Here is a 144,179-nt window from a genome sequence, read left to right as displayed (position 1 = left end):
TCAGAGGCGGCCGGAGCCGCGGGCACAGAGTCAGAGGCGGCCGGAGCCGCGGGCACAGAGTCAGAGGCGGCCGGAGCCGCGGGCAGCGCTGAAACAGAGGCGGCCGGAGCCGCGGATACGCTGAAACAGAGGCGGCCGGAGCCGCGGGCAGCGCTGAAACAGAGGCGGTGGGACCTGCTGGCGTGAGCGCGGCAGGCACCGCTGACGTGGAGGCGGCTGCCACCGCGGGCTTGGAAGCGGCTGGCACTGCTGGCGAAGAAGCCGCTTCAGCGGGAGCTGAGAGTGCGGCTGCCGCCAAGACCCGGACTGGAGCCGCAGATTCAGCAGTGGGCGAGGCTGTGGAAATCGGACCGGAGCTTGCTTCTGGAGCAGGAGTCGGAAACCTGGAATCCGGCAGGGCTGTAGAGCTCGGAGCCGGCAGGGCTTGCGAGCTGGGAGCCGGGCGGGCTGTAGAGTTGGAAACCGTCCGGGCTTGTGAGCTGGAAGCCGGCCGGGCTTGAGAGCTGGAAGTCGGCCGGGCTTGAGAGCTGGAAGCCGGCCGGGCTTGAGAGCTGGAAGCCGGCCGGGCTTGAGAGCGCGGTGGAGTTAGCAGGCTAGCTAGCTTAGCTGGAGCTGGGCTGACGAGCTCCAAGCCGAGGAGAGGCGCCGGGAGTGGTTCATCTCCCCGAATTTGCTCGGCGAGGAACCGGAGATACTCGAGGTCCGCTCTCCTCGTTGCCTGCCACCTTGCTACGTCCATATTTTGGTCGAGTCTTATGTTACGCGGGAGACGGAGGGATGGACGTAAGTGCAATAATTACTTTATTAAACAAACAAGATAAAATAAAACAATAAACAAAACGCGGGTAACGCAAAAAACATACAAACAAAACAAGGCTAGGATAAATATAAACTGAGAAACACTGACTAAGAAACTAAGACGAGGATATAAGAAACACAGACTAAGAAACTAAGACTAGGATGCAAACGGACTGCAGGGATACAAAGATACGAAGGATACAGCATACAAAATATACGAAATACAAAATACAAAAGACTCGACACTGAACATTCAAACAGACGGGCTTAAATACATGAGGAGAATGAGAAACACCTGGGCTAGGATGACGAGGGGGCGGGGTTACAGACAAGACACAGGTGAGAACACTAATAGCTAGGGCAGGGCTGGGGCGGAGACAGGTACAAAAACAACAACACAAGCACATGGCTGGGAAACATGACAGGTAAACAGAGGGGCAGGAGCACAAGAGACAAAATAAGGCAGAAACAGAAGACAGACATGGGCTAAGGTGTAACACACAGTACTGTACACAGTATTTACAGCATCTGTTGCTGACTGATGTTCATTACAGGAAGCTTATTAATTCATTCATTTGCTCCAGAGCGAAAATGAACTTGTACAGTTAAACAAAAAAATGACAATGAAAGCATTTAAATGTGATAAATGTAGATGAATTCAGAGTATGTAATTATTTAAATTGTTTTGATTGATTGGCAGCTCTACTAAGTTAAATCATGCCATTAGACCAGGATCAAGATTGTTTTTGTAATTCCAGATCTATGATTCATTACCATGTAGGTTTTTAAACATTGTTAAAAACAAATTACAATTTAAAATGCATTATACATTATTACATTAAATGAATACATGGTTGCCAGATGAGGATGTGATTTTGGTGATTTTCTGCTGTATAAATATCACACAGATCACTAAACTAGACCCTGAGCCTAACTGGCGCTTTGTGAAGTGACTCGATCCCGGCTCGGCCTCCGGTGTTCAGGGCTGAGACGTTTGACTGGCAGGTCACGATCTTTGGTTTGCCTGATGTGAATGAAGCGCGGCGGATCGCAGAGTGTGTGAAAACCGAGCCGTGGAGGAGAAAGGAGAGTCTGAGGAAGGAACTGCAGCGTTTCAACTGAAGAGAGGACAAAAAGAGACAGGCCATGAAAGTGGATGCTAAAACCTTATTCAGGTAGAGAGGCTTCGTCCTCTTGACGAAGGTCAAAAGCCGAGCTGACAGTTTAGCTTCAACAACCTCTTTATTATTAACCACAGACTTCAGGAGATCATGCTTAGCTAAAACCATTTTTTACAAGCCCCGGTGATGACATATCCGTCAGAGTGATAATTGCCTTCATCTGGGTTTCCTTTGGTTTTATGTCTCTGTGACAGGTAGCACCATCCCGATTTATCCTTTCCGCCATATCAATTTTCTCTTTCCAAAGAGCTCGCTCTCCATCGATCTCGGTTTCTGAGGATTTCACACAGAGTCAGCGAGGTTAATTGAGCTGTTCTGATGTTTATCCGAGAGGAGGTGAAGCAGGCATAAAACCGTTAACTGAAATAAGCACAATTACCCCGTTCTCGCTGCTCCGTTTGAACAGTGCTTAAGCAGCAAGATGGAGCAAACATGGAATTTTCAGCTCATTATGTGCAGTTCAAGAACTAGCAGTTGAGTCAAGGGTTATTTGCAGAGTGTGTATGGAAACTATAAAGCAGCATAAAAGAGCCTCTCCTCGTGTGATACACGTCCCTCAGTGACAGACGGACAGAATAATGAGCTCTAAATAAGTGTGCCATGGGCCTTTCTGAAAAACAAAAAAAAATACAGGGTTAAAACACTAAAATATATTTATTATTTGGTTTGTTGCTGAGTCTGTTCCACTGTTTCCCAAAGACTTTCACTCCAAAACTATCAAACTAAATCCTATTATTTTTTAATAATCACTAACACTTCACTTGTGAAATAGATTTATTGTAGATGCCGAAAACATTTTTCTGAGATTCTGGTTCATCCTGACATGTTTGTTTAGGAGCACTTTCATGCTGTGCATGTCTCCTTCTACTTCATTTCAAATGTTGGTTTCAGATCTGGTGACTGGAAAAGTCGCAGATAAACACTGCACTCATTGTCATGTTCATAAAACCAATGTAATAAGATTTTTGTGTTATTTGCATATTTCATATTATTGTGAATACTGGGGGCCTTTCCTGATGATGTAGATTTAAGAAAACCTGTATTCAAAAAGCTTTCACAGTCTCCAAAGTTATAAATTAGTGTTAAAGTAGTTTTTTGTTGACTCTGCCTCTGAATATGCACTGAAAACACCAGCAGTGAATAACTGAAGCACTGAACACAACTCAAGCTGTAGATTTTATTTTTGTTGGTGTTGGTTGTAGTTTATGTAAAGAAATATGTATAGAATAAATGTTTATTTGTCGAGCTCATCTGTTATTGTTTTGTTTTGCCACCAGATGTTTTTGTTAGGTGGAACTTGTGTGGGTCAGATTACTCTTAGATTACAAACAAGATTAAGACCTACATCATTTTTCAGGAAACACATAAATTGCTAATTGTTCAATAAATTGAGATTCATCACTAAATTGAAGCTTATCACTAAATGAAGATTTTTCACTAAATGGATATTTATCACTAAATTGAGGCTTATCACTAAATGGAGATATTGTTTTCACTAAATTGAGACTTATCCTAAAATTAAGATTTTTAACTAAATGGAGATTTTTCACTAAATGAAGATTTATCACTTAATAGACATTTATCACTAAATAGAGATTTATAACTAAATAGAGATTTATCACTAAATTAATATTTATCAGTAAATATAGATTTCATTATTACTGCAACCTCAGCTTTCTGTTCATAGCTGACTGAATTGGGACCACATGTTATCTTTTGCTGTGTTATTTTCTGCTCACCACAAGTGCAGAGGTTTGATTCTGAATTAATGAAGCCTTTCTGTCAGCTTAAACCAGTTGTCAGAAACCAGTTGATTATTTTCCACTGACCTCTCCTATTAACAGAGTAGTTCAGTACAAACTCTAGAGACTGCTGTACATGAAAACTTATAGTGAGCAAGGTCATCACCTGGTCATATATCCTCTTACATTATGATGAATAAACACCCAGAGCACCCAGAGCACAGATAGGTCATGAGGGAACCGCCCTTAAGCAGAAATCACATACACCACTCCCTCTCCTGCTCCAACAGACATCAGCAGAGGTGCTGCTCACTCTCCTGGGGAATCTGTCTTCTCCATTATGATGAGTTTTTAATTATCCCTGTGTCATTTTAAAGTGCATGCACAGAGACCTCAAGGTGACATAGGCCAAGTGCTCCCACTGACATCTCATCTGTCCTCCTGTTTCACTTCATACACACATCAGATACACACACACACACACACACACACACACACACACACACACACGTGCACACATCACTCACACAGTTGCTCAATAGACTCTGGTGTCAGGTTTTTATGTTCCAGTCATGCTGTGTACTAAATGATGATCTTTCCTGCCATGTCACAACGACACCATATGAAACTGTTGTTTTGACTATGATTAAACTCATGCTGTTAGCACTGTGCAGATCAATAATAAATACATAAATGTAGTATATATTAGCACATTGTAGTTATCTGAGGAAAAAATACAATTATCTTGTTTCTTTATAATTAATAATTGTAGCATTAACAGGTCATTTTCAGAATATATTTATTGGCAGAATATTTCATTTAACATCATTTTTTATTATAATGAAATGTAGCATATAGTGTAACTGTAACTGTTGTGATATGCATATATGGAAGAGTAATATTAACTATTTATTTACATAAAAAATAATTATTACATTGTAAGGAACAATACAGTCTATTACAGCTATCATTCAAATGTTTATAGAGTTTTTATTTTTATTTTTTTTACCTTTACTCCAAAAAATAAGCAGTACAAGGATGTGGAATCACAGCTGTATAATAGTAATTAACTGGTTCTGTTATTTGTTTTTTTTTGTATCTTTAATTTATAAGATATGTCAAACAACTGCAGTAACAACCTGTGATTGTTACTACAGTGTTATTACACTCTTGTGAGCATTACTACACTGGAAATATGGCTAATTCTTTTTTTATTATTATTTTTAACATGACGCTTGTTTAGTTGATTGATTTAGAGGGATTGATGGGGTCTGCCTTTGGTGTGGAGATTATAGGTGCACCTTTCTTACCTGTTTGAAACTCCATGTGGAACAAACAACCCTCCTATGAAACAGTAAGGAGTTAGGAGCTTTAAATTAAACAGCTAACAACAAAGAACATCCCTACACTGAAAAAAAAAATATTCATTGTTATTATTTTGTTCATTATTGGTTCATTCAACTTAACTCAGTCAAGTTCTCATTTAGATTTGACTCAATTAAGTTGTAAATACATACAATTTTAAGATAAGATCACTTGAATCAGTTAAGCTTATTCACACAACAACAATTTAATTAGCTCAACTGTGTGTTTTTAAGCATTGTGGGCTTAAAGAATTTAGTTTTTAAACTGCCAATACTAACAGTACAATACTGGGGCAACATACAAGTGAATTCTGCAGCTCCAAATCAACATACTGTGATCACTAGGAACTTTTAGCAACCAAAAACACGGAGGCCTGGCAATCAACACACATATTACACTGATGCACAAATAGGATAAGGTAGCTTTGGGTAACAGACAACACAAAGATGGTAAGTAAGGGAGAGGCCACACCCAATATGCAAATATGTGGTGCCAGGAGCCTATATGAAAGCTGTATTAACTAAAACTGTAGAAAGAGCATTGACAAGTGTAGTATAACTAAAAGTTGGTTAAAGTCACATTTTTAAGTTTTTAGGTTGAAGTCCTTTGAACTAATTTTATTGAGTTTTACTGGCCGATAAGTTCACTTAACCTGATAATTTTAGTTTTCCTGACTAAAACACAAAATTACTTTTTAGAGTGTGACTTTAAGAGTTTTAAACCCTATTAAACCAAAGTTAGGAAGCATTCAGATAAAAAAAAATAGTACTATAGTAGACTAAACATAAACACTATTAAAAACAGCACACAGTGTGACAGTCGTCTCCTCTCTCTCTCCTGGCAGCCAATTAATCACTGCTCGGTTCACTTTACCATTAGCTCAGCTGAAGAAACAGATTCCATTACTGAAACCTCTAACTAACCAGACGATGCTCAGCACTGTCAGTCATGTCTTTACATCACACTGAATATCCCAGAGAGCATTTCAGATCCACACTGTCACTAATCTGTCTCTAATCTGATATCTGTCTCTAAAAGACCTCTTTACCAGATCTTTCTAACAGTGGTTTATTACCAGCTAACACACAATAATAATGTGATGTTCATGCATCTGATAACCCTGATTCTATATAATATAATTGCATCTACAGTATATCTTAGAGAGCAATAACAGAACCAGACTGGATGATTATAGTTCACTAATCATAGTTTAAATTCAACTACCCACATCATTACCCACATCATTATTAAGATCTGCCACACTTCACCTGACTCATGTTTAATTGATGCACCTAATGCACCATTTAATTATCAAAACTGCACCAATAAATGGGTTTCCTGTAATCAAAAGATAAACCAAATTTGTTTGTTCGAAACCCCGCTCATGCAGCTTTGCTATCAAGCTGCTGGTGCTCAGAGGGAGCACAATTGGCGCTGCTTCCTCCGAGTGGATAGATGGCACTCTCTCCCCACATCACCCTAGGGTGATGTCCACAGCACAGGGCGTCTGTGAGCTGATGTACCAAAACCGAGTCATTGGCTGCTCGGCAATGCTGCATCAGCAGCAGCTCAAAAAGAAGTGGTGACTGACTTCACATGTACCGGAGGAGGCATGTGCTAGTCTTCACCCTCCTGCACTGTAAACCCATACGTTGTTTAAACTCAAATGATTTAAGTCTGTTTTACATAAAATTGAATATTCCTAAACAATAATCAACTTTGAGTTAGTTGAACATCTGTGGGCACATAAACATTCAAACTGAGTTGAAACAACTTATAACTGAGTTTAGTCTGTTGCCATTGGCAGCTTCTTTTCCATTGGCTTTTGTCACAATCTATTTGCATACTGGGTGTGTCCAACAGTTTCTGACACTCACAATCAGTGTGTAGTGATTCCCCCTGGGCTACCTTAGAAATAAATCGAGCTGCCCTTTAGTTGTAATGACTTGATGTTTTATTAATGCTAACTCAAGTTTTAATTGAGCAAAAAAATTGAGCAAACCGGCTGCCTTAAAAAAGTTAAATAAACTCAACTTATCTGGTCTTACAGTATAACAAAAATTGTTATTGTAATAAATTGATGTTCTAAGTTGTGTCTTAAGTTTTCATTACCCATTACTTTTTTAAGGCAACCGGTTTCCTCAATTTTTTAAAGTAAATTCAACTTATCCGGGTTTATAGTGTGGTGTGTCATTACTAGCGATAGGGGGAGTCCTAATGCGTGGGTTGGGAATTGGCCATGTAAATTAGGGAGAAAATGGGAAAAAGTAGAAATAAAATTATACATATTAAAAAAGAAAAGGTTATTCAAACTACCTCATAGTCTCATTTACAAAACTTGTTCTTTAAATAATCATCTGCAGACGAGAGAAAAAAACACGTTTTTTTTTATAATTTCATGCAATTAAACTATTTTGCACCTTTTTTTAAGAGAGTAAACTTACCTAAAGGTTTAAATCTCCCTAACATAAATGCAAAGGTTCTATAAAGGTTCTATTTGCAAACTGTTTTATAGAGGCAATATACAAAAACACACTCTTTTCGGCATCTTTACTTTGAAGATTGTATAATATCTCATAAAGGAACTGACTAAAGCATCTTCAGGACTGAAGATTCAAGATTAAGGCATTTTTGTTCATTTGTGCAAAAGTGCAAAAAAAGGCCTTGGGACTACACACTGTGAGAAGAACATCATCTTCTGCACGGCCATGTGCTCGGTAATTTAATACAAGCGGATCTTGTCACTTGACGATTCATCAGTAATCTGCAAAGTGTGCTTTGCTTCAGGGGCAATCTGGTGTGCGATTGCGATCGATGGAAACGTACAAGCCCCTGGAGTGGGCCTCTTAATAAAAGCTTTAACTAAAGATCTATGGATTACACTTTGTCTGTATCCAGGTCTCCCTAAATCTGCCTGATGTTTACTTAATATGAGATCAGCTGATGGTGAGTTCTTCAGCTGGTCAGCTTTTTAGCTGGTCAGTTCTTTAGCTAGACAGTTCTTTAGCTGTGCAGCTCTTTAGCTGGTCAGTTTTTTTAGCTGGTCATCTCGTTGGCTGGTCAGTTCTTTAGCTGGTCAGTTCTTTAGCTGGACAGTTCTTCAGCAGGTCAGTTCTTTAGCTGGTCAGTTCTTCAGCTGATCAGTTCTTCAGCTGATCAGTTCTTTAGCTGGTCAGCTTGTTGGCTGGCCTGCTCTTTGAATGATCAGCCCTTTGGCTGGCAAGTTCTTTACCTGGTCAACTCTTTAGCTGGTCAGCTCCTTGGCTTGTGAGCTCTTTACCTGGCCAACTCTTTAGCTGGTCAGCTCTTCAGCTGGTCAGCTCTTTACCTAGCCAGCTCTTTAGCTAGTCAGCTCTTTACCTGGTCAACTCTTTAGCTAGTCAGCTCTTTAGCTAGTCAGCTCTTCAGCTGGCCAGTTTTTTTTAGCTTGTCAGCTCTTTAGCTGCTCAGCTGTTCAGCTGGTCAGTTCTTTAGCTTGTCAGCTCTTTGGCTGGTTAGTTCCTCGGCTGGTCAGCTCCTCAGCTGGTCACTTATTTAGCTGGTCAGATCCTTGGCTGGTCACTTATTTAGCTGGTCAGATCCTTGGCTGGTCACTTATTTAGCTGGTCAGCTCCTCAGCTGGTCACTTATTTAGCTGGGCAGATCCTCAGCTGGTCAGCTCTTTAGCTGGCCAGATCCTCAGCTGGTCACTTATTTAGCTGGTCAGATCCTCAGCTCTTGACACTGAAAAATGTGTCTCTAAAAGGTAGTTTATAGGGTGGAACCACCAAGAGACAACAACTTTAAGTCCTCAGTGAGCAAAGAAAAGTAGGTCAGAAATATAGGGGACAAGCTGGGTCCCAAGTGGTTGTTTCATTGAATTAGCCGGAGTTAGACAGATAATGGCCTCTGCATTGTCTCTAGGGATTAGTAAAAATGAGCTAAATATGCTATACGGTTATCTAGGGTCTCACTGTAGAGAAATCCTCATCACTACCAGTGTTCTCTTATAGAAGGTCACTGTCTGTACACAAACGCTCAATAACGTCTCTTTTTCTGACTCCGGCTAATGATGTTAATCAATATCCAATTCTCAGTAAAATGTAAGAAGCATTAAGCTGCTCTCCCATATTGATGACATTCATCACATGAATTAATGAATGAGACCTGCCAAAGCTGTAAAATAAGACTGATGCTTGTTCTTCTCTCTCTCTCTGTCTCTCTCTCTCTGTCTCTCTCTCTTTCTTCAAATCTACATTTGTAAATGAACTTTCATTGTCATTTTTCCACCCCACCACTGCCATTACGACTGTCACAGGAGAAGTTATGGACTCATAAGAATGTATTTCTGTCTCAAAATAGCCCGGATTTAATTTATATGTAAATGTCTTCCTTGTACATTATTTGTCAGCAAATTATTGGCTGGATTGAGACATGAAGGAGGGCTATGGGGGTGGCAGTAATAAATGCAAGCTCCTCACTATAAGTAGAGAAGGAAGAAGAGGAGAGAAAGAAGAAGAAAAAAATCAACATAAACACATAAGCCTGGACCCCAGAGGAATGTATCATGGCTTTGAAGTATAAAACTAATCTCTCAGACTCAAATTAAACAACCAAATTCCTTCAGTTCTGCAGAGGGAAGAAGGGGAGAGGAGGAGATTACCAGCGCTATTGCCTTTGTGCTTTTGAAAAGGAGAGACAATGGCATCATTATTGAGAGAAATGTGTTTGATTGTGTGGTCAGGATAGCGCAGAGGTAAATGAGTGCTTTAAAGGCTAAAGAAGAATAATAAGCCTTATAACTGCTCTCTGCCTCGAGCCCTAATACTGTTCAGGCCTCTTTGAGGACACACTCTCTGGAAAAGAGAGGCCACTGGTGGCACATACAGTATTAGTTGCCTTTTAGTCAGACTGAGTCAAAAAGGTCCTTAAATCTGTATGGATGAAGCTCCTATTAATCTAGAAATCACCTTTATGTGTGTTCTCATTAAAGTGCAAATTAGACTCTGACACCAGTCAGGCCAGCTTGCCACTGTTTTTAAAATCTAAAACATACAACAGAAAAATGGAGAACTTATTGTATGGGTCAGTATTAATATTAAAACTTGTCTTTAGTGTCTATGGCAAAACTTCTTACAGAAACTGACTTATGACAACATTTTACTTTCTAAGATTTACTCTGAATAAACACATTGGGCCTTATATTACACACAGTGAAAGTCGTGTTGCAATGCTCATTGCTATCTTACACCTCGCCAACAGACTATATTGTCATGCCATGCATCTGGGCTGTTTAAATATCAACAGAGCTTACGCATATATATATCTATGCCAATAGGTGTGGTGGTCTGCAACCTAGACCATCAGATATTTGGAAGATATTGCTATCTTGGCAAAGCAGACACACTGCACACTGCGCACACCCCCCACTCCTTACACATACAAACAAGAACACGAGAACTGCGCCTTTAAAATACCAATTTGCAAAAGTCAGTGCCCCCTTAGATCTTAAAGAGAATGGAAAGTTTATTTAATGTTACGCACAAAACATACATATGATTAATTAAGAGAATTAATACACGCCTTTTGAGCGTTTAAAGTTGCACAAGACATATTTTAGGTTTTTTTTATGCATTTTGGAATTTTAAATATTTGTTTAGTTATTTTGTTTTAACATGTAAAATGATTCCCTGTTCACTTTATCATCTTAAGATAACTGGGCCCCTTTAAGTAAATAACCTTCAGTGACATCATGAATTAAAGGCACTTACTGCATGTTCAGCAATTAATAATACAATGCCATACATTGTTCAAACTCAAATGATTTAGGTCTGTTTTACATAAAATTGGATATTTCTAAACAATACTCAACTATTTTGAGTTAGTTGAATATTTGTGGGCACATTTACATTCAAACTGAGATCTTTGAGATGAACCAACTTACAATAACTGAGTTTAGTCTGTTGCCATTGGCAGCTCCTTTTTCATTGGCTTCTGTCACAATCTATTTGCATACTGGGTGTGTCCAACAGCTTCTGATAGACACTCACCATCAGTGTGTAGTGATTCCCCATGGGCTACCTTAGAAATAAATCAAGTTCCCTTTTAGTTGTAAAAACTTGATGTTTTAATTTATGCTACCTCAGGTTTTCATTCCCCATTTTTTGAGCAAATTTGAGCAAATTTCAATTTATCCGGGCTTACAGTGGAGCCATTTCACTATTCAATATTTTTTTCTATAATTTCCATATTTAGCTGAGGTAAAGCCTAAGCTGTCCACCCTACTGTGGTAAAATATCATGGTAATAAAAATAATTGTAGAAAATAAAAATGTGTCTTTGAAACAGAACAAGGTCTTTGCTAGTATTGACCCACGCCCTTCACTGGGCAGAGAAGAAGACAAGAGGGGGAGCGAACTCAGAGTGTTGGGGTGGAGTTCGGGGCAGCTTCGCTGTAAAGAGTGAAGCCGAAGCCCCCCTCACACGAAACATGAGAAGAGAATAAAATTAAAGAAGGAGGAAGATGGGGAGGAGGTGGGTGCGAGGTTTGTTCAATGAGCAGGTAGAGAGGAAGTGACGGTTTAAATAGGGAAGGAAGTGGGAGGAGTGAGGGTGTGGTTCACTCTCAAAATTTAGTTATGATACATAACTCTACATCGTGAAAGCTCAAAACTCTAGGCCAAACACATTTAGCAAATGTCCACTTTAGCAAAAAAATTTCACAATGTCCCTGTCATGTCAAACTGCAAGACAGGGTGGATGCATGCATGACAAAAAGTGAAATAAAAAGTTATTTAGCTGGGAAAACATAATTTCCATTTCGAGGGCATAGTACAATGACCTGTATACAAATTTGTACACCTTTGCACAAAATAGTCCTTGAGACTTCTCTTCTATTAAAGTTTGTATTTAGATCTGTCTATTTGGATTTTATTTACTTATCAAAAGCTGCAGTCAACCACAAGCTGGTTTCCACTGCAGAAACATGAGTGGGTGGGGGGTTGAGAATGCAAAAAATACAAGTATTTGGCAAGGCCAGTGTTCTTAATTTGTAGTATAGTAGTATGTGTTTTAAATTTGTTTTATTTACAGACATTGAAACTGTGTTGCATTCAGACACTCTAAGCATTAACTCCACACTGCAATATCCAGATATTCCTGTTTATCCATGTGCAATTGTACATTTAATTTAATATCTCAGATGTGAATCCCTCCACATCTTCAAGGCAGAACTTTGTGGGTAAATTTGTTTGTGTATCTGGGACTTCTCTGTCTTCTACTGGGAATTATCTACACTAGAGAGGCACAGAATTTTCTGTGTAAAAATAATCTGTTAAATGGAGGAAGGGAAGATGCATGTGTCTGAGTGTATGTGTCTCATACTGCTAATGCTATTTACATTATCTAACGAGGCATCATTGCTCTAATATCAGCAGAGTGCGGAGAGCCTGGATTTTAATCTGATTATCTAAATGAGCAGCCTCTGATTAATTGAGGTTAGTTTAAATGTCAGCCACGGCAAGAGTCCCCAAATGTCAGTGCTCAGAGGTAGATTTCATTCATGTAGATGAAATGTCATAGAGCGGAGATATTTCAGTGTTAATTAAGGATGTGCGTGCGTTCATATGTGGGTATCTAAGTTGTCATTGAAAAGTTTGATATCAATATTTTACAACAAATTAAACTTTATATTTGGTGCAGCGAAACACATTACTTTTTTCTAATTTACTAGTTGCACACATTGTGCAAGTAAATATCAGAAGGTTCATAAGATAAAAAAATGTTTTAGATGTGGAAAAAAAAATGAAGTTGAAGGGCCCTATCATACACCCCGCGCAAGGCGTGTAGCGTGGCGCGTTGCCATCATACACGTCGCCAACAGTCTATTTTTACGCCTTGTGCACGCGTCCTTAAAATAACAATGGACTTCTGGAATATATTAACGGCGATGGGCGGGGTGGTCTGGAAATGACGTGTGTTCAGGTAAATTTCTGGCGTGTTTCTATCGTGGCGGCGGAAAAACGTGTTGCGCAATTTAATGGTCAGTCGCACACCAAAAACTGAATCACGATCACCCTGCGCTCCAAAATAACCCATACCATCACTTCCTTACCCCCTCTTAAAGGGGATGGATACAGACACACTGATTGGTTTATTTCATCTTACGCCCAAAACACACCCATGAATAATTAAGAAAAATAAAACACGCCCTTTGCGCCGTTGGAGCTGCGCAAGGCGTATTTTTCCCGCCCTCACGATACCAAAGGACACGCCCCTAAATCCAGCTGCGCAAAGCACAATTAACTAGTGCGCTAGAGATCGTTAAATTAGGGCCCAAAGTAATGATTATATTTTAAGGCAGGGAGCTTGAGAAAAATAACAGCAACAATTCGCTTATTAATATAAAGTCTCTTTGTTCTCAAAAAAACTAAAATACCAAATAAAATGTGTGTCTGCATTGTAATATTTCCAATATTTATATTTATGTCATTTAAATCTGAATTAAGAAAGTTACAACTGGATAAAAATGACATCATACGTGCCTAGCTCATATATCTTTTTATTCAGAATATTGTGAATTCACTTACAAAATTCATTATTATTATTATTTTTTTTAAGTTGCTTTGTCTCTAAGACAGTACAGTCTATTCAAACCTTAACATCAACAATACTGTAGAAACTTTAAATGCAGGTACAGTTATAGATAAAGTAACCGATTGCAGGTGATTTTTGAGTTGATCCAAAATATCTTAGCCAATAGTACAACTCACACTTTTCAGTTCTGCATCTCAGTTTGGTCAATAATGCATATTTATTAAAGTCAATGCAAAACATTATTAAATGATCTGCAGATTGAAACTGCTTAAATATTTTGTTAGAAAGTTTGTCTGTATCAGCTGACCATCTGTTTGTTTATTTCGTTCTGTGGGTTACAGCTTCCTCATTCATGTGTCCCAAGACTGGGATGCTTTTGAAAGTGAAGCAATGCGTCCCTGCTGAGATATCCTCACACTTGATAATCAGGTAGTTAGACAGATACATTGTGCTAAAGCTGTCAAATTACACAATTTATAAATGAACTATACATATAATCCATAATCCTTTTTTTTGTGATCAACTTTTTATTCATTTTACAAATGTTCAACACCAGGGACGGGGTAGGGAAAAGGGAGCAGAAAATAGCATACTATAAATTTAACACAGACACTGTACAATTCCAGCATACAAATATTACTAAATAACCAACAAATAAGAGCATAGAAATCAGATAACTCATCAATTATATACAAAATTCTGAATAGACTCATACAATTTCTTCCAGTTACTGACTGTTTAGCTGTTTAGAAATTTAGCTTTGTTAATTTTAGCTGCACTGTAAACCCAGAAGTTGTTTGAACTCAAATAAATTAAGTCTGTTTTACATAAAATTGAGATTTCTAAACAATACTTAACTATTTTAAGTTAGATGAACATTCGTGGGCACAAATACACTTAAACTGAGATCTTTGAGTTGAATCAACTTATAATAACTGTTTTATGGAAACAGAGTTTAGTCTGTTTCCATTAACAGCTTCTTTTCCATTGGCTTCTGTCACAATCTATTTGCATACTGGGTGTGTCCAATACCCAGTATTCCATAATTTTTCACTGTGCTCTCAGTACTTTTAATTCTTTACTGTTTTCTTTCATCTACTTTTCTATTTAAATGTAGCCAGGTGGTGAATTGAGAATACACCTTTAAAATGTGTGTCTGTAACTTTAAGAAACACAATCAGAAGTGTTGTCACCCTGAGAGAGGAAAGGGAGGAGCTAAGAGCATGGTAGAGAAGGAGGCTCAAGCTGCAGTGAATGGTGGTGCTCCATTTTAGGATCCATCCAGAGCCATCCTAATGAAATAAGAGGTAAAAATCAGGAAATACTGAACAATATAAGGTTTAGTTGGCCTATAACAGTAGTAGATGCCTATATTACGGTGGCCGAGAAAGCCCAGCGCAGTGCAAATTGAAAAGCGCTGCAAAAGCACAAAACACATCCATCAAAATTACAACACAGGCGCAGCAAATAGAAAAACGCGCTGCAAAAAGAAAAACGCGCTGCAAATAGAAAAACGCGCTGCAAATAGAACCACAACACAACGGAAGTGAGTCACAACACAACGGAATTTTCCCGGGGGACCTTAAAAGATGCTGTACCAGCTGTATACAAAGGACAATAAGTGGCAAACAAGCTTCTGAAAAGTAAGTTATGTTTATTAAAAGTTCTGCTTCACAAAACGCCTTGTTTGCCACTTATTGTCCTTTGTACACATAGTGAAGTCCGAGACGTTACTCAAGACGCAGCTTAGCTGGTACAGTATCTTTTAAGGTCCCCCGGGAAAATTCCTTTGTGTTGTGACTCACTTCCGTTGTGTTGTGGTTCTATTTGCAGCGCGTTTTTCTATTTGCAGCGCCTGTGTTGTAATTTTGATGGATGTGTTTTGTGCTTTTGCAGCGCTTTTCAATTTGCACTGCATTGGGCTTTCTCGGCCACCGTACTATATTGCCTTTCTAAACATGTATTTTGGATGAATCACAACCAGATGCGGGCAGATGGCATTGTTTCAGTGGGGTAGTGTGCTCCTCGTGGTCAAGCCTTGTATTTTTCTGGGTTACAGAAGCTGTTTGTCCAAGTTCTCTTGATGAAATGCTCAAATCTTGTTGAGTAAAGCTGAGTAAATCGAGGTGAGCTTAAAAACAAATATAAAAAGAGCTCTGTTAATGGTATTAAGGTGGTATTAATGTTATTTATCTATTTTCTGTAATTAGTGCCACTACCAAATACTGTGCTGTGTTCTAAGCTAGGGTTTTACAGTGTATTTATTTTATTTTGTTATTTTGAGTACAATTGAGTACAAGCTCTGATAAAAGTCTATAAATCTGTACACTGCAGTTGCAGTAAGTCAAAGATAGGTGGTGCAGTGTTGTTGTGCATTGAGACTAATATTTCTGCTCAGCAAGTGCTGATTGTCTTTATTTTGCTTTTATTTCATATTTGTTTTATAATTAATATACATTTTTATATTTCATAAAAATCCCTGGGGTGGGATCTATCGGAATAAAATACCCAAAAAAAGTATTTTGTCATTTGGTATGCGTCCTTTCCCCGGTGACATAAAAAAATAGTTGAATGAAACCAGAAAGTAGACTAAATCCAAGTTCAATTTTAAATATATATCTATATGCATTTGTTAAGTTCATTGTACTTAAAAATTATATTGCATGAACTTAAAAGGTATTAGGTAATCGGTTACAACAAAAGTTTTGAGTTTAGTCGACTTATCAGGTTTTACAGCGTGTAAGATATTCCATTCTGACCATATTTTGAAGACTAGAGATCCAGAAATTCATAACTGAAAGCTGAGGAGAAATCCAAAGTTGCAGGATCGTTTTCTTGGTGGCTGTAAAACCTGCATATATACTCCATAATCCTTTAGTAAATATAGCTTTACACTTTTCTTAGACACAGACATGTACTAGGCTTCACAGTTCTGGAGTAGCTTGGGTCAGGCCCCTTTTTTAATTCCCTATTGTCCTCTCTCTCTCTCCAAAGCCCCCTTTACACATGTACAATAACCTAGAACTGTAGGTTTGAACATCAGTTGAACCAGACATTACACAGGCTTTATTCTAACAGTCCTCTTGCACAAAGTACAAGTAGGGTCACAGTGACTAGAGGATGTAATTTCCTGGAAAATTCATAGTAGGTCATGCTGTGCCTCCAGCACAAGCCGTACAGTTTTTTTTAAATGAGAGCTCTACTATTAATGATGGTAGAGTCTGACCTCTGCACAAAACCTTCTCCAGCACATCCCAAAGATTCTCAATGAGGTTAAGATCTGGACTCTGTGGTGAACAATCCATGTTAGAAAATTATGATCTCATGCTCCCTGAATCACTCTTTCACAATTCCAGCCTGATGAATCCTGGCACTGTCATTTTGGAATATGTCCGTGTCATCAGGGAAGAAAAAAATCCTTTGATGGAATAACTTGGTCTATATTCAGTATATTCAGGTAGTCAGCTGACCTCATTCTAGACCTGTCTAACCGCAGCATCAACCACACATAGCCTACACATAGATTTTAGAACTAGATATTCTCTGTCTCGACTTAGTTATATGAGCTAAATGCACTTTAAAAGCCCAAAAATACAGCTACAAACGACAAAATCGATGCTTAATTTTCCTACAAGTACAGCTCGCCAACAAATATCAATCATTTGTATGCCTACAAGATGCCAGGTCAGCCAAAACATTAAGTACAGACAAAAACTCACCAGTCAGACGGGCTATTATTGTGAATTAGTTATAACATTAAAGGGCAGCCTTTAAAAAGTCTATTTAATATAATATGACACAATATTTGTCTCACTTACTGTTGTTCCATGAATTCCATGATAGATCGCTAACTATTGAACTAATCCAGCATGCGCCCCGTTTTACACTAAGCAACTTCAACACAGCGCTGAGAAGGGGTTTAGACAGCCATGGCTCCGCCCCCAGAGTTAAAATCATGAATCTGATTGGTTACATTGTCCTGCGACTTTGCTAATATAGACTCATTACAACACCCTTCACAAAATCAGGAGAAGGGTCACGCAGACACATGTGGACAGAAGCCATTTTAAAATGTTTTGATTGGTTAGTGCAGCTGTCAGTCAGATAAGAGTCCGGTAGCAACTTAAAAACGAACAGTAATGCTTTGAATTACTTGCTGTTTTTTTATTTTAGTTAATTTATAAAATATATGCTTATAGTTTACAATAGCTATGATATATATGTTTCCTGATTAAATATTATGAAATTATTTACATGCACTTATTGTCACCCCTTCTCTGAAGGGTTAGAAGGGCCTTACTGCACACCACTGGTTAAATCCAGGTGGAGTCTTTTTAAGCCAGGCAGTGTATAACAACTTTCAAAATAAACCAGGTTTTTGAACAAGAGCTCTATTTTACAGGGCTTCTTGAGGCCTTTAATACGTCAGTATGTAATGTACCTACTCAAGGATTGATTGTTTATGAAGTAATGACCTAATCATTTTTACATTTTGGAGTATCTGAGTGTAGTTTTAGCTAATTAATTAGAAGACAATATCATTTATCATTCAAAGAAATATGTTTTCCTATCTTTTTCCTTCATTTAATGAAAATCTCTTTTTAAAGTTATTATATTTCATACTAATCAGACTAAACTCATTAAAGTGGGGTGGATTTGCTGTGTCACAGCACTGCAATAATGACCAATCCACTTAACGAACACTGCATGACTAGGCTTGTGCTGGTAACAGAATTCTTAGAATTGATGTGAAAAACAATGTCAAAGAGTTCTGGTGCGTTTTATTTCTGTGCCTTTAAGCTCCAATGCACACATTATTTCACAGCCACTTTCTTACCAAAAGAAACGGTGTTAATAATGTTTTATCTCTGTTAGCAAAGTCACTGTGATGACTCCAGAGCTATTAGACAAATGTCTTAAAAATATACTATTCCTGCAAATGCTCAGAATCAGATCAAAATCAGAATTGCCTTTATTGTCACATGGTCATAAGTACCAGCAAAATTAGCCATCTACCCATCCATACAATACAATACACACAAAAAAAAACAAGCTGATAGTAATAATGTTACTTAAGTTTGTAGTAAATTAAAGAGCATTCCAACAGGCACATGACCAACCCTCAACATTAAAATGTGATTTATATAATGTCAGTTGTAGGTTAAACTTTGAATAAAATGATACATGTATTTATTGTAAAATCTGAACTTGTCTTATAAATGTGATCATTACTATAATTTTTTACATTTTATAATATTTTGATATGTTCTGAAGATGCGGAAACTTCATACCTTGTACTGCTTTCTGTAAACATAATATAGTCGCTGTCCAATGAAAAACAAGTATTTCCATTTCTGTTGATTTGTAGTTTACTACATCATTTGAATACACAAACTGTCCCTTACACTGTGCCAAAATTCCTTGAAGAACGGACTAATAGAAAAACTTCAAAATTACCTGAAATAAACTCTTTTTACATTGACTTTCATTGAAAGTTTAGGAGGTTTCTTCTCTCTCCTGTAAACTTGCTTTTTAGGCAATACTTGTTTTTCATTGGACAACTACAATATACAGTTGCCTCAACTAGAGCAACTCGTCAGCCATGTTGTATTGGCCTTGTTTTGGTCAGTTACAATGTTTTATGGTATACAAGAACATATGTTACTATAGGTAACCTATACATCTAAATATATATGTATGAAATTCTATTTCATTATTCCTAACCATAATCTTAGACCTGGTTGTAACTCTAATCCTAACTTTAATTTTTAATCCTAACTTTTCCAAAAAATGTGGATATTACAGTTAATTCATATGAAAAATGACTTTTTTTTACACCAGGTTGGTCTGGAGAGCTTTTTCCCCTTAATAAATGAAATAATTGTTTAAAAAGTGATTTTTATATTTACTTAGATTATCTTTGTCTGATATTAAAATGTGATTGATAATTACCCTTTAGAGTGATTAGGGAATTGAGCACCATCTACCCACCCAGAGAGAGCAAGGCCAATTGAGCTCTTTCTGGGTGGATAGATGGCCCTTTCTCCCCTAATCACGCGAAAGGGTGATTTCTGCAGCACAAGGCGTCTGTGAGCTGCTGTATCAGAACCGAGTCGCTGCGCTTTCCTCAAAGCGTGCTGGCTACTATGTGTCGGAGGAGGCATGTGCTAGTCTTCATCCTCCTGGGGTTGGGACATTACTAGTGATAGGGGGAGTCCTAATGAGTGGACAAAATAAATCTGTAAGGGTCAAATATTTCTTTCATGCCACTATACATGACAGTGTACTGGTAAATTTGCAGTATCTTCACGGGTAAACGTTGCTAAAACACAGCACATAAATTGCTATATAAACTTAATCCCAAAATACCCTATTTATCTCTCCCTCTCTTCTCATTTTTGGAAATCAAAATGAATCATAACAACTTTCTTCATGCTTCTGCTTCTTTGTAAATTTTTAACTCATTTTTACAGAAATTGCATTGTTCCTAGATCAGTTAGTCAGAGTATTACACAGTCTTGCAGTGATACAGCTGTAACAGTGAAACAGATGGCGCTGTAATAAAACATTGATTTTGTTGATGTGCACCTAGCGAACAGATGACTTTCATACCGAGCTCTCCTACGAGAGCGCACCCTCTCACACAGCAGAGTGCACCCCACTCAGGCTCAGGTGGATCAGTCGCTCTAAATTCGACCCACTGCTGCCCACCTCTCCAGGCTGCAGTTGTCACATCTTTTCCCCCAGCTGGGGCAGAAATCTTGTTTGACTCGGGCTGTTTGGCCCCATATTCCTCCAGGGTCCGTATTAAAAAGCTATTCCGCCTGCTGCTGACAGAAATACGTTTATCGGGAATCGGGTCGCGTTTCAAGCGACAGCTGGGGGACCTGCGAGTCGCCCTGCCACCCCCACCAACAGCATCAGAGCGGCCGGGCTTCCTAAAAGCCGGCTCTGCAGATGCGTAGGAGGAATTTCAGACAACCAGGTGACGACTGGAGCCAACAAAATGATTATAGACTTTAGACTTAGAATTGCCTTTTTTAACACATATTATTGTCCATCTTTGTTATAATATATGAATATTACTAAAATTAGGAGTCCTTAACTCGTCGTTTTGTTGAGGCTGACACTCTATGTACAAGACATTCTCTATCAACCATGTTCTTCTTCGCTTATTTTCTGAGCTGGAGATGGTAGGAGTTGATGGTAAGGAGAATGTTAAGTCAGGAATAACTGTCAGAATGCTGGATTGGAATTTGACATCCCACCCAAGAAGCAGTAACAGACCACCAGTTTTAGCAGCAACAGACTTACTTATAGTGTGTGTGTGTCAGGAGAAGGTGTGAGTGGGGATGGTTGGGGGGGGGGGGGGGGTGCTAGTGTGTGGAAGAAAAGGAGAAAGTGAAAAGTTTGAAAATCTATAGTAGATTAAGCAATAAACTGTCCACTTGCTGTTTTACCTTGATGTATCATTTTCATTCCTATTAAACACTGCATGCCATGGAGAATGATTGTCTGTGTTGCATTGAGAGCAGGCTCACACATTGCAACACTGCATCTAACCAATTGAGGAAGAGTATGCTGGTCACACATGCATGCATGCAATACAATCTGAATCAGCATGAAGTCTGTCTTATAAATGTGATCATTACTATAATATAATTTTAATATTTTGATAAGTCACACACAGGGCTGGACTGGGACAAACAAATCTCTGCTCTGTGTAGTTCAATAGATTCTTTATCCTTTTTATCGAAATCATCTCTAATATGTATTATTTAAATTCTCTGATACAACAGTTCAATTCTAATTCTTCCTCCTTTAAACAGCTATAACATGTATTTGCATCAGGCTACAAACAGGACATTCTGTATAGCTTTACCATTATCAACTTCATAATAAAAATTGAACTTTAGTATAATCATGTTTTGTTTGGGGATGGAATGTTTATTGGGGCTCTTTTATTAGATGATTGAAACCAGGGTTCTCTCCTACTGTCATCATGAGAGGATCTTTCGATCTAAGTGGAGAAAACAAACAATGAGCCTGATTGTGGCACTTTATTAAAAACAAACACAAAAGCATTACTTTAACTACAAATATGTTTTTTTCTAATGACTGGAAGCATTTAGGTGTTTGAGTTCTTTTTAAGAAATATCAGCTTTAGATTAAATTCAATTATATTAGTGGTGTCAACATCAGAGATGTTACATCAGAGAGAGAGAGAATGAGTGAGAAAGAAAGAGACAGTCAGAGAGAGAGAAAGAGAGAGCGAGCAAGAAAGAAAGAGAGAGAAAAAGACAGTCAGAGAGAGAAAGAAAGAGAGAGAGCGCGCGCGGTTAAACGAGGGAGAGAGAGAGAGACAGTGTGAGCACGTTTCCAGTCGCCCATGTGCTCAGAGCTAAACCACGCAGAGAAAGGGTGTGGCCACTTTCTTTCTTTATTTTGATTGGTTCAGTCCACTGTCTATATTAAAGATGTGCCAATGGGCCGCCCCCTCTTAGAAAAAAAAGGAAGAAAAAAAATCAGCAAAATCGGCCCCTGAGGACTGTCGGCCCACCGGGCATTTGCCCAGTACGCCAGATTACCAGTCCAGCCCTGGTCACACACATACAAGGGTTCAGGTAAGCTCTTAGCATGTTTAGCAACCACCTTTGTTTTTGTTCGGGTTTAAAGGGTTTTATATTGTTCTTAAAGGGGGATTATGTGTGTTTTTTGTGGAAGCTGATCTGGTGGGATGTTATTCACCCTCATGATGTTGGGGTAGAGGGGGAATAAGAGGTCCTACTAATAATAAATACTACAGCTTGTTTGGCAGCTATTTCTTGCTCTTTAACTATTATAAATAAAGTCACTAAACAGAAGTTGGTGACTTAGCTAGCGTTAGCTAACACACATCCTAAAGCTATTAAACAGCACACAAAGTGTCCTTGTTCGCTCCAGTGGTAAAATAAGATGGAAAAGATCTCAATATCTTGATTACTAGTTAATTTTCAGTCTCTCTCTAAACCTCCTGCAGCAGCAGATAAACACACTGATAGAGGCCAGCGATTAGGCACTGTTAAACTACCGTAATTATCCTAATAGTGCGCACTGTGAAGTCTCTGTAAGACTGTAAGGCTAAAGATGAACTTTTATAAGGTTGATATTAAGGTTGAGTCTTTAATTAATGCCTACTACATATTAATGTTACATAATAATGTTTTCTTTTCCAAAAATGGGGGCTAAGCAGACTACTACACACTGTAGTATGTTACTATATGTTTCTAATATTTGAAAGATACTTAGGTTAATAGGGTAATTAAGGTTAATACTACCACTACAAATAGTGTCACTGGTTTCATTCATATGCCTTTAACATCACCACTGATCAAATAATTGTTCAAGTACATTGATTTAGTAGTTAATGTTGATTTGAACATTATTGAATTATTGTGTAGTTATAAAGGAGACATAATTAGTAAGTAGTTCTGCAGGATATATGTAAGTCTCAGTAATTATTGTGGAGTTAATAGTGAACTACTATAATCATTAGTTCAGTACTATCTACTGAGTAATTATTCAGTACTCCCTGGTAGTTAATAGAACAGATTTAGGTGTTAATGCAGCACTATTACTTAGTTACTGCTTAGTTCCTTCTTAGTTAGTCAAGTCAATTCAAATGTATTTCTAAAGCACATTTAAAAACCACAAGGGCCAACCAAAGTGCTGTACAATATACAGAAGTATGACCAATATAATGTATAAGACTAAACAACAATAAGATATATGATAAGTAAATAAAAGTAAATGTTACCTATTAAGTATAAAACAGTATTATAAAGTGTTACCCAGAAGTTTGGTCAAGCCCCGTTACTCCACCACCAGCGGTGCTACAATTTTAATTGATCTGTGTGTCTAATACAGGTATAATTCACAAAGCTTGTGCTGCACATTTTGAAGCTCAATTGGTTCAAGTTTTTCAGTATTACATCGTGAGAGTTCATTTTAGCACTCACAGTGTTGATTTAACACTGGCACATTTGCTGTGTTGGCATGAGGTGGATGAGGCTTGGGCTTGGGTTTACTCTTTTGAATGGACAGTTTAGCAGCTTTTGAATGCTTGCTTTCTCCTTCCACTACTTTCACTACTTCCACTATTTCCCACAGTTGATTTAAGAATTTGCAGTGCATCAGAATCCCTAACTGTACGCCCAGAATTCATACCAAGAGGAGGGTGAGTCTAATGAACAGGTCAGTGAGTTTACATCTAGAGTAAGCTGTGCTGGATCTGTATTCTTCAGGGTGGTAAATCTCCAAGAAATGAAAAAAAAAACCATCCTTTCTTTAGCTACTCATCAGCGGACAGTTTCTGTTTTTTTGGTTGTTAGTGCTTTTTCCAGCCTGGTAGTGACAGTGTAAAAAACCCAGGAACTCTGCTGTGTGTGATAGACTTGTGCCAGGGCCACACACATAATCATATCTGTGTGGGTGTCCAGTAGTGGTCCTCTGGTGGCCTGTTTTTATTGAATGACACCGAGCAGCTCTGATATCTTCAGCAAAAGAAAAAGTACAGTCAGTAACTGTTTATGCACCTGTTTAAAAACAAAAAGGCAAAACTAAACTTTTCTGCAATGTTTCAACAGGAGAATAACGTGCAAATAAGTTTTAATATTAGCCTTAATGAGATGTAATTATACATATAATGATGTTTTCTCAATATGCTACTTTTTGAATTCTTTCAAAACATTACTGGACATACATTCCATATATTCAGCCATCACTACTTTTCTATTTTCACCCAACTCTGTTCCTCTCGAAGTGCTACAAGCAGAAAGCAGAACAATTCATAGTATTACAATGGCCATCTTCCTCTCCTGACTGATGCAAATAACCAGGATGTCCAGCAGGGAATTCACAAAGTCAGATATATATATTTTTCATAATTTTCATAATAGCTTCAAAGTGAGTTCGCCACTGGGAGTTACATATTTATAACTAAAGCCTTATTTTGATGGGATTAGCTTTATCTTGTAAGGTGGATTATTTTATCCAAATGTTCCATATTAGTCATTGTTATTGACTGTGTGCTCCAGCATAAATAAAGATTCTGGTGGCTTTTAACTTTGTAAAACGATTGAAATGTGGGTAAGTATTCCATCAAATAGTAGTTTTCACAGCTTTTTCCAAGTACTAAGACACTTCAAGCATTTACTGAGGTGGTAACATCTCTTTTTCATACACAATGCATAAAAAGTAGAATGAGTATGGATGGTCTTTTGGAATGTTATAGAATGTCTATATGGTCAGTCTGCCCCTGTTCAGAGCACATCATCATTCTAATGAGGAATTACTGTTCTGGTCAACAAACCACAGGCATGACAGAAAATTGACAAATTGAATGGTTCCATATTAAAAAAGAAACATAAATACCTTCAATATGACAATGGCACAGTGCTTATAGCAGAACATATAATCTTAACCCTTGTGTTGTCTTGCGGCTTAAAAGTGACCCACTACCATGTTTAGCTGTGCAAAAAATACCTTAAACTATGTTTTTCCAACTTTAAATTTTATGATTTTTCCTACAGGCACCCCATTATTGTAAAGAGTGATACTTAGTTTTTGTTTATTTTTCCATGTGGGCTCACTGTAAAATGTGATAAGTTGATCTAACTTTAAAAAAATGAGGAAACCGGTTGCCTTGAAAAAGTTAAGCAATTATAACTGTTATTTTCAAGTTAAGTTCACTTTATGCTTGCTATTTAAGTTTACTCAAATCATAGTTAAATCTACACAGTTTACTTGAGTTGTTTCTACTTTAAATAGCCTGTAAATGGAAGTTGTTTTTTTTAAGTGTGTAAAACCCGATAAGTTGACTATTTTCAAAACTTTTGTTGTAACCAATTACCTAATAAATTTTAAGTTCATGTAACATAATTTTTAAGTACAGTGAACTTAACAAATATATATATATATATATATATATATATATATATATATATATATATATATATATATACATATATCTTTTAAAATGAATATTCTCCTGAACTTGTTTTTAGTCTTCTTTCCAGTTTCATTCAACTATTTTTTTAAATACTCATAGAAAAGTTGATAAAAGAAATCAGTAAAAAATTAAAAGTACTGAGAGCACAGCGAGAACACAGAGTTACTGCAGCTCAGTAAACAATGCTTGTTCTGCAGCCAACAACACAGAGACCAAGTATTTAACTATAACAGGTGATCTACAAGTTTACCTAACCTAGCCTGGGAGGAATCACTACACACTGATGGTGAGTGCTACAAACTGGGAGACACACCCAGTATGCAAATCGATTGTGACAGAAGCCAATGGAAAAGAGGCTGGCAATGGCAACAGACTAAACTCAGTTATTATAAGTTGGTTATCTCAGTTTTAATATGCCCACGAATGTTCATCTAACTCAAAATAGTTGAGTATAGTTTAGAAATCTCCATTTTTATTTAAAACAGACTTCATTTATTTGAGTTCAAACAACTTCTGGGTTTACGGTGCTGTACACCACTAGGGTACAAAGTTTGTCTTATGGGTCATTTTTGACCCAAGAATTATAAAAGCATTTAAACACCAGAACAAAAGTATAAAGGCCACACAAAAACTCTCTCTAATACACACAGCATCAAACATCATAAGGATGACTCCAGGGCAACAGTGAAATCAGCTGCCCATGTCCAGCACATTTCATCCCCTCCACCTTTATCCTGTTCATCACACCAGCCATCCAAAAAATCATCCTGGAGAAACAAATCTGCAGGATTTAAAATTTAAATAGGCTGCTTTATTTTGGGGCTTTGGTAGGGCGGGTCATTTCTGACCTGTAGGACAAGAAGAATAAAGAGAATGTTAAGATCGCACAAGGGTTAAGGTCTTTATAAGTAAAAGAGCTCAGTTAAAAGATGGAACGTGGCTTCATTGCTACGACAGTATAAGAACCTTTGCCATTAATGGTAAAGCCTTAGATGTTAGATGGACAGCTATTACAATATTGAATTTATGATTAATTACTAAGGATCAGCAGTCAAGAAAACATACTGTCACTTTGCAAAAAATAATAAAAGAGCTTGAAAAAACATATCTCTACAAACAAAATAGTTTCTTTTGCACTGTAAACCCATTCATTTGACATAAAATTGGATATTTCCATAAACAATACTCTTTTGAGTTAAGTTGAGTTATTTAAACTGAGATCTTTGAGTTAAAACAACTTATAACTGAGTTTAGTCTGTTGCTATTGGCAGCTTCTTTTCTATTGGCTTCTGTCACAATCTATTTGAATACTTGGTGTGTCCAACAGTTTCTGACAGACACTCGCCATCAGTGTGTAGTGATTCCCCCTGGGCTACCTTAGAAATTAATCAAGTTCCCCTTTAGTTGTAATAACTTGATGTTTTAATTTTTGCTAACTCAAGTTTATTTACTTAATTTTTTGAAGGCAACCAGTTTCCTCAATTTTTTAAAGTAAATTCAACTTCTCCAGGCTTACAGTGTGGTTGTGAATCATGAATACTTTGATGCCTTTTAGCTCTGGAGTTATTGAGGACTGTTAGGAGTGCCTCAAACAGTAAAGATAACAAGGAAACAGATTCCACCATGTTTCCACTTTCCACGTGTTTAGTCGTGCCAAAATTTCACAGACTTAATTGTGGCTTAGGAAGCATTCTATGACAGCGCTTTGTTTAAAATTATTTTACAATAAGAAAAAAAAAAAGATGCAAAATGTAAAATGTACAACATAGACCCCAAAAACAAAAAAGGCCAACGGAAAATAAATAAAACAAACATCAAACAAATGCAGTATTTCTTACTTTTACTTTAACTTTTATTCTGTTTAGAACAGGATGAAAACATTTCCTATTTTCTGGTCAGCCTCATTTAATTGGCTAAAATAATGTGGTGATTTCACCACTCGTGTATTAATAAATCCAGTCCTGTATTTCAGGCCTGCAACACATTTCAGTTCCACATTCCTCATCCACTGCACTCAGGCCAGTCAAGTAACCAAACCCTCTTCGCACAGCCATGTCTTGTTAAGGAATGCATGAACATGAACCTGTGAAAAGAAGTCCTCTAGAAGCAGCTAGATGTTGTTCTTGTATCTCAATGCAGGTTTTTGCATTAATGCTGTCATTACAGGAGTGTACTGACACAACCTCACACCAGGACAAACATTGTTTTTGTTTTGCTATGTGGGGAATTTTAAATTGATGAACAGATTGGATGTTTAGTTATGCAAAACAATAGGAGATGATTAGGTGTAACATTAGTACAATATTTATTTTCAGTAACTGCTCAATTGTCATTGAAACCTCATGTCTGGTGTGATATGATTGGGTAGTGCCAACTTGATAAGTAAAACTCATCAAGGTTGTATGTATGTATGTATTTGCATACTGGGCGTATACTCCTGTCACTTACACCTCTGTACTACCTTCTCTTAATCTGAAGGCTGTAAAAGTAAGCTATGCCTTTCTCTCTGCTGATTTCACCACTCGTGTATTAATAAATCCAGTCCTGTATTTCAGGCCTGCAACACATTCTAGTTCCACATTCCTCATCCACTGCACTCAGGCCAGTCAAGTACAAAAACCCTCTTCTCCCACAGCCATGTCTTGTTGAGGAATGCATGAACATGAACTTTGGAAAAGAAGTCCTCTAGAAGCAGCTAGGTGTTGTTCTTGTATCTCAATGCAGGTTTTTGCATTAATGTTGCCATTACAGGAATGTACTGACACAACCTCGTACCCATACAAACATTGTTTTTGTTTGTGTGGGGAATTATTATAACGTAGAATTATGCCATCAGAAATTATGAGTCTGATGATCTGCTGGCCAAAAGCTGCATTAAACCAAAGTAAGTATTTTTTAAATAAAAGGTAAAAAAAAAGAAAACATGGTAAAAAGCTGGAAATCCTTTTGCCAGTATTTTCATGTTTTTTCCAGTTTTACATGAACATTTTTAACTGTGTGGTGTATCCAATATTTAGCTGAACCCTACTTAAAGAATGTTTTAAACATACTTTTTTAATAGTAATTTCATATTGGGAGTTTTTTTTTACCTGTTAAACTTCAAAAAATGGCCAATTATTCCTGACCTGTGCTTCTTACTTCTGTAACATAATTAATCTTGCATTGTTTTCATATACTCACTGAATAGCAACCTTAGGATTTATTCAGAGTCTTCAAGCTTACTTCACGTGCAGAGATTAAGTTTCTTCTTGGACTACACAGTATTTTTAAGGGGATTCTTAATTGAAAATTTAGTCCAGATCTGGGTTTACTTTTTTTTTCAGGAACACAACCTTTGGGAGTTTTAAGGGGCTACATTTACAACCGTTTTCGACAGCTTTACTTTAACAAGCCTGTGTGATTTGGGAAGACCTGGTACTTCTTTTGTTTAAATCATCAGAAATGCAGCCTTAATGAACTTCCGATGCAAAGATGCAAACAATGCAGCCCTGCACAGTTATTAGAGAGTGCATCAGTCTGGTTAATATTAACAATTAATGGGCAATGTAAAAGAGAGGGCGTCTCAAGATACGGCCTGATCCCTGTCCTGCTGCAGGAATCGATATTACAAGCTCGTTACTGTGATTAATTTTCCCCTCGTCCCGCTATCATCTCACCCGCCTCTGCCCGGCCGTGAGATCACTATCATGCCCTGTGTTCTGATTATTTCTAATTACTTTTAAAAGGTGGCCATTTCGATAGATATTAATTACATCCCCCGACATTTCCCCCTCTCTCTCTCTCTCTCTCTCTCTTTCTCCCTGCTATCCCCTATCATTTCTCACAACCCCCCTCTCACCCAGCTACAGCCTGTCCCATGAGGCTCAATTTAACCCAGCACAATCGTGTTAGAGCCTGGACATGGTAAAGGCTATTCAGAAAGAACATGTCTCCAAGATCACATTGTGTCCCAAAGGAATGGAGAAATCTGTTGTGTGAATGGAAATATGGGAGAGTGATTTTGAGGTGTGTGTGTGAGAGAGAGAGAAAGTGAGTGTCTTTCTGAGTGAGTGTGTGTGTGTGTGTGCTCTCTCTTTCCTCCGCCTGAGTGGCTGCCAGATCTGACAGCGGAGCTTCCCAGAATTCCCTGGTGTAGGACTCCAGAGGTTGGAGGTTCTGGTTGCTATGCGAACCGCACGGAACGATCTGTGCGATGCAAAGGGCTATTACTCATCTCACTCGCTTTTCTCTGTGCAGCAGGGCAAATATATTAGACTCTGAGCATGACGTGTACAACCAGTGTACACCAAAAAGTCTAAGGCATGAAATCAGGAAACTGGACTCAAAAGAGCGAACACTGGCCATCGAGAGAAACGAGTGTAAAACACCTACATATTCTACTTATATTGGGTCATTGCAATCATGATTGAACCCCCAGTTCCAGTTAAAAGAGCACTGATGGACCCCAAGTGGTACAGCGGGCTAAGTGCTGCCTCTATGATCAGGAGATCACTGGTAAGAATGCAGCTTGCCATCAGCTGCCAGAGCCCTGAGAGAGCACAACTGGCCTTGCTCTCTCTGAGTGGGTAGAGGGTGTTCTTTCCCCTCATCACTCCAGAGGGTGATGTCGATCAGCACAAGGCATATGTGACCTGATGTAGCGAAACTTCCGAGTGCGCTGTGTTAAAAAAAGAGGCTGTGGCTGATTTTACATGATTTTAATTTCCACACTCTTTGTGTTCTACTTTTTCCTGCGTTGACTGACACAGAATTTAAAGCACTCACATAGTAGGCAATATATTGGTTTGCTTGCCTTGTTACAACAGCCTGACCATTCTGCCTTTTTAAGTCAAGTCGTTTTATTGTCAATTCTGCATATGCACAGGACATACAGAGGATTGAAATTGCATTACTTTCCTTCCCAAAGTTACAGCAAAAAAACATAAAGCAATAGTTAAAGTGATAGAATGGGTGCATAAAGTTGTTTAAAGGCACAGTTGTAGGGGGGTTCAAAGTGGTTATGACAGTGCAAGTATAAGCAGTAGTGCAGGTTTGGGGTGTATGAGTACACATCAGTTCTTGAAGTTTTTGAAGTTCCTGTTTGGGGGGTGGGGCTTGGGGGCAGAGAGTTCAGCATCCTCACAGCCTGGTGGATGGAGCTGTCTTGCAGTCTGCTGGTCCTCGCCCCGAGACTCCGCAGTCTCCTCCCTGATGGCTGCAGGCTGAAGAAGCTGTGTAGCGGGTGGGTGGGATTTCCTGCAAGACGGAGGGCTTACTGTGTGAGGCGGGAGCTGTACAAGTCCTGAAGGGAGGGGAGAGAGGTGCCAACAATCTTCTCAGCTGCTCTCACGATGCGCTGGTGGGTCCTGCGGCAGGATGCTGTGCAGGCCTCGTAACACATGGTGAAACAGCTGGTTAGCATGCTCTCGATGGCCCCTTTGTAGAAGGTGGTCAAGATGGGGGTGGGGGCTCCAGCTCTTCTTAGATCGCAGAGAAAGTAGAGACGCTGATTTGCCTTCCTGGCCAGTGATGCTGAGTTGGTGCTCCAGGAGAGGTCCTCTGTGACGTGCACACCCAGGACTTGGTGCTGCTCATAATTTCCACAGCAGTACCGTTGATGGACAGAGGAGTGTGCTGTGTGTGAGTTCTCCTGAAGTCCACAACAATATACTTTGTCTTCTCTGCATTCAGAGAGAGATTGTTGTGTGTGTTCCAGGAGGCCAGGCAGCTCACCTCACAAACTTGATGAAGAGGTTTGAGGTGTGTAATGCTGTGCAGTCGTGGGTCTGCAGAGTGAACAGAAGGGGGCTCAGCACACATCCTTGGGGAGGCCCTGTGTTCAGTGTGGTGATGCTGGATGTCTGGATGCCGGAGGTCTAACAGCCAGTTGCACAGTGAAGTGCTCAGCCACAGACTGTCCAGTTTGTGTATGAGCTGTTGGGGGACAATTGTGTTGAATAACAAACTGAAGTCAATGAACAGCATTCTGACGTAGATGCTGTTCTTGTCTAGGTGTGTGAGGGCTGAGTGAAGAGCCATGGAGATTGGCATCATTGGTCATGCGATTTGATATAAATGCAAACTGGTAGGGGTCCAGGGACGGGGGGAGTGAAGACTTGACGTGGTGCATGACTAGTCGTTCGAAGCACTTCATGAGGATGGGGGTGAGTGTAACTGGACTGTAGTCATTGAAACAGGATAATGACACCATCTTTCGGACAGGGATTATGGTGGTGGCTTTGAAACATGTGGGAACCACAGCCTGACTCAGAGAGGTGTTTCAGATGTCCGAAAAAACCACTGCAAGTTCCTGGGCACAGTCCTTCAGTGCACGACCAGGAATGTTATCAGGGCCAGGAGCTTTTCGAGCATTGATTCTGCTGAACGCTCTCCTCACGGCATCCGGGGACAGCGTCAGTACCTGGTCACCAGAGGGAGGGATGGATTTCTGGGCGGGTGTGTTGTTGAGTGGCTCAAACCATGCAAAGAATTTGTCCAGGTTGTTCAGCAGAGAGATGTTGGTGTTACAGGTCTGTGGAAAGGGTTTGTAGCCTGTGATGAACTGAATTCCCTGCAACAGGTTCCGTGTGTCTCTGCTGTCACTGAAGCATTGGAATATCTTCTTGGAGTTATGTCTCTTGGCTTTCCTGATGCCGTGGGACAGGTTGGCCCTAGCTGTCTTCAGGACTCCCTGGTCTCCTGCTGTGAAGGCAGCATTTTCAGCCTTCAGGAGCTTGTGGACCTCTCCTGTCAGCCATTTATCTTTACAGACTGAAGTTAGTTAGTCATCATTTATTTGAAACATGTTTCACATCAATTTGTCTGAATCAAACAATCCAGATTTGGATCAAGCTCATAGGTGCTTTGGGGCATTTATTTATTAATTTATTTATTTAATTTAGTAATACTGGTAACAGTCTAAATTCTGTGATCATATGTGTATCATTTTGCCCATTATCTCCTGTCCTAAACTAAAGTAACAAACGTCTTTATAAGCAACTATATGTAGGGTAAATGATAAATGATGTCTATCTTTTTGTCAAACTACTCCTTTAACTCTTTGGAACCTGTATGTAATCCCACAATTATATTCTTTACCTGCCATAAGTATATATAAATATGAAAATTAACTTAAATTATACAAACACAGCATAGATTAAAATAAACCAAATAATTTCACAATAGTTTCTGGATTAGGGTTAATAACTGAATTATGTAGCTAGGATTCAAAGATTAAAGGACATTCAATTGCCAACAAATAAAAAAAAGGGATTATTTTATCTCCAAAGAATCCTTTTTGTTATCTTTAATTTAAGAGTTTAGCTCTTTCTCTGTTCCACTGTTCCGTAGAACATCATCCTCCTCATTTGATACATGCTTTTCTAAACCTGGGCTTTGTCAATAGGCTTAAACCTTTACCATCACGTCAAGGTTTAATATTCCTGAGTGGGCTCGCTATAGCAGTTTAATGCCTCGGTGGCTTGTACACTCTTCACTGAGCTCAAATGGCATGAATAAATATATGCCTTTCATGCAAGCCATGGCCCATGCTTCAGGACCACTCACCTGTATAATTACAAATCGACAAAAGGCAAAATTGATTGTTAGAAGTGAAAATGCGCATACTAGGACAATTTTTGTTTACTCCAGCTAAAATCAATACGGCTGATCATTCTGTTCTGTCAGTGGATGCCCACCAGAACACGTCTTCACTGTGTGACCTTTGTTTTTGTCTCCTACTGTATAGCAATTAGATAATAGATGATTATTTTACTCATTTGTAGTGCTATTTGCTTTTGATTTAAAAGTGTCCATGCAAAAGGAGTGTAGTTAAATGGTGAGCTTTGCGTCATCACTTGTCATTTGTCTCATGTGTCTTGCCTCTGTCCTCTTACCAGGGGTGTAACAGTGCTGCTAATTTCCAGATCATCTACTAGAGTTCATGTGAAAGTACCAAAAAAAGAAATTTAGTTTATAAATATAAAATTGTGGTTTTCTAAATTGTGTGATGTGAAAAGTATTCAGCCCCCATTAATCAATACTTAGTACAGCCACCTTTACTGCAATTACAGCTGCAAGTCTTTTGGGGTTTGTCTTTACCAGCTTTGCATATCTAGAGACTAAGATTTGTGCTCATTCTTCTTTATAAAACAGCTCAATCCCAGCCAGGTTGGATGGAGAGCAATTTTCATGTCTTTCCACAGAAGCTCAATGTGATTTATTCCAGGACTTTGATTGGCTTATTCTAACACATGACTATTCTTTGACCTAAATCGTTCCACTGTAGCCCTGGCTGTATGTTTAGGGTCATTGTCTTGCTGGAAGGTGAATCTCCTTCCCAGGGTCATGCGTTTTGCTGCCTTCAACAGGTTTTCTTGCAGGATTGCCCTGTATTTAGCTTCCATCAACTCTGACCAGCTCCACTGTCCCTTCTGAAAAAAAGCATCCCAACAGCATGATGCAGCCACAACCATGTTTCACAGTGGGGGAGGTGATAGTCTTACTTTTCAGCCACACAAAGCACTTTGTATTTTGGGCCATTTGACCACGTTTGGTCTCATTTGATCACAGAACCTTCTTCCACAGTTTGCTGTGTTCCTACTGGCTTGGTGAAAACTGCAATGGCACTTCTTATGTCTCTTGTGTTTCTTTCAACAATGGTTTTCTTCTTGCCACTCTTCCATAATGACCAGATTTGCATGTCACACTTTTCTGATTTTTATTTGATTGAAATTTTAAAAATCAATTTTGTTCTACTTCAAAATTATGTGCTACTTTGTGTTGATCACTTAAAATTTCAATAAAATATATTTAAGTTTGTGGTTGTAAGTTGATACAATGGGAACAGTTAAGGGGTATGAATGGTTTGCAAGCAATGGTATAAATCAAATTACACAGAGAGCCCAGTATTGCAGTAATTCTATCAATTTTGTGACAGGTAAATCATTTACTTGAACTTATTCTAATGATATTGTCCTTTGTGTGTCCTTCATCAACAGTTCTATTGAAAAGATATTAAAAACAATTAGTCAATAAGTTATCAAAGTCACATTTGAATCAAAACTATCTGTATAATTTAAAAACAAGATCGTTTTGCAACAGATGTTATGTTAATAGTGTGAGGCTTTCGTTCAGATTTTCTTTTGATCATTAATTAAAGCCCTCAGCCTGTTTAGTTGCATTTGTTTGTTGTGGTAAAGCAAAGCGCCTTATCATTCCCTATTGTTCTCCAAGAAAAACACTGAATAAATTCTGCATGGAGTGATTAAATTTTAACAGTAGGGTCAAGAGCCCTCATTATTTTCTCTGAAATATTAAAAACCTGCTAATATGTCAGAGCCCAAAACGCAGTCGCAAATTAATTCTGTGAGAAATGTTTGCACTGAAATAAACACAGAATTAAAAGGAATGAGCCTGGCCAAGGAGAGAGAGAGAGAGAGAGAGAGAAAGAGAGAGTGAGAGAGAGAGATGTGAAAAAAGATACAGGTGTGAAAAAAGAGAGAAAGATTTGAAAAAGAGAGAGAGAAATGTGAAAAAGAGAGTAAGGCATGTAAAAAAGAGAGAAAGAGATGTAAAAGAGAGAGAGATGTGAAAAAAGAGATGTAAAAAGAGAGAGAAAGGTGTAAAAAGAGAGAGTGAGAGAGATGAGAAAATAAGAGAGATAAATGTAAAAGAGAGAGAAATAAGAGAGAGAGATGTGAAAAAAGAGGGGGGGGAAGAAAGAGAGAGAAAGAAAGAGCGAGAGAGTCTCAAGTGTTCAGCACTAAGGTGTATCACAGGTGTTTTATCGCTCTAAATCTTCTTCATCTTCTTCTCACACAATGACTCATCTCTCACAGCTGGATCACCTGCAGTTGTGTTTACTCCCCTTCCTCCACTCCATTATCATACTGACACCATTCCTATGATTACACACTTCATTCAACAGGTACACACACACTGGTGTTGTATAGGATCTGAATGGTTAAAGGTATTACAAATATATTGTTTTATTAGTTCATCTTTACTAAAAAGCCAATGCACAGCAAATTCAGTTTTTTGGAATAAACTCCCTGAGAGTTAATATCAACTCATTTTATAAGTGTATATGCTTTAGCATCTAATACACTCTATAACAGTAAAAGTAACTCTTTTCTGGGAGTTGGCCTTTTAACTCTGTTCTGGAGTTAAAATATTTATCCTGTTTAGAGTAAAATCTTAATTTTAACATAAACTCATTTACTGCAAAAATGTATGTTATTAAACTAATATTATTAATAAATATAGTTTTTTTTAAAACCCTGGAACATTTAGGAGAATGCCAGGATTTTTTCCTTGCATGGCAACTTTAACCCTGCATTGTAGTTTTCAGTGCATTGGCAGCACTTTGTCACACTTTACAGTGCAGAAAAAGGCAACTTGCTCTTATAGCCAACAACATGTCAGCTAGGTAAACAACCATTATATGAAGTTTAATGAAATACCCCATAGAAGGAGCCCTGGTGGGCAAGACTTCACACTGATGGTAGGCTAGGATTGGGGGACACGCCCATTAGAGAGTTCAGTCACGCTCCTCAACACCTTAGAATAAACTCTGAAATACTGCACCACCAAAGAGTTCCCCTCAACTCAACTTGTAGTTTAAGTTGGAGAATAAACTTACACAATTTAACACTTCCACACATTTTGGTTTAACTCCAGATTTTTTTAACTCCAGAAATTTGCTGTGTGGCTACAAAAATGAAAAAAGCTATACATAACTTAGTAAATATGTCCAATGAAACAATGCAAAGCAAAATTAGATTAGATAAGCAAAAATGGACATCAGTTTAAAGTCTAGATTTGCACACTTTATATATGTTTTGCCTGAATCTGAATAAAAAAAGGCAGAATTATTAATTAATATAAAATTATGCCTTTTATAAAATTGCTAGGAGGTTCTGTCTATCTTAAACTGAATAATAAATCCCTCTCAGTCACACAAAATATTATAATCAATCTCTACAGTACTGAGGCTGTATTCGTCATCTGTATAGTTTGCAAATAGAAACATCAGGTGTTGGTTGTGGTGGCAGTATAGCTCCAATCTATAAAATTATTACTATTATTATTCAATCATTCATCATAATCCAGAAACTATTGTGAACTTTTAAATATAGTCATTGCCAAATGAAGAGCTTAGCTGTAACATGGCAGTCCATCTCCTACTAGGAAAAGGTAGAGTAACTTCTTGCTCATCAGAGTTTATCATCCTCCTAGTCTGTATGCAGACCTTTAACATGAATAAGCTGACCTTCTATCAGGTATAGTTTTTTTTGACAGAAAAGGCTGTCTAATCATATTAGATTTTTTTATGTTGATTTTGAGAAAAGAGAGTGATCCATCTAATGTAACAATACTAACAATGCAACACTTACTTCTCACTCAAATCATGTATAAGGTGGTGCATTCACAGCAAAAATGGCAGAATTAAATAAACACTGCTAGTGTTCACTTACTAACAGTGTTGATTTAACACTAGGGAATTTACTGTGTGATATCTGTCTAGTGTTCCAGTATAGTAGGAAGTGAATAAGGACCTCAACAGTAGTCTTTAGCATTATCTCTTGTCCTTTGCCTCCTGAATATCATGAGCACTTAAAGGATCTACAGTCCATGCACTGTTTAAACTTAGATCATGTTACACATATCAAAAATAAACCAATTAGTTTGAAAAGATGGTAACTGTGGTACAGTGATCAGATACACACACTCCAAAACAGGTTGCTTATAACAATGCATAAAAAGGGCACCCACAACTAAAGTGTTTTTAAATCAAGTAGACACACAGCCTACTGAATTACAAAGAGGACCAAAGGAAATAAATTATGCAGTCCTTCTGACTTTAGTAACAGTGATTAAAAAAAAAATTAAGCTCAGTATAATTCTGCCAGGAGTCTCTAATGCTACATCCAATACATTGACCAATCATCAGCTTCTATTTTTACTTAAAATATAATTTCCAATCAAACTATAAAGATTGTGTCTGTATTAAAAGTCTTCATTTAGTATAATTGAGTCTGGAATCTTTTGGTAGAACTTAAAAAAGGTAGAACAAAAAGTGTTTGCCCCTCCAGGTAAACATAACTTAACTGTGATTCATCACATCTGTGTTCAATTTCACTATCCACACCCAGGCCTGATTACTGACAAACCTGAAATCACTTAAATATGGCCTGCCTGACAAAGTAAAGTGGACCAAATGATACTGAAAAGGCTAGATATCATGCCAATATCCAAATAAATTCAGGAACAAATGAGAAATTTAACCCACTTCTGAGCAAAAAGAACATTAAGGCTTGTCTCAATTTTGCCAGAAAACATTTAGAAAGATCCCCAAGACTTTTGGGAAAATACTCTGTTGACTGACAAGACAAAAGTTGTCCTGAACTTCCATTACACTGGGCATAAAAGTAACACCACATTTTAGTAAAAGAACATCATACCTACAGTAAAACATGGTGGTGGTAGTGTGATGGTCTGGGGCTGTATTGCTGCATCAGGATCTAAAAGACTTGCTGTGATAAATAGAACCAGGAATTCTGTCTATCAAAAAGTCCTGAAGGAGAATGTGCAGCCATCTGTTTCTCCCTGAGTAATAATAAAAACCTTCATTTAAAAATAGCCTTTTGTGTCCATGTGTGTTGTCGTTGACTAATATTTAAGTTTGTTTTTTTGATCTGAAACATTTAAGTGTGAAAAACATGCAAAAAATAAGAAATCATGAAGGGGACAAACACTTTTTCACACCACTGTAAACTGTTAACATGTTTTAGTTAAACCCTACTTAAGGCCAAGCCAACTAACTATTCTGCACATGCTCAGTTTGTCTTGACTTTGTTGAACAGGGTGTATGGAGAAGTCCTGCAGAGGTTTTTACATGATTTTGGATTTAATCACTTTCTTTGACATTGATGCTCCACAACCTTATACTGTTGCAATTCATAGTTTTTAACCTAGCGTTAACATAAAATAAATTGTTTGATCAACTAGGTGAATCTGTTATTGTTAAACATTTCACTGATACTAAATTCTAGGGTTGTCAGTAGAACTTACCATTTCAAATTTCCCAGAAGGTAAATTAGGCCAACTAATACATAATTACAAAGAATTCTTAAATAGTTCAGTTTTTTTTTTACAATGATGTATATGTAATACAAGTGATTTGCAACATAATAAGTTGGCACACGTTTTTAGGAGTGTGAGTTCACCTCAAAACTCCAAAAACAAGCGCAGAATTTTGCCTTGAATTTTGGGGTGAAATTTTAGCCTTTGTGTTTTAATATCACATCATGTACCAATCTCAATCTCCAGTCACAAATCAAATGGATGGAAGCGTCAGAAACATGGATCCTTCTCCCTTTTCTTTTGTTCATTAAACCTCTCATCCTTCCACCCTGAGAGAATCATGCAGAGTGGAGAGAGTGGAAGAAATGAGGTGGGAGGTATGTATGTGTTGGGGTTCGGTAGTGCACAGAGGAGTGCACAGGTAAACACTGAGAAAAATATTTAGTCTGGGTGAAAATAGAACCCTCTTTTTAGAACCCCCTGTTTACCTCAGCATGATCATAACTACACCTCACAAACTTCAGAAAGCTGTTTTAAATATTATTTGACATTTTGGTACTGGAACTGGAGAGAAATAAAAGAGATAGAAATCTACCAGAGAGAATTCAGAGAATTGTTCCATCTGAAGTGAGTGAAAAATGAGTGAATAACCGCTCTGTGCTCTGTGACATGCCGGTGCTATGTACCGAAAAACTAGTCTGAATATTAGTTTCTGGTTTTAGCTTGGAGCCAATACAATTATTTCACATTTTCGACAAAGCACTATTTTTTAACACATTCCCTGTTTTGTTTTGCTGCATTGAGACAAGGCAATCCTTGGCAAGTCAACCATATTGTCTGAGGCAAGGCTGTGAAAATTACACATAGTCAAGCCCATGGAAGAGCTCCTGGGCAAGTGAGAAAACCCCGACCCACCACACGGCCCAGTGCTCATGAGCATGACCGATTGTATTTTCTTTTTCATGCTGAAACAAGCGATGGAGGGGATCTCTGCCAGTCATTACAAACAGACAATATGTAATCATCTCCAATCCTCCTCATCTCCGTTCCCCAGTCACAGCGGCCGATTAAACCTCTTTTGGTGCTGTGCTTGACCTCAAATTCCTCTTTCATTGTTGGATATCAGCACGCGCTTCAGCCACTAGATGATACACTCGCTTTTACACTCGCGCTGCCAGCACTAAGTGATCCAAGACTCCATTCTGAGGCCAGATAAAAACTGTCTTTGACTTTCTGCCCCATTTCGATGCATATAAATGAGCTCCGTGCATGGAAAGTGCTGAAAATGTTGCTGACCTGAAGATGTGAGGAGGAGGTGGGGGTATAAGCTGGAGTGAAGATAAGTTGGCCAGTGTTTTTATGGGCCCATTCAGACACCATGGTATAAGCACCAAACACAGCGGGGCTGCATCTGGCATGAGCCTGCTATGCAGACGCAGCATTAGCGCTTTCATGATAAATGACCAGGAACCTCTTGTTCCTCACAGAAGATTCAAATTGGCTAAAAAGGAACAGTCCAAACACATGCAGCAGTTGTTCGTTCTTATCTGCGTAACTTTATCTATCTGGCAGCTCTACTTCTTGTCTGAAGGGTTTCTGTGGCAGATGAGTGTGTTAATCACAGAAAGCTGAGAGTACCGGGCAGGGCTGGACTGGGACAAAAGTTTGGCCCTGGCATTTTTGTTTTAGACCGACCCCTCCTAATTAGCGGGGCACAACTGACTTGTAATTTAAGTACAGAGAAGCATAATGTATCATCAATATATTAAATATAAGAATTTTATTGTCTATTATTAACTCCACCATTTTTGTCTGCTCTGTGTAGTTCAATTGATTTGTTTATCCTTTTTATTAAAATCATCTCTCATAATGTGTATTTTTTGAATATATCTGAAATAACAGCTCAATTCTAATTCTTCAGGTTAAACGTGCTTCCTCCTTTAAACAGCTATAACATGTATTTATATCAGGCTACAAACAGGGCTGCTTTATGAACTGTCTTAAAAGCATTTGACACTGTTTTTCTCTTATTTACTGTGGGCATACCTTTTGCTAATATTACTTTTATATATATTTTATGCTTACTTTAGTCATGCTTAAATTGCAAAGCTTTTACTTATTATTTATCAGTTTTAAAATCTGTTATTTTACTTGTTTAAATGCTTTTTAAAACATGTTGAACCACAGCATAGAGGCTACAAATTCAAACAGCAGCCTTTTAACCACCTTTAACCTAAATTTCTAAAATGCTATGATGCAGCCTAACATAGACGCTTAATGCCTGCTAATCCAGCACTTCTCAGTCTTGCTATGTAAATACCAATTAATATTTATACTACCTCAAAGTCCCAGTGTTATCTGTTTACGTATTACACTTTCCCGCTCAGTCTGTCCCTCTTTTGTTCTGTCACAAGCCTGCATCGCTGGCTGCTGCTCTCCCTGTCTGTCTTCTGCTCCTGTCTTCCCAGAGGACACGGAGGCTACAGCAGCGAACATGTCAGTGATTTTTACACATTTTGTTTTATCTACAGTGAGAATTTTTTGTTTCTCCGCACCTACTTTCTGCGGCCTCGGTTTCTCCGTGCTGCCTCTCCTTTAATATGCGCGCTCAACCCTGAACGTATAGTGGGAGTTACAGCTACACCATGGCTTATTGTTAGAACAAAGTAGCTTATTTTTAAATATTTTAAATCTCTTTGTAAGTGTGATAAAAGGTGGTATAATCTGATGAGACATTTGACTTTTCCATATGGTAAAACTGAACTCAATTACAACCTTAATCATATACAGTACTTTACCTAATTACAGCTATGTTGATGTGTGCAATATTTTTTTAATGTTTATAATGTTATACATGCACTGTAATAAAGTCACTCCAACTTCAAATCATTAACCAACTCATTTCCTGGCCTTTTTGAATTAGTACAACTTTATGGCTCATTTGTTTTCTGCACTTACAAAATTAAGCTGACCTAACAAGTCTTAAATGTAGCTAAACTTGAATTATTGAATCACTTGAACACAGAATTTATCAAAGTTCTTTTATTATTATCTAATATTTTCAGTTGGCTGAACTTCATATATTTAGTTGAGGTAATTGAAAAATGTATGCCAGACTTGCCAAATAAAAAATGTGTTGAAATTAGTTGTTAAAACATTTTTAGTTAGATTAACAAACTCAGAAAGTGTTTGTTGTACATGTCAACAGAAAAAACACTACTAAACTTAACATTTTTTATAAAAATATAGAAAAAAATATTAATTGGGTCAACTTAACTCAGTCAACTCATCATTTTGATTTGACTCAGTTAAGTCAAATATTGTCAAGTATCGTGGGCTTAAACAATTTTAGTTTATTTATTCTATATGGTATTCTCAGCATCTTAAGCATATTTTCACATAACTGCCAACACAATACTGGAGCAGCAGAAGAGTAAACTCTGTAAGGAGTGATTTCTGCAGCTCCAAGCCAGCATACTGTGAGAATCAGGATTACAGAATAAAGGTGACTTGCTCTTACAGCCTACAACACAGAGGCCTGGTAATCAACACATATATAACACAAAAGCACGCTAGGATAAGGTAGCTTTGGACAACAGACAACACAAAGATGGTAAGTAAGGGAGTGGCCACACCCAATATGGAAATATATGATGCCAGGAGCCTTATGGGAAAGCTGTATGAACCAACACTGTAGAAAGAGCAATGACGTGTAGTATACTAAAACTTGCTTGAAATCACATAATTTCATTGGCTCAATAAGCAGGTTGAAGTTTTCTGAACTCATTTTATTGAGTTGTACTTTATTGAGTTCACTCAACTTAACAATATTAGCTTTTCTGACTAAAACCCAAAATCACTTTTTAGAGTGTGTGGAATTCAGTTAGCTTTATAAATATTTGGATAGTGAAACAATTTTCATGATCTGGGCTCTGCATGCCCCAACACTGGATTTAAAATGAAACAAATGAGATGGAATAAAAGTGTAGACTTACAGGTTTAATTCAAGGAGTAGAACAAAAATATCCTACACACTAAGAAAAGTAAGTACAGATTTGTACTTAAAAGAGTACAAAGCTTGTCGCTGGGGCGGTACCTTATATTGAGGTACAAAAAAGTACCTTTCAGTGAAAGTCCTTTTTTGTACCCATGGTTTTTGTGCCAGTAAAGATTATGAAGATTATCATCAACTTAAAACTGTGTCAAATGTGTCAAAAACTTGATGATCCAAAATTGTCTGGCTTTCAAATGAAAAATGTGCAATTAAAATATATATTGTTTATTAGTACAGTAATACAGAATACAGATTGTACCATTTGGCTGGTTAAATGGTACAAATTTGTGCTTACTGCTGTTAGGAAAGACTTTGTACTTCAAAGGGAACAAATCTGACCCTGTAAAGACCAATATTGTACTAATGAGGGTACAATTATAAAGAGTGTACCTTTGAGTACCAAAAAGTACTCATATCGTACCTCTGTTTTTTAGAGTGTATGAAAAACCATCTTTCTACAAAGCCTCCTCATTTCAGGGGCTCAAAAGTTATAAAGCATGAATTATAAATAATACATTTTAGAGAATTATTTGCAAGCAATGACTGCTTAAAATCTGGGACCCACTGACATCACCAAACCCTGGGTTTCCTCCTTTATGATGATTTGCCAGGACTTTACTGCAGCTGTCTTCAGTTGTTGCTGGTTTGTGGGTCTTTCTACCTTTAGTTTTGTCTTAAACAAGAAGTAAAATCAAGCTCAATCTGGTTCAGATCTGCTGATTGATTCAACCACAGCAATATATTTCACTTCCTTACTATAAAAAAAAACTCCTGAGTTGCTTTTGCAGTATGTTTTGGGTCGTTGGCCATCTGTATTGTGAAGTATCGTCCAATAAACCTTGATGCATTTGGTTGAATCTGAGCAGAAAACAAATCCCTGTGCACTTCAGAATTCATCCTTCTGTCACATCTTTAATAGTTTAATGCTGTTCCAGAACTGGACTGGCTTCTTTAGATGTTTTTTGATCTAATCTAATCTGGTCTAAGTGTAATCTGGTCTTTCTATTAATGGTTTTCACCTCAAGATGAACCCTCTGTATTTGCTCTTATAGGGTCTTCTCTTTATGGTAGACTGGGATACTGATAAACCTGTACATAAGGATATAAAGATCCACTTATATTAAAATGAAGATGTACCAACATACTGCACGATTTGCATTAATAAGACAATGCAAAGCATTAAACTAATTCCAGCTAACAGAGAACATTATAGGAACCATTTTCATCTTTTTCACTGTTTAAAAAAAAAGGATTCCAGGAAGCTTAGCCTGTAACATTACAGAAATAATGTTCCAGGAACATAAAAAAAAATTGTTTGAACCACAATGTTGTTCGAATGTTTCTCACATAACATTCCCAGCTAAATGAATGCTAACATTATTTTAACATTAAAAAGTAACTCTCCCAAAACTAAAAATACAAACATTGACACATGTTCCTGCAATGTTACCAGAATAGAGGAATAGAACAGTCAATAAAAACTTTTCATGAACATCCAGAACTCATCTAAGAATGCAATTGTAATGTTCAGAAAAAAAAAATAAAAAAAGGTTTTACTAAGATTATAATCTGTCATATTCTAGATTAATACTGGATTAATAATAAAGCCATCCAAATTATGAAGAAAAACATACAGAATTATTTAGTAAACAAAAACTTTTGAAACAAAACAAAATATCTTTTATATGTTAGATTCTTCAAAGTAGGCACATCAGCTTTACACATTTTGGCATTTTCTCAGTCAGCTTTATAAAGTAGAGTCACCTGGAATACATCTGATGGTTTTAAACACATTAAGAAGGCAATACATTTCAGCAATCAACTCTTGACAAGGCACAGCTGTTAACTGCTTTGTCAAATTTGATGACTTGAATTTATTGTCTCTTAATGTGTTTGAGAGCATCAGTTGTAAAATTGTGAAGAGGTAGAGTTACAGGTATACAGTGAAAAGCTCTATTTGAGTAGTGTTCTAATTCATATTTAGATCATTTAGAAGTACTCAACTAAGTAAGGAAAAAAGAATGAAGGTCAATCAATCCAAAAAATCTAAAGAACTTTGAAAGTATCCTCAAGTGCAGTCACAAAGACTATCAAAAACAGTATGATAAACCTGGCTCTCATCAGGATTGCCCCAGAAATGGAAGACCAAGAGCTACCTGTGTTGCACAGCATAAGTTCATCAGAGGTACCAGCCTCAGACTCTCCCAGATAAGAGACACCCAAATGCTTTACAACGATTCACGTAATGAGAGAGTGTGTTCATAGTGTGACTACAACATTGAAGTGAAACAATTATTAAAAGTTAAATATACTGAAAAAATTATATACCGTACTAAAAGGAAGCTTTAATACCATGATGAGGTGTAGTAGAGCCTATATGTATATATTTATAGTCTATTTTCATCTGTAGTTTTGAACATTAGCTGATTAATATTAACTGATTGCCTTGCTAAGATTTTGGAAAACATGTCAGATTTAGACGGGTGGTACGGGGCTACATGAGTTTTCAAAGGTCTGAGTAATTAAAGCCAAATTGTTGTTATTGTGCTTTTCATTAGTGCCAGGGCAACACGGTGGCTACATGATTTAGCCAGGCAGCAATTCAACGCTAATATCCCTTTCCTTTCCATTACAAAGGCTGTGCTGCTCAGCGCAAGCAATTATTCAGCAAATGAACATGGAAAGTGGGCAAAGCCTGTTATGTTCTGATGAATTACGCCAGTGCATAATTTGTGTGGTAATTAAAGATGGGAAGCTCTTGTCTTGACTGTGGACATAAATCACCCTTGCGTAGGTGTCTCTGGGTATGTTTGATGTGCTCATACTTAAAAGCTGCTTTTGTGCTCAGCCTCTTATTTGGATTTGTTCTCTCTGTTCTCTTCCTTCCATGTCCACATTCAAATTGAGGGCAAGGGTTTACGCTGACCGATGGCAAACAACAGCATGCCTTTGTTTTATATTCAGTCCAGCGTGTTTCAATTACTTATCTTTCATGTAAAGGAAGGAGATAAAAACACCTGTATGTTATTAGTTCAGCAGCATTTCCTCAAAGTAACAGAATTCTGATAACAATGTTTTGAGAGTGGATGCGTGCACCATAAATTAAATCTAACCAAAACAGCTCCAAAAACTCACCCATCCATAGAGCCTTGGTTTAATTGTGTTTTTTAACAGCCGACGCTGTTGGTTAATGAAGACAAGCGTGCTTATTTTTTTGTAGATGTTGCTCCACAGGGATTTAGCCTTGTTATTTAAAGTGCTGGGTGAACTGAGAGAAATATGCATGATATAACATGAATAGTAGTGAAGACTGCTTGTGCACATGTTATTAGAGTGATAGTGTTCCATAAATAAATAAATAAAGCTTAGAGAAAGCTTTAATTAATGTACAGTTATGTTCTTTGCAGCTACGAAAACACTGTTATATTTTCTAAATACATAATACTGTCACAGGTGTCCCCGGGAGGGAGACGAGGAGACAGACGCAAGTGCAGGTAGGGCGAAATAAATAATTAAATAAATAAATAAGTAAACAAAGAAACAAGGAACAAGTAAACACGTAACAAAGATAAACGAATAACCAATGACCAAAACAAACCAGTGAAACTAGAGAACATAAACTAAACAAACAAGAAGTACTAATGATAAACAAACAGGGACTAAATAAACAAAGAAACAAACGAGGGACTGAATAAATACAAAACTAAACTGGGCAGGGATATATACACAAGGAAAACAACAAGAATCTAAACTAGACAGGGAATAACTAAACTAGACAAGAATGAATAAACTAAACAGGGCGAAAACAAAGGAAAATATCAGGGAACTAGAAATAAACAAGAAGATAAACAAAAAACAAAGGACAAGGGCTAAGGCTATGAAAACGAGGACTGAGCTAGAGAACACGAGAACGACAAAACAACACAGGTTAGTGCAAAGACCGACGAGGGACAAGTGGCACAGGGGATCTATTTAACCAAACAGGAAACACACTAGAATTGGAAACACCTGGGGAAGGGGCGGAGCTACAAATGAGACATGTGGTGGGAAACTACTGAGACAGGAGACACAGAGGGGCACAGGTCACGTGGGGAAAACACACAGAGACATGAGACAAGGCCAGGACGTGACAAATACTCTTTAAGTGGATGGAATGCATTTATTTGTCGCAAAACCATGAACATATAAACAGTCATTTGCCCTTATTGTAACTCAAAAATTAGCGTAAATTGGAGCACCAAGTTTCTGATAAATTGTTATACAGTTGTGATGGTCCACTAAAAGAGTATTGTACATGAGATTTCTGCCAGAGCTTGTTTGTTTGCACAGGCAATTCTAGCCATATGCCACAATCACTACACTGTTCACTGTGGGTGGAAACGTATTCCTGGTTCACATGAGAAACTGTGGATTGTGAAATTTGAAAGGCCCACACAGCATCAGAGAATCTACAAACCAAAACAAACACAGGGGGGACCCTATACTAAATGTATAGCACATGTATAGAAAGAACCAACACTGACAATAAATACAGAATTAAATACAGCTAGACTTCTATATGCCAGAATCTCTATGACATAATTAAACAATAATACATGAGAGGGAGTGCTATAACATGTAATATTGGCACTGCTGAGCTGTGGCAATAGGCACGAGGCAGAGTACTGTAGATCCGTTAGACATGTCAGATTCTATATGACATAATTAAGCAATATTACACAAGAGGGAGGGCTATAACATGTAATATTGGCACTGCCAATAATATGATACGTTATAGCGCGAACCTCGACTGTATTATTGCTGTTTATTGAAATAATTTGAGTTAAAGAGGACGAGAAAATACAATATGTTTGGTTATAAACATTCTGTAAGATAAAACTACAACTCTTAACCCAAATGAAGCTGCTGATGCTATACAACTCTCCCTTCATTTGTTTCTGACGAATCCATAAAAACGGCATAGAAGCTTTTTTTAATATTAAAATCTTGTTCTTTAACCAGGATATGAATACATTAAGACCCCAGGACGTTTGTTTTACTGTATTAACTTTGTTTTTCTGCATTTCCAGTTCATCCAGTTCCAGTTCGACTTATTGGAGGTAACAGGCTGATCATTTATAGCTTCATCATCTAGTTTCAGATCAAAACAAATGCTTTTGAAGCAATTTTGACAATGTTCCTGCTCTGCTTGTAGCTGCGCTGTTTGGCTTGTAAGCGCTGCATCATTGCTAGGTTACCTGTATGTGGCAGAGTAATACATGGAGAGCTTCGGTTGCAGTGCATTACCGACTGATAACAGCACTCATATAACGCCTCTCAGCCAATTACACTGCAGGGTTGGAACTAACTGCAGTATAATTGGAGTTTTAGTCCTTTATCTTTGTTTCATATAAGATTTGACAGTTCACACTCGACACACTTGGCAGTTCTTTGATATGCAGAAGATGTGGCCTGTTGACCTGCAGAGGTGCAGCAGTAAAGCTTTTCTACGCAGGAAGTCTTACAGCTTTGACTTTCCTCACCTCAAACTCTGGTCTTGCTCAAATAAAGTCATATAATGAGGGAGGGCCCGGCTTAGAGAACAAAGCAGAGTCTGGAGGCCCATGAGAGAGCAGTAGAGTCCAAAAGATTAGGGACGTCAATCCTCCCAACTCACCCTCCCTGCCTCTCGGGGCTGCAGAGGAAATCGTAATTGAGCGTATGGCAGCTTTCATTTTTGAGCCCTGGTTGAAATCAGGGTGAAGAAAGAGATATCCTGTGTAGGGATTCGTGTTATCTGCTCTCAGGAGGAAAAGTTCTCTGAGTTATAGGATTTTAGTGGTGAATTTTAGTGAACCCTGAACTAAATTATTTTTAGTACTAAAATTAGTTTGCCAAAATACTGTCATTAATAGGCTGCTTTTAAATCAAGCACTAATTTACTACCTTTTTATTTAAAAACTATTTGGAAAAAGTAATATAAAAGCTTATTGCTTATAATAAACCTTAGTGTTGGTCTGAACTGTGAATAGTATTATTTGAATAATTTCTTGGTTACATCAAATACTCTTAAAAACCAACATATATGTAACCAAGATGTGTTTACTCTGCTAAAAATCCAGCTCAAGATCAGCTCGTCATCTTACTATCTCTTTACCAGCACAGGGTTTGCTTTTTTCTAGATGTCCAGCTAATCTCGAATTGGATTTTTAAAGAATCAAACATGGAGAAAACAGGAGGGACCAGCCTAACAAAATTACTCCAAAAGGGCATGAACAACTCATCCATCTTGATGATCCCCAGGTTTTTGGGGAACTTTCTTGGAAGGCGTGTCTCTTCTTAAACACTTAAATACTAAAACGCTTTAGTGTGTGGACAATTTGCAGCAGTTAATGGGACCATACATTTTGGTCTCTACCAGAAAATCCTGAAGGAGAATGTCCAGCCATCAGTTTGTGACCTTAAGCTCAGGCGTACTTGGGTTCTGCAGCAGGACAATGATCAGAACCCTCTGAATGGCTTAAAATGGTTTTGGAGTGGCCCAGTAAAAGTCTGATTGAGATCCCGTGGCATGATCCTAAAACAATTCTGTAAAGAAGAGTGGACCAAAATTCCTCAACATAAATATGAAAGACTTACTGCCTGTTATCACAAATGTTTGATTGCAGTTCTTGTCGCCAAGGGTGACACAACCAAGTTATTAGGTTTATGAGGCAAACACTTTTATACACAGGGCCAGGTAGGTTTAAATATTTTTGCCCCTTAATAAATAAACATATATATATAAATGGATGGAGGGAAGATGGATGAATGGATGGATGGATGGAAGATGGATGATCACAGCCATCAAACTAAGCTGAACTGCTTGAATTTTTGTACCAGGAGTGGCATGAATTTATCCAAAAGCAGTGTGTAAGACTGGCGGAGGAAAACATGCCAAGATGCATGAAAACTGTGATTAAAAACCAGGGTTATGCACCATTATTTGGACATTTAATAAACTTGCACAACATCAGTTATCAGTTATATATTAAAGTGACTCTTACAAAGTGCAGCAGTTGCCACAGCTGGAATTGTATTTTTATTTTCTTCTGTATTACTTTATAGAAGCTCACTGTATGAAACAAATAATAGTTATATAGTGCAAATAAATGACCTATTACAGTGTCTTCCACTCACTAATGACTAGGACTGCATGTGCAAAGAGGCTTGTTTTTGTGTCAAATATAATAAAGCCTCCAGAAGAAAGAGATGGAAGAAGCTTGACATGTCTAACAAAAGGTCTTCAGATTCTTCAATCCTTCAAGCTTGTTCATGGCAAATGTGATGTTTGTTAAAATGTTGCGTCTTTTGGATCTGCCCTCTTTTCATGATCAACTTGTTGTCAATCTTCTTGTCGTTAGGCTATTGTCTCCTCTGCACTGCGCTGCAGGGTTGGTGGTGAGTCATGCATTTTATTAACTGATAACAATAGGCAATGGGTGGGTATAAGGCCAGCTGGAAGGGCCAGAGGACTCTTCTGAAGAATGTTTAAACTGGACACCTGCATTGTGATCACTGTGCTTTCATTTCAGTAATGAAATGAATGTTGACATCTAATTACAAGGCTGTTCCCCAAGCAGTTTCCACAAATAATGACTGCTGTAAACACTGCAATGCCTCCTGCAGGACACCACAAGACAAACATAATTGATTTATTCATCTGCTATCTCAGTAAGCATGTAAGCATGTGTTATGGGTCTGAGATTTTTTTTTGTTCTTTGTGTTTTCTTGTTTTGTTCTGTGGGATCCTCACAAGCTTTGGATGGCATTTCTCCTTGTAATACAGAAGAAGAACTTCACTGTTCTGGAGTATGCATTCTTTTAATAAAACAAGGTTTCTTCAGCCCACTCACAATCCACTGGGGTTCCCCAGGGCTCGGTACCAGGACCCCTTCTCTTTTGCATCTACACCACCTCTCTAGGCCAGGTTATCCACTCACATAGCTTCCACTATCATTGCTTTGCTGATGAAACCCAGCTCTATCTGTCATTCCTGCCTGATGTTTGCTATAACCAGGAACCTGGGTGTTCTGGTTGATGACCAGCTCTCCTACACGCACCACGTTGGCTTAGTTGCTCAATCCTGCCGCTTCGCGCTTTATAACATCAGAAAAATTCGACCGTTTCCGACGCAACAAGCCACCCAACTCCTGGTACAAGCAGTCGTCATCTAACTGGCCTCCCGGCCTGTGTAGTAAAACCACTCCAAATGATCCAGAATGCAGCAGCACGTCTGGTCTTCAACCAGCCAAAACGGGCTCATGTCACCCCGCTGCTCATTGAACTCCATTGGCTACCAGTTGCTTCTAGTATCAAATTCAAAGCTCATAAATACAATCGCCTACAAGGTGATGACAGAACAGGCTCCTTCCTACCTGCACTCGCTCCTGAAGGCTTACGCTACCTCCCGGCCGCTGCGCTCCTCCAATGAACGTCGCCTCGCTTTGCCAAACAAACATTCACACAAAGCAATCCAGACTGTTCTCATACAGAGTTCCCCAATGGTGGAACAAACTACCCTCCACTACCAGATCAGGAGAATCTCTCACTTTCTTTAAGAGACTCCTGAAGACAGAGCTCTTCAAAGAGCACTTACTCTCTTAATACCTCTAACACACTAACTACTTCTAACCTCATTTCCTTCTTCCCTCCTTCATTTCTCTATCCCATTATTTCCCTTTTACCTCCTTTAGGCCCTATCTAAAGATGTTTTTACCTTCTATTACTTTTGTACTTCACTATTGTAAGTCGCTTTGGACAAAAGCGTCTGCCAAATGTAATGTAATGATGACACTTCAATCTGTGTGTGGATATCGCAGTGCCTTTGAACTAAACCTATCCAAGACTGAACTACTGATTCTTTCAGGAAAACAGTCCATTTAACACAACTTATTAAATTCAAAGCTCTTACGAGCTTCTGGTGAGATTTGCTACCCATTGATATGTGCTGTTTTACGACACTGCGCATGCGCCTACCAACATTTTTTTTATATATGTTTTCATGTTTTTTATGATAATTCCTTACGTTTTTTTGGGGGAGCATTAAACAAACTTCTTTCATGTAAAAAAAATATAATAATAAAAATAATAATAATAATCTATAAAACTATATAACAATATATATATATAAAACACGGTTTTTAATCATGTATGCCCTTAAATTTTTTAACCTTTACCTGATACAGTGATTTAGCCTATCCACATATCCTACTTAGGCTTCTGCTGAGAGCATTTTCTAATAAGGTTTTTAATATGGTGCATTTTTATTTTTTTTTGGTCTTCTTTAACTTTTTACAAATGAAATACTGCTAGGGTAGCACGATTTGACCAGGTAGCACAACTCGATAGAACACCGGCTCCCTCCTACCTAAAGACTTACGCTATCTTCCGGCTGCTGCACTCCTTCAGTGAACGTCGCGTCGATTTACCAAACATTCACACAAACTACCTTCCACTACCAGATCAGGAGAATCTCTTGCTATCTTTAATAAACTCCTGAAGACAGAGCTCTTCAAAAAGCACTTACTCTCCTAACACCTCTAACACACTAACTACTTCTAACCTCATTTCCTTCTACTCCTCCTATTCTCCTCTATCCCACTATTCTCCCTTGGCATCCTTTAGGCCCTATCTTAAATGTTTTGCCTTGGACTTCTATGTATGATAATGTACCTCATTACTTGTAAGTCCCTTTGAATAAAAGCATCCGCTAAATGCAATGGAATGTAATACTGTACATGTAATGTAATACATTTATATAATTTAAAAAAGGAAAAACTTCCAAACAAACAGAAGCACCACTTAAATAACCAATCAACTGTTTGATGCCTCAGACCAACCAAATTAACCAGTAAAATTACAGTATTTTTTACACTATGAGGTGCACTTAAAATCCTTTAATTTTCCCAAAAATCGTCAAGGGTACTCAAAGGTAAGTATTATTGGCCTGTAGCCTGCTGCTAATCCTGTCTAGCACTGCTGGAGCAGCATTAGCATTAGCCGCTAACCATGCTAGCTCTTTCTTTGCTCTGTGGTACGTATATTGGACTGTAGCCTGCATGTTTACTGTGTCAAAAACAAGCTACATGGGTTGAACCTCTAGCTAATTAAATCTAGCTAATCGGTTAGGCGCTAATGCTAATGCTCCTGTCACCGGGGAAAGGACGCACACCAAATGACAAAAGAACTTTTTTTGGGTATTTATTTCTGATGTAGTTGTACTTAAAACAATAAAAATAAAAATGAATACACTGTAAAAACCCTAACTAAGAACACAGTACAGTATTTGGTAGTGGCACTAATTACAGAAAATAGATAAATAACATTAATACCACCTTAATACCATTAACAGAGCTCTTTTTATATTTGTTTTTAAGCTCACCTCGATTTACTCAGCTTTACTCAACAAGATTTGAGCATTTCATCAAGAGAACTTGGACAAACAGCTTCTGTAACCCAGAAAAATACAAGGCTTGACCACAAGGAGCACACTACCCCACAGAAACAATGCCATCTGCCTGCATCTAGTTGTGATTCATTCAAAATACATGTTTAGAAAGGCAATATAGGCATCTACTACTGTTATAGGCCAACTAAACCTTATATTGTTCAGTATTTCCTGATTTTTACCTCTTATTTCATTAGGATGGCTCTGGATGGATCCTAAAATGGAGCACCACCATTCACTGCAGCTTGAGCCTCCTTCTCTACCATGCTCTTAGCTCCTCCCTTTCCTCTCTCAGGGTGACAACACTTCTGATTGTGTTTCTTAAAGTTACAGACACACATTTTAAAGATGTATTCTCAATTCACCACCTGGCTACACTCCAGCCTCAGTGCTCGAGTAATTCGGAAGTCTAAGCTTCCTGTGAATAAACAGAAGCACTTTACTCACCCAAATAAACAGTTTTCAAGAGAGAAATCTGTGTAGATTAACATCCAGCACCTGTTTGACTTTAACAGAAAGTATTTTTTTATTACAGAGCTGAAATGAAAGCCTACACTCACACCAGCATCTTTTGAATAAGATTGTGTCCTTCTGTTTTAGTTTAGGCAAATGACAGAACATCACATCGCCACAGCTGACACGATGTGACAAGGACCGTCCCTACGATGCTAATCAGAGTCCTCCAAAATGGGCTTAAGGTCTGTTTAGGAATCCCTCTGTGTCTGATTAGTAATCTCAGTCCACACAGAGAATGCAGAGAAACCCAGAGAGGCCATTAATAGTCAGGGAGACATCACAACATGTTAAATCCACAAACACACTGAACAGCTCCCATGAGGCGTTGATTTCTCCGGCTCAGTGATCACACTGTGTACGTTTAACTGCGTGAGAGCAAGTCTGACTTTCAGCCCACTAACTGAGGGTTTATAATACAAGTCATCCAACACAGACAGGGGTGCATGGATTTATGCAGAGATCTGAGGACCCCGGTTATGTAAATTAAATGTATTGTGTACTGTGAACATACACGTCTATGTGTTTTAGTGTGCAAATATTTTTGTTTATTTGGAGAATAAGGTGATAGGGAGTGATCATAGTGCAGCATATTATATTCATCTCTATATGTTAAATACAGCAAATTAGCACTGTGCTCTTAGATACACATACATAAATAAATAAATATTTATAGTAAATAAGTTATTTCCCTAAGTATATTTAACTCAAGATGTATTTGGAAACATTAAAGCAATGAATGATCTTGTCTTCATTTGTTACATTTTCAGTTTGCCTATAATAAGTTGTGAAGGTTTTTCATGTAGGTTTTATGCAGGGCAGTGGTCTCCATCCCTGCTTCTAGAGGCTAACTGTCCAGCCAATTTTAGTGTTTGTCCTGCTCACTGCACACCTGACAATGTGTCAAGCTTCTGGGTTCTCCTGCTGCAATCTGTCGAGTCCACCAATCACAACTGTCATAAGCCCTCTCTACATGATGTCACTGTCGTACCATCAACTTCAAGCAAACATGAATGCTTTCCCTGTTCCTCACCACCAGAATACTGATTACTGTCATCTGTTTACAGTAATCACTACTTATGTAAATACTTGTGCAGTTTCTCACTTAGTTGGCTTTCTGGTTTTGACTTTTTGTCAAAATACATAACGTTGTTGCTACCCTGCATGAGGATTTTGGATTTACATGAGGCTAAGTAGTAGGGTATATGAGTGTGAGGTGGACCATTAAGTGGAGTGCAAAGACCAACAAAAAGACTGTAGAAAATGAAAAGAAATAGATTAGATGGTAAATAATCACAAAACAACACAAGCAACAAATCAAACAGCTATTATCAATAAGAATTATTATATGATTGTTCGTGCTCTATAATTCATACATGTATATTTATTTTTCATTTTATAAGTTCCTCTACTAAGATTGAGCCCCTTTCCCTCCCCATCATCTTAACTGGACCCATTTACACCCCCACAGAAAGGAATATGAGATAAGTACAGATACACTCCCACTCACTAATTTCCCAGGCTGGGCAATTAAGGCATTTTGGGGTCCCAAACAAAATGGGCCCCATATTAACTTTTAGTTACTGTGTTCATTAAGTGCATGAAGTATCTAGAATTAAAGATATGCACCTGATGTTTTAAAGTCAGCTGGCATGCATGAATACTACTAGACTACTTCCCACCCCCATATGATAGATAGAATATCATGGTAGAAAAGCTAGCATACGCCACTAGCAATTTCATTAACTATGATAAACTGTTAAAATAACATATTACAGTGTGAGGCCATAATATCAGCCTGTTGGAAAGAAGTAGCACTAACTGTTCTAGTTTGTTGCTAGCATTGATTGATTACTGCCAAACCTGTTCTCAATCAGAAATCACTTAAATAGGACCTGCCTGACAAAACAAAGTAGAGCAAAAGGTAATCAAAGCTAGAATTCATACCAATATCCAAAGAAATTAAGGAAAAAATAGAAAAAGAAAGAAAGTAATTGAGATACTTAAGCTCAGGTGTACTTGGGTTTTGCAGCAGGACAATGATACAAGCAAAAACCTAAATGAAAAAAATAAATAAATTAAGGTTTTGGAGTGGCCTAGTCAAAGTCTGATTGAGATGGTGTGGTATGACCTTAAACAGGCGGTTCATGCTCGACAACCCTCCAATGTGGAGGAATTTCCATAATTCTCTAAAGATAAGTGGACCAAAATTCCTCTACAGTGTGGTTTTAAGTTTCATATCGTGCCGGCTGCAAGAATCACAAACCTGGCTATCTGGCTACTGTCAGCAACTTGTGGTCCCTCTTGAGGGGGATTTTAATAACAGCTTCAATGTACTTTCCTGCATCAACATTCACACAATTTAAAGGGGGCTCACACAATTTGTCTTTGCATAACCTGTTTATAACCTGTCGTTGTCAGGGGACACCATGCCATCTCAGGCCCTAGGCAATTGATTAATTTGCTTGCTTTATAATAATAGCTTGACTTAAAATAAAATAAAATAATAGAACCAAACTTTAGAAAACATCTACAATTTAGTACTGGAAATTATCTGAAACATTGCTCAGTTAAGTCTGAGACACCAAAAACATGAAGGGTAGAAGGAGAAAGTCTCCAGAACCAGAGATGAGAGAGAACCACTGCTTAATCATGATTAATCTAACACAAGTGCTTTAACTATGCAAGCCAATAAATAAAAAAAAACAAGAATGTAAGAATATAGTACCCTACTGGAAAAAAACAGTTCATACCAGCTAAAGCTTATGCTGTGTTTTGGAACCTGGTAACTGGTTTCTAGCTGGTAACTGGTTCATAGCTGGTCAGAACATCTAAAACCAGCTTGTAGCTGGTCTGTACCTGGTAACTGGTTTCTAGCTGGTAACTGGTGTATAGCTGGTCAGAACATCTAAAACCAGCTTGTAGCTGGTCTGTAGCTGGTAAGTGGTAGCTGGTTTTAGACGTTCTGACCAGCTATGAACCAGTTACCAGCTAGAAACCAGCTACCAGGTTCCAAAACACAGCTTAAGCTGGTAAAGCTGGTCAACCAGCTTGACCAGCTTTAGCTGGTATAAGCTGTTTTTTTTTACAGTAGGGTAAAAATAAAAACAGCCAAATATACTTCTTTACATATTCACAGATTGCACAGATTTTTATGTATGGCCCACTTGTACTTATGTCTCATTGTATTGGACATATATATGCCATGTAACATTAAATTAAAGATAAATGAATAAATAAATACATAAATAAAGTATGCTACGTTATGGAAAGGTGTAATAAACAAAAAGTGTGGTTTGTTGCCAGAGGGCAACACTATGTCATAAAGGGATAAAGTAGACCAGAAGCATTTTTAAGATGGGCAAAACTACACAATTATTATAAAAGTGAGTTTTTGTAAAGAACAGATTTTAGAGTGTCTGTATTGAGCTTCTCATTCCAGAATCAATATAATCAGTGATCCAGACATACATGCATGAGGCAAATATGCAGTTGTGTGGCAGCTATTTACTCTTTTTTTTTTAAAGGATCTTTAGTTTTCTGTTGCAGTGGAAGCCTTTGAACATAATCTAAAATTCATTTTAGATTTTTTTCTTTTCAGCAAAGCTGCCAAGGTTGATGTATTTCCTGCCAACATTAAATTTCAGCTTGGCGCTCCTGCTAGCCCCTAATGCTTACTACAAAGCAGGTTTTGTTTGTGTGGGATATTGCAAAAAATTAATATGTAAACAACAACAAAACAACAAAACACTTTGGTATAAGAGTGGTATAAAAGTATGGTGGTTGATCAATGACCTTCCATTTGACATTCCTTCTTCTTCCTGTTTCTGTCTCGATTACAGGTGTTCTGCCCTGATGCTGCCCTGACCCAGCTCTCCACACCACATCTGCTGGCTGCTTTGATGCGTCCGGCTCCAGATCCTGGCTCTGATTCCTTCTCAGCAGGATAAACCTGCATGGATGTGCATGAGACTGTTTAGCTCAAACACACAGGCCCAATCACGTGTCCTGCACTCACTTATACTTTCATAACTCATGTCCTGCTTTCACATTAACCATCCCAGCTAACATGTGATTTTTGGGCTCATATGGGGGAATGTGGGTTAGGTGGGTTCCAGGTGGGCAAATGGGCTTCCTGCATAGTTAGTGGAGCAGAGGCAGACTTCTCAGAACAAGAATAAGAATGGTGAAGAAGGAGATTAAAGAAGCAGGGGGGAAAAAGAGGATCGATGATGTAATTAATTCTATTTTTTGTAATCGCTTGACAAAAACTTTAAAACTATGTTTATTATATTTAATAAAAAAAATTGACAAACCTGTAGCTGTATGACGCAAATCTGACTAAAATGATTTAAACAAAACATCACTGAACTGTTTTAATGTATAAATGCTGCCAATTACATCAGCATGAATCATATTTTCATACAGAGAAAACCAGTGACTCACTTTATTGTTATTTCATACAGAAAAAAAATCACTAATTTTATAGTTAAAGCTGAATATTCTTCAGTGTACTGAAATCACACAGGGGTTAACTGTGAGTTCTAACACCTGGTGTGTGCTGTACTGTTTACTGTGTGTACCGTGACTTTTGTGTAGTGAGGCGTGAACATTCGGTAGACACTGCTTTTTTTCGTTGCATCGTTATAAAGGAGTTTCAGTTTAGTTTTCCAGCACCGAGGCTGGAGCAGTATTAGCATAGCTGCAAAGCGCTAGCTCTTTCACCATTTAGATGTGAGAATTATCATCCTGTAGCCTGCTGCTAACCTTGGCTAGCACTGCTGGAGCACCATTATCATTTGTCGCTATTGGTACTAAGCGCTAGCTTTTTCGCCGCTGAATATAACAGGCTCTAGTCTGCACATTTACCATGGTAAAACAAGCTTTGTGGGACAAACTGCTAGCTAATATCGCACTGGGTTAACCGAACTTTAAGGGTTTCTCAATGTAGCACTGTCGGGCGGCATTTACTAGCGCTAGTGTTTAGCCATTAATGCTATTGCTGCTGCACCCAGCCTTAGTGGAAATCTGAAAATCTAAGCTTACTGTGAATAACAGACACCCAAATAAACAGTTTTCAGAAGAGAAATTTGTGTAGATGAACATCCAGCGCTCGGTTGACCTTTAAAGAATGTTACATTTTTGTGTACTTAGCTTTACTTTACTTTACTTTGAATTTGAGAAGGAAATCATGGCAACGCCCCTGTTTCTTACTAGTGTCACATAATAATCAGTGCGCCTTATGTATAAATTAAACCAGAAAATAAATATTCATTGATAGTGCAACTTATGATACAGTGTGCCTTATAGTGAGAAAAAGATGGTAATAGCCTATTTATGTTTGTAGACTGTGAAGGATACAATCTTTAGCTCAAACCTCTTGAAATTGTACATTGTGGATTTTGAATTTTTGAGTGTTTAGGAATATTATTATTATCTGAATCATCCTCTTTTACCTTTAGCTTTTTACAGAATGTGTGATGTCTGCTTAAAGATTTTGCTGGTCCTTTAAATTCATTCTTTTCTCTGACAGTAAAATGTTTCCTGTGCCACTGACTATAACTTAACCCCAAAGCATAATGATCAATTTATTCCCTTTTATTCTGATTACGTTTTTAAGTGCTAGGAGAAATTACTTCTGCAAAATGTATCTAAATTATATTATTTTGCTTTTTACTTAAATTTGATTAAAGCCTTTAAAATTACACAGTCCCTGAAAACCATCATCTGTTCCTTTGTCGCAAGCTCATTTCTGTTGCCTTTCTGTTGTGTATTAGTTTCTGCATGTCTTGTCTCTTCATTGGGTAGCTCAACACCCTACTGATTGTATAAAATGGTACCATATTACGTACTAATTTTCATGTTGCCTTTATTTCTTAGGGCCCTATCTTACATCTTGCAGATGTAATGTGCATCACAATGCTCATTGCTATCTTACACCCTGTCAGCAGTTTATTTTCACCCCTTCCACCAGCTTTGTTTAAATAGCAACGGTCCTTAGAATATATCTATGACGATGGGTGTGGTCTTGAAGTGAGGTGTGTTCAGGTTAATTTCTTGTGTATTGCTATCTTGACAATGGATAACACAGGTGCACAAATGACTGAAAGCAACCTAGACAGACATTAACAGTCAGACGTTCATTGCTATCTTGGCACAAACCCATATCACGTGCCTGTTGGCAGCTATGTAAACTTTTACATCCACGATAAACAGAATGAATGAGGAAGGTCAGTTTCCTCTGTTGAGAAGCGTTGGACACGTCTAGGAAGCTGCCGCCCTAAAATAGCAATCTGCCAAAGTCAGAGCACACCTGGCTCTTGAAAGGAATGGAAAGTGACACGCTGATTGGTTTATTGCTTGTTATGCCTAAAACACACCAAAACATATGATTAATTAAGAGGGTTAGTACATGTCACTTTGGTCAATTTCCAGCTGCACAAGGTGTACTTTTCCTGTCGTTATGATAGCAAAGACACACAGACATACCCTAAATTAAGCTGTGCCATACGCGGTTGACGGCTTGCCTATGGATCACTAAAATAGGGCCATAAGTGATTTTACTGGTTTATATACTTGGCATATAAGAAGATAAGATATTTATGAAAATAAGAATGTATAGGCATATTGTCAGTGGTTAACTTACTGTACATTTGAAGGAAAAAGTATTTGAACCCTTTGAGATTACTTGGATTTCTGCATAAGTTGGTCATTAAATGTGTTCTGATCTTCATCTAAGTCACAACAATAGACAAACACCGTCTGCTTAAACCAGCTTAATACCACACAAAAATTATATATTTGCATGGTTTTATTGAACACAACATGTTAACGTTCACAGTGCAGGGTGGACAATGTATGTGAACCCCCAGGCTAATGACTTTTCTAATCTTGGAGCCAGGATGTGATGAGTTTGGATATGTTTGTTAAAGCTGCCCTGCCCTATAAAAACACACACTAGTTTTGTCTTTGCTGTTCTTAAGAAGCAATGCTTGATGTAAATCATGCCTCACACAAAAAAGGACGTCCTGTAAAGATGACTGCAAGAGCACAGCACAGAATGATCAATGAGGTGAGGAAGAATCCTAGTTTGTCAGCTGAAGACTTACAGAAACCTCTGGCACATGCTAACATTTTTGTTGACAAATCTACAATAAGGAAAACATGAAACAAGAATGGAGTTCATGGGAGGACACCACAGAGGAAGCAACGGCTGTCCAAAAAAAACATTGCTGCATGTTTGAAGTTTGTAAAAGAGCACCTGGATGTTTCACAGCAGTACTGGCTAAATATACAGTGGACAGATGAAACCAAAATTAAGTTGTTTGGAAGTAACATAATAATAAGTTATGTGTGGAGAAAGAAGGCACAGCACATCATCATCAAAACCTCATCCCAACTGTGAAATATGGTGGAGGGGGCATCATGGTTTGGGACTGCTTTGCTGCCTCAGAGCCTGGACGCATTGCCGGCATCAGCGGTAAAATGAATTCCCAAGTTCACCAAGACATTTTGCAGGAAAACTTAAGTTCATATGTCCGCCAACTGAAGCTCAAGAGAGGATGGATGATGCAACAGGACAGCGACCCAAAACATAGAATTAAATCAACAACCGAACGGCTTCAACAGAAGAAAATACGTCTTATGGAAAGTCCTGAACTCAACCCAACTGAGATGCTGTGGCATGACCTCAAGAGAGCGATTCACACCAGATATCCCAAAAATATTGCTGAACTGAAACAGTTTTGTGAAGAGAAATGATCTAAAATTCCTCTTGACTGTTGTGCAGGTCTGATCTGCTACTACAGGGAACGTTTGGTTGAGGTTTTTGCTGCCAAAGGAGGGTCAACCAGTTATTAAATCCAAAGGTTCACATACTTTAACATGCAAACATATATTTATTTGTGTGGTTTTAGTTTAAGCAGACTGTGTTTTTCTATTTTTGTGACTTAGATGAAGATCAGAACACATTTAATGACCAATTCATGCAGAAATCCAATCTTTTTTCTGCAACTGTATATACATGGCTCTTCTAAAGAAAGCATGATGGCTTGAATACGTGACCATGCTATTAAATAAACTTGTATTGCTTAGTTGAATAAAATATTTATTAATAACTACAACACAACCTGACATGACGCCACACAGTCCCACGCATCAGCGAATGCAATCACAAAGCTCTTACAGGAATTTAAAGACAATCATGGTTTATTGTATGATCATTTTTGTTTCTTACACATATGGGAAAGCATTGGCATGAGTATTTATACATATATAAAAAAAGAACATAACTAAATTGTACTTCCACTATGACCCTGCATTAGTCTTAATGTGTTATTTAATACAATAGAATTAATATAATTGAAGTTGCATAACGTAACATAAGGTTACATGGACATTCAGGTCGGAATTTCTCTAGACCCTTTTTACCTACAATACAAAGCACATAAATATATTCTCCGGCATACCTTAGCTCTACACAGTGCTTACATTGTAGTCCAATTGCTATAACTGGTGCATCAGCTTGACTAAATTACTTGTTCCTTGAGGCAAAATAGTGGCTGCACCTTTTCACCCTGTCATGCTCTGGATCCACAGAAAGGAAAGTCTGGAGCTGAGCCTTCAGTCCGAGCAACACTGTAAGCGCTATTTACTGCAGTAATCCACTACAAGCTGTACAAAGATGTGGGGGTGAAGCAGACAGCAGCGTCCGGATGTGCTCACTGTACGCAGAGTCAGAAACCTTCTCCACTCTGATACTCGTGAAAGTTGTGCCGATACAAAGCGGCCCAGTGGGGATCAGTCTTTAACTCCTCACAGATCAAACCCAGAGGCAGGGAGCAGGAGACTTCAATTCAGTCAACCTGGAACACACATAATATTTCCATTAGTTAGAGTAAGAATAGAAGTTTGACATCATAGTACAATTTATAATATCTGCCTTAAAACTGAAGCCCAGTGTAATTAAAACAATGTTACTGCAGTTTTCTGATGTTCTCAGTCTGAACCTCTATTTAACCTAATTTAACCTTATTTGATTGTATTTGTATGTATCTTCATATCTTTATATTTTATATTTTTCATTTTGTAACTTTGTGTATTATACCTGCTGCTGGATGTCTAGAATTTCCCCTCTATCTATCTATCTGTCTGTCTGTCTGTCTGTCTATCTATCTATCTATCTATCTATCTATCTATCTATCTATCTGTCTGTCTGTCTGTCTGTCTGTCTGTCTGTCTGTCTATCTATCTATCTATCTATCTATCTTGCAAAAGTATTTATACCCCTTGAAATGTACACCATGTTACTTTACAACCACAAACCAAAAATCATATAAAATCTGAATAGTGTGACATGCAAAAGTATTCAACCTTAGTAGAGCCACCTTTCAATACCTATCAATACTCAGTAGAGACACTTTTCACTGCAATTACAGCTGTTAGTCTTTTGGGGTATGTCTTTACCAGCTTTGTGCATCTAGAGACTGAGATTTTGCCCTTTTTTCTTTATAAAGTATAGGATGAAGAGAGTATGTGAACAGAAGTTCAATGGAATGTAGGTCAGGTAGACTTTGATTGGGTCATTCTAACACATGAATATTCTTTGGTCTAAACCATTCCACTGTATCTCTGGCTGTATGTTCAGGGTCATTGTCTTGCTAGCAAGTAAATCTTCTTCCCAGTCTCAAATCTTTTGCAGTCTCCAACAGGTTTTCTTCCAGGATTGCCCTGTATTTAGCTCCATCCATCCTGCCATCATCTCTGACCAGCTTCCAGGTTTGTCCTTGCCGAAGAGAAGCATCCCTACAACATGATGCTGCCTCCACCATGTTTTACAGTGGGAATGGTGTATTCTGCCACACAAAGTGTATTTAGTGTATTTAGGCCAAAAAGTTTAACTTTGGTCTCATCTTACCACAGCACCCTCTTCCACATGTTTTCGTGTCCCCTACATTGCTTGTGGCAAACTGCAAACAGCACTTATTGTGTTTTTCTTTTAACAAATTTGTTCTTTTTGCCACTCTTCCATAAAGGCCAGATTTGTGGAGTGCACGACTTTAGATAGATAGTTGCCCTGTGAACAGATTTTCCCACCTGAGCTGTGGATTTCTGCAGCTCCTTCAGAGTGACCATGGGCCTCTTGGCTGTTTCTCTGACCTGAGCTTTCCTTGCTCGATTTGTCAGTTTGGGTGGATTTTGCTTGCGGTTGTAAAAATGTGAAAAATTGTTAAAAAGTTTAAGGGATATGCATACTTTTGTAAGCCACTATAAATGTCCATAAATGTATGTTTCCTGGATTCCTGCATTTTAATGAATGTTTGGCTGTGGATCACAGGAACTGCTTTCTTTGAAGTGATAAAGCTCTATTTAATTTAATTGGACAGAAAACATGTTAAAGATCTTTTATAAAGCCTACTGTGACAACATAACACAAACTTATTCTTGTACATTCTCGCCCACATAATTACCGGATTCACACAAAAAATTGGATTTTCATGCTGTTTTTCCACCTTAACAAGGCCAAATATGATAAGTGAAGTGTATAAGTAGTCTTCTAGGCAGAACAGTGAACCTCTACTATCCCCCCTGCCAGGCTGCACTGAGCGATTCACCGCACTGCGCTCATCAAGACAGGAAATATTAAATTGGTGACGGATTTTCCAGGCCTTGAACTGTGACTGGGAATGAGTTTTTTGGTTAGTGCCTTCCTGCGGCCTCCCGAGCGCCGGAGCCGCTGCCTGAGACGGTTCTGCATCGATAACGGATTTGAGCGGCTTACTTTTGCTGAAGTTTTCTACTCCTCTGGGCCGATGCAGATACTACAGGCGTGGATACTGCCTGAGATTAAATGACCTGTCGAGATTTGTGGATGGCACACAACATCCTCCACCAGAATTGCTCTCAGAGAGATTTCACCTCAACACAGGTCTGCACATCATTCTCGAATGGGCCGACTTCTGCCTCCAATTCTTGTTGTAAATATTTATTAATTCATGCACTTTCCACCTTTCCTACAGAGCAATGAATATCTTTCACCAAGAACTTGTCTGCTTTTTTTGTTTGTTTTTCGAGCTGTTCTTTCTGAACCAGCAGCAGTTCCATATCATAAAAGTCAGCATTGTCTACAACAGCAAAAGCACCTTTAGTTTAATTTATTTATTCATTGATAATTAAATTGAAATACTTGAGGCATTTTGCCATTTTATGAAAAACAAAAACGAATTTAAAATGTATTTAAAATAGACAAATGTAAAGCTGTTCTGTGATCCGATGGCTTCTTCGTTGCATGATGCAGCTTTAACATGCATTCGTTGGTTGAACAGAATACTCAGAATATTCCAGAGCTCAGGCATTGATTTCCTGTACAGAATCATGCCTGTTATTAAAGCAATGTCATCTAAGGGCCTGAGGATCACCAGCATGATGATATTCTGCACTATAGATGGTTGGATATCCAAAGTCTTTACAATTCTATATTGAGGAAAAGGATCTGAAATTGTTCCAATTTTTTCTATAACTTCCTTCTGAGAGACTCTCTAAAATATTGTTTTTTTTTACTTTGTAACCTTCTTTTAAGTTTTTTTTACAGCACTCATAATTATTGGCACATCTGATTCAGAAGTGTTCTTTGGTTTCTAATACATTCTTTATTTTGAAATATAATAAAGGACAACAATGCAAACATATCTAAGCTTTAATTCAAGTGTCTTTATTTGGTGGGGGAAAAATCACACATTAAGAAATAAATCTTTTCAATTAATTCATGTGTGCCACAATTATTGGTACCCCTGGTTTTAGTACTTTGTACAACCTCCTTCTGCCAACAAAACAGCACTTAAACTCTTTGCACAACCTCTCTAAATTATCCAAAGTCCTGGTGTTCTTCTATGCACTCTCCTCTTCAGCTCACCCCATAGCTTTTTTATTGGGTTGAGGTCTGGGGACTGAGATGGCCATGATAGGAGCTTGATTTTGTGCCTAGTGAACCTAGTGAACCACCTGCATTAAAAATTACATTGATTTTAAGGTATTTAAAATATTTGATAACACTTTCTATGAATGTCACCTCTGTAAGACTCTATAAACATACTCATAGCACATTATAATGCATTCATAAGGCATCATAAACATGGCTATACATATTTATGAAAATGTGTAATCCATCATAGCCATGTATATTATGCATCATGAATTGATCATAATGCATTGATAGATGTTTATAAGGTTATACGTCAATACCAAGAAACTCAGTCCCAGCTTGCAGAATTATGCATTTTGACTAAAAAAGCTGTGGTTTACATATATGTTTAACCACTCATGAATTATACTTGTCTTAAATATATTATTAGTTATAGTCCATTATAATGTATTATAACAGGTCTTTGTGTGCTCCAAGTAAAGTGACAGACTTACTTTGTGGGACTAGATTATTAATGATAGATATATACTATTTTAACATAACATATATATATATATATATATATATATATATATATATATATATATATATATATATATATATATATATATATATATATATATATATATATATTATAAGTACAGCTTACAATGTATTATGATCACATGATCACAAGTCATAATGCTTAATAAACACGGCTATTATGGGTTATGCATGTTTATGAATATTTATAATCATGTTTATAATTACTTATGAATGCATTATAATATGTTATAAATGTGTTTATAGAGTCTAATACAGATGACATTCATAGAAAGTGTTACCAAATATTTTAACTAGAGGTGCCAATAATTATGCGCTGCATATAATAATAAAACATGCTTTATGAGCACATACATTCTAAAGCTAAAGTCTGGGGTATTTTCCTCTCTTTCCCACAGGTTAACAGAATTTGTTGAATTCTGCTGATACTTCAATAGCAAATTTAATCAGAATGCACATCCAGTTTGGAAAAATCTCATGAATCTCCAATGTGAACTCAATAACTGCATTGTGTTTGTTAAATACTGGAGCATTATCATTGAACATCATCATCATCACATGTCTATATACTCATGCCAAGTCATGCAGGTGCAGGTGCAGGAGTGATTAAAGCTGGTCTGGATGAATGGATGAGTAGGTGAGGCTGTGTGGAGCCTGGAGTAAAACTCTGCGGCTGGTGGCCTTGAAACATCAATCCCACCTAGCCTTCACCAGCCATCTCTTAATGTATAGTGAAGTGCGGCCTGACCTGTATCTGGTTTCCAGCGGTTACCAAAGCTGGTCCCGGTCAGCAGAGATCTGCCCCGAAGGTTACATAGGAAATGAAAGGAGGAAACAGTATTAGTTTAATATTTCATAGAGAATGAAAGAAATACCTTCTTTTGAGGTTTATATGTTTTATCACCGGGTCGATATAAAACCACCACAAACAACAGCAGCTGGAGAAATGTGCTCTGTTTTAAGCCGCTTAAGCCTCCCAAGATCAATAATTAGGCTCCAGACAGGTTTGGTGTGGCAGTTTAAATAATTGATAGAATATGGATGGAGAAGAGCAGGACTGAAGCCATATAGTCGTCATAACTAGGACAAGGGCATTGGCATCAGCTTACTATTAAGAGTTTCTAATTAAAGCCAGCAGTATGTTAAGCGTACGGCTTCTGTCAGGGTTTAAGAGTGTTGTGATGGCCTGTAAGCTCCCTGCTATGGCATTACCAAATGCTACAGTTCTCTTATTTTTATAATTATTTTTATTTTGTTCAGATAACCTTTTTCACGTTAACATTTAGCCTTGTTGCCAAGAAACTGGCAGTACACATAGTTAGGACACATAGTTAAAACAGCTGATACACAATAAACACTATTATAATATCAATTAAATCCAACTCCATGGACTTTACAATACCTTTACAACAGACTCAGTTGGGCTCATTCATGAACACTTCATACAAACACGAGCAAAATAACTGGTAACTTGGATCTTCCGTAAAATATCCCACCAGATTCATGTTAACACTAGTTAAACACCACATTCATTAGTAACACATGCATGTGTCGAGTAATAACAACGGATAGCAATGTATGGTACGTCTACTGCCATGCATTTAACTTAATAAATCACTGATTCTTAGTAAAAGTGTTTATTTAACCTACCTACCAGTGGCGATTGCTCTAAGACTGCAAGGGAAGCTCAGCTTCCCCTAAAATGTAAAAAAAATAAGTGATTAAATATATACTGGTGTGTGTACATGTCACTGATTAAATATGCACTACAACGCGCTGAACTTAGTTCAGAATCAGCTTCTTATCACTGGTAACGCCGCGGCTTTCCTCATTCCCGCAGCGCTGCTTTGAACAGTGCGGACGCTGAGCGTCCACAGAGCTCAATAGCGGAGCAAAGCGCGCGGCGAAACGAGACGAGTCATTGGATAAATGCTGGGCTTTGTCCCGCCCATCGGACGCTCAGCGTCTCTGGGGGTCTATGGAGCAGTGGGCTGGCCTCGGCCGGCCCGGACGCTCAGCTTCTGCATGATGATTGGATGATCTGTCTGAGCCGGAGTCCCTTTTTGATTGACAGCGAAATGAGCGAATCAGCGATCTTTTAGTGTAAAAATCCGTTTTGATAGTCTTCCTTACGAAGAAAAACTTAGAGTTAAACAGCAGGGCAGATCAACTGCTCAGATTAATTTGGTGTAATAGGTGGGAAAAGTAACAGGTATTTTCAGCTGGCTGACTGGAAGTGCTGTAACAAATAAAATGTACTGATGGCCATTCTTCTTGATGAATCTCAGGACATAAATGAACTGGGGCCAGTAGTAAGTATTGTGTTATTATTAAAAATAATTTAAATAATTTAAATTAATAAAGGGATTATTTAAGGAAATTAAAAAGGAAATAAATTTACCTGCATTTTTTTCCTTTACCAACTTTAAAGATTTTGCGTAATGTTTTTTTTACTGATCATTTTATGTTTATTCATGTCATAGCGTCGGTTTTTATGTAATTGTTCAATGTAAAGAATGGGTACCTTTTTGTTGTGTAGTGAAAACTTGAAAATAATGCCTTTTGTTTACAAAAAAAAAATTAATCTCAGGGAGAGTAGAATTTACGTATAAATAAACCTACATATGTTAAGATTTAGGCCAAAATTGAGCTTCCCCTCCTTGAAAGACCAGCATCCGCCACTGCTACCTACATATACATAACACTTAGTACTGATATGCTATGCATCTCAATTGACTAAGGCCAAATAAAAATGGCATGACAACATTTATCCAAATCCAACATTTCCTGTAATGTCCCCCAATTTTATTAGTCATTACACAATAAAATATACCGTTGAGTAGTTTAAAATGTTGTCAGTGATGCATTGTACATTATTCCTATTGGTAATGACTTTATTTTTTACTTTGATGATTTGATATGTGATAACAGGTGGATGGGGGATTTATAATAATAATATTGCTTAATTGTACATTTTATATTCCTTGAAAAAGGTTTAGCTCTGTGCTCAGGATTGTAATTTTTTGGATCAAGTAGTTAAATAAAGTTAGTTAAGCAAGAAGACACTGACTTGAGTGGTATGAATATTGGAATAGTATGTTGTAATGACTCTACAGTCAGAGGAAATTTAATTTGTTTTAAAAGAATATGCTTACAATATATTTCAGTGCTGTTGTATTATTGAATTAAGTCTTTTCAATACAAAAAAAAATCTGTTAAATAAAAACATTACTTTTTGTGTTTAAGCTTAAAAAAAGTGTGCAATATATATTACATCTTTATTTGCCTTTTATTCTGTCTTCATAAAGATTTTATGAAAGAAATACAAAATAAGGAGGTTGCAACGGTACATTTCCAGTCCAATTGCCAAGATCTTAGTCTTTTTGTTTTGTTATACCATCAGATTTTGTAATTTAACTAATTTAACTTTTTATTTTCTTTAAAACATTTTTTTATTTCATCCAAATTCTCAAGAATTAGTCAAATTACAAATGACCACCATATAAGAAAGCCCTTAGACTGAGAAAAGGGAAAAGCAACAACATCTCTACAAAACAGCAGAACAAAAAGAATAATAATCTGATGTGTAAATCAACAAGTTATTGAATGAAGTGCATTAAATATTTTATATTCATTCTATTTGTTTGTTGCTTGCTGTTTGGGAATTTGATACAGTGCAGCATTAGAATGATTAGCTCATCTGAAGCTCTGACGTTATGTGTCTCAGTGAGGATCTGTCAGCCATCTCCCTCTGTTACATTGCAGTATCTCAGAAGCCAAGAACAGACTTCACCTGCACTGTAAAAAAATATTCTGAGCCCACTAAACTTTGCTCATTAATATGATAAGATTTGACCTAAAATTATACTTTTTTTAATGCTTACTTAAAACAGTAAATGAATTAAAGGAGTTTTATTAGCTTGTTGTTTGTTATTTAGTTTGATTTTATTTTATAACTTAAATTTATCATTTAATATATTTAAGTTAATACTTAAATATATTAAATGACACTTGTGGGTGTGGTTTGGACATTGCACACACTTTACACATGGCCAGAAGCAGGTTTAAATTTAGTTCATACTTACAAACGTTTTAAGACTATGTAATCTTTAATAAATATAAGTATTTATGACTATTATATAGACAATATACATGCAAATCTGCTCTGCTCATATTTCATGAATGATGCCCAATAAGAGAAACCAGATATTAGAGGCTAAACCTAGTCTGCAGGCCTTCTTACTTTTAGTTATTGTATTTAGCCGACAATCACATGCAAAGCACCGTAAAACTCAATAATGTTACAGAGACTGAAGAATGTAATGTCTGGCTTTAAAACAGTGATGCCTGTTGAGACATAAAAACAAGTAGATAATAAAGATAATGGCCACTGAATAGCTATAGAGACAAGCACATAAAAATGACAAAGCTGCTGAGGAGATAGTAGATACTGAAGGCAAATAAACTTCAGAATAGGCTGCAATCCACAGCGTCAAATAAGGCTCGGTAATTTGCTGTGAACTGTTAGGCTGCAGGTCTTGGATGCCACTGAACTTAACATTTAAAAAAAGGTGTAAAATGAGGCTCCAACCAGTATTGGTGTAAAAGCGTCACACGTTTTCTGCAAGGTCTGACAGTAGGACTTAAGAGGTGCTGGAAGAAGAATCTGCCTTTTTGACTGTTATGGACTGTTTTTCCAAATAGAGTAAATTGTGTATCATACTTATGATTTATACAGCAAATATGTTACAGCATTATTGCATTGTTGAACTGACCTTTAGCATAAAAATAACTTAATAGTAAAAGTAAAAATACATACATGTACAAGTTTACATAAGAAAATACAATGTATGGAACACTGATTACATATTAGTGCATCTCAAAAAATCAAAATTTCATTGAAAAGTTTCTTTATTTCAGTAATTCAGTTTAAAATGTGAGACTCATATATTATATAGATGCATTAAACACAGAGTGATCTAGTTTAGGTGTTTATTTATTTTATTGTTGATGATTATTGTCTTACAGCCAATGAAAACACAAAAATCAGTTTCTCTGAAAATGAATATATTATAAAAGACCAATTGGTGCTTTTGGCAGTGTGGGAAGTGTGCCAAGTCCTGCTGGAAAATGAAATACGCATCACCATAAAAGTTGTCAGCAGAAAACACTGCACTGATTTTAGAGTTGATATAAATAACTCAGTGGATCAACACCAGCAGATGACATGTCTCTCCAAACCATCACTGATCATCAGTTAATTTTGCATTTTATTTTGAAATTAAGGTATCAGATTCTGGAGGAAGAGTAGAGAGACACACAGTCCGAGCTGCTTAAAGGTCTAGTGTGAAGTTTCCACAATCATGGAAGTGATGGTTTGGAGAGACGTGTCATCTGCTGGAGTTGATCCACTGTGTTTTATCAAGTCTAAAGTCAGTGCAGTTTTGTTTTCCCACAAAATCTTACAGCACTGCATGCTTCTCTCTGCTGACAACTTTTATGGAGATGCGGATTTCATTTTCCAGCAAGACTTGGCACACTGCCCACACTGCCAAAAGCACCAATTGTTCTCATATAATATTCTAATTTTCTAAAACAATCAACAATAAAAGAAATAAATACTTAAATGAGATCAATCTGTGTGTAACACATCACTTTTTAATGAAATTCAATTTTTTTGCGATGCACTGGTATGGCGATTTTACCACATTTGTAGTTCTGTAGACCTTTAGTGATCTGCAGTGTTACACCATATTTTAATAAAGGCTCTTTGTTAAATGTACCTTTGTCGTCTTGATCTTGTTCCCTGTGGCACAGCTCCACCCTTTAAGGTCAGGCAGAACCTTACACTCTTCTCCATCAAGGCATGGGTGCATCTGACACCACCACTTCTGCTCTACTATGGAGGCTGTGGAGGAAACACATATCATTTCAATGTAAATTTGTACAGTCATCATATATATATTATTGATAATATGACATTGATAAGTAGATGAGCTATAGTATAAATGTAATATACATGACTGCACACTTTTAGGTTAACACAAAGTATCTGTTTCTCAGTAGTGTGTTTCTGCTGTAAAATGTCAATTTATATGTAATACACACATACATATTTATACATAAACCACTGATATTCAATGGGAAAATGTATTTAATGCATTTATAAATATATACACTGCAAAAATAAATCTTAAAATGTGATTTGAAGATTGGCTCAGACTTGTGTTAAAGCTTTTCATCCAAACAACTCAGCAAATAGGCATTCAAACTTTGTTACGTTGGATTTTTAAAATAGTGCATAAACACAGATTTGGTTGCTGACTTCAGCCACTTTACGAATTTGTTCACTTCACCAGAAGCTTTGCTCATTTACTTTAAAAGCTCCATATCCTCCACTTGTCTTGCATTTATTTTTTCCCCCTGGAGGTCCACTTAAAACTTTTTCTGTGGGTTTATGTACCAAAATAGTTCTAATTTCAAATAACATTTGTCATTTCCCAACCTCTTCTTTTTCCTAATCATTAAACAGCTGTTTTTGTTACTGTTAAGAGCAAAGCTGTATATGCTGAGTTTGCCTGCTCTGATATTGTGTCTCATTAAAAGAGTCTGAGCTGAATCAGTCCTTCTAACTTGTAACTGAATGGGTAAGGCTAAGCTGCTGTAGGCTGAAAAGGCAGATACACAGCTGTGGCCCTCGTGGACATGAATGTCATGGCAAGACTGGACCTTTAGAGATAAACTGATCAAATTTGTTAAAGATGAAATTGCTTTAAAATGCCCTGATACAAATAGATTAGACACAGCAGTGCTGCTGGAGTTCTTAGACACATCAGGATCACTGCTGGACTAAGAATAGTTCACTAATCAGAAATATCCTGCCCACAGCATCCTGTGAGTACTGATGAAGGACTAAAGCATGACCAGAGAAAGAAAAAAGCTACAGTCTGTATTTACAGAACTGCAAAGTGCTCCTATATGGTCAAAGATTGATAAGATGGACAATGAGTGTAGAAACAAGAAGTGAAATGTTAATGTACAGGCATGTAAATGTTTGACCACAACTTTTTGTAATTGGTTTTAATTGATATGTAAATTCAGACTGCTTTGGGGTCATCAAAAATTGCTACATCAGAAATTGGGGTTTTCTATGAAACATACCTAAAACAAAATCACACTTTTTTTTTAGATAAATAACTTAAACAACTCATTCAGGAGGTCACAAAAGAACCCTAAACAACATTTAAACAACTGCAGATCTCACTTATGCCAAGCTCAGACTACACAACAATTATGTCCCTCACAATGTTCACTATGTCAGATTAAGCAGTTATTTTAGTTTCGCGTCGTTCTCGGGGGACTGGCAACACTACACGTTAGTCCTTGTCTGAGTTCGTAGGTAATCGCGGGGGAGAAGCATAGAATCTGATAATCATGACTACAGAAGCCCTTTGCGCGATGGTAGTGCTTTTGTGCTAAAGAAACTAAAAAAAGGGGGAAAAGCGACTGTGGGCTCATTCCTGGGTGAACCAAATGGACATTACATGCTTTTTGTACTCCAGAGAGAACTTAAGGTATGGTAAAGATATAGCTACTTGGGTTTCAGTGCCTGTAAACAGAATATCTCATGGATAAAGTAGATTATTAGATGATTATTAGATTATTCTACGGTTTCTCTGGTCCAGAGAACTGCAGGAGCACTGTGCCGATTTCTTTTCCCGTGTTTACACCTGTGCGCCACAGAACGCTCCGTCTTCCTATTGGTCAGAGTCAGGGAGCAGGTCGCAGAGCAGCATGTGTCAAACTACGCGATAAAATACAAACAATTCTAACATGCTAGTTTTTCCGTTGGACGCTCCGACGGTGTCGCTCGCGTCACGCAATGTGTCAGCGGCGACAAAATCATGTCAAAATCGAGCTAAAATCCTGTAGTCTGATCCGGGCATTACAGCCTCAGTTAATGACTTTATAACAAAGAGACTGGTCGAAAATAGTATCCATGGGAGAGTTTCAAGGCAAAAAGCACTGCTAATAAAAAAATTTAAAAAACACAACAGCCCAGAAATAGAACATCATAATGAATGTAAAACATGGTGGTGGTAGTGTGATGGTCTGGGGCTGCTTTGCTGCTTCAGGGCCTGGACAATTTGCTGTAATAGATGAAACCAGGAATTCTGCTGTTTACCAGACAATTCTGAAGGAGCATGCCCAGCCCTCAATATGTGACCTCAAGCTCAGGTGTAATTGGGTTCTACAGCAGGACAATGATTGACTTAAAATACTAGATAAACATTTTGGAGTGGACTAGTCAAAGTGTAATTGACATGCTGTGGCATGATCTTAAACAGGACGCTCACGCTCAAAAAGCCTTCAATGTGGCTGAATTACAACAATTAAAATAATAAAAAAGTTTGTTTGATCATCACAAACATATCAGTATGATATACAGTGCTGTACAGTACTGTAGGTTGGTAAAACAACATGGCAGTATTTATTTTAATTGAAACAGCATGACTAGGAATTATATAAAAAAAATTACAAAGCATAAAAATTAAAATCTAATGACAATAGCATAAAAAATAAAAAAAATAGGAAAACAGGATTTGGAGCCAAATATTATAATTAGGGATGACAAATGGGAGGACAGATTAAAAGCAGGACATAAACTGACATAAACTGACAGTTTATGTGGAGAAAATTTGCTTGGAAAATAAAAATGCGATATTTTAACACTTCCTTTGATTATATGAAAATACAGCAATATATCTAAATTATGATGGAGAATTTGTGGAGGAGTGGAGGATTTTACACATATATTTTGGGATTGCCCAAAACCTCTATATTTCTTGAAAATGTTCTTGAAAAGTTTGAAACTATCCTGAATATTGAACTTACTTTAGATCCAGCCATTTTTACTCTAGGTATATACCTGGATAAATCCGATTTAGGGAAATTTGACGTATTTATTAAGAATCCTGATTTTAATAGTAAAAACATTGTCACAACCACCTAACATAACACAATGGAGAGAGAAGATAAAAATGTGTTCATTATGGAAATAAAAATACAATTTAATTGCAATTAAGATTGAATATATTTCTTAAAACATGGTCACCAGAACTTTTGTCACCTCCTATATTTTAACGTATGTGCATGTAGCTCTTGTACTGTTTGTACTAAATAACATTAAAAAAACAGTAAAAATAAAAAAAAACAGCATGACTGTATTTAATGTTAATTATTTTTATACCTGTTTTCTTTTTCAGAAACTTCCACACCTGCATGAGTTACCTTAAAATAGATCCTGATAGAGAAGGTATTGCATCTGTATTGCTATAACTTTCAGCGATTCAAATTAGAGAACTGTAGCCTGTGTAAGAGGCCATCATCCCACAAAGCTCTGAGAAAAGGTGTAATATCTAAATATGTACTAGGGATAATGAAAAGGTTAAGTACTGATCGTTTTTTTGAGATTACCTGCAGTGCGCTCCTGACTGAGCACATTAGTGCTGTGCTTTAATTTGCAGAGAATGTCAGAGACAAAATGTCATGGAATAGGTCAGACGGCACTGAGGGGCTGAGGCCCATCTCAGTGCTCTCTGATAGCTTTATTACAGCTTGTGTTGTAGGGCAATCATGAGTCAAAGCAGTTCAAAGCAGTATGGCGGCAACTTCATCTGCCCTTCTAAGAGTTTCAGACCTTTCAGAGTGGATTAGGAAGAGATATTGATATTAGGCCTCTGTCATAAACTATTCACAGCGCTGCTGTTCTGCTCCTCTGATTGATTTACGGGTTACAGACGAGTCATTCATTATCTACATAGGTGAAAAAAAAGAATTATGCAGTTGTACTTTGTTATTGTACAGAAGTATTATTTTAAAATTAATGGAAGTATTATTATTAAAAAATCTACTTTTGACAGAAATGCAATTAGCTAATTAGTAAAATCTCTTTTAATAAATGTAGTTTATTTTTTATTTTAAAAATATTTAATATTCTGCCAAATGTATAACATTGCAAAACAAATGCAAATAATACAGTGGATTTTAGGACAAAGTTAGAGGTTAGAGGTCCCTGCACATTAGCATAATAACCCTTCTGTTATGTTACGGGTCAAAATGACCCGTTTTAAAGTTCTAGGAAAAATAGTTAAAAGTATTTTTTCCGAAACGAAATGTCTTCCGCTTGCCTTAATTAGTATAATCAACATATAATATGAAAATGCTTCATTTTACATATTTGCAACCATCCCCTGCAAAAACTAAAACAAAAACAAAATTGCAATGTAATGTTTTTAATGTTATGTAGAACTAATGTTTTTTATATTGGTCTTTTAAAAGTAATGAAAAGTATGAACATGTATTTTTTGTGAAAAATATGTGAATAACCCTAACTGAAGCATTACCTGCTAGAGGTGAGAAACACCATTGCACTAAATATTGATAGAATAATTAGCAATGCATTTAGAAATTAAATATTTACACTGTTTGTTAGTATTTTTTGGGGTTTCAGACATCTTTTGGATGGTTAAGCATGCATTGCTGTTTCTGACAAATGAACATAATAGGAGGGTTAACCATATTACAGTATTATATTTAACTATATCTATCCATTTAACAGCAATAACATTTTTACATATACACCAATCAACCATAACATGGTTTCTACACCCATTATCCATTTTTTCCAGCTCAACTCAGCATAGAGTAGACTATATATTTCTATAACTACAGACTTTATCCTTCTGTTTCTTTATTATCTTTCTTTTTATGCTGTTCTTCAATGCTTCAATGCTCAATTTGTTGTGCTGGTATGAGTGAATCAGACACAGCAGTGCTGCTGGAGTTTTTAAACACCTCAGTGTAACTGCAGCACTAATATCTTGTGTGCAGCGTCCTGTAGTCACTGATGAGGCACAAAAAGAAGACTAACACAAAATGTGCAGCTCTGCATCATTTAAAAGTTGTTTTTAAAGATTAAAATATTAATAAACTTGACGAGAATAATTAAGCGGTGGGCATTTTTGCAAGGTGCCAAACCAATTATGCTGCTAATGTCTAAGGTGCTGTTCAAAAATCTAATTCTAATTCTAATTCTAACTATATTTTTGACTCCACACAACAGTTTTAACTGAGCGAGATTTGGACACAGTCATTATATTTAAGTACAGTTCCTCTGCACTCTCTGACTATTTAAACTGAAACGTTTTGTACCATTTTTAAACCATTTAATATGTGAAGAAGTTTTATATAATATTGTTAAAACTGTGATTACATCCTGAACCCTTAAAGAAACCCCTTTCTCAAATAAACTGTCATACTGTAATGAACAGTATGGAGAGTTTCATACATCCAAGATAGCACTGGATAATATAAAGCTTGGAGACAAATCATAGCGAGGAAAGAAAAGGACACGAAATAATCACACGTATTTAATAAACAAAGAACCCCAGGAGTGATGAGTAGACTGTTCAGCATCCACACTTTACCCCCTAGTGAACATGCATGCACTGTATATGTAATTTCACACTTATTTCATGCTTGCACCTTCAGCTCTTACTGAAAATGAGAAACTTGTTTATAAACCAAACAATGTCATTTACATCCCTCATCCAACAGTTATTTCACAATTAATTCATTTGGGATTATTATTGGGTCCCCATGTTGTAGAGAAAAGTATTATAACTGAAATTTGCCTCTTTTAAGACAGAAATATTGGAATGATGATCAAAGAATGCATTCCATTTTATATACATGCTCATTTGCACATTAACTTAATTACTGAATTTAGCCAATTAAACCATTTTTTCTATTTTTTCATGTGTTTTTCTCAAGATGCAACCTGATCCACCCTTTACAGAAGGAAATAAGTTTAAGTAAGTATAAAGGAAATAAGTTTAAAACAGCGGGCGCATGCAACACAGTGCTCCAAGGTGCAATTCTCAACTGGTGTGTTTTATTACAGCAAAACTGAGAGAAGTGCACAGCCTCATAACTGATAGTTAATGTAGCTACAACTGAAAACATTATACAGTACAAATATCATCATTAAGAGTTCTAGGTACCACTTTAAAATAAGACTACCTTTATAAAGGGTTTATAAATGGTTTACAATTAGTTTATTATTGGTCACTAATAAGGTTGTAATGGCCTTAAAAATCATTAATAATCAGTTATAACACATACGTAGAAAGGGCAACAATATAGACGGCTGTGAGTTCACTATTTGACAAACAACAGCTCATTGTTGCCCTTTCTACATATGTGTTATAACTGATTATTAATGGTTTTTAAGGCATTTACAACCTAATTAGTAACAATTAATAAACTAATTGTAAACCATTTATAAACCCTTTATAAAGGTAGTCTTATTTTAAAGTGGTACTAAAATTCTATAATTATAGATCTGAACAATGCTACACCAAAAAAAGGCTTGTACTAAAGACGTGTGTTTCCTAATCTTGTTAAAGCAGTTTACTGTATCACTTCACTTCTTTTTAGAAGCATGGGTTTAGTACTGATCATTTTTTGATTAACCACAGTGCCATAATTAGCTTGGCAAGACATTTGGCTACGCTTGTCACACCTGGTGCTTCTATTCCTCCTGCACCTGTGTCTACCAGAAGGGCAATGGAGTCTCAATCACTCCCTTACATGACATATCTCAGACCACTATCACCTTAATATTGACTTCACCTGTTTCACGCACTATACATACCCCACACGCACACACTCATTCCCAGCTGAGTATTTGATCTGGTTCAGTCCATCATTACAAAGCATTTCTCTTTCCTGTATTTCTCTTTGTTTCTCTTTGTTATTATGATCATGTTTTTGCCTTGCATCTGATACTGTCTCACTGTGTTTTTGACCTAGAGTGTCTCACAGTCCTCCTTGGTATGTTAACTGGGTTTTGTTTTTGCCTTTTGGTTCTGACGCTGCTTGTTCACAATTTTTAATTCTCCTTTTTCATTAAAGTCTCTTTATTTGATCCACATGTTTCTTACTGCTTAGTCAGTATTGAATACCAAAAGGGAGATTGAGGATATTTTTAAATGTTTTTTAATATTTTTAATTATTTTCTCTTTTTTAGAGAAGGGACCTCCATGACTCCACACTAATTCTGAACCCATTTTTCCAATAATTCAAAGATACAAAAAGAACACATTAAACAATTTATCTGATAAAAATATTCTACCAGGGTCATTAATACAATAAAAACTAGCACTATACATTTTACATTTTTTTGCTAGTAATTGTGTTAATAGACATGTGATACATTTTATTGACCTGAAGGTGATGAACACATTCATAGAAAAAAAATCTTAATGCCTTTTTGGAACTTACCATCTACGCAGGAGGGGGCTGCTCGGGTGGTCCCAGCCACTTGTCCTGGAAAGCAGGAGCATTTGACTGTCTGAGAGCGTTCCTCAATCTTGTTCTTATTGCAGCATCGGTGTAATGCTACAACCTCACATGTTCCCGTTCTGACATGGTGAACTGCTGAATAAGAACACAGAGAAACATAATGCAGAGCGTAACTGACCATAACGCACAACATTTAACTCAGAATGTACAGATCCATATAAACTTCAAAATGCTCTAAATGCTCTAAATGATGCAGTTACAGTCATTTGGAGACATTTGTTCATCATTGACTAAATGACATACATTTTTAATTGAGAAATAGCCTTAGCTATTAGCTTTTAGCTTAATAGCCTAGCTAATCTAACATAAAACACAGTACATTCAGTATCCACAATAATTAATCAGACATTGAATGACAGGCTTAAGAAATGTATCATGTAACCTTTTAAGAGTAAAAGTGATCTATGCCCAGAAATCAAGGAAAGATAAACATTTTCAGCTGGCAGTTCCTATGGTGAAAACCATTACCAAGAAAGAATGTATTAAAGGGAACTGTGGAGGCCAAGACATATCTCCATATGCATAAAGACTTTGCATGAAATGTTAAGAGTAAAAAGAGTGAAACATAGTTCCACTGTGTGATGTTATCATAAGGAGGAATCCTTGCCTGAGACCTCTCCACAAAAGAGCTACAGTTTTTAATGTAACATCCGGAGAAGTCAGATGAGTTTTGAAAACTTGTACAAGTCAAAATTTAGTTCCTTTGCCACAATCAGAAAGTGTAACTGAATAAATATGAGAGAAGAAAAAATAATTGGATTTAATGGAAATAAACACCTTACCAACTGTAAAGCATAGAATGTACAGGTACAGGTGAAACATAGATTCCACAAAATGCTAGAGAATTACCTGTAAGACAGCCAAAGCTATAAAAGATTGCTCAAAATAAATGTCCAAAATAAAAATTAATCTGCACTAACTGAAAATAGAAAAACTGATATTGTTGGAATATCCTACACAGTGCCCTGTCCTAAATATCTGTCACATAGAGGCAAAGGATGAAAGGGTGGATGTAATTGTAGGTAAAATATGTATTAATACAAAGAGTAAATAAACAAAATAGAAAGCCAACATGGAAAGGATAGCAAAAAAAAACAAATAAACAAGGCTAAGAAAACTAAACTACAAATACAGAAAACCAGACTGAATAAATATGACTAATAAAACCCAACTAAGAACAAACAAGGAGCAAAAAGAAATGACAGACCTGAAATCACAAAACAGAGAATACAAAACACTAGACAAGGAACACCGAAACAAAGGGGCTCTATATAAACAGAGAGGACTGGAAACACCTAGGGAAGGTAACGAGGAGGGGACAAAGAAAGAAAAAAACACAAGACAGACAAGGGCTAAGATGTGACAACATCATACAACATTTGTGAATGATCTGTAAAGAAGCTGTGCAAGATGCCCACAAGTTATCTAAAAACTAAAAAACTAAAAAAATTCAACTACAAAAATGGAAAGATTTTTGCTGGATACAAAAAAGTATTTGTAAGCTTTCATATGCCACACTTTGTATATTGTGATAGACTGTAGATGCTGTGTAAAGTAAATACGTGTAAACAAAAACAGAATGCAATGATTTCCCAATCTCACACGCTCATATTTTATCCACAATAGAACACAGAACACAAACGCAAGACATTTCAAGACATTTTATAAGAAACACCATAAAGGTTGGAAAAGTAAGCTGTACCAAAAAAAACAGCTGAAATAGAAAAAAACATGATTAACTCAAATGACTCAAATAGCATTTTAGCATTCATTTACTCATTCATTTAGCATCTCTCAGATGCAAAAAAGTGGAAATCTGTGACTAAAAATTGTGGGACACAAAATGTTTTGCATTGTAAAATTGAACATAGTTTGTAAATCCCACCATCTAAAGTACATAATATTATAAAAAGAGTCTGGAGAATCTGGAGAAGTCCCTATGCACAAGGGTCAGTATTGAATGATGGTGATCTTCTGTCCCTCAGGTGAGACTGCATTAAATCGCTGGGCTCAGAAGACTGTGGATCACCATTTACGCTTAGGTTAAAACTGTATTATGTAAAGAAGAATGTATATGTCAAAACTATCCAAAAAAAATGCTACAATGTCTCCTCTGGGCCAAAACTCAAATAAAACTGACAGGGGTAAATGGAGAACTGTTCTGTGGTCAGACAAATCAAAATGAAATGAAATGTTCTATTTCTATTGTGAATAAAATATGAGCCCATGAGATTTTAAATAACTGCATTCTGTTTTTTTTATGTACATTTATTTACATTTTGTTTAGTAACCCAACATTTTAAAATTGAGTACTTGAGAAAACTGTAATTAAACCAGAGGTACCTACATTTTTGTAATTGATACATTAGATGTTAACATCACGTTGTAGGATTAACTGATTTAGAAGCACAAATGGACCATTTATGATGAGATGTATGACATGAACCAGAGTGTCATGTTGTATATCCTTCATTTACTAGACAACTGATAAATTATATTTCTGGATTTACAGGCTACGGCAGAAGTCAGAAAAACAAGCGAGCGGCAGAACTAAAAACGCAATACATTTACAGCAAGAAATGAACGTGTAAGGGTCAGAGCATTTCCAGAAAGGTTGGCTCCACTGTCTATACCAGCGTCTGGCTCTACCTACACTTTCCTACTCTGAGTAAAAAGTGCAGCGCTCAGTATTTTTAGCCGGTTCCGTGCTCCCCCAGCACTGTCTGAATTATTTAAAGACAGCATGGCTCTGTGCACTTTTAATTGCTTGTGACATTTCCATGAGGTGTCCTCCTCCTGCGCTTGCAGTTTTCTTTCTTTCTATCTTTTTTTTTGACTAATGTGGTAAACAACTAATTAGGAGAGTCTGGATACCTGCCCTCACACTGTTCCATACCCATACAGACAAGCTTACCTAATTATACTGCATTTGCATGACTAATAATAACAGAATCTGTGGGCAGATTCCTTTTGCACTGAATTTGTCAAAGGCTTGTGCATGTAAAAAAAATAATCTGCAAACAAAGTCCGAATTAACATTTGTTAATAATTCTTATAATTCATCCATATTCATAATTAGAATTTTCTATTTATTAGTATGTGTCACCATATATATATATATATATATATATATATATATATACATATATATATACAGTATGATAGAAGCAGGTGATATTGCAGATGACTTTTTTGTACAAGCAAAAGTTTAACAAGCAAAGTCTAAAAAAACTGAAAAAAGTAAAAAAAAAAAAAGGTAAGAAATAGACAGAGCAAGGGTCACAACCATAAATCCACACTAATAAATGAATAAGGCTCAGAGCTAAGTGAACACAAGCAGAGACTAAGCAGCCTATCTTACACCCTGCACAAGACGCATCGTGATGCTCATTGCTATCTTAGACCCAACCAACAGTCTATTTTTTATGCTTTGCATCTGCATCGTTTAAATAGCAACAGTGCTTGTGAATATACAGTATGTATGGTGATGTGCATGGTGATCTGGAAGTGAGGTGCATTCAGGTAAATTTCTGGTGTATTGCTATCTTGGTAAAGGAAAACACAGGCGGGCCACTGACTAAAAACAACCTAGACAGACATTTATTGCTATTTTGCCAGGGTATTGTCAACACAGGTGCATCCTCAATGCAGGTACAAAATGCTTGTTACACACACATGGACATGCAGCAGTGCACAAATCCATAGCGTCTTCTCTGCTGAAGAGTGTTACATATGTCCAGGAAGCTGCGCCCCTGGAATAGCAATGTGCCAATGTCAGACGCACCTGGATTTTAAAAGGAACGGAAAGTGACACACTGATTGGTTTATTGTACGTTATGCCTAAAATACACCCTTGATTATATTAAAGAGAATTAGTACATTCCTTCTGTGCATTTTAAGCCATGCAAGGTGTACTTTTCCTGTAGTTATAATAGCAAAGACATGCCCTTAAAAAATGCAGCACTGTGCACAGTTGACGCCTTGTCTATAGATCGCTAAAATAAGACCCTAAGTGTCCAGGTGCTTTTTAAAAAGCTATCCAGTGATTAGAACTGAGGGCTGGCAGTATGCACCATTTGAAAATGACATTTAAGGAAAGAATACAAATAATTTAAATGTTCTAAATGTACTGTACATACATTCACTGGCCACTTTATAAGATTCACCTGTCCAACGGCCCATTAACGCAAATGTCTAATCAGCCAATCACACGGCAGCAACTCAATGCATTTAGGCATGTAGACATGGCTAAGACGATCTGCTGCAGTTCAAACTGAGCATCAGAATGGGGAAGAAAGGTGATTTAAGTGACTTTGAACGTGGCGTGGTTGTTGGTACCAAACGGGCTGGTCTGATTGTTTCAGAAACTGCTGATCTACTGGGATTTTTTACACACAACCATCTCTAAAGTTTACAGAGAATGATCTGAAAAAGAGAAAATATCCAGTGAGAGTCAGTTCTGTAAGCACAAATGCCTTGTTGATGCCAGAGGTCAGAGGAGAATGGCCAGACTGGTTTGAGCTGATAGAACGAAAACAGTAACTCAAATAAGCACTCGTTACAACCAAAGTCTGCAGAAGAGCATCTCTGAACATCAGCACAACACATCCAACCATGAGGCAGATGATCGGCTACAGCAGCAGAAGAATCACACCGAGTGCAGCTCCTGCAGCTAAGAACAGGAAACTGAGGCTACAATTCACACAGGCTCCCAAAATTAGACATTAGAAGATTGGAAAAATGTTACCTGGTCTGCTGAGTCTCGATTTCTGCTGCAACATTCGGATGGTAGAATCAGAATTTGGCATCAACAACATGAAAGCATGAATCCGTCCTGCCTTGTATCAACAGCTGGTTCAGGCGGGTGGTGGTGGTTCAATGGTGTGGGGGATATATTCCTGCCACACTTTGGGCCCATTAGTACCAATTAAGCATCGTGTCGACGCCACAGCCTACCTGAGTATTGTTGCTGACAATGTCCATCCCTTTATGACCACAGTGTACCATCCAGTGATGGCTACTTCCAGCAGGATAATGTGCCATGTCATAAAGTGCCAATCATCTCAGACTGGTTTCCTGAACACAACATTGAGTTCTGTACTGTACTCGAATGTTCTCCACAGTCACCAGATCTCAATCCAATAGAGCACCTTTGGTATGTGGTGGAATGGGAGATTTGCATCATGGATGAGCAGCCGACAAATCTGCAGCAACTGCGTGATGCTTTTATATCAATATGGATCAGACTGTCTGAGGAATGTTTCCAGTACCTTGTTAAATTTATGCCATGAATGATTAAGGCAGTTCTAAAGGCAAAAGGGGGTTCGGTACTAGCAAGGTGTACCTAATAAAGTGGCTGGTGTGTGTGCTTCTTCTTTGGTATAGGTTTGCTTGGGTAGATATATGGATGGACATGGATATATGCTATATGAACTACAGAAAATCAAATTTTCCATGCCAGGTTTTGTCAGGTTCGTGAACTGTATAGCTCAGAGGTACCGAGGGAGGTAGACAAGTTACCCACAGAACAGTGTTATTTCAGATCACGTTTTTCGTTTCTGTGAAGATAAGGTCACGTTTCCCCCAGAGGCCCGAAGTGTTCGCAGGTATGACTGAACAAACAAATAAGAGCCTCTCTGCACTTCTGTTTCCACTGACATTCCACCGAGATATTTGGATAAAGATAGAGGACATTTGGAGGCTGAACAACACTGTGTATTTTTATTGATGTGTCTGACAGACCTTTTCATACACACACTCTTAAGAACAAACACAGAATTGCACAGGCTTTGGGGATATACAGTACAGGCCAAAAGTTGGGACACACCTTCTTCATTCAATGCGTTTTCTTTATTTTCGTTGACTATTTACATTGTAGATTCTCACTGAAGGCATCAAAACTATAAATGAACACATGTGGAGTTTTATGTACTTAACAAAAAATGACCTGAACTCCACAGTCACCGGCCCTGAACCCAATCCAGGTGGTTTGGGGTGAGCCGGACCACAGAGTGAAGAAGGCAAAGGGGCCAACAAGTGCTAAACACCTCTGGGAACTCCTTCAAGACTGTTGGAAAACCATTTCAGGTGACTCTACCTCTTGAAGCTCATTGAGAGAATGATGCCAAGAGTGTGCAAAGCAGTAATCAGAGCAAAGGGTGGCTATTTTGAAGAAACTAGAATATAAAACATGTTTTTAGTTATTTCACCTTTTTTTGTTAAGTACATAACTCCACGTGTTCATTCATAGTTGTGATGCCTTCAGTGAGAATCTACAATGTAAATAGTCATGAAAATAAAGAAAACTCATTGAAAAAGAGAAGGTGTGCCAAACTTTTGGCCTGTACTGTACATCTACAGCATACTATTACACAGAAATAAGAAGTCCCCACTACGTTATGACTGATGTAGAACTGAGATCCTTTTTAAACAGACAAGTAAATATGAATGTAAACAGATTTCTGAAGTAACGTTAACACAATTTAACGTTGTGTTAACTAACTAAAATTGTGTTAACTAACTAACGTTATGCCGTCTCTAACATTGTTTCATGCTATATGCTGTATATTTTTCATGTTATATCAATGATCAGAGGTATAAAGTAATAAAGTACAAATACTTCATTATTTTACTTAAGTAGAAATTTTGGTTATCTGTACTTTACTGGAGTAATTCTTTTTCAGATGACTTTTCACTTCTACTCCTTACATTACATTACAGAAAGTGTCTGAACTTTCTATTATTCTTATGTAAAAAACAGCCTTGTTACTCCTGTTTCATTTCAGCTTGTTTTTATTCCGGCTTCTCATCTTTCAAAAAACTCAAACCCCTATCCAGATAAATCTCTTCATCCGAATAGAGTGAATCTGATGGTGATTGGATGAGAAGTAGAAACATATACCATTCCCACACCCTATTGGTACACGTCACACTCCAGCAAGATCAAAGCAGATGTATGTAGCCTAGTATAAAGATGATCCGTGCAGAGATTAAAGAAAATCCAAGTCAAATGCCCCAACTGAGCTTATATATATTTACATTGTACTGAATTACATTAATTTTTAATGGGCATATATGCAGCTGAAACAGGGAGCCTATTGCATCCCACATATATTACCAAAAACAGTTTAATATGACATTTGTAATCATAATGTCTTTTAGAAAAAAACTTTTTGGGGAGGGGGGAGTGCACTATAGAACCCTTACATTACTTTACTTTTATACTTTAAGTAGTCTTGTCTAGTACTTGACTTGTACTTTTACACTTTTACTTGAGTAAAAAGCTTAAATGTTGATATTTCAACTTATACAGAATATTTTAAACCCTAGTATCTATACTTTTACTTGAGTAATGACGCATATGACCTAAACAAGCAGAGCAGTAGAGAATAAGAGAATGTATGGCTCTTATATTTGTGTAGAATATTAAACCTATTCTCCACCTCCTACAAAACCACAATTCAATGCATGGACGTAGATGGCACTGGGGACGGATTTATAGTGACCTCATCCGAAATCTAGCATCTACAAGCATAAACGTTGGGGTTTTAATTTAATTAACTGTACGTTTGTGGAATTCTGTGTTCCACAATGCCCTCGTTTTTAAACTAGGAAGCGTTCAGTTCAGAGGTTACATTGTTCGGAGCTCCGTGTTCCAGTTCCAATGTAAATTTAACGCACCTTCTCAAGTCCGGGGTTCTAAGGAGCTGGTAACTGCCTGTAGACTACAGACACAGGCAGTTACCAGCTCCTTACGGTACGTGTCCACTGGCACTTTTTTTCAACGCAATCCGCTGCGCTGGATCTCCTTGCTCGTTTTTGAATTAAAATGAAGCAACAGAAGTAGACAGTCATAAGTTTAATATTTTTATTTTTTTACCAACCTCACTGTAACCTATAGCTCTATAAATCCATATTCTGCCGCTTTCAGCTTCTCTTCTGTGGTTGAAAGGCGCCTGTTCTGTGTGTGTGTGTGTGTGTGTGTGTGTGTGTGTGTGTGTGTGTGTGTGTAAGAGGCTTGTGTGTGTGTGTGAAGACGCAGCCTGCTTTTCCCTGATTGGCTGGACTGGACACAGTGCGGCGGCCGGATTTATTTGAATAAAGTTGAGCCGGAGGGCGGAGCTGCGTTAAACGCAACCCAAGCCGGCATGCACCGAGGCATGCAGCGGCTCTCTCCATTGATTTTATGTATGATGTTATTATGATGTTATTTTAGTAAACAGTCACTGTTAACTGAAATTATAAGATGTAAAATGTTAACATTGTCTTCCTGGTCTTGCCTAGGCTGTAGCAATGAAGAAACAAAAAACAATAACAGCGTTTTTTCAAAAACCAAACAATGTAAGTATCATAGGCCGATTGTCTCTAGGCTGTCAGTGATTTGGCATCATGGTGTAAGAATGCGCGCAGATGGCACTGGGGACATATTGACATACCAGACCAATAACTGTTTCAGTATGGCTAGTGTTGATCAGAAAAGTGAATATTCTAAAGTTTATTGCAGCATATATATATATATATATATATATATATATATATATATATACATATATATATGATTTTACAGCTTGGTCCCCCCCAGTTCAAAATTTCCATCTGCGCCCCTGATTCAATGCACTTCCTTCTGAGAAATTTCACTTTCATTTTGGGGCACTTTTTATAAATTGATCCCTTTGGAGCATGACCCTGCTGACCTCTGTTTGTTAAAGGCTTTTATGTTCACTTTATGAGGTAAAAGGTATTACACTACATGGGTGAGAGATGCAGGCATGAGCACAGCACACCTCAAATGAACAAATGTCTGAATAAAAGGACTGCACTGAACTTTCATTAAACTCTTAGTGCTCTCATTGCAGAGCATTGTGTATACAGCACTGCAACATTTACACCTACCTTTGTAACAATGCAGCATTACATAAACTTAACAAACAGATCCCAACATATTTCATTTGTTAATAAACCCCCCTTCCTGATTTCAGACATGCAACATATTCCAAAAAAGTTGGCAAGGGGATTGTTTAGGGCAGGGGTGTCAAACTCATTTTGGCCGAGGGCCACATTGGCATATTGGCTGTCCTCTGAGGGCCAGATGTAACTTATAAATGTAAGAAAATGTAACCAGATGTAATATAAAATGAATGTAATTACTCTTTAATGTTAAGTAACTCTCAATATATTATTTATTCAATCAAATATTACAGTTGCATGGAAAAAATGTTAGCTTGTTGCTCTATTAACATAAATCCTTTTAATTTGTCATGTTATGAAATCCAAAAACTCCATCAATCAAGAACCAAACTATTCAAGTGAATAGAAATGACATAAAATACAAGTTATATTAACTTTGATCAAAACGTTTGATACTGAAATAAGGCTTAATAAATATAAAATAAAAAATTGTGAGCTGTTAAGAACATGACAGATTTAGCATTTCCTCAGATTTAGCAGTTCCTCATACAACCACTAGTGGGAGCTGCAGCAGCACAAGCCCGCAGTCTTTACTGAGTCAGAGCTACAGCCCAGCCACGGGCTACAGGGCTCAGCTGAGCCAGTCTGGAGCGTTTTTAACATTTTTAAGTTCTTCCGTGTATGAAATAAAGATTTTTAACCCCACTAACTGGATAATACAGTTCATCTTTCAGCCCAAGCAGCTAACAGTAGCAGTTTAAAGCAGCCATCACGGAGTCACTGCTGGGATTACATTATAAACAGGTCAGTTAGCGCGCTGCTAACCTCAGGATGTTTATAACTACGGAGTTTAGTGGACACACCACGGCGGCAAGGTTAGACTGTTGGGCTACTGAAGACTATTAAAGGCTATTGGAGGTTATTGAAACGGTTATTGGGGGCAGAAATCAGTAAAGGCTGGTTAGATAAGTGATTCACGTCTTCGTCCTTTGCTGTGGTGAAACTGCGACTAGCCCTGTCACAGTGATGTTTATTAACGTCATTAAAACAGATTTTGTCAGCTATTGTCTTATAAATATTTACACATAACTTATATCTCTCCTAAATGGCAGTAAATATCTCTCCTAGTGGCAGTAAGCCGTAACCTCGCGGGTAATACAATCGACAAGCATTGTGGGAAATGTAGTTTTTGGTCAAAGAATGCTTCTGACCTATTTATTATGGACACTAAGATTTTACAAGCTCTCGCGGGCCACATAAAAGGACGTGGCGGGCCACATTTGGCCCGCCGGCCTTGTGTTTGACACATGTGGTTTAGGGCCAGTAATGAGGTAAAGACAATTATGATTTAAAAGGCAGTCCAGGGTAAAACACCAAATATCAGAGAAAGGGAAAAAGGCAAGGTAATAAACAAAAAGAGTCGGTAACTGGGCAGGCAATGGCAAAGGCAAGGCAAAAGGGGAAAACAAAATAAAACAGATCAATATCAAGAAGACAAAACCAGAAAACATGTTGTATGAGAGCTAGAGAACTAGTTGCAATATTTGGCCGTGGTAAAATTAAAGTGAGAGGTATATATACACTGGAGAACAGGTGCAAGCAATCAATAGCTTGCTGTACCAACACGTGATCGGAGGTTTGAGATTGTTTCGGTGTGTGTGGATGCTGAAGTAGGAAACTTTAATCTACACTGCTACTTCACACTCAAAAACTTGCTAGTATTAGTAATTAGTACACAATTGTAATTGTCCCTGAAATTCTGTGAGGCAAAAATTGGGCACCAAAGATGGTTAAAGATACAAAAACAAATACAGAAAAAAATGTCTCTCAAAGCAAAATTGGAAGGGATTTTTACCTCTACAGTGGAATTTCAGGGCAAGGCTAAATAAAGGGCAAGATTGATCACTGATCCCTCAGATGGCACTGCGTAAAGATTCAGCTGATAGAACCAGATGGACACAGGCATACTTTGTCACACTTGTCAAACATCACAATACAGAGCTACACTCACAAATAGTCCTAAAACTTCACTGTGCAAAACAGAAGAAGCCTTTATCACATGTGGAAACATGTACAGACAGAGACTCAACATTTTAAAGATGAGACAAACTAATGACCACAGTATGACTGAAATTTAGTAACGCTAATCACAGCTCGCATTTATTGATAAATTCCTGCCCTTCAGCAAAAACAACCAATCAGCTTGCTGCTTGGGTAAATAGCGGAGGAGAGTGAGTGATCTGTTAGAGAAGCCCCCCTTGCTCTGGAGATGTACGCAGGTGCAGTAGTAGGAGTAGGAGTAACAAGCAGAAAAATCATGTTTTTGCATTTGTTTTCAAATTATGTAAATTATGTTGACCAGATTACCTGTCCCTACTAAAGTAAAACATCCCCACAGCATGATGCTGCCACCACCATGTTTCACAGTGGGTGATAAGCAGTGTTACTTTTCTGCAACCTTTAAAAGCAATTTTCAAATCAACTGTATCAACTTTTCTTGATTTGTGGTTGTACTTTGTTAAATATCTGCTGCTACTCTGAAAGCTATTGTTTATGGTACACGCAAGGATGGATTAAGGATAATCTGGGCCCCTGGGCCCTCTTCTCTAGGGCCCCCTGAAAAGGGCTCTCATAACCAGGGCCTTCTAAAAATATGCCCCCCTCTTTCCTAGGACCCCTAATAGCCAGAACTCGGAGCCACAATGCCTCATCCATTTTCATAAGAGGCCCAAAAGCATGGCTAGGGCCCCCAACAGGCCCTGGGGTTAAAGTCCCTAATAGCCAGAGAATCCTTAAAATGGAAATAAAAATATATTGTATCATAAATGTTCATTGGTGTCGCAAAATGTTTTGGGCCAGGGCCCCTCCAGGGCTCCCTGACCTCAAGGGCCCCTGGGCACTGGCCCCACTGGCCCGGTCAGTAATCCAGCCATGGGTACATGCCCTCGAGAGCTGGGCAATATATCAATATTTTATTGTATTATAATCAATTTTTCTCATCATATCAACAATATGCTTTGATAATATTATCAGTGCTTAAAGAATACAGAAGTAACTTTACAAATAATTGCAGATTGTGTAAAGAAATCCTGTTAAATTGGATGAAGTGCAGCAAAAATGTATTAAAAATCACTGTTCTATACATTAAAGTATACTTGAATAGCAGAATCTGTCACTTGCATTTTGTCTGCATATCAAAACACCATAAATACTGTGTAGCGTGTGAATGTTTTAAATATTTTGTAATACAGTATATTCACCATATCACCCAGCTCTATAGGTGCATGATTATATACACCAAGGGTGGTGCCCTGGTGAAAACAATATACTTAATTGTACATAAAACATATTGAAAAATGTCTAAGTATGCTGTAAATATATTAACAGGATTATGTACTTACATAAAATATATTAAAAGTACATTAATACCAAACATCAAATGTTTACAAATAAACTTTGATCATACTTTTATTTTAATAATATAAATATTTTTTAATAGACTACTATGAAGTACACTTTTAGTTTAATGTAATTCAATATACTTCTAAAATACTTATTTCCCAATATATTTTTGTATATTTTTCTGCAATGTATCATGTAACTTTTTATTAAGTAAATTAAATAACTACATATGTAAAATTGAAAGTAAATTTGTAACATGCTAAAAATAGAAGTACAGTATATTAAAAGTATATTTTTATACTCAATGAAGTATACTAGAAGTGTGTTTCTTACAAAAGACATTAGCAAGAAGCATATTTGTACTCTAATGTAAACATATTGTATGTAACATACATTCTAATGTATATAACATACATTCCTAATATATCTGGTGTATAATGGTGATACAGTTTTAATACTAATTAAATGGATTGTAATTTTATCAGAAGCATATTCAGAATATGGGGTTACATATATGAAGTAGTATGTTTAAATGTTACTTAAGTATATTTAAAAGAGTACCACTTTGCACTATTTAAATAAGACTTTAGCACTATTTTTATACAATTAAAGTATAATATAAAATTCATTTTTGCACTCTTTAAATATATTGATTAATATTGTGGCTAAAAATACACTTTAGTGCACTATAGCATAATAATGTTCAGAATTTTTTGGCTATATCATCTGGCCCTAACACACACACAAAAAAAAAATTCACTCCAGATGATGACTTTGAGATCTGTATACCTTTGAGATCACTACAGAGCAGAATTCCTGGGGGAAATCCAATTGGCCTACTTCACCTTCCTCAACAACAAAGAACCTGACTGTTCAAAAAAAAAAATATTCTCACTAAAGAATCTTACAGAGCACTAGTGCTTTGTGTGTAAGTTTAGAGTGAACCTCTTGGCAGTAGACAGAGATTTTGGGTCAGGAACTGTGATTTTCTGGGTCTCCTGGGCTTAAACTGGGTGACTCTAGGTTGAAAAGAGCGTCTTCCTGCCTCTTCAGTTGGTCTAGCAGTAATGCAGCTGAGCCTGCAGCTGAAACCCCCTGTTCTCTCTCGAGCTCTCAGAGGGAACATCACAGGCATGAGAGCCTAAAGTAAAATACTGTATCCAGCATCCACCATCCATCAGAGTAATTTAGTGCAGTACCCCAGCAGAGCAACGTTTGCCAGTTTATGATGTTTCCTTTCTCTGGGTTCACTTTGCTTAACTCTGGCTCAGAGGTTCTCAACCTGTGGTACGATTTCCAAGGTGTTACTATAGATGACTTCTGAAAATGTTATGCTCGCAATTAAAAAATATCAAGGACTGAAATCTGTAAATCTACACCTGCAATTTTCCTACCATTACATTAGTTAGTTTGGTTAGTTTTTAGTGATTTACCTGTTAGAACCTGTATGTAATCCTACAATTCAGGCCTTCACTATAATTATTAATATCAGTTTCATTGGCCCTAGAGTAAAACCACGTGAAACGCCACAAGACATACTATATCAGGGGTCGGCAATAAAGTTTGGCCGCAGGCCAGGTATTTTCCAAGCCATTACGTGGCAGGCCACAAAAACAAATCCTGTTTTGGAAGATGAAGTGTAATGGGATGGAGTGCTACAGACTAGTAACTCTCCAGCCCGGAGGGTTGTTGAACCCAATTGCAGAAGAGTTGAATTTAAAGCGGGTAGACCCAAGATTAATTTATGAATATGAACTTGCTTTCTTTGCATTATTTAAGGTCTGAAAGCTCTGCATCTTTTTTTTTATTTCAGACATTTCTCATTTTCTGCAAATAAATGCTCTAAATGACAATATTTTTATTTGGAATTTGGGAAAAAATGTTGCCCATAGTTAATAGAATAAACCAACAATTCATTTAACTGAAAACATATACCTATAAATATCAAAATCGAAGAAACTGATTCCGAACCTAAAGTGGTCTCTTATTTTTTTCCAGAGCTGTATATGTATACTTGCAGACAAAATAAGGGTTAATCTCCCTTATTCTCACATTTTTAATATTGATTTATGCAGTATAAACTAATACGCGTGAGGATGGTTTGCGCATTTATTTGCAATTTCTGCTCTCTCTCCAATCTTTTGAAGGAATTGCTTAAATCATTTTCACGCTAAGTATTTCCTTTTAAATCACAGTTCTTGCGTGAGATGTTGTAAACGCGCATTTCAGGCCTGTTTTTATGTGTAAGCATTATAAACTGTGATTATGAACTGTTACAGCATTATCTTTATCTGCAAATCCAGGTTCTGTTTGGGATCTGATGATAGTTGGGTGCCTTTTCTTTAATCCTGCCTTTTCTGTGGAGCAGGTCGCACCTCCTTGGCCTTCCCCATCACCAGAATTATTGCCAATAAAGCATTTAGAGGACCAGTTGGTATGCAAGCTGGAAGTGAGTTGTGTTCAGGTAAATTTCAGGCGTATTGCTATTTTGGCGGCAGAAAACACAGGGACGCCACTGACTCAAATGAACCTAGACAACAGTGAACAGATAGCTGTGCATGTCCATCGCGTGTACACCCCTCAGAGCATGCTCTGCTCTGCGCAACAATAAACAGAATAAAATATAATAACATTGCTGTTTCCTTAAATGAGATGCGGGAACATATTTTTAAAATTCTCAGGTACTCTCTCTCACTGTCTCTCTTTCACATACACACACACACAGCTGATGGTACGTTTCCTATGCAGCTACACTTTATTTAGTTTATTTCCCTAATGAAAGCTCCAAGTTAAAATCAGTAATTCAGCAAATTACTTACATACACAAAATCAGAGGTGGAAAAAGTACTGAAAAATTGTAATTAAGTAAAAGTACCTTTACTTTGCTAAAATTCTACTCAAGTAAAGGTAAAAGTACCCATCTAAAAATCTACTCGAGTAAAAGTTAAAAATTACTCAATTTAAAATTTACTTTGAGTAAAAGTTATATAGTTACCTTTATTTATTTGATGTAAAAAAAAGTACAAATCATAAATTAAATAATGTTGACCTTTCAGGCAGTATTTGTTTAGACCACCCCATAAAACATTTTTAAGAACAAGTGACATAGGTTTCTATGATCCCTTTTTTTCTTTACTGTTAAAAAGTTATGGTCATATACGTGACTATAAACCGTATTTTTATAGTTCTACAGTTCATAATATTTTTTACTTGCCATTGCTCTGCTTTAACTGCTATTTATATGTTTTTTAACATTCAAGCAGATTGTTTATTGTTTCCCATAAAAACTTAAGGAAATATCATTAAAAACATGAAATCATACAAAAAAGAATGTTGGTATGCACAGTGTCGTAAAAGAAGCACATTTTGATGGGTAGCATAACTCGACAGAACACCGGTACCCCCAAGCCTCGCACACAGACCCCAGGCTACACAGCTGATTCACACTGCGTCTCTCCCACTAACCGTAAGTGGAGTTATGTATCCATAACTAAGTTTTGGGAGTGATCCACGCCCTCACTCCTCCCACTTCCTTCCCTATTTAAACCGTCACTTCCTCTCTACCTGCTCGTTGAACAACCTCGCACCCACCTCCTCCCCATCTTCCTCCTTCTTTAATTTTTATTTAATTTTTTCTCATGTTTCTCTTCATGAGAGGAGGGGCTTCGGCTTCACGCTTTACAGCGAAGCTGCCCCGAACTCCACCCCAAATACTCTGAGTTCGCTCCCCCTCTTTTATTCTTCTCTGCCCAGTCAAGGGCGTGGGTCAATACTAGCAAATAAACACTGCTGGGAAAAGTTCAGCTGCACTGCCACGGAGAACAAAACTATTTTTTTTTTATTCAAACAAGTTTTTTTACCCAGCATTTTATTTTTTACTCAGTAATTGGGAGTTTTCCAAAGTAGTGAAGTAAATTACTTGTGTCAAAATGAACTTGAGTAAAAGTAAAATTACCACATTTAAAAAATTACATATTACTCATAAAATCTACTCAATTACAGTAATGTGAGTATATGTAATTAGTTACTTTCCACCTCTGCACAAAATTACAAATTATTTATATATAGCCATAACATTATATTTAGTTTCTAGTCTCTGCTTTTCTTACATGCTAAACAATAAGAAGCATTTTTCCACACACAAAATTAGTCTATTCTTATCTATGTTCCAGTAACTCGGTCTGTATGGATTTTTTTTGTTGTTGTTTTTTTTTTACCTTCATTTATTGTCTCTGTGCTACTACACACTGGTGCATCTTATTTATATCTTAAGGATATTTTTGCATTGTACATGTAGCATTTCTCTCTGGGATCAATGAAGTATCTCTGTCTGTCTGTCTGTCTGTCTGCCTGTCTATCTGTCTGCCTGTCTATCTATCTGTCTATCATTGGACTAAACAGCATTTTTTTTTTTATCCCTGTCCAGGAAACTGTCCCGGAAACCCAAGTATAAATATTAGGTCTCAGCCTGATCCAGTTCTTCTTCAAATCATCAAGTGAAAGTGAAAATGTATGCAGAAACATTGGACTAGTGGTTTCTTATGAGTCGCAGTATAAAAAGGCCACTACACTCATGCATGAATTCAGGCATGTATGCTTCCAATTTTAAACATAGCTTTTCCAGTTTCTGCATTTAGAAGACAGTGAACATTGCATAGGTTGCCTGATATTAGTTTTCATCCCTGAACAGCTAGAACTGAGAACGCTCAATTTCTCTGTGTGAGGTAAAACAGTCATTTACATTGCTTGTCATCTAAAGTGCACATATATTCACTTGCTTTCAATTTTGAGAGACAAATCCACTTTCCACCCAATGCTGCACCCTCTCCATCCGCTCTGCCTGCTATGAATGACAATAGGTGTACAGTTCCAGAAATAAAACCCTGGGGAAATTAGAGGGTACTGACATTAGCAGATGGAAATTGAACTCATGCAAGCTAATTCTGATCCAGTCTCTGCTAATATGATGAGCATCTTGAGTATGAGGCAGAAAACGCTGCTGCCACTTCATCACACTGCTCCTCTCTAAATGTCTGAAAGCTGCCTCACAATTGGATGTGCAAAGAACTGCCTGCCAAGGTAAGCAGCCGCACACATGTCATCCAGGGGTTCTGTTTAGCAGAAAAAGAATATTTTTAGTACTGTGAAGAAGAAGTCTTTTGCTGTTTCATTGCATTTGTAAGTTTAAATTCACAGATTGAAGTGGAACACTCTGTAAAGTGGGACACATAGGCCCAATCCCATTTCTAATTTGAACCCCTACATATTGGAACAGAGTTAGAAGGGGAAGGGGTAATATCCTCTCCTTAAGAATTAAGAAAACTCTTCAAGAACCTGATACAGATATAACTATAGCAGTGGAGTACTAAAGTTCAGCAACCTGGCTGCTGTTTAACTGGTTAACTTCAGGGCATTGTATGTTTTCAAAAAGGGGGCAGATGGTGCAGCACTAATTATAATTGTCTGTTCCTTAATTCCTCTGTGATAAAGAGCTGAATTAAGCTTTTATTAACTTTTTGTATTTGTTTTTATGTTTAACTTTTAATGCTGCAGCTTTTACCATCCATTGCATTATTTAAGGTGGAATAGGAAAGTTAGCCAGCTAGCTACTGAGACTGAGTACTAGAGATTGTTTTAAGCTTGATGTGACAAAAATGGCCATAAAACATTGAAACTACACATTAAACTATAGTAATAAAGTTGTTATAGTCATTTTTAAATGGAAAATGTAAGGAAAAATGTTTACATTTGTGAGTTTCCTTGGTCACTTTTGGCACCATCTTGCCAGTCATTCACAGTCACAGTCCTCTGTTTAGACTGTGCCTAAAAAATCTTATTTTGTTATTTTTTTGTAGGCGCAGTCAAAAAAGTGGGCTTTGAGAATCACGGGCAAGATGGATGGTAAAAAAGTTAATAAAAGCTAAATTCAGCTCCTCATCAGAGAGGAATTAAGAAACAGACAGTAATAATCAATTTCTGCACCATCTGCCCCCTTTCTGAAAACATGAAATGCCCTAAAGTTAACCTGTTAAACAGCAGCCATGTTGCTGAACTTTAGTACTCCACTGCTATAGTAATATCTGTATCAGGTTCTTTAAGGGTTTTCTAAATTCTTAAGGAGAGGATATTACCCCAAATATCAGGAGCATGAGAAACCAATAAAAATAAATTAATATAACACACGCCAAAGCTTGACCTAGGGTTAATTTGCATATGAAAGTTAACTGTAGCCTTGTGGCAGAAATTCTACAAAAGGTATAATTAAATTAAATGTCTTGTAAACTATTATATTAGAAGATATTCTGCTGTTTGTGGTAACAGAAGCAAATTTGAGAATGAGTATCATTAATAAAGTGGGGCAGCAAGTTAAGGCTTATTACCCACACCAAAACATGATTTGAGTTATTAAACAATTCTTTAATAAACAGTACTTTTTTTAAAGATATTTTAATATCCAGCATGATAACCAGAGAGTAGTTGATAAAGTCAGTCTTTTTTATAGTATGTCTATTTCAACAACTGTATTTATTCTTGTTATTAAGGTTGAATGCCATAATTAATAAGACCTACTGTATGCTTCAGAGTTTAAATATATGACTGTAAAACCTGTATTTTGTTTTATAAAATCATTTTAGCCTATGCACTTTTATTTAAAACAGAAATTAAGTATCCCACTCTGACACTGTGAGTGCCCCCCTCCTATAATTGTTTGATATATATATTTTATATTGTGTAAAGGACATGCTACACTCGACATGATGTTATGCTGTGATATATATGGTATTAGGATTTTTTAGTAAAAAAAAAAAAAAAAAACTGTTTCACTTTATCAATCTTTACCCTACTTTGATTTCATTTGAACTGATTTAATTATTGCCTTTAATGAGGATCTGAGTGAGATGTTATGATGCACTGCGATATTAAATTAAAATAAAGAATTATAGCAGTGCATCACATCTCGCCCAGATCATCATTAAAGGCAATAATTAAATCAGTTCGATTAATTAAGTGACATCAGTGACAACACAAAATATGTACGCATTACTCTTTAAGCACTTTAAAATAGCAATTAAATACAGCATCAGTGCAGGTGCAAAACATTTGTCTAGTGTCGAGTATCATGGGCTTAGCCTTTCCTTTTTAGAGCTGCTCCTCTAATACGCTGTTTTTGTTGTTTTTTAATGAAAATCATTAACATGGAAAATTTAGTACAACTCACCAGCATGTCCTGCAGCATTTGTTGGTGATAGCAACAGTGAGACCATGCAGATGAGCAGCAGAACTTGTGTAAAAGCCTTCTGCTTGAGTTTCTTAAACATCCTAGAGAGAGAGAAAGACAGAGAGAGATCAGAATCTGTTATATGCTATAGGTTTTACAGCCAATCACAGTTACAGACTCACATAAAAAAAATGACTCAATTAAAACAAAAACATTGCATGAAAAATAAAAGGGGTAAGGGTTAGTCAAAGTCATTTGAACGCATGCAAACAGACTGTGAAAAACATCCACAGAGGTGTTTTGAATAATTTAATTAAATCATTAATAAATCAGTGAATCCCACCAATAACTGTACAAAATGGCAGGTTTTGCTTGGTAAAATCTATAGAGAATGTATGGCTACAAATTATAATACACAACTGCAAAATATATTTGCAGAATTGAACACACTGGGAAATAAAAACAAAATGTGGCATATAAAAAAAAAATTATGGCGCACATCACACATTATGTTCCCCACTTTCAGAAAGTAAATTTAATTCAATAAGATGTAAAAATTGAAATGCTATAATTAAGTTTGTTTGCTGTATAACGTTTATTCAATCAATTTCATACAGAAAATATGAAAAAAGGTGATTTTAACAGAGTTGCTATACACATTTTGGTGCTTTAAATAACTTTTTTTAATGTATCTATTAATGGCATTCAATCAATTTAAATGGTACTTTGATGTTACTTAAGAACTCTTAAAAGGTGTAGCCAGTATTAAACAGTAACATTTAGAGATCAAATTAATTCCACTCAAAAGAACCTAAGAACCTAATTCTCTATTTCCAGCTTTGCCAACATGAAGAGTTCACTTTATTAAATATATGGGTTTGAAAATCTGACTGTTAATTGCTCTAATTATTAATAATACATATTAATATAGTTCATAACAGTCAAATCCCACTAAATCCCACTTATTATAACGATTCTCTGATTCTCTCTTTTTGCTTTTGTAATCTGGAGCTGCTGCCTCTGGACTGTGAGCACGTTTCATTTCTGAGACAGTAGTCACCCTCTACAGTTCTCAGGAAATTATGATCTGGGGAAAACACATTACGCCGAGGGAAAACAACACGTAGTAATTACTGTAGGGGTGACAGTTACACAGCAGGGTAATGCTTTCCTTAAACAACACATACAGTAGATTACACACACACACACACACACACACACACACACCCCTATTTAGGACAACTAAAGGACAACTCAGCTGGCTTTAGGACTCCAGTACTGATTATTTAATATCCTCAAACATATAAATAAAAATACTCAATTTGGTGTGGTATTAATTAAAAAGTCAAATTGTATTTATACCATCCTGTCATTTTAATTGCATTTTAAAACACTTATGTACTTTTTGTATTTATTTTGAAACAGCAATTTTTACGCAGCATTAGTAAGTTTAAGAAATAAGGTCCTATAAAATAAATCTTAGAGCATCTAAATGTATTAATAAATGATTTCCAAGAAAAGCATTGTGAATCTGTGACCACCAACATTACATACAACTCAAAAGATTGTAGTAGTAAACAGTAAATCTCACAGTAAAAAAAATTATAAATTCTTCTTACATAGAATAATAGAATAATCAAAAGTCAGTAGACTCTAGTAGATGATAAAATAAAGTATGGTGTTTTTGCAGCTGAAAGAAAAGCAATAATACATTTTGTTTCTTATAATCACATTTCCTTTTCGCCAATAAATATTGTTATTTTTTTATTATGTCAATCTGACAGCCTATCCCGGCATGTTCATGCATCAGCATAAAAAATGCTTATTTTTTTTTTAGTAAGACCCTGAGACAAAAATAACCATCTTACACCCTGTCAACAGTGTATTTTCACGCCTTGTGCCTGCTTTGTTTAAATAGCAACAGTGCTTCTGAATATATATCTACGCCTATAGAAGTGAGGTGTGTTCAGGTACATTAAATAAAAACATGTTCATTGCTGTATTAGTCTTTTACACACACAAGGATGCACAGCCATGCACAAATCCTGATTCATTAAGAGAACAAGTACATGCCTTTTACATGTTTCATGCTGCACAGGATGTACTTTTCCCGTCATTATTATAGCAAAGACACACTGACACGCCCTTAATCAAGCTGCAAAAACTGGTTGACGACTCCCCTATAGATCACTTAATCACTAGGGCAATTTATGTTTAATGCATGCCTTTTTTAAAGCATTGTAAACCCAATACATGCAGAACTAAAACACTTTTGTTCAACGATTGCTGTGGGCATAGAAAAAAATATAGCTAACCTATATAAATAGGTTGAATAAACACAGCAGCATCACACTGACGAATTTAAAGGAAGCAGAGTGTACGAATCATTCGTTATCTAACATAAAACTTCTTTACTGAAGATTTTTTTTAAAGTGCTGGCTGTGTTGTTCTCATTTGCTTTGCTCTGAATGGTATCATTCATCTTCATTACGTATCTCAGGTGAGGGATATCTGGCAGACTGGCATAATTAGACTTGGAATTGGGAGTTTGTTCCTCCATTTGTGTGTTTTTTTTTTTTTTATCCGTGCCACATTTGTTTTCTATGTTTAATCTAAGAGTGACTGCTATAGCTGCAAAACAGTGAGCGAAGGAGAAAATGTCTAGGCTACTTTCTCTGAACTCTGGAGTTTCTTACCCCACAAGTCCTTTCCTTTTCATCACCTCCCTCGCTCCACAACATATTGAATAGCCACAGGCCAATGAGCACAGTTTCAAACAGCTCACTGTGACCTTGGTGCCTATGCACATCAGCTGTGGCAGCAGGCTTACCACAGCAGCTTTGCAATAAAATCCTCAGATGGATCAAAAGGTGCACTGCAGAAAAACACAGAAAACTCTTGGATTTTTAAGGTGGTCGCTGGGGCAATTCATTCCTCTATGTGTTTGGCATAAATAAGAAGACCCCTGCAAGGGATGAGCAAAAATGTGACAACAGTTGTTGGGCTTATCACTCTAAAAAGTGATTCTGTGTTAGAGTCAGACGAGCTAAATAAAATTCAGTTTAAAGAATCTTAACCTGAAGACTTAAAAATGACAAAAATAAATTAATTAAAAACTAATTAATTTGATGACCTGAAACATTTAAAAGTGACAAACATGTAAAAAAAATTAAAATGATCAAAGGGGCAAACAATTTTTCATACCACTGTATAAATAATTCAGGCTAGAGTCATAAATGTGTTTGTTTGTTAGAGCAGCAATGTGAGTTAGGCACAAGGCATTGGATGTTGATATCGGAGCCTCGTTGGCGAGTTGGAGTATGAGTAAATGGTATCGGGCCTGATACTGATACCAGTAACAGGATTAATGCATCCCTAATAGCTATAGATTGTAAACAATAATATAGAAGCAAACTATTTATTTGTAAAGATGTACTGGAGTATGTTTATATGAGATGTTTTGAATAGAAAAAGAAGTTACACACTCTATGTCTGAGCCTGTGAAAACATAGGCTCTCAAAAAAGAGATAAGACAAGTGACCAATCACACAGCTCTGTGCATGCAAGATGGCAGAGTGCTGTATAAAACAATCAGGTCCAAATATTCTTCCACCAGAAAAGTAGACATTTGGAGCAGGTTAATCAATGCTAGACAATACTAACTCAACAGGGCTCAACAGGATTGGAGCAGATTTGCGAACAGACACAGCAGCCAGGCTGAGCTCGATTACAGTACCTTTATTTTGATACTTAGGTGGACTTTTGCACTTCTTTTTAAGTAGAAATATATCGTCGCTGTCCAATGAAAAACACTTATCTCCAAAACAACAACTTTACAGGAGAGAGAAAAACCTTGTAAACTTTTAATGGAAGTCAATGTAAAAAGAGTTTATTTCAGGTAATTTTGAAGAGTTTCTATTGGTCCATTCATCAAGAAATTTTGGCACAGTCTAATGGACAGTTTGTCCGTTCAAATTATGTACTAAAACAATAAAATCACCAAAAATATATGTGTTTTTAATAGGTATAGATCCAGGAATCATTAATGTTTTTAAGTCCTGATGTGCTGTACTTCCTACACCTCTTACACTTCCATTGTCTTTGAAATGTCATTGTATGTATTTGGTCCTTTTAGCATATTTGTGGAATAGATTATCATCATCCCCTTAATGTTTTAGACGTGTGCAGGCTCTTCTGTCCTTTAATAATCTGGCTTTCTGTTTCTGCAGCCTTTGTATGCTCTAATCAATATAAGTGACTTCCATGGGATTTTGCTTGTGCTCTCTTATGTTTGCAATCTTTGCCCAAGCCGTCAGCTGTGCTAGCGTGTCTTTGCTATCGTAACGGCGGGAAAAGTATGCCTTGCGTGGCCTAAAATTGGCATGTAATAATTTTCCTTTTAATCTAATTCGAATTAATCACGAGTGTGTTTTGGGGCATAATATGAAATAAGCCAATCAGCATGTCACTTGCAAGTTCTTTTATAAGCCAGGTGCGCTCTTTGCAACTTTGGTGGATTTGTATTTTAACGGTGCAGTGCTTCTGCGCTTCTGACCAGATAAAAAAACTGAACTGCACATTCACGCTGTAAAGGTGCGTGAGCAGGTCATTTACAGTAACAGCACTGCTATTTTATTCTGTATTCGTTTTTTTGTTGATATAAAATTTATGTTTGTGCAATGTGGCATGTCCATGTATATGTGCCTGTGTGTAACAAGCAGGGGGTGTGTTGCCGTGTTGCCAAGATAGCAATGAACGTCTGACTGATGACTGTTGTCTAGGTTCCATTCAGTCAGTGGCGCATCGGTGTTTTCCATTGACAAGAAAGCAATACGCCAGAAATGTAACTGTATACATCTCCAGTCCAGACCACCACACCCATCAGCGTAGATATATTTACAATGACTGTTGCTATTTAAACAACACAGGTGGAAGGCGTAAAAATGCATTGTTTGTGTCGTGTAAGATGTAAGCAATGAGCATCGCAATGCACCTTGTGAAGGGTGTAAGATATAGCCCTTCAATAAACCTGTAGTTCATTTAGTTGACTTGAATCTCAGCCCAACTGCAAACTTCACCCATATCAAGGCAGAAAAAGCTCCTCGCCCCTGCAAGACTGATTAAAAATCTTCTCGTCAGTGTTTAGGAAGCTGACTCCAGCTGAACACGGAACCTCTGACAACCTGACAGGGCTTCCATCTCGCTTCTGGAGCTGATGCTTGCATGGGTTAGCGCTCAGGCAACTGCAAAGAGGAGTCAGAGGAGTCAAGAAAGAAAAGAGAGGAAGAAGAGGTCTAGCAGCTGAACGCTGTAATTCAGCTGGAGCAACACAGCAGAACTCAATGTGTTTCACATAAATTGGATTACTTTTATCTGTGCAGCCTGGTGTCATGTACATGTTTGGAAAGTTGAAAAATAACTAGGCCAATTCATTCAAACTGCACCAAAAATATAAACTGAGCAAAATTATGTAAAAAACTTCTGACACTTCTGTTTACTTTACATAATAAACGTTACATAATGTATGAACTAGAGTGGAGTCAACAAGAGGCCTGAATCACTGTATAGACTGACTGGAACCTCAGATTGTACTACCCCCCACCTCTCTCTTTCTGTCTCTCTCTCTCTTTCTCCCCTTTTTTTTTACCGTGACATTGATGGTCACATCAGACAGCTATGAAGTCACTATTTCAGTAAAACAATAGATGATTGGGAAAGCCCAATGACACAACATTCAGCCTGTGTGTGTGTGTGTGTGTGCCTTGACTTAGATGGGCTGTCAATTGTAAGAAGTATTTCTCAAAATTGTTGACCATTGGTTCCATGCGTTATTGCCTGTCAAAAAATAAAACCAATCTGGCAACACTGAGCTCATACTAAAATACTATAACTGTCATCCAAACTACGAAGAAGCTTTATACACCTTGTCATTTTCTCAGTCAGCTTTTTGAGGTAGGAACCTGGAATGACTTTCAGTTAACAGCTGTGCTGAACTTGTTAAAAGCTATTTCTTGAATGTCTTGTCTCGTAATGTGTTTGAGAGCATCAGTTTTAAAGTTGTGAAGAGGTAGAGTTGGTATACAGTGAATAGCTCTATTTTGAGTAATGTTCTAACCAGTGATGGTAAAGTTACTTTGAAAAAGTAATCCGATTACTGATTACTCCTTTAAAAATTAACTTAGTTACTTTATGGATTACTTGATTTTAAAAGTAACTAAGTTACTTTACAAGTTACTTTATTAGTTACTTTAAGCAGCCCCAGACACCACCTCCCACTGCCTTAACATAAACATTATAACCAGTTTTGCCAATACTGCCTTTATTGGAAAATGCATTTTTAACAGCAACAATATATCTCTTGACGTTTAAAGTTGAACTATTTCCTGAAGAAATATGTTTTGTTATAAAAAATAAAAGACCCTTTCTCTTGAATTAACTTAACATAAATATATTTTTTTTATAAAAAATAAAATATGGTCTTTCTTGTTTTCACTTAACATAAATAGTTGTTTTTATAAAAAAAATATAAAATAAAGAAAGTCTTTCTTGACCTGACATATTTAACACTGTAAAACTGAACATTGAACCTGTTGTTCTCTGCAGGGCAGCAAGGTCTAGACCAGGGATCACATATATGCGGACTGCGGTCCGGGTCCAGACCTAGACGTTGTTCAATGCGGACCCAATAAACTACTGAAAAGGATTTAATTTTGAGAGCGTTCATTTAAAGCACCGGAACTTTTCTTGTCTTTATGGTATACGTGCTCTGCGGCACAGTAAACTTGTAGACCAATCACGTGTGGTGTAAAATCTTCAAATGCTCTACTCTGCCAATCAGATGTGTGCAGACCGCTGCACTGGCTAGTGAATTGGGACGCAGCCAGGAAAAAACGCCTTTATAAAAAGATAGGGAGCCCGAGAACTGGCAGAAAAATGAGAATGGGCGGAAACTAAAGACACGCAGAGCGCGAGAGAGACAGGGGAGTGCGGTGAGTAAACCAATGGTCGTATCTCATTAAGCGAGATGCATGTGATTGGGGGAGAGCGGAGGGGGGATAGGGAAGGGAGCACGGTGTCTGTGTGTGTGTGAGTGTGTGAGGTGGAGAGAGAGAGAGTAACGCACAGTGACTTGGATAATTAACTTTAATCTGATTACTTAATTGGAAATAGTAACGCGTTAGATTACTCGTTACTGAAACAAAGGGTCTGTCATCACTGGTTCTAACCCATATTATTGTTGGAAAGTGGCAAAACTATTGCAAATATTTCAAGAACTTTGAAAGTATCCTCAAGTGCAGTCGCAAAGACCATTAAAACCGTTATGATGAACCTGGCTTTCATCAGGACCACCCCAGGAAAGGAAGTGCAAGAGTTCCCTCTGTTGCATATCGCCAAGAGCATCGTTATTGCAAAAATACCATGAAATATTGTGATATTATTTTAGGGCCATATTGCCCACCTCTAGTGTCCCTACATGTCCTTCATAGTCTGGATTATGCTTAACAGTGTGTAAACCGTTCATGAAGAACAAACCAACATAGAGGGGTTGGACAATGAAACTGAAACACCTGGTTTTAGACCACAATTACTTATTGTGATGACGGACAGTTCTGGTGGAAACAGGAGAGTTGAGGTGCACATTGAATTCTGCCGTGATTTGGGCAGCCGTGGTTTTATGTTTTTTGGATACAATCCGGGTTAGCATCTGAACATCCCTTTCAGACAGCTTCCTCTTGCGTCCACAGTTAATCCTGTTGGATGTGGTTCATCCTTCTTGGTGGTATGCTGACGTTACCCTGGATACCGTGGCTCTTGATACATCACAAAAAATTGCTGTCTTGGTCACAGATGCGCCAACAAGATGTGCACCAACAATTTATCCTCTTTTGAACTCTGGTATGTCACCCATAATGTTGTGTGCATTGCAATATTTTGAGCAAAACTGTGCTCTTACCCTGCTAATTGAACCTTCACACTCTGTTCTTACTGGTGCAATGTGCAATTAATGAAGATTGGCCACCAGGCTGCTCCAATTTAGCCATAAATCCTCCCACACTAAAATTGTGTTTCAGTTTCACTGTCTAACCCCTGTAAATGCTTAGGACATAATCTGAATAAAAATTAGGTGAACCTTCATACAATCCTCTTATCTACACCTTCACTGATGGGTTCATTTAAATACATGCAGCTTCTTTCACCAATTAAAAGCAACTTACATAAACTCATTTGACCAATCAAACGCAGTCATCTGTACACTGTAATCTATATGTACCGTAATCTATAACAAAGCAGTGGGCTTCAGCCAGTTGCTGAACTGCAATGTCTTAAATAATGGACTGCTGCAATCACAGCTGCTTTTGAGGGATGTCTCTTTCAGCTTTGCACGTCTAGTTATAATGATGGTAATAGCCAGATTTGTGAAGTGCAAGACTTATATTTGTCCTGTGGACAGATTCTCCCACCTGAGCTGTGGATTTCTGCAGCTCCTCCAGAGTCACCATGGGTCTCTTGGCTGCTTTTGTGACCAGTGCTCTCCTGGCTTTATCTGTCAGTTAACTAAACTTTTTGTATGATGAATTGAACAGTGCTCATTTAAATGTTTAACTTCTTCACAACTTTATCTCTGACCTGTCTGGTGAGTTTCTTGGTCTTCGTGATGCTGTTTGTTCACTAGTGTTCTCTAACAAACCACTGAGGCCTTCACAGAACAGCTGTATTTATACTGAGACTAAATTACACACAGATGCACTGTATTAACTGATTAAGTGACTCCTGAAGGCAGTTGATTGCACTGGATTTCATTTAGGGGTTTCAGAGTAAAGGGGGCCGAATACTTTTTAGATTTTTATTTGATTAAAATTTTGAAAAACATGCGTTTGACAGTTATGTACTATTTGTGTTGGTCTATCACTTAAAATATTAATAAAATACATTTAAGCTTGTGGTTATAAGATGATAAAAAAAGTTAATACTTTTGCAACCACTGTATTTGGTCTTGTTTTTGTGCGTGCTGTATAAATAAATGTTTTAAGATGTTTTTTATAAATGAGCTCTTATAAGTAATTTACAACCTAATCTTTTGACTAGATACAATCCTACCACTTGAGTGATTGTTTTATTAATGTAAATATGGCTTTGGCTACTCTATGCAGCTCTGTCTTCTCCAGAATTTGCTACACTATAGCCTAAAGACCTGTAACTAGCCGTCACTGGGGGCACTGGCTTCTCACATTTTAAATGGCTAACAGCCATGCACTTAACTACAGCTAATTTTAATGAGCTATGCTAACATATTTTTTAGTGCTTGAAGTGGGTTCAGACTAACGGACAGAGTCACCTTGACTGCACTGAGTAAGCTCTGCGGATGTAGAGGGAAAAAGGCTGGTATGTGATACGGCTGAGGACAGGTGACGGAGTCTTGTAACGTGTACCTGCTGTCTCTGTAGCTTTCACTCACACACTGCATCCTTCACTAGAGACTGACAGAGGAGAGGAACCCCAGCTTTTACTCTTGAAGAGTGAAAAGGACAGACCTCTTTCAGCTCTATGACGGCACTGAGCATTGCGTCAGGAGACAGGTGATAATTACCCACAGCATCGAAGACATCAAAACTTTATCAGTAGTCACTAAAAGTCATGAGAACGCAACGCATTGTGGAACACAGCCCACTACTGTAGATATATTTTTGTAACTTTCATATATTAAATATATGTCTAACATATAGTACCATATCAACATATAATGATATAAAATATGCATTAATGTATATTACAAACATATTTTAATGTCAGACAAATATAACTAAATATAAGTAAATGTAAAAAGTAGGGCTGTCAATGCTAAAGCATGCGATTAATGTGGAATCAGTAACGCATTAATATATATTTTTGCGCAATTATTTTTTTTTTACTTCTTTTTATAATTACTCAGGTTATCTTTGTCTGATATTAAAATGTGTTCAATGACTCAATAATGTAGGTATAACAAAAAAAGGAAAAAAGAAAAGAAATCTGTAAGGGGGCAAATACTTTTTCAAGCACTCTATGTTAGAAACTTACAGCACAAACCAGCTTTAATTACAATTCTGTTTTTTCTTTTTTTCAGGTGTTATGTTGGTGCCAAGCTATCAGTGGAACACAGTCATACAGTCAAACCATGCAAACATGTAATTTTGTTGTGTGAGTTAAAGCAGACTGTGTTTGTCTATTGTTGTGACTTAGATGAAGATCAGAACACATTTAATGACCAATTTATGCAGAAATTCAAGTAATCCCAAAGGGTTCACATACTTTGTCTTGCAACTGTAAGAGAATAACTTAACGATGATGGTTGGGCCTACACTGATGCACCGATGTTCCACACATGACACAATTCCAATTTCCAGTTCTACCTTCTAAAATCTTTACATTTTTAAGCAAACCTGCTCATCCAGACCCATGAGTTCAGAGTGAATCTGAATCCAAATGAGTTGAATATTTGAGTAAAAGAACAACTCTGGCTAAAAAGTAAGGATCTGATTTTCTGCATATTGTGGAGAAAATGCCCTACTAACTATCACCTTCACAACCTATCCCAGTGACTATGATAGAAATCCCTTGGGAATTGCGACCCCCTAGTGAAAAAACCCTCTTTTATTGTATCTCTTGCTATCTGTTGATAATTGCTATTTTTTTAAGGGCCCAATCTTTTGGTAGATTACAAAAAAGGAATCTCCATGCTGATTAAAAACGAGCCTCAGCAGTCCCGCATCAGTAAAGCATTAAGTACAACCGTTAAGACTGAAAAGCCTTATTCATCTGAACACACCTCACTGCTCTGCTTTCTGTGAGCAGAGATAGAGCTGTAATCACACTCCATAATGATGATCTGTCACTGTTTTTTAACATCTGAGCCACTTGAGCAGGGAAGCTATCAAGCCTTCCGTAACTTTTCTTTTGATCAAAGCTTTCTCCTTTCCCCTGCACTCCCTCCCCCTTTTCTCTCCCTCTCTCGTTGCACCTAATACCAGTGTGATGTTTCAATCAATGTCCCTAAAATTCCGCTCGGCACCATTAGCTGTTCACCTCATTCACACCAATCAATCTGAATCCCTCACTTTCTTCTCACTTTTATGTTCCTATCCTCTTCAATCCGGGCTCGTAATACGGGCGGCCTATTTTTGATCTGGTTTTAATTGCTCTTTTTGCGACAGCCGCATCAATTATGAATATGGCACAGAAATGCATCATATGTCTCAATTTGAGCCCTTTTAAGCTCAACAGCCAGACTCATCGAATATACTGTCTGCTCATAACTCTACAGTTTAAAGATAACATGTGTGTAATGTGATTTCTGCTTCCAAGTCAGGTCAGAACATTTAAATATTTTAGAGATTTGTAAGGCAGACTGGCGTGCTCCCCAACTTCTATTTGAAGTAATTGGTATTCGTGAGTGATCAATTCTAATATACAGGGCTGTAAAAAAAGTATTCATACATTTTCCACATTAAAAAACACATTTTAATATCAGACAAATGTAACCTGATTAAATACAAAACGCATTTTTATTATAATTGTATTTATTATAGAAAAAAAATCTATTAAAACCAATTTAGTCCTATATGAAAAAAGTATTTTCCCCCTAAACCTAATAACTTGGTTGTGCTACTTGTGGCAGCAACAACTGCAATCGAGTGTTTGCACATCTTTCACATCTCTATGGAGGAATTTTGGCCCACTATTATTTACAGTATTGTTTTATTTCAGCCACATTAGAGGGTTTTTAAGCATAAACATCCTGTTTAGGATCGTTGCACAGCTTCTCAATCAAACTTTGTCTAGGCCACTCCAAAAACTTATTTCGTTTTTTGAGCCTTTCTGTGGTGGACATGCTGGTGTGCTTTAGATCATTGTCCTGCTGCACAACCCAAGTACACCTGAGCTTGGACATTCTCCTTTAGGATGGATTTTCTGGTAGAGAGAAGAATTCATAATCAATCAATTACAGCAAGTTGTCCAGCTTCCTGAAGCAGCACAGCAGCCCCAGACCATCACCCTACCAACACCATGTTTTACATTCAGTATGACGTTCATTTTCTGAAATTTTGTGTTAGTTTTATGCCAGGTGTAGCAGGACACACAAAAAAAAAAAGCTTCACTTTTGTCTTGTCAGCCAACAGAATATTTTACCAAAGTCCTGGGGACTAATTAAGATGTTTGTTGGAAAATGTAAGACAGGCCTTTGTGTTCGTGTTGGTCAACAGTGTTTTTTGCTTTGAAACTTTTCCATTGATACCATTTTCACACAGTCACTTTTTTATTATTGAATCATTAACATTTACCTTAACTAAGAAAGGTGAAACCTGTAGTTTATAAGATGTTGTTGTGGGTTTTTTTGCAACCTCCTGGATGAGTTGTTAATGCCCTTTTAGAGTAATTTCGGTAGGCCTGTCACTCTTGGGAAGACCGGTGTTCCATGTTTTCTCAATTTGTGAATAATAGCTCTCACTGTGGTTCCTTGGAGTCTCAAAGCCTTAGAAATGACTTAGTAACCGTTGTAAAGACTAATAGATGTTGTTTTCTCATCTGTTCTTGAATTTGCTTTAGATTGCAGCATAACATGTTGCTTTTTAGCAACAGTAATCAGTTCTGGTTGTGGCAAGAGAAATTGAACCAAGCTTTCCAAAGCTTGATTTATATATACTCTAATTATATATATATAATTTATATATAATTTATATATAATGCTTATTCTGGCATCCACTGTAAAATGGTTTATGGTTATTAGACTGGCTCACTATTAACTATTAACACTATCGATTCTCTTAAATCTGTAGAGTTTTTAAAAATAGAACAATGTGTTACACATAATTAGGCTAAAAAGGTAATTTGATTGGCATGTTCAGCTTTACTTTAGTCCATCACACTGTTCAAATCCACTGTTTAAGATCCTCAGTCTGCAGTTTATTGTAGTTGCTGTAGAAACTCTGCCAGCGCTTTGATGGACACAGACTGTTGTTAGTGTTTTATTTGATCACAATGGGGTGTTTTATGACTTGAATTATCTAGAAAGAACAGAAATGGCGTGATTGTAGTAGATGTGTTCACAAGGTCTATTACATTCTTTGTGTATAAATTATTTTTGCTTTTTCATTGTTTTTAAAAGAATGTATATTGATTTAGTTTTATTAAACAGTGTCCACTCTCCAGTGGAGGCTTTCTACTAGATTCTGGAGCATTAATGAGGTCAGAAAGTTGAGGTGGGATGATCACCATCCCAACTCATCCCTAACTCCAGAATCCATCCCAAATACTGGATGGGGCTCCATCATTCCAGAGAACACAGTTCTACTACTCAACAGCTCAGTGCTGGGGGCTTTAAACCCCTATAGTCCATGACTAGCACTAAAAATTGTACCAACAGTTTCAGGTTTATCTGCTCAAGAGAGTCCTATTCTACTGGTAAGAATTCTTCTCTACAGGTGCAAGACAACCTGTGTGTGAATGTTTAAACAGAATTCACACTTTTGTTTTCATCCTTCAGTGTGCTCTTTCTACAACACCCAACATGCATTATTGAAACACATGATCCAACGATTTATTGAGGTCAGTAGAGGCATAGAAATACAGACATGTGTTGATATGTGGCTTTCAAGCTGTTACATCATCAATATGGATTCTTTCTTCAATAGCCAACAAGCAGCATAAAACAGTAAAACAATTCCAGGTGCACCTCTTCTAAAATCCACTTAAAATGAACTTTGAAATACATTATTACAAGAGTTTTTAATCAGGTATATCTTACTTCAGAAACTACTCTCGAACTATGGCCGAAGACAGCTTTACTTTAAGTAATAAGGATTGTCTTCAGGGATTGAAAATTGAATATTTGGCAACTGAACATATTTGTGAAAAGACTGAATACTTTATATTAAACAATGACTTGTTTATTTTAAGTCCTGTTTCTGTGTTTTCTCTGTATCATTTTACTTGGATAGTTCATTAAATATGTCTCATAAATGCTCACCTAACATTTAGCTGACAATTAACTTACATTAAAGTGAATATCAGAATATCTTTTAAATGCAAATGAACTCTCAGCCCTATTATTAAAACTTTTAACTATAACCCTAACATTAAAATGAAACCTGAATCTAACCTTAAACCTAACGTTTAAAGGTTAAGGTTAGGGTAAAGGACTAGGGTTCAGTGTAGGGACACATTTAATAGAGAATCACTTACATTCAAAGAATGTTAATGATTCAAAAATTCAGTTGCATTTAGTTGAAAGTAAGGTGAGCATCAATGAGCCATCAATAACGGACCATCAGAGTAAAGTGCTATGGTTTCCTCTAACTGAACAGATGTTTTTAATGCGAAAACAACTAATTTATTGATTGTTTAAACATCAATGCAATTAAAATAGCACTACTGAGGTATATTTATGACAAGAAAAGCACTGCCAAAGTAAATTCACTATTACAACTGCACTGCTAAGGTAAATGAATTGTGTTTTTTTTTTTTTTCGTTTTGTTTTGTCTGATGGGATATTAAAAATATAGTTTTCAATAAACATTTTCAAATTATAGGTTTTTGAAAACAAGACTAAATACATTAAGGCAGTTTAATTTAATTTAATTTTAGACACTCTCATTTTGATACTTCTCTAGTTCTATTGCCTATTGGATGTGACATACAGACCACTGTACACTTAAACCAATCATAAGTAAGTTTTGAATTTTGTCCTCGCCACTGTTCCGCACTTCGCCCAGTACAATGCAGCAGAGCAGGAGTAAAGCATGCACCGAAATCCGAGGCAGATGCTTGTTCTCTGACAGCAAGGACGAGGTGCGATGTGAGGTGTCAAAATGGGTTTCTATTTTTAGGCCCTGCACTGGAGTGCTCTCATTCGCCGGCAAGGCCAGCCCCAGATGTGACAGGTGATTATGCAATGTTTTTAATTAACTGCTGTGACTGATATACCTGTTAGGCAATTATCTGCGCAACGCTGGCCCCAACACAGCTCCCAACACTCATAAACGCCAACCCGCTCTGGGATATACATGAAGCCAGAGGAGGTGTTTGATTTTGATTTCATTTGACATCCTTTATAAACGTAGCAATTCATTAGATTTTAATCCATTTTGGCCAATTTGGTAATTTCTTGGTATTCCACCAAGCCGTATCATTTCTGTACTTGCGATGAATAACTGAGCAGTTGGTCCAGCAGATGGTTGTGTTGGAAATCTGTGTGATAAATGTGAAAATACAGTGCGCTGTAATGCTACGAGTGTACGATGTGTTGGCCTGTTTTCTAATAACAGCACAGCAAAGTGTATTTTCTAGCCAAATATATATATATATATTTTTTGTTAAACTGTGCGAAAGAAAGTCATATAACAGAAAATACACAGAAGTAGGGGTGTGACATTTTACAACATTACATACAATATAGTCTGACAAAGTAATATTTTGATTATAAAAAAAATTATCATGGTATAAAATAGCAGTATTCTCTCTTAAAAAAAGTCTATTATTTATTGTTATACTTTAATTTAGAGTTCTTACGCATACACTAAATATTTAGCACGTTAGTATTTTGCCACATTTCTTTTTTTTAAGTTACTTTATTTATTTTTTTACATTAATATTAGTTTTGGTAAGTGACTGCTGTTTAACAAATAGACAAATTCTTTATTTCTACTAAATGGTCGAAACTGTTAAAATCTTTAATATTTATTTTTCTTTTGCAATAGTTCTTTTAAATCTTTTAAATTAAGTAAAGTATTTTACAGAGTTTTTTTTTCATGTCATTAAAAACATTGTTACCACAAAAATACCCTGAAATATTGTGATACTATTTTAAGGCCATATCGTCCACCTCTTCACCAAAGCCTCCATAATTAGGCCTATGTGTAATACTATTTTGAAGTACACTATGAATTACAATATAAGATGTCTTCAGTACAGCTTACTCCCATTTTAACGTCCATCATTTTGATAACTGTGTCCTCCCAAATAAAACAGCTTCCAAAGGTATCAGTGGCATTTCTACCCATCTACCTTTTATATAAACAACAGCTCCAGCATATCTTCTAAAATCATCTTCAGGCATCTTCTAAAATAGTTATAAAAAAAGAATTAAGAAGAGAACATATAATGAAGGAGGAGCCTTTCATAACTGGTGATATTTTAAATACCACTAAATACTAATGATAATAATATAAAATATAAAAACTAATGAGAGAATACTGTACATGCAGCCTTCTATCATTAGAAGATCTTCTTTCTGTGCACTAGAACACTGAGATGTAATGAAAAGTCTGCTAAGTTAAAATTTAAGAACTTGAGAAAGATAAATACAACTGGAGCATTAAAAGCATCTACAAACCGTACATTCTAAAAAATAAAATTGTGTCAACTTCTTGTAGAATTACATTGATCCAAAAAAGTATTTTAAGTATGGTGAATTTGTTTTTCAGTTATAGTAGAAAGCATTTTTAAATAACATGAACTTGATCGACAGATCTTTACATTAACTGCACAAAAATCTATTTACATAAATCAAACTCACATAATGAGCACAACACTACATTTATTATTAATATAAGTTAGCAACTGAGAACTCATGACCAGTACTTATCTATCTTATTGTCAGTCATATAAGTACTGCAGTAATGCAGATATGACCAGCTGGACCCAGACAGCATTTAGTCTACATACACTCTCTACACTCTACTTCTCCTGAGTGATATCCAACATGTCCAAGTGGGTGGGAGAATTCAGATGGATGGGAAAATTAAGTTGCCAGAGAGTGTTTAATTGAATATATAGTCTAGGTTAGTCAGAAAAGTGTGCTGAAACAACAATTTCATTTTTGTCACTCAATAAAACAATAAATGACAATAAAAATCCTGCCAAATTCATATAACTTATTTATATCAATTTACTTAAGTATTGTCTAAAGGCCATCAGAATTACTTTTTAGAGTGTATTTAAAATCAATGGTCAAGATATTCTTATCAAACTGCTGAAGACCCCACTGTTCTCAGAACAATGAACTGCCCACCACTACATCCAGACCTGAATATCTGCACGAGAACATGTTTTTTCTAACTGATCTGTTATGGAATTTGTAAATAAAGAACATTACTTTAAATATACATGTTTAATAAATACTTTCATACTGAATATTATTTAATAATAATTCTCTTTGCTTCAAATATAAATATTTCAAAAAAAGAAGAGAAAAAAACAGGTGAGATGTGCAGACACAACCGACAGAGAGAAATCTTCTTTCATTATCTTTTAAAGTCATTTCATGTCTTACCATTTGCTTTAAGAAAAAACTTGTGAAGGTGTTTTTCAAAGCCTTCTTCTCTCACCCAGCCAACTCCCCCTTTCCCCGGCCCAAAGCAGTGTGCTGTGAGAGCACATGCAGAGGGATTAAGGGGAAAGTCAAGGTGAAGTGCTGTTTATGCAGACACTGTACTTATACCTAAAAATATACTTTGATTAATGAGAGGCTTTAATTTTGATATTTGTACTTTAAATCAAATCAAATCAAATGTACTTATATAGCACTTTTTACAACTGATGTTGCCTCAAAGCAGTTTTACAGAACTGTGGAAACAGGACAGAGAATCATACAAAACCTGGAACATACAAAATAACTTCAGCAGTAAGTATACTGTGCTGTGAAAAGATATTTGCTCTATTACATATTTATTTTATTTTTGCTTTTTTATTATACTTACATTGTTCAGATTATCAAACAAACTTTACCATCAGAAAAAGATAACCTGATTAAAAACAAAAAGCTTTTCAATGATGATTTAATTTATTAAAAGCTATCCAAACCAATCTAGCACTGTGTGAAAAATGAGCTCCCCTCCATGAATTAACTGTGATTAACTAAATTTATTGGAAAGCTGAGTTCAATTTCACTTCTAACCACAATTAGGCCTGATTATTGCCAGACCTGTAGAATCAAGAAATCACTTAAATACTGAAGCAGGATGAAACATGAAGCAGAATAAAATATCTCAAAAAGAAACACATTATTTCTGAAGAAATTCAAAAACAGATGTAAAAACAAAGTCATTGATCATTTATCAGTCTGTAAAAGGTTTCAAAGTAATTTCTAAGCATATGGGACTCCAGCAAACCACAGTAAGAGCTATTATTTACATACTGAAAGAACATGAAACACTGGTGAACCTTCTTAGAAGTGGCGAGCCTACCAAAACGACTCCAAAAGGTCATGGACAACTCATCCTGGAGGTCACAAAAGAACCCAGATCAACATTTAAAAAACTGCAGGTCTCACTTGCAAGGTGTTCATGATTCAGTAATAACAGTAAGACACTGAGTGAAAAAAACCTCTGCTGACAAAAAAGAACACAAGGCCCAAACGTCTTGGTGATCCCCTGAACTTTGGGTAAATATTCTTTGGACTGACGTGACAAAAGTGAAACTATTTTGAAAGTGTGTGTCCCATTACATAATTCATAATATCAGAAAAAGGACATCATACTAAATTTTTACTAAATCAGTTAATGACCTCAAGCTCAGGTGTACTTGGGTTCTGCAGCAGGACAATGACCCAAAGCACACAAACAAGTTCACCTCTGAATGGCTTAAAAAAAACAAAATGAAAGTTTTGGAGTGGCCTAATTAAAGTCTGATTAGGATGCTGTGGATGATCTTTAACAGGCAGTTCATGCTCAAACACAAAGCAGAGTGTACCAAAATTTCTCCACAGAGATGTGAAATGTTCATTGACAGTTATCGCAAATGTTTGATTGCAGTTATTAGGTTTATGGGGAAAATATTTTTTTTTTACATAGCGCCAGGTTGATTTGAATAGATTTTTATCCTTAATAAATGAAATCACCATTTAAGAACTGCTACTTTTAGGGGCACCAAGTAGCCCAGAAGTCTAAAGCGCTGCCATTATGATTGGGAGATCGCTGGTTCGAATCTCGATCATGCAGCTTGCCATCAGCTGCCGGAGCCCTAAGAGAGAGCACACAATTGGCTCCTAGGGCGATGTAGCTCAGCACAAGGCTGATGTTTTGGAACCGAGTCCCTACTACTTTATAGTGCTGCATCAGCAGCAGTTCGAAAAGAAGCAGTGGGTTGGCTTCACATGTATCAGAGGAGGCATGTGCTAGTCTTCACCCCCCTTGTGTTGTGGCATCACTAGTGATGGATGATATACTGCTGAGGAGCAGCTAAATTATTGAAACAATTGGCCTAGCTAAAGTTGTGAGAAAATAAAAAAAAGAACTATTACTCAGGTTATATTTGTCTGATTTTAAAAGGATTTTGTTAATCTGAAAAACATAAGTATGATAAAAAGGCAAAACCACAAGAAATCTGTAGGGGAGAAATGGCACTGTATAAAATATTAAACAGATTTTGAAATAAATAATATTGAATAAAGGGCAACAAAAGAAACCCTTTCAATAACTCCTACACGTTATGCGTGTGTGTGCTCCGTGTTTATTCCTGGTCCACTAAACACTGACTCTGATTAGGTTAGTCTAGAGTATAGAGATCAGTGAATTCATATGGAAGTACCAAGGTTATAATCTTGGGGGGGGGGGGATCATTTAAAAAAATGATCTAATTACACCAGCTCCACTGGCAGTTCAGCAGAGGTGTGTGCACACAAGCATTAAATGGAATTGCACCTCTTTTTTTCCTTCTGCTCTTTTTTTTTACAACAATCGCTAAGGCAATAGCAGCTAAGTTATTCCATACTCAATCTCCAGCGGGGGTTTAATCCCTGTTAAATGACAGGCTAATTTGTGAGATTGGATTACACTGGAGGCTCGTTTATGCCCCTTTAAGACATATGGGTCGTGTGAGGCCGCTATGCTCCACTCGCCACAAAGACACTCTCTCCTTGTTAGCAGAGTGTACGCATGTGTGTAATATTAACTCCTTATAGCTGCATGAGACTGTATACCGGCTCACATTGCTCAGTCTGAAAGGAATAATTTGCAGAAAAATCGAACAAACATGATTCTTTACCTAACAAAGACACAGTTGATTATCCAAGTCATATTAAGTGTCTAAAGTTTGCTTCTGTAGTCTAAAAAAAAAGATGCTTGTCGAACACTTCCATAAAAACAGGCCTTAAAAATCTCACTGAACCCACTTAAAACACATCCAGACCTTTATGTGTTTTGCACAGACAAATCAATGGGGTTTAGAACACAGTGGGCACTATCTTAACAAGTGGGCAACAACAGGGTATTTTTACGCCTAGCCCCTGTACTGTTTAAATAGCAACAGAGCTTACAAATATATCTACGCTGATGGATGTGGTGGTCTGGAAGTGAGGTGTGTTCAGGTAACTTTCTGGTGTATTGCTCTCTTGGCAGCAGGAAACACAGGTGTGCCACAGACTGATTAAAACCCTGACAACAGTCAACAGTTATGCCAGGTTCACACTACACGGTTTTGGGCCAGTTTTTCAGTCGCCGACAGTTTTTCGTTGATCGCCAAACAAAAACTCTGCTTGGAGGCAAATCGGGGATCTTTTGGCGCTCACGCTGTTGCGCACTGTAAACTACTGAAAGACCCTCACCGAGCCGTCACTGACTGAACGCCGACCAGTCACAGACATCTGATAAATATTCAACATGTTTAATATCTGACTCAGTCAGCGACTAGAAGTCAGGAGCAGCGGCTACATACAGCCAATCGGATCACAGAAAGAGAGAACCACGGGTCCAAAACACACCAGAGCTGTTTATGGAGAGTCTGACTGCCCTACCATTCCACCTGTTATATCAGTAAATGACTCTAGAGGGAGCCTGTAAGTGAGTCCTCTATGAATAGGTCTGAATGAAGATAAAAGCTAAAAACTTTGAATTAATAATAATAATGAACTATTTGTTCTGAATATTTCTTTAATTTTAGAAAGAAGAATAGATAAATAGATTTTACAAAACAAAGAAAGAATGCCTGCATATTTCAGTTTATCTAAATAAAACAGGTTTTACACTGTAAAGCAATAGAATTATTGCTTCTGTGAGCTGATTAGTTGGCGAGCTGAACCAGGAGATACAGGTTCAACATGGAGTTCAACATATTAAAAAATTATCTCTGATGTGCTGAAACATAGTTCTGTGTTGAGGACATACGTACATATTTCAATATAAAACTGATCAGGCATTTATAAATTCAGAAATTCTGATTTTGCTCAGTTGCTTCATATGAACCCATTTATTTTGGACTTATTGCAAGTGCATATTCACTTCTATAGACATTCTCTGGTCTGGTATCGCGAGTTCTCGTGTGCGTTTAGTTCAGGTATGTTCTCGTGATGAAATGTGTTTCTGGAGAGCAGCCACGTATGTCTGATTTCCCACAGTAAGAAATCGACTAATTTGTGACCCTGTGTCGCTGATCAGTCATGTAGTGTGAAAGTCTCAACTACTGAAGGACTCAGGATTACAGCACAACCAGTCGTGTAGTGTGAACAGCACTATGACTGACGACTCAAAAAGTTGTGTAGTGTGAACCTGGGATTAAATGTTGCTATCTTGGCGATGCAGACATTCCATGCTCTTTTAATGTGCGTGCACACCCGCTCATTACACACACAAAGAACATGCAGCAGTGCACAAACACAACATTTACATCCATAATAAACAGAATTAAATAACATTGCTGTTCCCGTAAATGAACCTGCTCACAAACAATCACAGTGTGATAGAGCAGGTCAGTTTCCTCTGCTGAGAAGCACAGAAGTGCTGCACTACTAAAATACCAATCCGCCAAAGTCAGAGTGCACCTGACGCTTAAAGGGAATGGCAAATGACACTCTAATTGTTTTTTTTTTGCTTGTTACACCAAAACACATAAATAAATAAGAGAATTTGTACATGCCTTACAATACCAAAGACATGCCCTAAATTAAGCATCAAGCTTAGTTGCAGCTAGGCCTGTCACGATAACAAAATTTTCAGGACAATATATTGTCCCAGAAATGATTGCGATAAACCATAATATTGTCATTTTAAAGCGTCACTATAGAAAAAGCTTTTTTCTGCTTCTGGGCTCCCAAAGGAGCTTTAAGACAGTCTGTCACAGTAATAATATACTAGCATAATAATACTATTACACCATTTTTATTATTAAGAACAGACATTGGGCTTCCAATATAAAAATATTTTAATATCCTAAATAAATAAAACAAATAAAGTACAACCACCCTGGTACTCTGTGGGTTCTGAAAAAACTGCACTAAATATTAAACAGACCTTTATAAAAAAAATCATATTATATACACATATGCTGTAAAACACTCATTAGCTCAAAAACACACGTGTCCATATAATCAAAGACACAGATGGCTCAGCCGTAGCTCTTGCTATAAGTGTTTTTTTTTAATGTAACTATCAGACACTCAAATACGTTCGCCAGCGAACACATCTCCACACACTCTCCGCTGTGCGCGTGTACGTGGAGGCACCGTTACTGGTGCAGCTCTGCGTGCAGTACACTCATTAACCGATAGATGTCGCTGTCTGACAGATTCGGCTTTGCCTCAGAGGGCCGGTGAGAGAGTAGTACTAGAAGGGTGAATCCCATTTCTCCCCTTGGCCCTACCCCTTACCCCTACCCCTTCTTTTCGAGTGTAATCCTTCCCCTTGGAACGGAGTTACAAGGGGAAGGGGTAAAATCCTACCCCTAGGAATTGGGACAACCCTTCAAGCACCCGGTGAAAGGTGAATCTTATTGAAAATAGCCTCCATAATATACTAGAAATTGTATATCACACTGGTTCCCAACACTGGTCCTGGAGCAGGTAATGTGTTCCAAAAACAATATAATGTGCAAGAATATGGGTCCTCAGTGACAGAGGAATCACTGGTAATCACAATGACGTTTGTCAATGAACAATAAATACATAAATAAATAGCACTGATTTATGACCAGGCTACTAGCGGTGGTGTGTAGGTGACCCTGCTGGGCTGATGTGATGATAGCAGTGGAGCGCTAAAGTTCAGTAGCCTAGCTGCTGGTTAACTAGTTAACTTTAGGGCATTGTATGTGTACAGAAAGGGGGCAGGAGGTGCAGAAATTAATTAATATTGTCCATTCCTTAATTCATCTGTGATGGGGAGCTGAAATTAGCTCTGATTATTTTTTATTTGATTTATTTTTTCCGTTCCGCCTTAAATGCGGTAGCGCCTGCCGTCTGTTGCACCATTTAAGGTGGAACGGGAAAGTTAGCTAGCTAGCTAGCTACCGAAACGAACTACTAGCGACCTTTTTATGCTTGTTACGAAGAATTCAGCCATAAAACATCAAAACTACACAATAATAATCGTAATTTTTAACATGGAAAATACTTTCTTTGGTCGCTTGTTCCGCCATCTTGCCAGTCATTCTCATACCCCTCGGTACGAAGTGTGGGTCTGGAAAATCTCCGTTTGAAGGGCTAACTAGCCCTACCCCTTACCCCTACCACTTAATCCTAACAGGAATCGGGACACCCCTACCCCTTGACGTGCACGCGCAAAACAGAGGGGTAGGGGTAAGGGGTAGGGCCAAGGGGAGAAATGGGATTCACCCGAAATCTAGCGTTCATATGTAAACAAACTCGCGCGGAGACCCGATGGCTGTTATCGACGTCGGCAAAAATTATTGCGGTTAAAACAATTATCGTACAATAAGTCGATACTTAATTATCGCGACAGGCCTAAATGCAGCCAATCTCAATCTCTTTTATTTCAACACAATATGTAATATAATTCTCCACTGTATGGTTTGGTTTGAAAATGAAATTATCTAAGTTATCTAACCCACAATCCTAATAATTTAACCCACACTGCAAATTAGATTTATTTGCCAAATGTGCAAACTTCAAACATGAGCAATTCAGAACGCTCATTAACATTAACAATTCATTATTGTTAATCATTATTTTTCTTTTAGATAATAAGTAATAATAATTCCATTAATATTCCACGAGCAAACCTTAATTTAGCTTTTGACACTTGATTTAATAATGGAAAAGCACAGCACAGTTCTTCTGTTAAAATGCTTCTATTATCTTTGGGGTCAATGTTGACCACCTTTGAAACAATTTTTGACATAATTATAGGGCTTCATATTTAATGACTTTTCCTAATTTTATTGAAGACAAAAAAAAAACATAAATGTATGCAAATAATATAATGTAACATCAGTCATCAGAGCTCCATGATTGTCCAAACTAGATGGTTTCAATGTCCAGTGTGCATTTTTCCAATGGTGTTTTTTTCTGTGGTCAGTTCGACCTAGGTTGTTTTGTCTATTTAAATATACAGTGGTTTGAAAATGTATTTGGCCCCCTACATATTTCTTTTGTTTTTGCCTTTTTTCACTTTCTTTACTTTTTTTTTTTACAAAGGGCTAGATTGGTTGGATAGTTTTTTCCCATAATAAATGAAAACATCATTTACAAAGTGCTTTATATATTAACTCAGGTTATCTTTGGCTGAAATTCAAGTTTGTTTAAAACTCTGAAAAAAACGTAAGTCTGAGAAAAATGCAAAAACAGTGTGCCGAGTGGTCCAGCGGTCTAAAGCGCTGCCACTATGAGTGGAAGATCGCAGGTTCGAACCCCAGCTCATGCAGCTTTGCCATCAAGCTGCCGGTGCTCAGAGAGAGCAAAATTAACCCTGCTCCCTCTGGGTGGGTAGATGGCGCTCTCTCTCCCCATCACGCATAAAGGTGGCGGCAGGCGCCACGAGGCATCTGTGAGCAGATGTATCAGAACCGAGTTGCTGTGCTTGTTTCCTCCATGCGCGCTAGCTGCTCAGGCAATGATTTATCAGCAGCAGCTCGAAAAAAGGGGTGACTGACTTCACACATCCTCCTAGGGTTGCAGGTGCCACTGGTGATGGGGACGCACAAAGGGGTGGGACAATAGAATAGCCAATTTGGGGAAAAAATTGGGAAAAATCTGAAATAAAATTATAAAAAAAAAGAAAAGTAAATGCAAAAACTAATTCTGCACTTATTTGTGTTGGATAACACTGAGGTCACTATGATAAGCAATTGTTTAATCTCCAAAAAAAAACTCTCTGCTTCAGGCCTTAATCTAACAACACTATATCTGTAATAATGTGACAACCACTGATAATTTAACAAAGAAACAAAAAAATCCTAATGCAGAAACTTTGTCAACATGTTTAATTGTAATGAGGTTTAACTTGCTGGAGACCAACTGACCCAAATATTAAGGATAGTAGAGGAGTTAAGGGGACTTTGACCTAATGAGAGCTGCATTCATCAAGACTAACATCTGTCTACTTTGTCAAGGTCATTAAAAATAAAAAAGAATAGCTTTAACTTTAATTCTGTCTTTCTCAGTGGAATCTATTTTAAGATTCTTCTCACTCTGCATCTGTTTACCCACATAAACACACGCTTTGAGAAATCACATCCCTCAATACAGAGTCAAGTCACTGCTGCTGCACTCTCTGAGTGTCAGGGGCCACAGCAAGTAATTAAAGCCAATAGAGAAACGAAGGATTAGTTTAAATTAATCCACAACTTTCCCCATTTTTGTGGACAGACAGATGCAGGGATGGAGGGGATATGGAAATGTAGCAGAGCGTGGCAGAACTAATGGCAACGGTTTTCCAGCTGAAACGAAAGGTGCCTAATGGCTCCACGGCTCTGACTAAGATGGCTGATGGAGATTTTGTGTGATTTCCTTCCTTTTTTCTTCTCTCTCTTTTTTTTAAAGTGATCTCAAATCCATCTACCTTGTCACGAATTTGGCTAATGTATGAAAATATATGTTAAAATATGTCGGCCCACACTTCTGCAGTGCATCTCTGGAGCTTGTCAAAATGTAGGATGGAAGATAAAATGTAGATACTAAAATTCTCATATGCATTAAATTGTGTCCATGCCCACTTAGTGTCCTCCAGTGTTTAAAGCTGCACAGTATTAGACAACCAGTCTTAACCTCTGTCTCTTTCTTATTCTCTCTTCTCTCACTCTGTTTGTTCTGTATAATTTGAATTCTTTGGCTTTTTACTGTTCCTGACATATATATGACATTACATTCTGCAGTTATTAACACTTATGGGGTAATAAACACATAATACACACACGGTGCACTCAAAATTATTCAAGCTAAACTGCAAATCAGGTACCTTTTAGAATACATTTTAGAAGGATTGGGCTGTTAGCAGGTAAAGCTGATGTCCATAAGTTTTGGGATTTAGGGTCCTCTCTGGTGAGAATGGGTAATTGCACCGAACATGCAGAAGAATCATTTTAAACTGGGCGGGTGTGATGCGGTCTCCTTTAAGAGCGGATGAATCCGATTCCAGGTAATGTACAGTCAGAGAAAGAGAGAAATCTGAATCTTCACTCCTTCTATTTACATCTGGATCTGACACACAGTTTAGAAGGTAGCACCTTTTATCTGTAGCCACCTGTTTTTCTTGTTATCAAATGTATTGGAGCAGATCAACTTCAAATAAATGAAAGTGAATAAAATGAATTATTACATTAATATTTAGTTTCAAGTCTTTTGCTTGCAGTAACTGCATCACACCTACGACTCACTGAATCACTAACCTTTTCATTCTTCGTCTGTGATGTTTTTCCAGGCAGTGGGTTTTGGGTTATCTTGCTGCACGATGAAGGATCTCCCAATCCGTTTGGTTTCATCTTTCTTTGAATTCACAGACAACATGTTTCTGTTGACTTCTGAATTCATTAAACAGCAATATAGATTTACGAGCTTTACAAGCCCAAAACCTAGGCACTACCTGCACTTTGTTTCACAGATGAGCTGGTATGTTTGGGATCATAAACAGATCCTTTCTTTCTCCTTGGTTTCCTTGGTCTACCTGTTCAAAACTGCACCTAGTACAGTGATTACTTTTTTTCTTCAGAACTGTTCTTCTGGCTATGGACAATATTTGTGCAATGGCTCTGATTGATTTTCCATCTTCTCTCAGCTTCACAGTTACTTGTTTTTTTTACCCATAAACAGCTCTCTGCTTTTAAAGTTGGTTACTCCTCTAACTGTAAATGCACACTCTGCACAGATAAAACCCAAATGCTAAACATTTAGCACTATCTATTGATTAAATTATAACATGTAGCAGGACACACCTGGGCAGCAGGACACACCTGGGCAGCAAAACAAACAAAGACAGTTTTATGTTCCAATACTTTTGCTCACCAGACACGTGAGTGGGTTCAGGCAGCCATTGCTATCTTCTGGACTGTGTATCAGATCCAGATGTAAATACCTGGAAATAAAAGCTAAAATGTTGATCTGTTGTCTCATATTCATCATTTAATATCAAACCCAAATGGTTCTGGTCTACAGCACAAATAAAATGATTGGCCTTACTGTTCCAATACTTTAGGAGTGGACTGTTTCAGGTCATAACAGCAAAATTGTTCTCTACAAAGTTCTAAAGATGCTCATAATGAAGATGTTGAATACCTAAGACTGCATTAGTCACTGCAGTTTGTATTTTATGCTACATTTGGAGAAACACTTCTTTTATTAGTAGGGGTGTCACAATTTCGATATTTCATCAAAATCAGTTAAAAATATGTCATGGTCTTGAGCCTAAATAGTTAATAGTTTTGGTTCCTTAAGGAGCATCTTTCTCTCAGATAAAGTTAATAATATATCTTTATTAAAGAAAAAAAATTGTCATTCTCAGGGACCCAAAAAGTCTTAAAGTCTTATTTTTCAAGTTTAACTGTTAGTAGGATAGTAGGATAGAGTTCAGTTTGTTCAGGCTCCAATTGTTCTATTATTTTGTACATGACTGTTCCTGTATTTTTTTTATTATTTTTTTTATTTTGTTATTATTGCTGTTTTAATAGTGCACGCTGCTGCTACCAAAAAAAGCCACTAGATGACATCACATATATATCCTAATTAAATTATTAAAATTTGACCATTAGTTCCTAATGTGGTGTATTACAGATCACTTGTATCACTTTGCATCACTTATATCAAGCCCACCTTTTGAAATAAGATATTGTAAATTTGATGAATCAAACCAACGACTGACCATAGACTGATCTAAAACTGGCATAGGCCTCTCTGCTGTAAAAAAAAATCGAGAATCAAATCGAATCGTGACCCTAAAATCGGAAATAAAATCGAATCGAGGATTTAGAGAATCGTGACATCGTGATATTTGCAGGTCAAGAAGCTTTTATATTCATTACATCTGAGTACAGGTACACAGTGCAATGAAATTACATTTCTCTGGAATTCTGGTGCAACATGGAACAAACAGTACAATATAGACAACAAAGTGCAAATATGCAACAAACTGTGCAGCATAGAACTAAAACACTAAAATAAATATAATAAATACAGCAGACATGAGAAAAACACAGTACAAACAAAATGTGTGGGATGTGGATAAGGTGCAAAAATATGAAATGTATTATAGCATATAGGACACATGTTTTCTTTGATTGTAAACTGTTAACGTTTGTAAATATTGCTAATTAGCACAGTTTTGACTGGAAATTCAACAATTTCACTTGCAACCATACATTTTTTATCATAAGGTGAGTTTAAGAAGTCAACATATTAGATTTGCTTTCATTCCTATCCCTGCCTTATAAAAAAGCCCACAGTCTTGAGCTCTAAGGTTCCTGATCTCAGATTAATTTGGGGTCTTCATTAGACCCTGATAAAGAAACTAACAGCAGAACTAGAGCCGGTGGAATGTGTGCCGCATGTGAAGGATAAGACGAGTGTTGAAGAATAATTGGCTGGGCTGCTCAGTGGAACAAAGTTACGGCAGTCTACTGCTACTCATTATGTTAGCTCTTGTGGAGCATGTCGAACTTTCCTGTCACATAAAGCACCACTCACTTCATCATTCACACAGTGAATATCATCAGGAGTGTTAAGGACTAAAGGACTGTGATGGGACGTGGTGTGATGTGATGATAGCTGCTGGACTGTCCCCGAGTTATGAGCCTGAACAAAATACACATCATTCAATCTTTTATTCATTCATTTTAAAATGTCTAGTTGTGGACTCTAGTATGAATGAATGCCATTTGTGAAAACAAAAGTGCTCAGGTGTTTCTATTTAGCCCTGCTTTAGAACTCTGAATTACTAGTCTCTGAAGAAAGACAGGTTTTTGCTCTTGCTCATGAATATTCATAAATGCAAATATATCATCTCTGATCATATTTATCTCAGTAAAACACAGAATCAACCGGAGATCCGATTTAAACCTATAGTTACTTACACAAGATAGCTAACGTTACCTTCCTGTGTAAACACAGCTGTAAATCGAGTTAACAGAGCTATGAGCTCCTCCATAGCTAGCTAGCTCCTTCTGCTGTAGCCCCGTATAAGTGCTGCCAGCATTGCTGCAGAAGTTAAAGAAGTGGAAGCTAAGCCTGCAGTACTCAGACCACAAGCTGCACACAGCATCATCTCTGTCTGCATGGCACTGTCCTAGAAAGCAGCCTTTTCTGAAGCTGATGCACAAGAAAGCCCAAAAACAGTGTGCTAAGGATAGGCAGTCCAAGAGCATAAATTATTATAAGTCCTGTGATATGAAGAGATTAGAATAAAAGTCTGTTGCTCAGACTGTGCCCTGTTGAGAAGTACCAAGAAAACTGATACTTTATTGACACTTTGGGCACAGTTTGGCCATTTTCACTTTGTTGCCTGTGTTTTAGACATAGAGTTATTTTTAGGGCACAGCAAATTTACACTGTTGTACACGCTGTACAATGTCAAAGCGTCATAACATATTCCATTATAAGATATAACAAAATATAAAAAAGTGAGGTTTGTACTTACTTTTGTGAGATACTGTATATCAGAATAAGGATCCCTGTTCTCTATGAATCTACTCTAGGGGTGAAACGATTACTCGAGTAATTAGAGTAACTCGATTTAAAAAATGTATCAAATAATTTTCTGTGCCTCGAGTAATCGTTTATTTAATTTAAAAACTCGGTGCGCTGTAATTCGCTCTTTTAATGTGACATTGCACTTAGCATCACGTCACCCGTGCACAGGAAGAAGGAGCAGGCGGCAGAGGTTCTAGTTGATAAGAGGGAATTTTGAAGCGGCGAGGGAAAAGAGCAACAACTTACGAGGAAAAAGGGCAATAATAACAGAGCATTTTAGGCTGGACAGCGTGTATTTACTCTTGCCTCCCACAACAGCACGTTTTAATGCTGCACCGTCTCAGCCGAGGACACGTTAGCGGTGGAGCTGAGAGAAGGTTAATATAACTTCAAAATCAATCAATGAGATTAACATTAATGTGCCTTAATAACATAAAAACAGCACTGTGGGGTGCTGATTATTAGAAATACTTTCTAAGGTATGGTTAGTTTATAAAAATAAACAATTGTGGATTTAAAACAGGCTGTATGTAAGTGAACACAGTGCTGAGGAGTTCATAAACAAATACATGTCACCGGCTTGGTGATACGAACTGGCAACATCTCTGCTGTTCAGAAGCAACGACACACAACATAATGCAAATGTTTTTTTTATTGATTAATTCCCTATATTTTTGATACTTACAAGAAATCCTTGTTTATTAAAGTACTAATTATTAAATTATTATTATTATTATTCCTTTATTTCTATTTGTGTTTGCAGTTTAGAAATATATGTTGTGAATTTAAAAATATAACTTATCTAAAAAAGGAAATCAATTGGTTATTCATTATTAAGTGAAATGTCTTGTTTTTTTCTTGGGTATATTTAATTAATCTTTAAGCAAACAAATATGTTTTATCTGATTACTCAATTAATCGAATCGATTTTCCAGTAGAATACTCGATTCCTAAAATAATCAATAGCTGCATCCCTACTCTACTTAGCTATCTACTATGGACACAGATTTGGAAGCATGTGATGTTAAAAGCCAGAAGGCTGATCTTGCTTTACTGAACGAAAACCTTATTTCTGTATCCACTAGATTAGACATTCTTGCGTTACTGAGGTTGGAAAGGCTAAAACATTTAAGCCCAGGGACATAAATTGCAAGACATGGAAACTTTTTTCTCTTATCTTGACTGAATATTGATGTTCTATTGGACTATGATCCTTTATATAATGGACTTTTGGTTTTGGTTGTATGTTAAGTTTCCTTGATTTACTAAACAAGATATAATAATGCTATACCTCCCTTTTTAAATAACGTATCCCTGTTTTTTTGTTTCCTTCTTCTATAATGTTAAACTAAAAAAAAATATAGTAAACAAAATATTGCCAAAAAGAGTGATTTATGCTTATGAGAAAGTAAAAAACTTCCAAAAGCTGAAAGTAGTATTGTCAGATGTATATATCACCAGTACAACATAATAGCTATTTACTCATTCCCACTTTACTATTTTTTAGTAAATGTTTTAGTAAATTTAAGTAGTAAATAGTAAATGAAACTGTCTCATTAGGCAGGCCAAATTTTACACGTTAGCCTACGGAAAAAGTATAACCATTTCTTTTTATTCTCAAATTTGTTTTAAATATTTTAACCCATTGTTTTTGCCACACATAAATTTTGAAGGCATTTTGAAGCAATTCCATTTGCTCCATTTAGCATTAAACTTTGACACAATCTGAAAAACAGATATATTCACACATTCACATTATAGCAAAAACTGAGATGCAGGGTATGTGAGCGTCAGTAGCGATACAGATATGAAACTATTAACAAGGCACTAGTGTATCAAGCATGTAATTGACCCCACAATTGATCCCATGGGGTCACAATTGACCCCATTCACCAATGCGGCCAATCATATGATAGCAGCATAGTAATCTGACTCTTCTTGCTAAGAAAAATATAATATGCAATACTGAGGTCATCAAAAACTATTGTGGACATAAATTATCGTCGTATTGGCCTACTCTACTCCACATACCCATCAATACCCCATGCCCCAGTTGCCTGATCTGGTTGTCCTCCCTTGAAACAATTTTAGTAGGTACCACCCACTGCATACCGGAAACATCCCAGAAGATCTGATGTTCTGGAGATGTGTGTTTGTCTCTTGTAAAAATCATTGAGAAACTTATGATTGAGCCTTTTTTTCCTGCATCCAAAAAAACAACACATCAACTGACTCTGCACTTGATGAATAAAATGTACAATGACATGAAAAATAATTTGCCCCTGATCTTTTGGTTTTGGCATTACATTTTGGGTTCAATTTCACTAGCCAAAACCAGGCATATAAACTGCAAACTAAAACAATTATACAATAAATACACTTAAAGCTTCACAGTAAATAATAGACTACTTTTAAGACAGAACAGCCCTATTATCACGATATGGATTTTTAATATCATGATATTTCTGTGTCACGATATATTGTATACGATATATTATTGCCCACCCCTATTAAAAAGCAACACATTATACCCCGATCTGAAGAAATTTTAAACTTAAGAAAAGAAACAAGGCCATTGATAATCTATCAGTCTGGAAAAGTTTACAAATGAATTTCTAAAGCATTTGGACTCCAACAGACCACAGTGAGAGCTACTATTAACAAATGGAGAAAATATGGAAAACTGGTGAACCTTCTCAGAAGTGACCGGTCGACCGAAATTATTCCAAAAGGGCATGAACAACTCATCCAGGAGGTCACAAAAGAGCCCAGAACAACATTTAAAGAACTTCAGGTCTCAGTTGCTTCAGTTAAGGTCAGTGTTAATTATTTAATAATAAGATAAAGACTAAGACTAAAAATGGTATCAATGAGAGAGTTCCAAGGCAAAAAACACTGCTGACCTAAAATAACACAACGGCCCATCTCACATTAGCAAAAAAAATCTTGATGATCCCCAGAACTTTGGGCAATAATACAAAAGTGGAATTTTTTGGAAGGTGTGTGTTCTGTTACATCTGGCGTAAAACTAACAAATAATTTCAGTAAAAGAACATCATACTAAAAGTAAAACATGGTGGTGGTAGTTTGATGGGCTGGGGCTGCTTTGCTGCTTCAGGGCTTGGACGACTTGCTGTAATAGATGGAACCAGAAATTTAGCTGTTTACCAGAAAATCCTGAAGGAGCATGTCCAGCCATCTGTTTGTGACCTTAAGCTCAGGTGTACTTGGGTTCTGCAGCAGGACAATGACCCAAAGCACACAAACACATCCAACTCTGAATGACTTAAAAAAAAAAAAAAAGGTTTTGGAGTCACCTTGTCAAAGTCTGATTGAGATGCTGAGAACGATCTTAAACAGGATGTTTATGCTCCAATGTGGCTGAATCACAACAATTCTGTACAGAAGAGTGGACCAACACTCCTCACCAATGATTTGAAAGGCTCATTGGCAGATATCACTAAAGCTTGATTGCAGTTGTTGCTGCCAAGGATGTCAAAACCAAGTTATTTTTCCTTTTTAGATTTATCTTTGTCTGAAATTAAAGTTTGTTTGATAATTGGAAAATATCAGTATGATAAAAAAAGCAAAAACTAAATAAATCTGTAGGGGGCAAATACTTTTTCACACAACTGTATATTCCACCCCTTGACAGGTGCTACTGTAATGAAGTTAACAATGTTAACAATTCACTTCAGGTCTGCGGTTTTAATATTATGACTAATCAATGTAAAATTATCATGCTGAAGCTGGAGTCATTTTTGTTTCTGAGCAACATACAGGAACAGATTCTATTGGTATGAACTCATGCATTTATCATGCTAAATTAATATTCTACACATCTGGCAACTAGAATTCTTCCTGCAGTCTTCCCACTGCTGTAGCCTGCTGCTTCATACTTTTACTCCTGCTCTCAACAATGGTAGAAAGACATGTAATGGTTCAGAATGAACTTCTTTTAAATTAGCTCCAGGGAAGATTTGACAGCTTTCCAACAATAACTCCTAAATTTCTCCTATTCACACAGATCAGCAATAGATTCATGTCAGCCTCTTTTACAATGATTATCATTCTAATGGTTTAAACATTTATGCTTCCAATTCTGCATGATATATTATAATATCAACCTTTCTCACCATAAAATATTGTTGTGATGAGTCTCATGAAAGTTTCTGTATGATACTCTTTTTCCTTACTCTGTTAATAAATGTAATTTCTTTACTGAAAAAAGAAGTATATGATACATCATAATTTTTTTAATATGTCCAATCATAGAAGTCTTCATAGGCAGGTCAGTTCACTTGGTGGCCGTCCTTGCAACACCACTAGGCATATCAACTCATGTAAGACCAGCCTCCTATCTGTTTGAATGAGAAGAGACCAGAATACACGAAGCTAAAGGTATAGTTACTATTTATAACATATTTAACACCACTGATGATATATGAAGAACAACTGAAAAACCTAAGAGTACTTTAGATCTTCACTGACATATAAGACTTCTGCTGATAGTGGAAGGTTAGCATTAGCTGCAGAATTGTTAGTTGGTGTGTCCTTATTAAGGATTAAAGGCTTTTGACTGTATCACAGTATTTTTAAGTTATAGCTATAGTTTTACAGAAGACCTAAATAAACATGCATTTTTACAGTTGCACTAGGGACTCTATCTTACACCCTGCCTGACGCTCATTGGCGTCTTACACCCTTTAAACATTTAAGCCTTGTGCCTGCACATGTAAATAGCATCAGAGTTTTGAAATATATCCACGGTGATGTTTATGGTGGTCTGGAAGTGAGGTGTGTTCGGGAAAATTTCTGAACAATTGTTACCTTGGCAACGAAAAACCCAGGTGCACCACTAACTGAATGAAACTCATGCCACATGTACACCTCTGCTCGTTACAAACACACACAAGGATGAGCAGCAGTGCACAAGTCCAACTTTTACAACAACAATAAACAGAACATAAAATAAAATAACAGTTCTGTTCCCGTAAATGTTTCCTCCGCTGAGAAGCGCAAAAAAAAAATTACGTTAAAATACCAATCCGCCAAAGTCAGAGCGCACCTGACTCTAAAAGGGAATAGCAAGTGAAACGCTGACTGATTTATTTTATTTTTATATTTATTATTATAACATGCCTTTTGCATGTTTCAAGACGGGCAAGGTGTACTTTTCCTGTTGTTACGATAGCAAAGACACACTGTCAAGCCCTAAATCAAGCTGCACTGTGGGCTGTTAATGGATCACTTATAGATCACTAAAATAGGACCCTATATATCTGAATAGGGACACTCATTCTAATGAGAACACTCATTTATGGACACTTATTCTAATGAATGCATTTAGCAAATGCAAGTTCACACACACACACACACAAACACACAGCTTGTCTACTCTCTGTAGAAAATTATAGCCAAAATAATGCATTAATAATTGTTTTTTTGTAAACAATACAAAATGTTTCAGCTCTAATTCAGATTGTTTTTGGGAAAATGGTATAAATAATAGAAATTATGGCTTAATAGGAATATAAACACTATAATATATTTTTAGAAAACACATTGTTTTCAAACATTACTCTTTTTGCACAGATTTAACAAACGATTACTTATCATTTTTATTCAGCTCCTCACACCCTTCTGTCCTGTGTATTCTGTATCTCTGTCCTGCTTCAGGTATCACTGCAGTCAGATAACATGATCAGGTTAAGAGGGAGCCGCTTGGGCTGAGTAGGAGCTTTGAACTGTCGCTCTTGCTTTTCCTCTTTCTCTCTCTCTCTCTCTCTCTCTCTCACACTTTATCTCTCTCTCTCTCACACACACTTTATCTCTCTTTATCTCTCTCTCTCTCACACTTTATCTCTCTCTCTCTCTCACACACTTTATCTCTCTTTATCTCTCTCTCTCTCACACACACTTTATCTCTCTCTCTTTTTCTCTCTCTCTCTTTTAGATGAGAATTGGGGCCTGGATAACACTTAACACTGCACTGCTCAGATAGAGTTCGTCTCTTTTCTTTTGTAAAAAGAACTGATGGACACATATCTGGAGTTTAAATTTTACATTTTAAATGATACATTATAATGCAGTTAAGTTTCCTGTATGGATTTAAACATTATGAACTCTAAAGCCTCTAAATATTAACACCTAGAATTAAGTCTCAAAGGCTTTTAGAGTAAATAAAAATATGTATATGTGAACATATGTAAAAAGTATACACATCTTCCTTTCAGCCATTTTCAGAGATGGAGGTAATATACAGTACCAGTCAAATGTGTTTTTGTTTTTTATTTATTTGTATTATTTTCTACATGAATATTATATAAATAGTGTTTTATACTTCTGCTACTCTCCAAAGTAGCACCTTTTGCTTTAGTGCCATCTTTGCCCACTCTTCACATTATTCTTTCAGTTGGCTTCATGAGATGGAACCTGAAATGGTTCTCCAACTGTCCTTCCCTCTGCACTCCAACTCGTCACAAAGATGCCTGTGATACATGTGTTACTGTGATTTTACCATCAGTACAAGGTGTTTATAGCCATTATAACAACCAGAGTACAAAACCCTCATTCTTGGAAATAATAATGTAATGCAACATATCAAGCTCATTGGTTATAAGAGGGGAAACAACTGCATGCTGTAAAGGAATTTCATTCATTTCAGATCTTACGACTGTTGCCAAGCAATGAGGGATGTCTGAATGTGAACAAATCTGTGGAATATTGCAATAAAAAGAAAAAAACTTTTATTTTTGGCTATAATGTTTATATAAAGCAATGCTAATAAAGAAGGCTTAAAGCATTAATTTTCTTGCATCCTTTTTCACAATTTAAAAAGGAACCTGATTAACTCAGGGTATAAAATATATAGAAAACAGATTTAATAAACTCAGTGGGAGTGGGGGTTTTTAATAAACACTGCAAGTATATTTCCAGTAGTATCATAGTTCAATTTACATTTTTGTTAGTGTCAAGCTAACTGTTTTATATGTCCTTATAAAGTACATTTGAGGTGTAGTGTACTAACAAATAAAAAGTCTTGTAACAACAAAATGGTTAATTAAGTGTAACATTAACACTAACAATTAAGGGTGGGTGATTTGGCTCTAAAATAATATCATGATATTTCAGGGTATTTTTGCGATAACGATATACTTGGTGATATAGGAAAACTAAAATAATTCATTAATTTCACGAATACAGTATAGTATAACACTATAATCATAATGTGGCAAAATAAATAATATAGCATAAAATAATATAATGCAGCAAAAATATTGCAGAATATTTAGTGCATGCATATAAACTGCAAACTAAAACAATTATACCATAAATACAACTAAAGCTTCACAGTAAATAATAGACTACTTTTAAGACAGAACAGCCCTATTATCACGATATGGATTATTAATATCATGATATTTCTGTGTCACGATATATTGTATACGATATAATATTGCCCACCCCTACTAACAATATTCAACTGTTGTGAGGAATCATAGGTGTGAGTAAAAAAAATAATGACGCCCCACAAAAACATTTCACAGCAATATTCAATGATAGAGATCCAACTAAACACATTAAACTGAAGAAATGTTGTTTAAAAATACTGTATGTAAAATGTAACTAAAATAAAGGTACTTAAAATATGTCTTAGTACTTTGGTTATTTATCAGGTTATTAGTCATTAGTCTTGTTTGCTCTTCCTTTTTTAAATGGGTGGATCACCATGACCAGATCCAACTAGCTCTAGCTGAAGCAGTCAGAAGGGAGGCTGGGAAGGGATTTTAAAAATATCTCAGAACAAGTCTGGGAAATAATTTACAAGTGAAACAACTGCCAACCTGGCCAAGTCAAACCTTATTATCACATACATTCTGCCCAACAGTAGACAGCAGGATGCGTAAAGAACTCTAGCAGTTCTAAAATATTATATACCATCTACCTTCAAAAAGACACTAAATAAGTTTGATTTTTCTAGCAGGTGTTCAAACAGGAATCCCCTGTTGTCAGAAAGCATCAGGGCAAGACAGTGTTTAGATTAATCTGGCAAAATAAGATTTGTTCCTGCTGTCCTGTTTTTTGGAAATGAAAAAGGTTGATGAAAATCACTTTCCAGACTCAGTTGCATCTACACTCAATTGATTTATAAGTGGATTTTTAAAATACACAATACCACAAAACCAGTGTCCATGACTTACTACAGGGACATTGATACACTTCTGTTATTTCTTTAAAACCTTAATATATAAAGGGGTTATAGACAACATGTTTTAATTGACTAATAATGACTGTATATTCACCCCATTAATGCTGCAGTTAAACTCAATTAAATAGTGGTTACTTCCTAGTTTAGGTATAAAAAAAAAGACAGCAAATGCAAATTAATTCTTATGACGCAGAAAACCCTGCTGCCTCAGATGGAAGGAGAAAGACCTGAGGTGTTAAAAAAGAGCTTCACAATTATAAGAGCTGCTGTAATCCTCCTTCTCTGCTGGATTAGGAAACACTGACACGCTGTAATTAGAGTTTCCTGTCCTCCTGAACCGCATGGTGATTTCCAGGCACTGACAGCCATATCACGCTCTTGCTGAGACTGCCACCTAACTCTACCCAATGAGACAGCAGCATGGTGCACCATTTAAACTATCATTCCTTTAGCTGCATTTATGTAATATACCATATGAATGTAACCCCCTATAATTTTATTGTATATTTTATTGTAATTTTAGAGATCAAGCCAGTATTTTTTTTGTAGTAGGAAGAACAGTTTGGCTAAGCACATTGTGAATACATGTATAAATAATTGTAATATTATTTGATATTTAAAAAAAATAGTAAAGAATTGTTCTAAAGTATCAAGACAAACAGAATTGTGCCTTTAATCCAGATGTTAATGAACTAAGAGGTTAGGAACAATACTTCTGAATTACTTCATCCACTTTTAAACTGGACTATATACATTTTTGCACGTTTCATGTTTGTGGCATAACCAAAAATCTGTCTTGGAAAGTCACTTGGTAGACAGATTATTGGTAGACAGGTCATTAATGGTATTAATGTTTTACAGTGGGGTCCAAAAGTCTGATCTTATACAATTGACAAAACTTGAGAAAATGTAAATTTTTTAGATTTTTTTTTTTTAATCTAAAAAAGAATTTCAAAAATGCTAATATTAGAATTGATGTTTACCTCCACAAGTTTTAACAAAAGCCTTTGATGGGTAAATCATTTCATCAGTGGCATATGTCACATATTTACTTATTCATTTATAGGTTTTAATAGCAAAAAGAAAGTCATGTCTATGTCTCTCTCTCTCTCTCTCTCTATATATATATATATATATATATATATATATATACGTACTAGATTTTGAAGTATCGCTGTGAGTATTTGATTACATTTAGCAACAAGAGCAACAACTCTAAAGTCATATTCTCATTCCAATTTTGTTTGTAAATTTTGTATTATTTTTAACATCATTATTTTTTTGACATTATAAGTGTCTTTGCTAGGGTCCTATTATTTCTGCAATGCAGAAAACACAAACGGAATTGAGGAATACAACCGGATTCAGATATAAACACACAATACACAAAAAATACACAGAATTACAAAATGTAGCCTTTTGCTGGAATTCCGACCTTTATCACTGAGAACCAGATTAATGTTTAGACATCATACACACATCATATAAAACCACATAACCTACTAATCTAACCAGCACAGTAACATCATTCTGTTATCAAACACCAGCCATTAATTCAGCTCAGACAACAGTTAGCATCGCCAGTTAGCCATTAGCAAAGCCAATTAGCCATTAGCATTGCCAGTTATTGTGGATCTGCCAGTTCTGACTTTATATAAAAAGTCTCTGGGCAAATAATTTAAATGAACAGATGTATAGTAAAACCAGTGACTGTATTGACTAAAATAATATAGAACATCCTTTTTTTGGTTGGAAAATTTCGTTTTATTTGGACTTCTCAATGTTAAGCATTTTAAGCAGGGCTCATATATTTTATTATTACACAGCAACATATTTTAGCGATTAATGTACAGAAATTTAGAGTGTAGTTACTCTTTAATACATATTTAAGTAGTCTAGAATCTTCTGAAAATAACCTCTGGCATGTGTGTCTTCTATAATAGTTTTGGAATTTTTCAGTGAATAAAGATACATCTATAATAAATACAGCATATGTTACTGACTGGAGTTTTTAAATCGATTTAGGTTATCCATTCATTCATTTGCCCTTAGCTAAAATTCAATTTAATTTTACAGTTTAAAATACTTGATGATTGCAATTAAATGGGATTAATTTACATTAATTAATCATAGGGCATGTAATTAATTCAATAATCTTTTTAATTGCCTGACAGCACTATTAAAAATCTATGTGCCGAAAAACTACAAAAATCGAAAACAGAAAAAAACAGAATTTCATAGGGGCCTACTTTGCTTTTTTTTTTACTTTTCTGAACATTTTAGTGACTGTACTATAGTACCATTTTAAAGCATTTAAATGAAAGCATTGATATGAAATACAGCCTCCACACAGTGTCGTTAGTGTGTTACCCTTGTGAAAAGGAAGTATACTTAGGAGCATTAAACAATATGTTCAAATTAGGTAAAGAATACTAAACTACTAAACTACTACTGCTCTGTATTTCCATAAAAGGTATTTAAAGGTATTAAGCAATTCTTTACATTATACGTTACGTTGATAGAAAAAAATATATAGTGGCATTAAATACTGCTTAAAGTGCACTTTAGAGTTTTTTTCCCTCAATATGTGCATCAATATGCAGTACATTTACAATATACTGCAAGTGTATTAAAAAGGTTTTTTTAAAAACACATATTAAATCTACTTGAAAAAAACAAACACTCAAAAGCACATTTTAATGGTTTTATGTTGTGTTTAAATATAACTTAATTACAACTGAAATATACTGAAGTTGCCACAAGTTGTTCCAAAATAGTGCTTTTAGTATTTATTTTAGTACATATTTTAAATTTAAAAGTATGTACTTTTCCAATTTAAGTATACTATTTTAATATATACTTTAATACACTTTTCTATTACAAAGAGGTAGTTTTAAAATTCTGTAACAATTATGCCTCTAAATAAACAGTGAGAGAAGATTTATCCGCCATGTACTACAGCTGTCAAAAACATAAAACATCATATTTTGGTTTAATATTGCTGATATTTGCTGTGATACTTAAATATCCAAATGGATCAGTAAACCAACTGCATTAGTAGAGTAACTGTGTGGGGCTGATGTGATTTTTTTTGAAGGGACACACTCACACATCCCTGCAGGCACGTTACAGTACTAGACGTCATCCTGAAGATTGTTTTTTTTTTTTCATCAACATTTAAACTGAAATTAACGTCTATTGCCGTTGGTGGCCAGCTGGGTATTACACCAAGTTTCAGCCATAAAAACTTGGTTATCTGTAAAGGGGTGGGATATATTATCCAGCAAATAAACTGTCAGTTCTTTTAATTGTTAGGTTATTAGCAGTAAAACTAGCAAGTGTAAGGATGTGGGATACTTTGACAAGAGCCTTCATGTTGACAAGATAACTGGTACAAAATGGCAGACAGGTCTTGTTGGCTTTTCCTGGTGTGCAGTGGTCAGTGCTCCAAGAAAGGACAATCGGTGAACCAGGGGAAACAGACACCCACCTCACAACTTACACGACCTAAAGGATCGGCTGTTAATGTCTTGGTGTCAGAGACAGTAGAACACATTCAGAGATCTTGTGCAGTCCACGCTTTAACAGGTCAGAGTTGTTTAGCTCTTAAGGTGGTTTTAATGTATGGCTGATTGGCTTATGTATATATCTTGAAAAAATTCTAATGCACATATCTATCCTCATGATATGAATATTTAGTCTTGTCTGGTGCCTTCAATGGATAGTTCTTTGTGTCTTTGAGGTCAGGTCCCCATCTTTAACATATTGTTTAATCATTTGTGATCATTAGGTGTATAGACTTGCTCTGAATTGTGTTTTGCTGTTAAGAAAGAGGCTTACTGAAAAAGAAGTCCCTGTTTTGAATGCATTCACAGCTTTTACGTTAATTATACAAAAACACATGATAGACGTTTTGTACTGGAACTTGTTAACCAATGGTAAGACCTAGAATTTCTTGCCACTTCAGTGCTTCAGAAATGCAGTCTTTCAGCAGCACAGATGTGTGCGTCACCAACTCATGAAACAACAAAAGTAATTACATAAATTAGATGTTTTGTTCTGTGTTCCAGTGCTTTTTATTTCATGGCACCTTGTACCTTCTGACACATTTTCTTTTGACAATTAGAAAGATTTATTCAAGCTGCTTGAATTCCACATTACTGTGCAAAAGACTCTCATGAGTATTTCACCTCATCAGTGGCTTTTGTACATATTTTTTATACCTTTTATACAAAGGTATTAATATTTTAAAAATTTGCTTACTTATTATAAAAAATTTAGCTTTGAATAGGATCACCCTTATATTTCCATGTTTCTACATATACAAGCACTATCTGGACAAATATACTGGGACATTGCTTATTTCGAGAAAACCACAATAGTTACACTATTCAGACAAATGTTTTGGGAAACCTGCTCATTCAAAAAAAAGACAATACACTATTTGCACACATGTATGGCAACTTCACATTTTGTATTATTTTTTAAACAGGTCAAGGTCATGTCATGTCATATTCTCTTTGCATCAATGTGTGTATATTTCTATTTTTCAAAATCAAATCATATAAATAAGCTGACGTATAGACTCTCTGTTTTTCTGGTCTGATATTTGCTATTATACTTTGTTCAAATGTCTAAATGGAATGGTAAATCAAATAAACCATTTACCATAAATTGAAAGCTCATCAAAAAGGTCAAGCATAAAGATCTGTGCCACTTTGACAAGGGTCAAACTGTAATATGTCACAGTATGCGTTTCTGATTCACAGTAGGAATACGTCTACATACTGTGACATATTACAGTGTGTGTATATATATATTATATATATATATATATATACACACACGCACTGAACACTGAATGCATGCTCATTCAGAGAAGAATAATGGTGATAGGCTGTCTGATAGAGGCACTATTTAAACACTATATGGACAGAAGTTTTGTTACACCTGCTCATTCAGAGAATTTGTAAGTAAAATATTTGTATAATTTTAAACAATGTCTGACAATGTTTACATATATTTATTAAAATCAGCACATATAAATATCCAAGCTGTGATACAGTCTTCATACAGCAAAAACATATTTATGTTTCATAGGGCTGCTTTTCACTGATCTAAATTTCCAAATGTATAAATGGATTAGTAAACCAATATTTATTTATGAAGTTTTTTTGTGCTTTTGCTTTAAGGGAGCCCACAGGTATATCTTTGCACCAATCTTAACAATTAAAACTCCTTTAGTTAACGTCTTTTTTTTTACCTAATTACAATGGCATGATGTTAAGTCAGTTCTTAAAGTTAAGGTGTTGAAAGCAGGAAAATGCTGATCTGTGCCAGGGTCAGATTGTGATGACATGAAGCCTGGGTCGTGAGGCTGGGTTGGAATACATATAACTAAATGTTTGGACACACCTTTTCTCATTCAATGTGTTTTCTCTTTTTTATGATTTTTTTAAATTGCAAATTTAATACTGGAGACATTAAAACTATACAGGAACACGCATGGAATTATACTGTCAATAAAAATAATGTTAAACAAAAAACAAAGCAGGATATGTTTTAGATTCTTCTAAGTAGCTACATTTAATTTTGAGGACAGATCTGCACACTCTTGGCATTTTAATCTCAGTGTCTTCATGAGGGAGAGCCACCTGGAACAGTTTTCTCAGCATCTTGAAGGACTTTCTGGAGGTGCTGAACAATAGCTGCTGCTTTTCCTTCATGCTGTGAAGCTCCAGCTCATCCCAAATGACCTCAAATCACCATCTCAGGAATACAAACACTTTTTCTTGTTGACAACATAATTACATACGTGTCCCTCAATTGTTTGCATGTCTTTAATTAAATAAAAAATAAAGAAAACACTGAATGAGAATGTGTTCAAACAGTAAATATCCCAGTGTTAAATCAACACTACACTGATTTCAGACACAACAATAAACAGACTAATTTGATATAAACCTGGCTAACAAACAACAGGCTATAAGGAACCAGAAGTGTCTCTTCCATGAACCCTTCTTCACATAACAACCCACGCCTGATGTTCTCCACTGCAGGTGCTGGAACAGTCCTGCCCTGCCCAGGCAGTGCTGCTCCTGCTCCCCTCAGACAGAGCTCTACAGCGGGTGGAGAAGCTCTGAATGGATGGAGCTGGGTGTGTTGGAGCAGAAGCAGCACTAAAAACACACATTGGCTTTAAATTAAATGAAACACACAGCAGTGCTAAAAGTTTCCCCCTGGTTCCCGCGTTTCTCTGTTTCAGAGGAGGCTGGGGGGATCGTACCTGCGCGCTCCCGGGGACTAGTCCATGGAATCCTCCAGAGGCTGGCCGGTCTTCTGCCGCGAGGTTCTGCTCATAGTCCGGCAGGTCAGGGGCGCATGGCCGCGGTCACATCGCTCTCAGTGCGGAAACACGCGGTTATCCAGCGGAGGAGCTCGCAGTCCGACACGGGCGCGCTTCTTCCCCTCAGCGGTGTGTGTGTGCGTGTGTGTGCGCGCGCGGGAGCAGCCCTGAAGATCTGAGCTCAGACTGAGGGTCACGCTGCTGCTGTTGGGGAACAGATCCTGAAGCGGTGATGTTCTCGGTTAGACTCCAGCCCCTGCCTGCCTGCCTACCTGCCCACCAATGATACACACACACACACACACACACACTCAGCTCTTTAGAACTTCTGTCTGCGCGAGGCACAGCCCTTGTGAAAAAAAAATGTATACTTAAATTATGCTGAATTAGGTCGTGTTATTTTGAAACCACTCATTTGTACCTAATTACTACTTGTTTGTAATTAAAATAATATAGATTTGCGTTTAATTTATACTAAGTATACAGCTCTGGAAAAAAAATTAAAGACAGTTTAAAAATCAGTTTATCTGATTTTGCTATGTATAGGTATATGTTTCAGTAAAATGAGCATTGTTGTTT

At 36.9% G+C, this 144,179-nt stretch overlaps 1 protein-coding gene across 2 annotated transcripts; it reads right to left on the bottom strand.

Annotated features, from left to right (window-relative positions):
- Positions 1 to 61,882: 61,882 nt before the first annotated feature.
- On the bottom strand, positions 61,883 to 143,867 carry LOC103023565 (chemokine-like protein TAFA-2). 2 transcript variants are annotated; one of them, XM_015602945.3, is made up of 6 exons: positions 143,541 to 143,867; positions 99,168 to 99,268; positions 79,559 to 79,714; positions 71,995 to 72,119; positions 66,960 to 67,009; positions 61,883 to 62,612 (listed from the first exon to the last, which is right to left on the bottom strand). In XM_015602945.3, the coding sequence occupies exons 2-5, from the start codon at positions 99,265 to 99,267 to the stop codon at positions 66,980 to 66,982; spliced, it is 411 nt and encodes a 136-aa protein (XP_015458431.1). In that variant the 5' UTR covers position 99,268; positions 143,541 to 143,867; the 3' UTR covers positions 61,883 to 62,612; positions 66,960 to 66,979. The 2 variants fall into 2 exon arrangements, with proteins under 2 accessions (XP_015458431.1, XP_015458432.1); XM_015602946.3 differs by having other exon boundaries at positions 79,559 to 79,711.
- Between the last annotated feature and the right edge of the window lie 312 nt (positions 143,868 to 144,179).

This window comes from Astyanax mexicanus, chromosome 2, assembly GCF_023375975.1.
Source record: "Astyanax mexicanus isolate ESR-SI-001 chromosome 2, AstMex3_surface, whole genome shotgun sequence".
In the NCBI taxonomy this organism is placed as follows: Eukaryota; Metazoa; Chordata; class Actinopteri; order Characiformes; family Acestrorhamphidae; genus Astyanax; species Astyanax mexicanus.
This window is presented reverse-complemented; position numbering and strand designations above follow the sequence as displayed.

What these genes read in the sequence shown, in the direction of transcription:
- LOC103023565 (XM_015602945.3), bottom strand. Translation starts at nt 99,267, where the DNA reads ATGTTTAAGAAACTCAAGCAGAAGGCTTTTACACAAGTTCTGCTGCTC. An exon ending in AAATGCTGCAGGACATGCTG is followed by an intron (nt 79,715 to 99,167) that starts GTGAGTTGTACT and finishes GTTCTTATTCAG; the next exon opens with CAGTTCACCATGTCAGAACG. An exon ending in AGCCCCCTCCTGCGTAGATG is followed by an intron (nt 72,120 to 79,558) that starts GTAAGTTCCAAA and finishes TTTCCTCCACAG; the next exon opens with CCTCCATAGTAGAGCAGAAG.